Source organism: Eleutherodactylus coqui, chromosome 3 (genome assembly GCF_035609145.1).
Source record: "Eleutherodactylus coqui strain aEleCoq1 chromosome 3, aEleCoq1.hap1, whole genome shotgun sequence".
NCBI lineage: Eukaryota > Metazoa > Chordata > Amphibia > Anura > Eleutherodactylidae > Eleutherodactylus > Eleutherodactylus coqui.
In genome coordinates this window covers 240434208-240578386 of record NC_089839.1, presented here as the reverse complement: position 1 = coordinate 240578386, position 144179 = coordinate 240434208, and the positions used below count along the sequence as shown (strand labels likewise).

Genomic DNA, 144179 nt, shown 5'->3' with positions numbered 1-144179 from the left:
ATGCTGACCCGTAGGATGAAGATAACAAGTGCTTTTTGCAGCAGGGTAAATGTCATAAATACAAAAGATGGCAATTTTTTAAGAGGGTTTTTTATTATCTCTTTATTATTTTTAAGTAGTATAACTTAAAAAAAACTATATAAACTTGGTATCCATGTAATAACACTGACCCGCAGAATAAAGATACCATTTCATTTTTACTGCACCACGCAGGGGGTGGGGAGTTCACTTTGTCCCACTTAGCAATTTTTAAATGTTTTCCAATGCATTATATGGTACATTAAATGATACCATTGAAAAATACAACTTGTCCCACCAAAACAAGCCCTGGAGTAGCAATATACCGAAAAAATAAAAAAGTTATGAAAGTGGGAATATTTTTTATTGTTTTTTTAATTGGTAATGGAAAAATGAAAATGAAGAAAACAAAAAGGGCTGCGGCGGGAAGGACTTTGCACCTTTCTAGTCCGCTTCATCTTTGCTTTTGCTTTGTACAGTGAACTTCAGGCTGCTATGAATCTCCGTAAAAAATGAAACCTAAGCATTGTAGCCAGCAATATTATGTTTCACTTTGGGAGCATCTCAGTAATTAATCTAATGAAGTATTGGAGTCGGTTTATTAGGTGACGATACAGCCATATAATTTGTGACCTGGCAATCATTAATTGATAACATAAGTATACATCGCGGATGAAAGTTAAAGTGCGCATTGATATGGCAAGCAAATGGTTCATTTTCTTCCATTTCTATGCGAGAAATATTCCTGTGAGGTGCCGACACAGCAATTCATCAGTGTTATTACAAATACGATAATATGAATACAAAATACATTTACGGGCCATTTATAAATCAGAAATGAAGTTTCCTTTGCATTACGCAGCCAGGCAGATAAACATTTTAATGACCCGATTTTGTATGGATCATTGGCTATGATCTGCTCTTCTTTAATACAAGAGACCCATGTCTTGTAAGACACTATCAATCATGATGCCAGAGAAACTGTACACTGAACACTTCTCGTACGGACTGCTAAGGCCTACACACTGCCGTGAGACTAAGCTCCCACCACCTGGCTGCGTTCCTCATTTTCACCATTTTTTTTTTCTATGAAAGTCACATTTTCAGAACTCCAATATATGTATTGTATGTTGTAAGATTTATTTATGGGAATTGGAAACATTGCTTGAATCTTCCAGCCACATAAATCGAAATAGGATTAGATTATGCAGCTAAATCTGCCCCAAGCCTTTTCCAATATACATATGTAGTCCATGTGCCAACCTATGTGGTAGAAAATTCAAGGAAAACCAAGGTAATAATTTTGGTAATAATATGGGCCTTGTGTGGTGCAGAATGCAGTCCTAAGCTCTCACTCACAACCTGAAGGTTGCAGGTGCAATCCCTGCATTGGTTCAGGTGGCCAGCTCAAGGTTGACTCAGCCTTCCATCCTTCCCAGGTCTGTAAAATGAGTACCGACAAGCTGGGGGGGGGGTACAAAAAAAATTACCTGAAAGTGCTGAGGAATAAATCGGTGCTATACAAATAACAAGTCCTTCTTCCCCGACACAGCAAAACATAATTTTCCAATCACTTGAAGAGGAAGAATGCAGTAGCAGGCACAACTGTTCATATGACAAGCTGCTATGCCCATGTAAAGAATGAAGGGGATGTGTGCTTAAAAATTGGATATCTATGTTAGGCTATAACCTGAGTAATGAACGTTCTTTGTAAAAAAAAATCCAGCGCCTAGAAGAAATTGTTGTTTTGATGCAGTTACATCTTGGGCAGATATGCAAATGATTAGAGTTATGGCCTTATGAGGTGAATGGTCTTGTCACCTGAGGCCCTAAAAGTGGTTCCACCCTTGGCCTATAAAAAGGCTCTCTATGGCTACTCGTGGATCTCTTTTTCCACTTGTGTAGAGCTTGTTGACCACTAGACATGCTTCTAAGACGCAATCAAAGTGATTTCGCACAGTTAGCAAAATTTGCGATGGAGTGCATTATTGTAATGCGAGAAGCTAGATGGTCATCTAGTGTGATGATCTGGAGGCCCATCGCATGTGACAGTCAGTCCCACTAGTAGTTGTACAAGGGACAATGACAATTCAGCTTTATGTTCAGGACATCCTGCAGCCACATGTGTTGCTTCTCATGGCAGGGCTTCCAGGAGGCATTTTCAAGCAGGATAATTATTTATGCTGCATAAACGATGGACGATGAGCTGACCGCTCAGTGTAAATAGCAGCCGTTCAGTACTGAACGGCCGCTATGTTATGTCAATGAAGGGGGCAGGGGAGCGCGAGGAGAGAAATTCCCTCCAGCCGCCCCGCTGTGAGCCAGCGATACTAGTTCCCATGCAGGAGCACGGGAGCTAGTATGTGCGGGAACGAGTGCTGGGCATCTTTTGACCAACACTCATCCCGTCTATATGGGCATTAAATCAAATAAATATTGGTGTGATCACCCTTTGCCATCAAAACAGCATCAGTTCTTCTGGGTACACTTCAGGGATTGTGTAGAATTATAGTCAGTTGTATGATTGATTAACCAATTATACCAAAAAGGTGATAATAATCATCCTTTTCATATGTAGGTTGCAATACAGTCATTAACTGAAACAGAAACTGCTGTATAGGAGGCTTAAAACTGGGTGAGCAGCTGCCAAACTCAGCTTCATGTCACAGGTAGTTATACTGCATCAGCTAGGTATTTCCTAGACAAAGACTTCAAAGTAGACTGGGGTTTGACAATCGTCAGTCAAGAAAACCTATTGCTGCAGATGAAAGACATATCATGCTTACTTCATTTTGAAATAAGGAGATGTCAAATAGTGCCATCAGCTCAAAACGCATTACTTCAAGATCTATGCCAATGACACTCAATAATTAACATTGCCAGATAGCGGGACTACGGATATTGGAAGGCAATGCACAGCTGAACATGTTATGATCAATGTCCAAACTCAGTCTCCTAGAAGCATCTGTTATAAAATATTCATTTTACAATGCACAGTATCTTACACGGGTTTGGTTTACAGTTCTTGCAAAAAATGTTACATTGGAGTGATCCCCAGAAAAGTAGTTGGGCAAATTTATGTGAGCTTTTGCAGGGGCAGCAGCAGCAGTGCTGGCCTGCAGCCACTGTGTGAGATGTTCCGGGGTGGATACTTTCCAGCAAAGTATACAGGGTTTGGATATGAAAAGACAGAACCGGCAGGGGATTAGTGTCTGACATTAAACACATGTTAAGGGGTTTTTCAGTTAAATACTATTGATGACCTATCACCAGGATAGGTCATTAATAGTTGATCGGCCGGGGTCCCCACTCGGGACCCCGACTGATTAGCTGTGCGGGCGCATACTGTCAGCGGCGCAATAACAGAGAGGTCAGAGCGCAAGCCTCTGCACTGATCTCTGTGTAGTGGCCGGCGCTTGTAACTGCAGGCATGGCTCTCATTGAAATTTTTCCGCAACACTGCAGATTCTAAATCCGCAGTATCTCTACTTATGCTGCAGAGTTCGATCCTTGAAATGCAAGGGTTGAATTATACAGCTGTTCCACAATTAAAAATGCTGCCAAATCCACACCTTTGGGCTTCTTCACTGGAGCATTTGTGCGCACGCAAAAAACCTATGCAGACCCATGTGTTTAAATGGGTACAATACCCATACTCTGTGCAATCTAATCCTGCAGTCATACTCGCTAGCAGCTGCCCCCTACTTCTTGCCAATATACCAAAAGTATGCCAGTAAGGACTATAAAATCTGAAAGTTATTCTGTATTGAAATAAAACCCTGTGTTTTACTAAATCATGGTTTCTAAGAGACCCTGTGGCTTCTAAATGGTTAATCCCATCGCTGACACCCGACACACGACTGTGATTACATATCTGTGTGTTACTTGGAAGCACATTAAAAGATCTTTTTGTGCAGGGCCTGTTTATTTATGTTACAATTTCACAGCTCGTCACCCGACCGGCTAATGCACTGTGTCATATGAAAATAGAAAGCATGTAAGCCTAATGACGAGCCATGCACTACATATATACAAATCCAGCATTATCATGTATCCACCACTGTACTCCATGTGAGAGGGAGCCCGAGTTCATGAAAACTAATAAAGCGGATTTACAAGGAAAATATTATAATATTGGATGACTTAATGCTTTAATGTTAGTGTTTGCCTCTTGCAGGGGTCATTACATGGAAGTGATTATCCGGCTAATAGATTTTGCGTAAATACTATTCTTCAACTTTTTTTTTTATAAAGAGTCAGTGTAATCAGAATTGTGCCCACCTCTTCGTAAGGTGCACTTGTCATCTATATAAAGGCTCAAAAGAGTTAAATAGTAGTTCTGGGAACATCTGCTACGAATGTCACTTCAAAGAATAATCCCAAAATAAAAGCTGTAAAATGTACAATGTAAGGCCGAAAAAGGCATGTCCATCTACTTCAGGCTTCTGTCCCAAATGTTGATCCAGAGAAAAGCAAAACACCTTTTTTAGGGGGAAAAATTCCTTCCTGACTCCAAACTGGTAATTCGACTAATCCCTGGATTACCGACCCTTCTGAATTCATAAGTGATTATAACATGTAATATTGCATTGCTCAAGGAAGGCATCCAGGCCTCTTGTACTCTTTTACAGAGTTCTCCATTACCACGTCTTCAGGCAGAGAGATTCATCATCTCACTGCTCTTACAGTAAAGAACCCCCTTCTATGTTGGTGATGAAACCTTCTTTCCTCTAGACAGAGAGCGTGCCCCCCTCTTACAGTCACAGTTCTAGGTATAAATAGATAATGGGAGAGATCTCTGTATTGTCCTATGAAATATTTATACATACTTATTAGGCCGCCCCTTAGACCTCTTTTTTTAAACTAAATAATCCAATTTTGATAATCTCTCTGGGTATTGTAATTTATTACTTTAGTTGCCCATCTTTGAACCCGCTCAAGCTCTGATATGTCCTTCTTGAGTACCAGTGCCAAAACCTGTACACAATATTCCATGTGTGGTCTAACCAGTGACTGGTAAAGAGGAAGAACAATGTTCTCATCATGTGCCCCTATACTCTTTTGCTGCACCTCATAATCCTATTTGCCTTGGCAGCAGCTGCCTGACACTGGTTGCTCCAGTTAACTTTACAGTTAACTAAAAACCCCAAGTCCTTTTCCATGTCAGTGGTACCCAGTGTTTCCCATTTAGTGTGTAATGGTGACATGTATTTCTTCTGCCCGTGTGCATAACTTTACATTTTTCAGTATTAAACCTCATTTGCCACTTTTCTGCCCCCAACTTATCCAGATCCATTTGCAAACATATACTGTCATCTGTTACGTTAATTACTTTATATAGTTTTGTATCATTTAAGTATATTGATATTGATAAGGCGCAGTACTGCCCCCTGTGGTACCGGACTAGTAACGGGGACCCAATCCAAGAATGTACCATTTATAACCCCCTCTGCTTTCAATCACTGACAGTTACTTACCCACTTACACACATTCTCACCCGGACCAAGCATTCTCATTTTATCAACCTTTTATGCACCGCAGTATCAAATGCTTTGGGGGAAAAAAAGGTAAAGCTACATGGCAACTCATGAAAACAAATGCGGTTGCATAGAAACTCATCAGGTTTTGGTTTCTAGCAGCTGTTTTATCACAAACGACCACATTCATGTTTAGTATTTGCAATGTAGCAGTATAACACACCACACAACCAAAGTTGCTGTGTAGCCCTAGCCTAATGGTGCTTCTTCTTAACACACTATTACCAGTACAAGTGAGTGCATCGGGTGTAATCATTAAAGGGGGTTCAAGTATGTTACCCAGGCGGTGAGGTTGTTTGTTTTTTAATAAGAACAGAATATTTGACTTTTCCCTTTTTATGCTCTACCCTGTACCTTGTACAAACAGCTCTGTTTAGAATCACATATTTATCACATGAGTAATAGTTCAGAAAAATTACATAGTGGCATTGCACATTAGAAATATATGAAAAAGTTATGCCACAGAAGAAAGGATATTGTATAAGATTGTGCATAATTGAATGGGAACAATGGCCCACATATATTTAGATAGGCATTTCATATGAAAAAAAAAGCTCAATGGAGTGGTTTGTGTAAAATGTATTAAAATGTGCATGCCTTCTAATAAATTTGCCACATCTTGGACCTGAAAGCCATAAAATGAAATAATGCTGAGGACCTTTACCTGACTGAATAGTCCGCACCAAAATCTGCATGTAGACATGTGGGTATTCCACAGTCCCAGATTAGCTTCATGTTTTAGTGCGTTTTACGTAATAACTTTGCTTGTGTTGAAGCACCCTCAGGCAGCTGCTGCAAAGGTAAAGAAGATCATAATGTAGTTTATGATGCTCAAAAGTGATGACAGGTCACCTTTAATAGGAAGCCTGTTAAAATACAATATAATGCAATACCATAGTAGACATGTCACCGGAAAAATGAAGTTAAAGTGGGACTACCATAACTGCGGTATGTGAACTGGATACAATAGTATCAACGACTCTAAGTCATGGAAGGGTTAAAGATTCCCCAGCACTCACATAAGTGCTGTGGCCTCTTCAAACTACTGATCAGTGGGGACCACAAATGATCAGATATTGATAGCCTATCCTGATGATAGACCATCAGCTTCTAAAGGCTGGATAACCCCTTTAAAAGAGTTCAATAGGGGTCCCGATGCCTAGCTAGAGTGTAACAACAATATTACATGTTACAGTCATTAGATTAGTAAAGAAGAGTTATTGATCCAAGGAGTTATATTGATTGCCAGATTAGGAGTCTGGAAGGATTTTTTTTTTAAGACAAATTAGTTTGTACCTCAGGGGTTTTTTTTTTACTTCCTTCAGATCAACATTGCAGGATAATAGGCTGAACTAGATGGACATATGTCTTTCCTAGCTTTCATATTTTTATGTTATACCTGCTATGAGCAGTCTAGATGTTCGTTAAAATATGTACCATATTCTGTCTCACAACTTAATAAATTTGTCTTAAACATGGAGACCATGCCCAGTCCAGAGTGACTGTGCCCCTTTTTCCAAATGTGAAAATTGCCCAATTTTTGGCATATATGATGATTTTGGACAAAATTTGCTACAGCTTCTTCCAGAATCTGGCGCAGATACATTGATAAATGTGAGTTAATGTATTCTTCTTGGTCCCCATTGATCTACATTGAACTTTCCATGCTTGCCTTCCATCATCACCCGGCTGAGCCCCACAGTAGCTACGGTATGTCCATGAAGAGCCAAATCAATCTGGAATCAAGAAACCTTAAAACAAAAAAGGAAGCTCTATACCACAATCCTTGCGGGGGGGGGGTGTTCTATAAAGATGGATCCCAGCAGACAAGAATTAGGGAAAGCAAGTATTTTAGCCTGATTTCTTTGGACAAAAAATTCACAGAAGATAATACAAAGCTTTCCAGTGTGAATTCATCCATTCAGTTACTTTTCAAATGGTAGTTGAGTTGATCATACTGGAACTATATGTGACCATCAGACTACAGTTGTTCCTTGTAGGATCTTGTATAGTTTAAGAGGTTTATGCCTTCCTACCTTTCAGCCATGAACATCAACAGTAATCAATTCTAGGATCATTTTTCACAAAGTCTTCCTCAACCCCTTCGAGACCACAACCTGTGTATCTGGGTCAGCAGCTTGAAGGCTGATCATTTAATAATATTAGAGCACTGTGATTCTCTGGACCCGGCTGTCATTGTGATAACTTGATAAAATGGAATAAAGATCTGAAAGACACAAATCAGCCATAACAATAAAACCACTAACCAGACCTGTCAAGGCATGGACTCCACAAGACCTCTGATGGTGTTATCTGGTACCAAGGCGTTAGCAGCAGATTCTTTAAGTTCTAATTGAAACAAATTAGTCATTTTCTGCTGAGATATCCCTTTAATGAGAAAAAGATACATTACTGCATTAAAACTGTATGCGCAGATAAAGAAAAACTGTTTATGTTACATTTTCAATAATTAGGCTGGGTTCTCATGGAGGTAATTGCTGCAGAATGTCCTGCAGACTTTCTGCATGGTCATTCCACTCGCGTATGGCCAGCAAAGTGGACAGGGTTTGAAAAAAATCTCGTCCACACGCTGCGACCAATCCGTGCTGAAATTGACATGCAGCGTGGAATTCAACGCGATAGCATGTCAATTCTTTCCCCGTTACCGCGGTGGCCGCTCTTCTCTCTATGTGGAAAGTCGGCCACGGCGGCATGCAGGTGGCGAAGCCACTTCAAAATCCGCAGTAAAAGGCCATGGGTTTTGAAGCTGCCAATCTCGTAGTATTTCTGTACCGTCATTCCACGAGATTTCTGCGGGATTTCATTTCCCAGCCTTAGGGTTCATGCACAGAGACAGTACAACTCCCTGCGCAGCCATATAGGCTCTGTCGGCTGCTGTGTACACCAAAATATGCTGTAAATCTCAGTGCATAATCAGTGGGCTTCATATAACAAACCCGTCTAATAGTGAAACTGTCTTTGTTGCCCTTACCAAACAATCAGAGCCCATCATTCATTTTTTAAACAGCTCTGAAAGCCGTGCTCCAACTGGTTGCTATGAGCAATAAAGACAGTTTTACTATTAGACAGCTTTAATAAATAAGGCCCACTGAGTCTGATGAAATGCATATTCATCATTGCACTGTGAGCATGCTTAGGCCTTAGTCAGACGGGCGTTTTTAGCCGCGATTTGCGCATGCGCATGCGTCCGGCGATTTTATAAAACCATTGCTTTGCAATGGTATCGGACACATGAGCGCTTTTTATGCGCTCGTCCGATAAATTATAGAACAAAAAATCGCAGATCGCACCTATCTGCGATTCCTGTTCTCTTCTGTATATGCGCTCAATGGGGCCGGCGGCAGCAGCGCCGAACCCATTGAGAACATATAGAAGACAAATCATTCTTCTCTGCCACAGCTGTTACAGCTGTGGCAGAGAAGAACGATGTTTGCCCATTGAATTCAATGGAGCGGCAATACAGCCGCTCCATTGAAAGCAATGGGCTGCCGGCGTGTGCGGGGTGAATTGTCGGGAAGGGGTTAAATATATAAGCCCTTACCTGCAATTCATCCTAAAATGTGTTAAAATAAAAAAAAAATTGTATACTCACCTTTCCGCTGCAGCCGGAGTCCAGCCGCGGCCGCTGTCAGTTCTCCTGAACTGCTTCTCGGCACTATTCAGCCGGCGGGGCTTTAAAATCCCCGGCTGCTGAATGATCTGCCTCTGATTGGTCACAGCCCTGACCAATCAGAGGCCGGTTTCACTCACACACCCATTCATGAATGGGTGAGTGACTGCTGCCTCTCAGCGCTGAGCCAATCAGGGGCAGGTCTGACTCACATCCATTCATGAATTCATGAATGGGTGTGAGTGAGGCATGCCTCTGATTGGCTCAGCGCTGAGCCAATCAGGGGGCAGGTCTGACTCACACCCCCTTCACACCCACTGCAGGACGGCCGCGCAGAGCTCCGGCTGCCGGGAGAAGGTGAGTATACAATTTTTTTTTATTTTAACACATTTTAGGATGAATTGCAGGGAAGGGCTTATATATTTAAGCCCTTACCGACAATTCATCCCGTGCTCGCCCGCAGCGCATTGCTTTAAATGGAGGCGGCTCTATTGCCGTCTCCATTGAATGCAATGTGCTGGACAGCTCCGGCCCGTTTCTAATGAAACACGGCTAGGAGCAGATTTTCGGGCGACTTGCGCGCACCGGTCACGCGATTTGCGGATGCGCATCCGTCATGCTATCCGCAAATCGCGCAAAAAAACGCCCGTCTGACTAAGGCCTTAGAGTGTAGAACACATGCTCTGGCTGTTCATTATTACTGGAGCACACTCCACTGAGCATATTTGGAGTGTGCTAGCTATGCTCCACGCAAAAGCAGGTTTGAAAGCAGAGCATCAAAATGGTGGAGCCCGATGTAAACGCTCTTATCTCATTTGTCCTGAACAGGCAGTTGTGCAGCACAGAAATGGATGCAAAAACCACAAAGAGGAAGTATAAAGCCAGTTTGCATGGCTGGCCCCATTGAAAACAATGGGAGAACATTGAGATCCCCTGCCGCGGCTGTGACAGCTGCACTGGGGGATTCCTTCAGCCCCACAGGGAATCCTTTCAGGGGCAGCAGAGAAAACCCTTCAGCCACGCGGGAATGAAGGGAGTCCCCACAGTGGTGCAAAGCTGTTTTCACATGAAAATGCCTCTCATCCAGGGGTTGCACATGGATTGCGAGGACGATATCGGGCCGTGATTCCTGGCCCGACAACACTCCCGCCAGCGTGAAGCCGGCCTTTACCCCTTCAGGGTAAGATGATTATTTTTTGTGATTTTCATCCCTGAAAAGCAAACAACTTTTTACTTTTCTGTCAATATCACCATATGAGGTCTCGTTCATTTTTATTTATACAATTTTGGGGTACATATGACTTTTTGATCACCTTTATTTTATTTTTGTTGGGATGTGAAAAAAAAAAACATTATTACATTGATTTTTTTCACAGTTTGCCTTGAAGGATAAAAACTATGTTGGATTCCTTGTATGGGTTGTTATGAATGATTTTTATTGAATTTTCAAAAATACAAACACATAACATTGGTCAAAAATAAATGAATAGCCTATTAAGACTGTCACATCAATAATGCATGATTTGGTAAAAGTCCTACACAAGTAACAAGTCTATTTAAAACTAATTTAAAAACAAAAGGAAGAGACAAGCCATACTAGAGTATGAAGAGGAAGGGGACGGGAAAACAATAGAGAATTCAAAGGTTATGGCAGCTCCCCATATATGATATCCAAGGGGACCAAACCGTCTGAAACTTAGACAAAGTGTCATTCATCATGCAGGTGAGCCAATCATTGTCCATTATCCAATCCAGTTTATTCTTAACAAGTTATTATGGGATGGAGCATCTTTTCCAGCTCCTAGTCAGTCATTCTAGCTGCTAAAAAATGTAGAAAATCGATTTTTTGGTAGTTTTAAGAATATCAGGAATTGGGTTGTTCAACAAGGCACGTATTTCTTTTAAATTTTTTTGTTCAAAAATAATTAAATGTAATAGGGTAGACAGTGATCTGGGACTAAATAAGGGAAATAAGGTGGAGCGGTGGGAGGGGAGAGTACAGTTAGAACTGGCAGTGTAGTTAAAAAATAACCAAAACCTTCTAAACTATATGGTGACTAATACTAGAAGTCTGACCAGTAAGGTGGACAAACTGGAAGTAATAATGACTTTTGGAGACTAGAACATAGCAAGAATAACGGAGACCTGGTTGGATGAAAGCTGTGACTGGGCGGTGAACTTACAGGGTTACAGTCTGTTCAGAAGGGATCATAAAAACTGGAAAGGGGGAGGGGGTTGTGTTTTTCTGTAAAATCCTGCTTAAAACCCACACAACGGGAAAATATATGGGAGGGAGATGAGGAGGGGGGTTTTCTATAGGCCATCAAATATAACAGAAGCCACCAAAAATCTATTACTGTGGCAAATAGATGGAGCAGCAAATCACAATAAAGTAATTATTATGGCGAATTTAACTATCCGGATATAAACTGGAATGGCGAAACATACGGATCTCATAAAAGGTAATAGGTTTTTGTCAATTACTAAAGATAATCACCTTAACCAATTTGTTTAGGGCCCAACTAGAGGGACGTCCATTTTTGGCTTAATATTAACCAACAGACCTACAGTGGTGTAGGGCACCTGGGAAATTCCAACTTGTCTTTTAAAATAGAGTTTTATAGGGAAGCTACAAAAATATAAAACTTTAGGAAGGCCAGGTTCGATCAGCTCAGAGGTGCCCTTAAAGGGGTTGTCCCGCGAAACAAAGTTGGGGTATACACTTCTGTATGGCCATATTAATGCACTTTGTAATGTACATTGTGCATTAATTATGAGCCATACAGAAGTTATTCACTTACCTGTTCTGTTGCTGGCGTCCTCGTCTCCATGGTGCCGTCTAATTTTCAGCGTCTAATCGCCCAATTAGACGCGCTTGCGCAGTCCGGTCTTCTCCCTTCTGAATGGGGCCGCTCGTGCCAGAGAGATGCTCCTCGTAGCTCCGCCCCGTCACGTGTGCCGATTCCAGCCAATCAGGAAGCTGGAATCGGCAATGGACCGCACAGAAGACCTGCGGTCCACCGAGGGTGAAGATCCCGGCGGCCATCTTCGCAAGGTAAGTGAGAAGTCACCGGAGCGCGGGGATTCGGGTAAGTACTATCCGTTTTTTTTTTTTAAACCCCTGCATCGGGTTTGTCTCGCGCCGAACGGGGGGGCTATTGAAAAAAAAAAAAAAACGTTTCGGCGCGGGACAACCCCATTAATGTTATTGACTGGGATAGTGTCCTCAAAACAGAGTACAGACAATAAATGGGAAATGTTTAAAAATATTTCTTACTATGAGATATTCATACTTTACAGGAATAAAAGAGTTCGGAGTAAAGCTGGGTTTACATGGGATGAATGTCGGGCAGCTAGTAGTGCTGGCTCGCTCACAGAGCGGCCAGCAGGGGGCTGGGGCAGCTGCAGTAGATTTCTCTCCTGTCGCTCCCCCGCCCCTGGTCATTGACATAACACAGCGGCCTTTCAATACTGAATGGACGCTATTTACACTGAACGATGAGCGATCAGCTCATCGTCCATCGTTTATGCAGCATGGGTTTATGAGAGATCGCTCCTGTCAAACCAATCTGATTAGCTCCTATTAGGAAGTAAGTTCCAGACTGGACTGGGGAGAGTCATTGAATCTTGTGTATCTGGACTTGTCCAAAGCGTTTGATACTGTGCCGCATAAAAGGTTGGTATATAAACTGAGAATGCTTGGTCTGAGTGTGAATGTGTGTAACTGGGTAAGTAACTGGCTCAATGATAGAAAGCAGAGGGTGGTTATTAATGGCACATACTCTGATTGAGTCACCTTTACTAGTAGGGTACCACAGGGGTCAGTAATGGGCCTGATTCATTTTATATATTTATTAATGGCCTGGTAGAGGAATTGCACAGTAAAATATCAATATTTGCAGATGATACAAAACTATGTAAAGTAATTAACACAAGATAGGACAGTATGCAGTTGCAAATGCATCTGGATAAGTTGGGGATTTGGGCAGAAAAGTGGCAAATGATGCTTAACACTTATAAATTTAAGGTTATGCACATAGGCAAGGAAGAAATATCACTGTTGCACACTTAATGGGAAAGCGCTGGGAAACACTGCCATGGAAAAGGACTTGGGGATTTTAGTTAACTGTAAGCTTAACTGGAGTAACCAGTGTCAGGCAGCTGCTGCCAAGGCAAATAGGATCATGGGGCGCATCAAAAGTGGTATAGGGGCACATGATGAGAACATTGTTCTTCCTCTTTACAAGTCACTGGTCACATCACACATGGAATATTGTGGACAGGTTTGGGCATCAGTACTCAAGAAGAACATATCAGAACTTGAGTGGGTACAGGGGTGGGCAACTGAAGTATAACATGGAATGGGTGGACTACAATACCCAGAGAGGTTATCAAAATTGGGGTTATTTAGTTTAGAAAAAAAATGGCTGAGGAGTGACCTAATAACTATGTATAAAAATCAGGGGACAATACAGAGATCTCTCCCATCATCTATTTATATCCAGGACTGCGACTGTAACAAGGGGGCGCCCTCTACATCTAGAGGAAAGAAGGTTTCTACCCCGACATCAAAGGGGGTTCTTTACTGTAGAAGCAGTCAGACTATGGAACTCTTTGCCCGAGGATGTGGTGGTGGCGAACTCGAAAAAATAGTTTAAGAGTGGCCTGAATGCCTTTCTTGAGTGATACAATGTTATAATCATTAATAACTTCAGATGGGTTGTTGATCCAGGAATAATTCTGATTGCCAGATTGCATTCGGGAAGGAATTTTCACCCTAAAATGGTTAAATTGCTGCTCAGGCTGTTCATTATTGTATCTGAGCGCTGTGCACTTCAGCAGGTCACATGATCCATTCTATGATGTCACGGGTTACTCTGGGAGTAGTTTAAGAATGTAATGCTATACGCACCTAAAGCATGTCACAAATCCAACAGAAAAAGCCTCAAACAGAGCCATGCTACAGTAGTATAATACAGCCATCAGCCCTAAGATGAAGAAAGGCCAGGAAACACAGGAGGGGATGGGTAGGAAATGAATATTCTCCCAACTTTTTGTGGGTAAAGCCAAATTTACAACAAGCAAAATATGACTGTACACTGTTCAGTGTCAGACTGGCGTGTCCAGGGCCCAAGAGTAAAATTAATTCTGGGGGTTCCCTGTACAGGTACATGCAAATATTACCTGATCCCCATTCACAAATTTAGCATGTTAGACTCCCATTTACTTAATATGTGCAAATCCTGTGTGCAGCCCATGTGGGGACCCATCCTGGCTCAGGGCCCACCGGGGAGTTCACCTGCTCCCCTGAGGGCCAATTCGAGCCTGACATGGCTTATTCATTAAGTGCAACATATTTGTGTCAATTGAAACAATACTTACATGTCCATTATCTTTTTCAACCCAATCCAAACTTATTTACACTCATTTCCAAATGATATTTCAATTTCTAACCTCGTGCAAACACCTAAGCATCCTGTAGGATACAAGTAGTCTTATGGATGGCTTTCACAATGTGCTAGCAACTTTAGCAAGAGGATGACTCAAATTCTTCTAGAATAAACAGTGTAGTCTCTATAGGCACAAAATAGGGACATATAACTGATTGATGATATCATGATATCCCATATCCAAAGCAGAGGAAGACAAGGAATCCCGGGACTTCTAATTGCAAAAGCAAAACTAAAACTTTGTTTTCCAATGATAAAACTGCACAAAAAAATGTAAAAAAGATATTTGCATTTGAGTAAAATAAAGATCTGGTCACTTTCTCCACCATGAAAATTAACATCGAATTTACCATCAAAGTGACAATCTGAGGTCCTGACTTGTAAGAATACAAATTTGTCTTGTTCTTCAGCTGGCGTGGTGATGGCGGATGTTTGATTGGCAGAGGTGGTTACTTAATGACTGTAATTACAAAGAATAACAAACGTGTGGCCAGTCTGTTCTATGTAACCATCTGCTGCCTGCAAGAACCTGCCAACTGAGCTGCTGGCCCTGACTTAGCCGACGAGAAGCAGGTTAATTGGTATCAACACGTTCCTATAAACATTAGTTAAGGAGAATGAAAGATGTTGTATGTCGTGTAGTGAGAAAAGAACAGGGAGGTAGAGCCTGATTGGAAAGCATGCATGCAAAAAATAAGGAAGGGCAGAAAAAAAGTCTGCACTGTGTAAGCTTTAAACCATTCTGAACATTTCACCACTATCAAAAACTTGGTATGTATATACATGCATGTTTTGTTTGCAAATACATGAGAAACTATACATTATAAGCAAACACATAATTTATATATATATATACAGTATATACACATGTAGAATAATAGCAACATATGGAGATATATAATAATATAATAATCTCTATTTGTATAGCGCCAACTTATTCCGCAGCGCTTAATAATTATATAATTATTAAAGTGATATTCCAATAATAGAATCCGCCAAAATATCAAGCAGTTAGAACATCATATTGAGTAGGGACGAGTCAGAGATCTTCTTCTGATGTACTGAATCGGCAACGTGGCCACTACTATAACAATAAGTTTAGTGGGATCTCCTAAAACCCACAGGCATCCTTAGTGTCTGATTTACATCTCAGAAGCCTGTCTAGCGTCTTAGATTCTGTTGATCATGCAGTTCAGACAGAGGACATAGAGTTTGCTGAATACCCCGTCTGATTGAAATTCAGGGTCGCTCCTCACTGCTGGTATTATCCCTGTGAATGGGAAAGTGAAAGGATGTAAGGGGAGGTACACTTAACAAAAATGTTAAAGAGGTTTTCTAGACTATTTTTATTGATGACCTATCCGCAGGATAGATAATCAATAGTTGACCAGGTTGGGTCTGCCGCTCGGGACCCTGACCGATCAGCTGTTCAGATGCCCACTGTCACCAGCAAAACACACGGGGCACGGGGCAAAAGCAGTTCGATCCAAACCTGTGTAGTGGCCGACACAGCTCTTATTAAAATCAATGAGAGCTGCACTGGCAGCTACACAGGTGTCGGAGCTATCTACTTCCACTTCGTACACTGTGTGTTTTGCCGATGACAACGGGAGCCTAAACAGCTGACCAATTGGTGTCCTGAGTGCTGGAGTATGCTGTGTTTTTGAAAACCATTCTGAATGATCCCGGTATTTCTCCTTCTCCCACAACGAAGAGGCCTCTTTAAGCCTTAAGGACACCGCCTATTTTGGCCCAAAGGACGGTCCAATTTTTTGGATACTCATCTCCACTTTTCCCTCACCATGGCCGTTCAACGGCTTTTTTTTTGCTTGGCAAACTGTGGTTTTTATTGCTACCATTTTTGGGTACGTATAATGTATTGTAATTAAAACTTTTATTATTTTTTTTTAGGTCAGGGAGAGAAAACGCATCAATTCTGCCATTGTTTTTTTACAGCGTTAATCGTTCAGCATAAATGACACTATACATTTCTTTTGCCAGCTAGTATGATTACAACGATAGCAAAATTATTCTTTTTTCTTTTAGGCTTTTCCACTTTTGCACAATAAAAACAATATTATTCGAAATTATTTTTTCTTCTAGATCGTTGCATTCAAAGTCCCATAACTTTTTTTATTTTTCCATGGTCGGAGCTCATGTAAGGACTTGCTTTGTGTGTGACGACCTGTAGTTTTTATTAATACCATTTTTGGGTACATAGGGCTTTTTTGATCATTTCCATTACATTTTTTGGAGGTATAATGAACAAAATAAGCATTGTGCCTCTGAGTTTTAGTTATTTTTTTTTTAGAGTTTTTGCCTTGCAGGATAATGAACCCTGCAGCCAGGACGTAAACTTACATTCTGGAGCGTTAAGGAGATAATGTGCATTATTCCTTTGGAAAAAAATCACTCATGGACATTTTTCTAAATTAAAATCCAAAGAGATGTGTGGGATATTCCGTCTCAATACTCTAATACTAAATGGTTTTAACGAGATCCTGGAGAAGAGTTAGTGATAATCCTAATCCAATATGAGGTTTCTAAGTGGTTTTCAATAAACCTCCAAATTCCAAATTTTATTCTTCCCCCTTTCATTTTAACAGTTCACTTTGTTTTTATTTTACCTTCTACAATATATTTTATTTGTGATACATATATTCATTCTTAGATGAGTTTTATATAATATCTATATATATATATATATATATATATATATATACACACATTTTTATTACTATTTGGTTTCATACATTTTATCTTTCCTCATTCTTTGCCCATACTTTACATCCATGCTTGCTTTTCTCTCACATGAGTCCTTGTAATTATTCTATTCAATCTATTTTCTCTCACCCCCTGGCATTTTTACCTTTTATATATATATATATATATATATATATATATATATATATATATATATATATATATAATGTTTTATCTTGGCATTTTTCTTTTTAACCAAGATCTTTTATGTCTTAGTGTTGTTGTTTTATTTTGGCATTGTTTTACTTATTAATAAGTATGGTCACATCATGTATTTTAAGTTGTTTACGCTCATATTATATCAACAGCACGCTTTTTTTGTGATATCTATCGTCCATAACTCCCCATCAGGTTTTTGGAACGCACACATGGCGACCGCATCTTTCGGCGTTACACTGAAACGCATGTCACGGAGTGTGCATGGTGTAAGGAAAATTGCCGCTTCTGGTAGTTGGAACGCACGCTCCTGTTTAGTGCCCATTTGCTGCAGCACATGCTTGTCGTGGGTGCCATGAGATTCCTGATGCTGCATGAATTTGTACGTTTTGTTGAGTATGCAATTGTGACTACCCTCTATCTCAGAACCACCAATACAAGGTAACATATTGTATAAATTGTGCCTCGTGCTATGTCTTTCATTCAATTGATAAAGGAGAGTGGCATCTCCGAAACGCATTGATACTTCATGGAATTAATTTATTAATAAAATACTTTTAATTTCACATCAGTTGATCAAGGCTGCTGGTATTGGCGGACATCAACCTCTTTTTGGATATTAAGGGGGTTCATGGCAGTTCCTGGACCATCCACTAAAGTAAGTACTCTACTATACTAGTTAATTTTTATTTACACACTGCCACTTAACCAACACTTTGAGCGCTGGATTTCATTTTCCTTTGTGTCCTCTGATTACCTATTGATGATATATTGAGGATAGGTAATCAATAAAAAAAAACTAGAAAACCCCTTTAATGTCTATGATTTTAAGTTTTATGCCACATATTGAATGTAATTCAGTGCTTTTATGTACATCCGCTATGTTATTTGTTGCCACTAGATACTACAGTCACACAATAGACTATTAAATGAACTGTAAAACAGGCCATCAATTAGTTTGTGTGTAGCGACACCACATGACGAAAATGGTGAATTGGTTAAGAATGATGTTGGGAAGGCCGAACTTTTAAATTCCTATTTTGTATCTGTTTTCTCTCAGAAAGTAGATGTAACATCAACTGATTTTCCCTGTGCTATTGGGGGAATAAAAGAACGCAGGCTATCTGTAAGCAGAGAGATGGTGAGGGACCACTTAACTAACTTAATTGAATTCAAGTCTCAAGGTCCAGATGAATTACATCCTAGGATACTAAAGGAAGCAGCAGAGGTAAATGCTGAGCCATTCGTCATAATCTTTGAAAATTCCTGGAGAACAGGAGAAGTCCCAGAAAATTGCATAAGGGCAAATGTTGTTCTTATCTTTAAAAAGGGGAAGAAGGTGGATTCGGGAAAGTACAGGCCTGTGAGCCTGACTTCTATACCAGGAATGATTTTTGAACAAATTATTAAACAGCATGTATGCAAGTACTTGGATGAAAATGGAGTAATTAACCAGAGCCAGCATGGGTTTATAACAAACAAGTCATGCCAGACAAATCTGATTTCCTTCTATGATATTATTGACTGGGTTGATCAGGGAAATGCCGTGGATATAGTATATCTTGACTTTAGTAAACCATTTGACAAAGTATCTCATACTATACTTATTGAAAAAAATGACCAAATATGGGATTGACAAGGCAACTGTTAGGCGGATTCCCAGCTGGCCAAGTGATCATACTCAAAGAGTGGTCATAAATGGCTGCACATCCAAGTGGAAGAATGTATCAAGTGGGGTACCACAAGGCTCTATCCTAGGCCGAGTGTTGTTTAACATTGTTATAAATGATCTGAAGGAGAGAATTAATGGGAAACTGATCAAATTTGCTGACAACTCAAAGCTAGGAGGGATAGCTGACACTAGGGATGAGAGAAAGTATTAAAAAAGATCTAGAAAAGCTTGAACAGTGGGCGGCGACTAACAGAATGGTATTTAACAAGGAGAAATGCAAACTCCTACATCTGGGCAAGAAAAATAAAAAAAGCACATACTGAATGGGAGGAATTGGGCTAAGCAGCAACATGTGAAAAAGACTTGGGTATACTAATAGATCATAGACTGAACATGAGTCAACAGCAGCCAAAAAGGCAAACACAATTCTGGTATATATATTAAGAGGAGCATACAGTCTACATCACGTGAGGTTATTATCCCCCTCTACTCTTCCTTAGTCAGACCTCATCTGGAATACTGTGTCCAGTTCTGGGCAACCCACTTTAAAACAGCATAGACAAACTGGAACAAGTTCAGAGAAGAGTTACCAAGATGGTGAGCGGTCTGCAAATCATGTCCTATGAGGAACGGTTAAAGGATCTGGGAATGTTTAGCTTGCAAAAAGGAAGGCTGAGAGGAGACTTAAAAGCTGTCTACAAATATCTGAAGGGCTGTCACAGTGCAGAGGGATCAGCCCTATTCTCATTTGCGCAAGGAAAGACCAGAAGCAATGGGATGAAACTGAAAAGGAAGAGATACAAATTAGATATTAGAAAAAACTTTCTGACAGTGAGGGTGATCAATGAGTGGAACAGGTTACCACGGGAGGTGGTGAGTTCTCCTTTAATGGAAGTGTTCAAACTAAGGCTGGACAAATATCTGCTTGGGATGATTTAGTGAATTCTATGATTCACATGCAGTGCCTGGAGAGACTGTGAAGCACAGTCATAAGACTGTAGATGCTAGGAGCCAAAGCCCCACCTGGAAAGAGCTTGAAGACTAGTCAACTGCAAAGGGAGAGTGCCGGTAGACTGTGGCTAAACCCACAGTGACCAGCCTGTGAAGTGAGAGAAGCCCAAGCAGCTGGAGTGACAAGCAGAGAGACAAAGCTTGAGCCGGACAGGGTCCAAGGCCAAATACTTATCTAATGGATAATGTGATGGAACTTGGTGGCTTTATGAGAGAGAGACTGACAGTGAATGCACCTAGTAGCTACACACTATTAGGAGCATCGCAACAGCCCCAACAAGTATAGCAACCAGCCTGGTTAACCTTAAAGCCAAAAAAGAGCCAGGAGGAAATTCAGACTCAGAGAGAGAAAGTGCTGTGAGTGAAGACAGACAAGGGTTTGTAACTATGGGTACTCATCAGTGAGGCGAACTAATAAGGCGATACCGTATGCAAATACCCTACTCTACCTATATGTAAGGCCTCATGTCAGATTCCACATGCGAGAGCACTCAGCAGAATCCGACCCTGCCTGCGGCCGGGGACCCTGTGTAGCTGTCTGGGTCTTCTTTTTTCTGTACTATGGATGTGTGCGGAAATGCCGGCCGGCGTGCTGGCGCACATGCACAGTGCAGAGTTGCTTTTTTTAACTCCTGCTTGGCCGCAGAATTCACGGCCCATCCGCAATGCCAATTTCGGACAGGCCGCGGATTGGACAGATTCCATTGACTTCACTAGAATGGAGCATGCTGCGACTTGCTTTCCGCATGTGAAATCCGGAACACAAATCCACATGTGTAAATTCAAGTGCGGATGCCCATGGGTGCCTTGAGTGGATTCCGCCATTCAAATCCACCCCACATTTCCTTAATTGTTAAAAAAAATAACAATACAACACTGAGCCGGGTTGTACAATATGTTCTTAACTGGGGGTCTCTAGATAATTGTATCTTCTGTAACTATTCACTAAATTCTCCTTGCAACTGTAAGACCCCATGTTATTCAGTCTATGATGATGACCTCACGCTTTCCATACCGGGACTTGGATGATGCATCGCTCTGCCACAAGACATTTGCTTCTTTTCTATTTTTACTTTTTCTACCATTTTCTGAGTTTGTATTGGCACTGAATCTGGTATATTCAACGGTGATGTCATATATTGTACCTACTACCCCCGTGTATTCACAGATATGTCATTCCTGGAGCTCTGATTGTTTACTGCACACCACTTCTAATTATGAATTCAATAAAAGACTATTGAAAAGTTAAATTTAAAGTTCTGTAATACAAAAGCTGTGAGTCTACACATCGGGCACAGGCTCCGTTGTTTCCATAGCTTGGCAAAAAAACAAAAAGGGTTACCACCCAGTGCTAAACCAGTCGTTGATAGATGACTGCTCTCGTTAAATAGTCAACAATTATTTTCACCTCTATGAGTGAAGTGCGACCTCCATTTCCAAAGAGTAAAACACAATGCAGGGCAGGCGTCCAGGTTCTGAAGAATTCCACACTCGGATCAAACACTGGCAGAAGTACAAGGCAGCCCATAGTACATACATAACGATAAGGAAAGTGGATACTGTATGCCGCGTTCTATTAGATCTTCGGTTGCACTTAGGATAATATATGCCATCCATCGGATATTTACTACCACCTATACTAGGCATTGACAGCTGAAATGTGAAGCCTTGTCTTTCAGTTTACTAATCCTGGCATGAAATCCAGAGGGACGCTATCAGGCAATGAATGATATAAACACATCATTGTATACGAACCTACACCAGGCTGAAGTAATATATACACCCTGTCACAACATTTCTATGCCATCAATTTTTCCCCATGTAGCTCTATAAGCATGTAGTCTGTTAACTCATCAATTGCCTGGTTATTGTGACATTTAGGTTCTCTGTACATATAATTCTAGGTTATGATTTTAGTAGTAATCAAACAAAATATTCCTAATGTTTGCTTTACTTAAAAGTTCTAACATATATTAGGAGATTTTCCTCTATAATGATTTTGCAGTAAATGGTTTCCTGTATGATTTTTTTTTTAAATTTTTAATTAAAAATGTAAAGGTTTTTTATAAATACTATACAAACTATTTCATACACTGGACCCTAATTTTTTTAATATCAATCATACTTTTCCTCCGACCCCGACAATGGCTTCTGTGTAGATCACAGTGGCCAACTATAGGATTCGGCATTACCATCGGCAGTCCTGACATCATCGCTTATATGGACTGTTTTGGATGCAGTCCCTGATTGGCCACAGTTGTAACGTTCTTCCAGCTGTGTGTTTACCCAAAAGGGGCTCTCGATGTCATGTGAGCAGCTCAGCTGTGTTTTGGGAACTCCAGCATAGATTTGTGTGATCAATTTTCTTTATTTTCTCAATAACCAAGCAGCTACAAAACTTTTTAAAGTAAAACAAAAAATACATAAATTCTAAAAATTATTTTTCCTAGGGGTAGTGATGGTGATGGGGTATTGGAAATATGATAACATAGGGTGTGAAAGTTTAATATCTTTATATTATAATTATAAATTCATCTTTAAAAATGTTTTCCAGTGGATGAACTAAAAACTAAAGTGAGAAGTGCAAGAGACCAATTTCGACATGAACACACTAACCATCAGCACAGCAGTGGATAAGGGTCAAGAAAGACATACTCATATGTGTACTTCCAGCAATTAATGTTTCTAGCCAGAACTGTGAACCTATAGGTTTTTTGGTAGTGTGTTTTTGCTTTTATAAACTTACACATGCATATTTGAAAAACCTTTTTTTCCATTCACAGTATCAATGATAGTCTTGAACCAAGTCAATCAGAGGAAAGAATTAAACAACTGAAATGTCACCTGTCGAGTTACAGTGGTCGAACAGACAGGAAGAGCTTCCTGGGACATCACAGTCCATGGCATCACCCAGTCCCGGCATGGCATCTCCAGAAACATTAGCAAAAGCGGCCATCAGCAACTGCAGCTGCCACGCTAGGGGCAGAAGAAGCACAAGTCACTCTGCAGGTCCTGACCAGAGTCCTCGAGCTCTTGGAGGCACATCAAAACAATGACTGGGCTGATGCTTTTGCTAGGTCCATTGCAAGGAACATTAGAAATATCACCCCAGAATTTACCATGCCTGCACAAACCTATATGGGGCCCATACAAGAGGCATCTACCTCTCCCTCGTTTCCTTACACCATTTTTCCTTAATGGACTGCTGATGTCATATGTGCCAGCAGCAAACCACACACCAGGCAGCTTGAATTCATTTATTGTTGATTTTCCAACCACACCTGCTGGAAGTTTCTTCCAAACATCTACTACTCTTTCAGTAAAATATTTCCTGGTGTTGTCCTGATTTTTCCCCAACTAATCTCAGATTGTGTCCCCTTGTTCTAGCGCTTAGTTCCCTAATAAATACACCCTCCTCCTGAACTTTATTTATACCTTTAAAGGTTTCGCTCATGTTCCCCTCTCCCTTCTTTCTTTCAGGTGATACAAATTAAGTTCTTTAAGCCTTTCCTGACAAGTTTTCCTCTTTAGACCTTCCACCATTTCAGTAGCACATTTTTGGACTTGTTCTATCTTATCAATGTCTTTCTGTAGATGAGTCTCCAGAACTGAACACAGTTTCACCAGAGCTCTTTACAGCGGGATCACAATCTCCCTCTTTCTACTGGTTATACCTCTAGCTATGTAGTGGAGCATTCTACCTGCTTTCTTGGCTGCCCTACTGCACTGTCGACTCAATTTGAATCTGTCAGAAATCAGAAACCCCTAAATTCTTCTCTTCTGAAGTCCTGGATAACACAGAAGACCCAATGCAATACTCAGTCTGAGGATTTCCCCCCCCCAAAGTGCATTATTCTATGCTTGAAAATACTGAAGTGCCTTGTTTTGACCACTTATCCAATAAGGCTAAATTGTTCTCCATGTTCAAGACACCAATAGGACTATCAAACCTATTACATAGAGCACATTTGCGTCATCAGCAAACAGACAGATGTGTCACTTACGAACATACTAAAAAGAATAAGATCCAGAACAGACCCCTGTGGTCACCACTTGTAACTCATCCGTATTCAGAATACACTCACTTAACAACAACACTCTGATATCTATCTTTTAACCAACCACAAAACCACCGGACAACCAAAGGATTAAGTCAAACTTTTAATAACTTAACTATGAGCTCTTTATGTGGAATGTATATAAGGCTTTACTGAAATCCAGATAGGCAATACCACGGCATCACCTCCATCCACCACTTTTGTGACAAAGTCAAATAAATCAATGAGATTAGTTTATCATGATCTTCCCTTAGTAAAGCTGTGCTGTTTAGGGTCCAGTAGAATGTTCGTTTTTAGTGGTCCAATATCCTCTTTTTCAGGAGAGTTTCCATAAGTTTAACTCTTACAGATGTCAAACTACCTGGCCTTTAGTTTGTGGCTTCTTCTCTACTGCCCTTCTCATGGATGGGTACAATATTGGCCATTTTCCAGTTATCAGGAACATCACCTGTTAGGAGGGACTGGTTAAACAATTTAGTTAAAGATTCGGAATTGACAGGTTGGAGTAGTTTAAGAATTCTGCGGTGGACACTATCTGGACCCATCGCCTTATTCAACTTTAAATGTACAAATTCACCTACAACATCAACCTTCAAAAACACAGGATCTGAGCCCTTACATCCAGAAGTACAACCAGGCGCAAACATATCGTTCTGAGAACTAACTTCTGAAAAAAACAAACCAACGTAGCTATTCAAATAGTCAGCAATGGCCTTATCTCCATTAACCCTAAATATGTTTTTATTTTGTTTGTTTTTACTTTTTATTATAAATATAGCAAAATGGGGTTTTTTAAACCTTTCATACCATTTATTTTTTCTAATAATTAATAAAACATTCTCTTATTTTTTTCAGTGCCTATAAGCGTTTGATCGCTCCTGCAGTTAAATGTAATAGCATAATATTACACTATACTGCAATCTGACAGCGCTGCGGGGCTTCAGGAGGTTCCAGGCTGCCATGGCAACCAAACAACAACTCGTGATCTCATCATGGGGGGGGGGCGTTCAGGACCCTGTAAAACCGATCAAGGGATTTAAATGCCACAGTCAGAGCTGATAGTGGCATTTGTAGGGTTAATGTCCGCAGTCAGTTTTAGAGCTGATTGCGGCTGTTGCTGGCGGGTGTCAGCTGTGGGAAACAGTTGACACCCACATTGTATGAAGTGGAATCTGCTCCCGATCCACCTCCATACAAGACGTTAATCTATGTCCTGTGTAGTTAAGGGGCAAATATATTTATTAACCCTGTTTTTAATTTTTGTCACTAATATACAGGTATTAATAAAGGTCTGTAAAAGGTTTTATCTCTCTCCTTACAGATTTGATCATGTTTATTGATATCCCCATAATATTTACTGTGATTTTTTATTTTATTTTAGGGCAATACATCCTTTAAAAGAATAAAAATACTATGTGACCCTCCGCTTTATATGGAATAACTCCATTCCTAGAGTGTCGCGCTCCACTTTGTATAGACATAGGCTACAAGGAGGCTTGGGAGTTTCACACCTATTAAGATATTACCAGGCAGCCCAGCTAGCCTCCCTCCATTCCGCAACTAATGCTCCTCTGTGGCTTACCCTTGAGGCTAGTGAGACACACCCTCTTACAGTGGACTCGATCTTGTGGACCCCCCCAGCCCATAGACGCGATATTTCTACTCCCATTATAAAACACTCCCTTAAAATCTGGGACTCCATAAAATATTCTGAAAAGCTGATATCCCCTCATTTATCCCTCTTACCATTTTTGCATAACCCCTCATTTCCCCCAGGGTATGATTCCCCTCTTTCATTTCGGAATTGGACAAATAAAGGTATTTCCAAAACATACCATTTACTTTCACTAGAAGGTATGGCTGCATTCTCCCCCCTTCAGAAATTTATATCTACTCTTCTTAGGAACACTAGCTCCCCGTTATCTATTACTCCCTTCGAAACATTTTGCCTTAATCCCTTAATGACGTGGCCCTTGTTTTTTTCCATTTTCGTTTTTTTCCTCCCCCCCTTAAAAAAATCGTAACTCCTTTATTTATCCATCGACGTTGCTGCATGAGGGCTTGTTTTTTGCAGGACGAGTTGTAGTTTTTAATGGTGCCATTTAATATACTGTATAATGTACTGAAAAACTTTTAAAAAATTATAAGTGGAGTTAAATTTTAAAAAACGACATTTCGCCATCTTTAAGTGCGTCTTGTTTCTACGGCGCACAAACTGCAACAAAAACGACATAATAACTTTTTTCTATGGGTCAGTACGATTGCTACGATACCAAACTTGTATAGGTTTTTTTTTTACTTTACTACTCTTTTTTTTCCAAAGACATTTAAATTTTTTTCAATTATTTTCTGCGGTCATTTTGTGCGCGCAATAACTTTTTTATTTTTCCATCGAGGTAGTTGAGCAAAGGCTCATTTTTTGCAGGATGTCCTGTAGTTTCCGTTAGTACCAATTCCGAATACATACGACTTTTTGATTGCTTTCCATTGCATTTTTTCTGGGAGACAGGGTAACCAAAAAAGTGCATTTCTGGCGTTCTTTTTTTTTCAGACGACGCTCACCGCGTGGGAAAAATAATGCAGTACTTTGATAGATCTAGCTTTTAAGGACGTGATGATACTAAATATGTATTTTTATTTTAGGATTTAGATTTTTTAATAATAGATATGGCAAAAGGGGGGTGATTTTAACTTTTTTTTTTTTTTTTACAATTAATAAAACTTCATTGATTTTTTTCTTTACTATACTTTAAAGTCCCCCTGGGGGACTACAACCAGCGATGCTTTGATCGCTCCTACAGTATGACGTAATGCTGTAGCATTATGTCATACTGCCATTTGACAGGCAGTCTATCAAGCCACCCCACGGGTATTTGGTGGTATTTGGTCCCAACAAGAATAGCACAAGCAGTTCCAGGTTAGTCTAAAGATTGTTTACAAGGTTGCTCCTCCACCGGAGACATGTTCCACATATGGTGGTCGTGCCCTCGGGTCAAAAGGCTCTGGATCAGAACATATTCCCTAATATACTCAGTAACCTACCATAACTTACGTGAAAATCCATGGGAAGCCCTGTTAAATAAACAGATTGCAAATTTGCCTCCCTCTTCTAGAAGGCTAATTTCGTTCTTTTTCCTAGCTACAAGTCAAACTATAACTCATTCTTGGCGAAGGCCGTCATTAGACTTTTCAGAGGTTAAATGTAGAATGAACTAGTACCTGATCAAAAAAAGGCTAACCTCCATAACAGAAGACAAATATGACAAATTTTTGAGTATTTGGACTCCATGGATAGATTACTCCCTCCCTGTAGTAGGGGTTAACCCATCAACTTCCCGATAAAAAACAGTACCTAAAAACATAGCTTTGCAGCATCTCCTCCTTACTAGGTCGTGGTCCCGAGAGAGAAGAACCCCTCCCCTACCACTAAGACTTCCCCCTTCTTCCTTCTTTCCTTTCTAGAACTGTGATTTGGCCCTGGCCAGGCCATTGGTTTTCAATGATATACACCTACAAAAAAAGCACATCAAAAAGCGAGAAATTCTTACTTAAAACTTTGAATAATACCTGAATTAGAATTAGTTTGGTAACCTCGCATACCGTTTTGTATTCACTCAACTATGATATTCTTGTATAACCTCTCCAACTGACATATTCCTTGTATATTGAAAATTTTCAATAAAAATGAATGTTTAACAAAAATAAATAAATAATAAATACTGCATAAATGTTATACAATATTTTCTCAAATACATTTCTTGCCTAGGATTATTTTTTGGGGGGCTTCGCTTCACCTGATTGGTGGGTCGTGTATATTTGGTTATATTGTAGTCGCAGGAGATGCAAGAAGTTCAGTAATAGTTGGAACAAGGTGTGGAGACTCAGTCAGTTGCTGAGTATAAAACTGCCTGCCTCGGGTATGGGGAACGGTTACTTGTTTAAAAAGGCCACAGGAGGAATAGGTAGTCCCTATGCACTGAACAGCATTAGGGGCAGTGTCTGTACACAGCCAATATGAGTAGCAGTCCATTGTACACAGCCAATACTAAGACCAGGAGGTAGGTAGCAAAGTTAAAAAAATACAAGAGTTACACTCTTTATGTATCAAGTGTAGTTTTATAGGAATAGTGATTATTGATTAAGCAATTTAACTCGAATTCCATTACGCAGCTTGCATATGACCAGTAATATGGTGCTGTTTCGGTGACCTCTCTCTACTGTTGCAGACACTATGGCTGCACCACATCTGTCGCACCACACTTCCACTATTACTCAGAGCACTACTACCGGATGATTATGGCCAATAAACTTTGCCTAGAAGAAGGTACACAGGACTGAATGTAAGCGCAGGCAGTCCTGGTGCCAGCTGACCCTCCTATTTGGCTGCATCACAGGTACCACACTACTCTGCCTTGGCAGAAAGACTACAACACAGATATATGTGAACAGCATAGTACATCCAAGGCCTTGCAGTTGCATGCTGGGAGTCGATTAATCATCTTGTAGTTTCCCACCGATCATGGTATCTGGAGCCATTACTCCCGAGCCCCATATTGGGCAAGGCCCGGCCAAACTAATACATCCAAGAACCACTGCACTCTTCAATATAACATCTATCATTGACACTTTTAATGCATAGTAAAAGGAAAAATATAGACAATAAATTATCAATCTGGTCCTCTGAGCAACGAGAGGAAGGCATGTGACAGACATTACAGCCGTAACATCAACGACAACCGTCTCATTTTCAGGTGGAGCTCTACCACCCCTTACAATACAATCACAGTAGAGTTTTAAACCTACAGATTGGGTTGATATAGGATTACTGATCTGCAGTACACTAAATCTATTTGTCCAACCACAGCAAAAAAAACATTAGTAAACACGTCGTATACACACACGGGCATATTTGCATGCGCAACACACAGAGAATAGAACCCATTCATTTCAATGGCTTGCTCTTTTTTGTGTGCGCATTCCATGCACACTTGCAAACCTAAGGTCCTATCCGTGATCTTTGTTACACGTTTTTAGGAACTTTTTTTCAATAAGTCAAAAGAAGTATTAACCATTGGAACCAGTGATTGTGTGAATGTTTTAATCCAAGTGTTGCCTTACTGAGAATACCCAGCATTCGGGATCGGATCTGTGCTCACAGCACTCGTGAGCCCTTAGGGGAGGAGGTGAGCTGATCACTGTGAGCTTTGGTGGCCCATAGAGAAGCCATCCATTACCCTGACATTCCCTCTGAACTCCATCATCATGAGAGTTTTTGTTCAATAGCATGGGGCCTAGCGTAAGGATTTTTGGTCCTACAGATAAGTATCTGTTCACAACATGTTTGAGCCTTCATTTGGTGCAAATATCAGTAAAATCTTCTAGCTGATACACCAAACATCAAGCCTTGACAAATACAGTTCTTTGTGTTCATTCACAACATTGACTCATAATCAAACTACAAAAAAGGTATTCCGTCACATTTATAAAGTTAAAAAGGTCCTATGGATGCATTTGGTGCGTGCCTCCCTAAAGACACTATTTGAACATACTCTAGGGCAGAGATCCCAAGCTTTTGTACCTTGTGAGCCACATTCAACTTTGAGTGATGGTTGAAACCCACATTAAACTGAAAAAATAAATAAATATGTATATATATATATATATATATATATATATATATATATATATATATATATATTTTAAACTCAGAGAAACAAAAAAAGCATGAGATTGTTATTATACCATCCAAATCCGTATTGTTTAGTGGATAGGATGTATCTGCAATAAAGTAAATTTCCAGTGCAAATAGTTTTAACTCAGGTGAGCCACATAGCAGGGAGGCATGAGCTACCGGCTGGACTCCAATGGTCTAGCGGATAGTACAACCGGTTAAAAAGGGAAAAATTAAGTGTTAAACACAGTTTTATGAAAATAAATTTAACACCGAAACTCATACTGTTGGTGAGCTCTGGGTAAAGATGTCCCTCTTGTGGTAAAACTAAAATATTACATGTATGCAGTACATTACAAGTACTTACTTGGTTGTTTCCATATCTTATATTGACTTTGACCCCTTCCCGCTCCATGACGTACTGGCACGTCATGGAGCCGCGGGGTATGTATGAAGAGAGGTTGCGTGGCAACCTCTCTTCATACAGTGCAGGCGTCAGCTATTAATCATTTAAATGCCACTGTCAATTCTGACAGCGGCATTTAAATCCCCTGAACGCTGTTTGGGGGTCCCGCACGGCCCCCTTGCGGTGAGATCGGGGGAGCCATGCAGGTGTCATGGCAGCCGGGGGCCTAATGAAAGGCCCCAGGGCTGCCTTACCAGACTGCCTATCAAGCCATCCCCGTGGGGTGGCTAGATAGACTGCCTGTGAAATTGCAGTATGACGTAATGCTATAGCATTATGTCATACTGCAGGAGCGATCAAAGCATCGCATGTTAAAGTCCCCCAGGGGGACTTCAAAGTAAAATTTAAAAAAAATCATTAAAGTTTTTTTAACTGTAAAAAAAAAAAAAAAGTTCTAAATGTTTAAATCACCCCACTTTTGCCATATATATTATTAAAAAAACTAAATTATAAAATAAAAATATATATTTGGTATCGCCGCATCCGTCCGATCTATCAAAGTAGCGCATTATTTTTCCCGCACGGTGAAAGTCGTCCGAAAAAAATAAATAAAGAACGCCAGAAATTTACTTTTTTAGTTACCCTGTCTCCCAGAAAAAACACAATAAAAAGCGATCAAAAAGTCATATGTACTCCAAATTGGTACTATCGGAAACTACAGGACATCCCGCAAAAAATGAGCCGTTGCTGAACTACGTTGACGGAAAAATTAAAAAGTTATTGCGCGCACAAAATGACCGCAGAAAATAATTGAAAAAAATTAAATGACTTTGAAAAAAAAAAGAGTAGTATAGTAAGAAAAAACCTATACAAGTTTGGTATTGTAGTAATCGTACCGACCCATAGAATAAAGTTATCATTTTGCTTTTGTTGCCGTTTCTGCGCCGTAGAAACAAGACGCACTAAAAGATGGCGAAATGTCGTTTTTGTTTTTTTTATTTTACCCTACTTAGAATTTTTTAAAGTTTTTCAGTACATTATATGGTACTTTAAATAGCACCATTGAAAAATACAACTCGTCCCGCAAAAAGCAAGCCTTCATACAGCGACGTCGATGGATAAATAAAGGAGTTACGATTTTTTTGAAGGGGGGAGGAAAAAACTATTCTTCTGCTTAACATAAATTGCTAAAATAAACCAAGAGGTAATTTGGACAATCCAAATACTAACGGCCACCTGTCCATGAGAGATGTGTGACTGTGTGAGTTACATTTGATGATGTCACCATCATGTGATCATCATCACAGGTCCTAAAACATGCAGAGCCTGACAGCAGCCACATGCTTACAGGACCTGTAATGAAGTCACCGTCAGGTGATCAGGGGCAGAGCTCAGAGCCCCAGTAACTGATCACATGATGGTGACATCATCACAGGTACTGTAAGCACATGACTGCTGTCCGGCTCTGCTGGTTTAGGACCTGTGACCAACTCCAATGCCTTTCACTATATTTTATTAGTAAGTGGTGCATTGCACCACCAGAAACACTGGTACTAGTCAAAATACTAATGACCACTTGTCTGTCGGTGAGTTACATGCTCCGCCTCTGATCACATGATGGTGACGTCATCACAGGTCCTTCATCCCTGTGCAGATTATGGGTACACTATCTCCCCTACAAACCCCTGTGGCATTAGTTGCTATGAAATACTAATGACCACCTATCTGTAAGTAAGTTACTGTGTCAGTTACATGTGAAGATGTCACCATCATGGGATCAGTCACCGGGGCTCTGAACTTTATTAAAAACCTGCAGAGCCAGACAGCAGCCCTGTGTGGGGGGGGAGTCCGGGGTCACATGACCAGGGGGTGATCAGTGTGTGCAGGACTCTGCTGTGCTGGTTGTGATCCCTGTTGTATTGGATGAAAAATGTATGGAACAGAGGTATATGTGATGTACATGTAACAAAGCTGTGTGTGTGACGTGCATGTAGCAGAGCTGTGTGGTGCCGCCAGAAACACTGGTACTATAATTTCCTAATAGTTACTAGTCAAAATACTAATGCCCACCTGTCAGTGAATGATGAATGACTGTGTTAGTTACAAGTAATCAGTCACTGGAGCTCTGACCTGCTCCCCTGATTACATGACATAGAAATGAAAAAAACGTGGCAGCATCCATGGATGTGAAGAATTTACAAGAAGTGCTTTTTTCTCCCATAGCATGAACAGAAAAAGGCGACGTTTCGTCCCCAATTTGGCCTTTGTCAAGTGATTTCATCACAGGTCCTTCATCCCTGTGCACTGAATGAGGGATTACGGGCGGACTACATCCCCCACAAACCCCCGCAGCCTCAGTTGCTATGGATACAGCAGTACTCAGTCTGGCAAATTAGAGCTGGTTGTGAGACAGCTAGACACCTGTGTGGAGACTCCAATAAATGACACCTCACAAATGTACACATCCAAAGCTGACAGTGCATAATTGACCAACAACATTGAAGTGTAGTCCTTCACCACTACTGTGTTCCCCCGAAAATAAGCCCTAGCTACACTAAATTTAAAAGAAAAAGCAATACTTACCTAGCAGGTGCTTTTTTCTGTCCCTCACGCCACTCTGCAGAGTTCCAGCAGCTTGCTTGCCATCCTTAGCAGCTGATAGAACATCTCTTCCTGGTAACGGAGTTCGTAAACCCTGCCTCCAGAAAGCGATGGCTCTGATTGGTTCTCGAGCGCCGCGACTGAGCCAATCAATGCAGCACTCGATGAACCAATTACAGCCATTCAATGCAATAGCTGTGATTGGTTCATTGAGTGCTGCATTGATTGATAGAGCCACGGTGCTCAAGAACCAATCAAAGCCATCGCTTCCTAGAGGCAGAGTTTACGAACCCCGTAACCAGAAAGCGATCTTCTGTCAGCAAATGCAAGCAAGCTGACGGAACTCCACATACCAGCGGGAGGGATCCAGACCATGCTAGGTAAGTAGCACACAGACAATATTTTCAATTCCACGGTAATCGTGGTATAACGCTACCACTGATTTCAATGGGAGCCTCGCAGACTTACGCTCTAACATGATTTTCGAGCACTGTCAGTTCTATTTTTTTGAGTTTAGCACACCCCATCAATTATGGGGTGTGCTCAAGTCGCTGTTGGAGGGAGAAGCGCCAGGATTGAAATTGCGGTGCTCTGCCGCTGTTATAAGACATCCCCCCAAAATAAGACCTACTGCCTCTTTTGGGTCAAAAATTAATATAAGACAAGGTCTTATTTTTGGGGAAACACAGAGAAACGTAATACTCATATTTGTATTAATCGCAAAATTCTCCTGATTATAAAAATTTAAATCTAGTATCATTAATGAAAAATGTATAATAAGATGGGACCCAAAGGCAAAATGAAAGTATGAGGTGCAGTACTCCCTAATGGTAAGAACATGTTTACAATTAGATGGGAATGCCTACCAGGGGTGTAACTATAGGGGATGCTGTTGCATGCGGGCCCAGTAGCACTAGGGGGTCCATAAGGCCTCTTTTCTCCATATAGGGAGCTCAGTACTATGAATAAAGCATTATATTTAGGGGCCCTGTTACAGATTTTGCATTGGGGCCCAGACGTTTTAAGTTACACCTCTGTGCAGCACGGTTTAGGTATGGGTACGGATACAGATGGAGTGGGGGCCCTAGCTGAACTTTTGCATCAGGGCCCCTGAGCCTTTAGTTAGGCCCCCAACTCCTACAATATGCTTTTTGAGCTCTTTCAAGGTGGGAGGGAATGCAATTGTTTTACATGTCGATTTATAGCAATTCAGAAAGTAAAGAAGTTTTCCCATTACTTAAAAGTGCTTCACAACCACTCTGAACTTCCTGGTTGCTGCTGACCAAGACTTGTGACTGCTGCAGCCAATCACTGGCTATTGAAGGTCTCATTTGTGGCCAATGATTGGCTGCAGTAGTCACATGTCCTGGTCAGCAGTAACCAGGAAGGACAGAGTGCTGTGAAGCAATTTTAAGTTGTGCAAAAACTCCTTTAATGAATTTTGATGTCCCAGTACTCAATCTGAATTGTAGACTACACAAAATCAAAGTACGGGTTTCTACTGACACCCAGTGGCAGATTGTGAGAATGCAAACATAACTTCATTGATCTGTTTCCGCATATGACCTTACCGCTGCATTTCTCTGTAATTTGCCCTGCCATTTAACAAGATCTAGATTAGATTCTGCCTAGATGTGACAACAGTAGTGACCAGTGGGATGAATATAATAAAGCAGATGCAAATGTGACAATGTACATTATAATCTGAGCACCAGCTCACACCTATTGTTCTGGCCTCTTGTACATGAGCATCATTTTCATCCAAAGTGCAATTTCAAATTCTAGTTTATGTATGTAAGTGAGTATATATACAGTTTCCACATGTTTTCTCATAGAAGTAACAATTTAGAGAATCATTTTTATGTTCGAACAATCAGTTTTCTTCAGCAATCAATAGAATATTGATTAAATTGAACATTTACATTGACATTTGCAAACAACCAGAAAAAAAGTGCACATCGATGAATAATAATAATAATAATAAACTTTATTTGTATAGCGCCAACATATTCCGCAACGCTTACATAGACAGGGGGAATACAGTAAGACAAAAGTACAAAAATTACAGAACCACGATTACATAGTATAGAGGACCCTTGTACACAAACAGTATATGGGCTCTTATAATTAGATAACAGCTGGGTGCTAGCCATAGGTCACCTCATTTATGGCTCTTCAGAAAATATCTCTAAACAGGTTTGACATTCCTCATAGCAAGTGCAGCGTCCGAGGAGCAGGCCCTCAGCCGAGGAGTCAGCGGGATAGAGATGTTAACCTTGTCACGGGGGTTTACCATCTCCTCCCTGAAGGTAGATCGGAACCCGACCACGTTACTGCTGGGGGAGATCACAGGGACAGTAACCAAAGGTTACCTGTAGTCCAATTTGTCACTCGTGACGGCAACATTCCGTCCTCTGTGGTGGATCCTGCTGATGTCAGTTCGAGGAAAATAAAGCAGTCCACGCACGAAGCATATTTTTCGAAACAGGAACTGGGAACATTTGGTTCTGCTCACTTAAACATGTACCAATGATAACAGTCCAACAATTCGTACAGTGGTGATACAGGGAGGATTCACTGGGTATTTGTTTCTCTACAGTCCCAGTTATCTTTGGCATTAACTCTCCCGGTAACTCTTTCTCTCCTGTGAATCACTCACACTTCTCTTGCTTGCTAGCGGTTCCTTTCTTTTTCTCAAGACTCATGCAGTTTCCATGCATTTCTTCCAGTCCGGGTACATTCACTTCTTCTAGAAATGGAGGCTAAGTGAAGTTTCTTTGAAAGGATAGGCCCAGGCAGGAACAACGGACCACCTCTCAGACTCTTCCATTTTTCCTACTCCTCCGGTTCTCTCACTCAGACCTGCTGACTCCTACACTGACTCTCTCTCTGGCCCGGTCAACAGCAACAGCCGCAGCAGACAACAGACTCAGCAGACTGAACGAACCTACCACATATCACATGACCATGCTTTTATACCACACCAGACAAAACGATACATTTTCCAGACATGACCCAGACATTAACTCATTCATGCCTGAAACCATCCAATACACATAAACCAAATGCACTCCACAAACAAGACACTGACAAGCAGAGCTACGAGACAGACATAGAACATTCTGGAGGGAACCTTATTAACTCTGGGCTACTACACAGGGGTAAAAGAAGTTGCATTAGGGAAGCGTAAGTGACTATGACTGCGGCCTCTTACATGGAGATAGGCGGGTGGGAAGGGAGCACTACTATGCTTTAAAGGTAGCAGTGGGCCCCTTTTCTGCCAGGCCTCTGTGCAGCTGCAGAGTTTGCACAAAATCATCCGAGTCTTAAGAAACATCCTGCTGTTTCATACATAGAGTTCTTATACCTATGTGCACCAGATTAATGAAGGACTTGCACCATGATAAATTTCTAACAAAATGTGTTAATCTGATCCTGCAGATACTGTATTACTCCCCTTTCCTCTGGCTCCTCTTAGGCCCCCCAGATGCTAGTGTATTTGGGGTCATGTGCTGTCTGTGTTAATCCACAGACAGCACACTAGGGTGGCCCATAGAGATATGACAAAAAATAAAGTGGCAGCTATATAGCAAGACACCTTCCCAATGTGTTACATGTGCTAATAGTAATGTTAAGGTAAAGTTTCAGTTTTAAATTCCAACTGCAAGATGGTGCTCAAAACACCATGTTATGTTATGAAACATGGTGCTTAAGATTTCCAATTACACGAGCTCCAGCATTAATATTAACAATTTGCTTTCGCACAACAAGCACTATACTTTAAAACATTAGGTATTGACAATGATATTTGTCCTGACAATCTACACGTTTACTATTCCGACCAAAAATACCTCCAAATATATGATTTCCCTAGATCTCTCTACTTTGGCGTGTTCCTACCATACTGAGTGGAATAAGTCCTGAAATAAAATAAATAAATATAACCTACAGGTCATGACATAATAAGTAAATATGCATAATAAGAGATGTACCTGAAAAGAAGACAATGTTCTGTGAAATTCTGAAAATTTATGGTCTCTGAGCACAGCCTTGTTGTAGACATAAGACCCTGAAACTCTGCCGCAAATAAAGGCTTGTTAAAAAGAAAAAAAGTAGAGGGTGTCTTGCTTTGTAGTTGAAAGTTGAGTTTTTTGGGCCACCCTACAGCACATGGCCCAATTCTAGCCTATGAAGCTATACGCTGCCGTTTTTTCACATGCACGGATGAAACTCATTGCATGTCTTATTCCTGTCCATATTATAGAATAGAAACAGGACATGTAAATGCATGTTAACCCTTTCCAATCCATTTATTTTATCTCATCCATTCTCCCCAGCTCCAAATAAATTGGAGCTGCGGAGAATGGATAAGAAAAAATACATTTTCCCTGCATCCTCCTGAGCTGACAGAGTTCAGGAGGGTGCAGGTGCTCACTGCACCATGGAGGGACCTGCTTACCTGTCCGGCGTCTTCCGCATTCTCCCTTCTGCCTCCCGGCTCGGCGATCATGGGACCGCTGGGTGTCACCTGACCCCAGCGGTCACATGATCGCAGGGCCGGGAGGCAGTAGGGAGAATGCGGAAGACACCGGACTGGTAAGCAGGTCCGCCCCCACGGTGCAGGCTCTCGACTCGGTGTTCATGTGACCGCTGGGGGTCAGGTAACACCGGCGGTTACATGATCGCCGGCTGGAATCTCTGTGCATTACATAGCGCTAATTGAGCACTATGTAATGTGTAAAGGAGAAGGCAGAAAGGGTTACAAACCCTTTCTGCCTTCTCCTCAGGGGTCCTTGATGAGGATCAGTGCAGGAGTGCATCTGCAGCCCATGTTTCTGATGATCGGGGGCAGATGCACTCCTGCACTGCAGTGTCAGCCCTGTCCCGACATCGGAGCTATGGAGGGAAATGATGATGTCGGGGCAGGCCCGACATTGGATTGGAAAGGGTTAATGCACTGCCTAAGCATAAATTGGACAGCCCATGGACTGTTGTCCCTGTGCTGTCCGATGTGAGTTTCGTCCAAGACTCTGGGGTGCAACTTGTGCTTACAGCTAGTGTGCACCTAGCCTTACTCAGAGGAAATACTAGTAAAAACATTGGATCTAGCACAACTTTACTGGTCAGAATCAAGACTCCTTTCAATTTATTGAGTCTTGATCTTGACCAGTAAAGTTGCACCAGATCCCATGTTTTTACCTAGTATTTTCTCTGAGAATTTCCATCACTGTCCACACCACTTTGGATGACAGAGACCCTGGGACGACACTTTACCAACTTTACCAATTCGTCATTTTAATGCACACACGGCCATTCAGGTTCACAAGCAGATCTAACCAATGGAACTTGTACCCATCCCAGGAAGATCTCGGCTCCATCCTTTTCACAACATCTCCTCTTCTTATTACCTTCTCCTGAGCCAGCACATCTGTGCTCATTGCAGATCAGTACTATCCACACCGCAGTCTCTCTCCCCGAGGACGCCCGGAGTTATTATTGTGATGATGTATCAGATTTTGTACCTACAGTCGTTAGGCCGTCAGCCATTTTGTTCTATGTACCTTGCCTTATATTCAGCAATCCATTTGCTATCCACTAGATAATCCCTGAATAGGTGGAAAGGAGCGACAGGTTTAGCAGCTTTTTCCCCAGCCTGTCAATATGTGCATGTAGGAAAAGCCTTGTCTCACCTGACTGGACAAGAGCTGTAATGTAAATAACCCCCCATTCTTTCTCTCCCACCTGTATGTGTTGGGTGGTATTAGCATGAGGATGCTGACCATGCAGGTGTTAATTACGTTTAGGGAAACCATTCTTGGAATAATTTCCTCTTCCAGACTAGACGGGGCCGAAAGAATCCATATTGGGGAAACCTTTAATAAGAACATTTGGTTGTGTGAAGCTTCCAGCGGGATATGATTTAGATTTTCAAAATCGTGTGTCCCAGCCAGACAAAACGCATCCACTCACGGTGCATTAAGTGCTCAGGAACCCTTTCAAATTACGTAACTCCATCACTGGTTGGGATTGCCCCTGTCCGTTAGGTACTCTCACGTAGCTAAAATCATAAACAGAAATATGGTGGGCATATCCTCACGATCGGAGGCTCTCCCGCCAAGATATGACCAAACCTAAATAAATATGATTCCTCAGAGCTCCTACAAGTCCAACCCTCCATTCGCTGTATGACCTCAGAAGGGGCGGAGAGGTGGTGTGTACTATGGACCCTTTCAAATGTGGGCCCCCTCAGGTCCCATTTGTCGATCCACAGAGCTATACTGCGGTATATGGACTTCCCTATGTTCTGGCTCTCCGTCGCCCAGACCCCTTTGGGCCGTGTATCCCAAAATCTGGTAACTTTCTTTTAATTTCTCCTGTTTTATTTTAAATCTGCTGAGTGTGTATTCATACTGTATTCCTTATTCTCCCATGTAACAACCTTTTTCTTTGTATATCTTTGTACATTCTGTATGTATTGCACAGCTAGACCTTTTTCTAGAGTAAAACTACAATTTATCAGTTGAAGCCTTGTCCGTATTAACAACGAACCATAATACTCCGAAGATTGTGTTAATAATTTATAGATCGGGTCCAATGCCCGTGAACATTGGTGGTGGCAGCTGTGTATGGGTATTGTAGAGCTCTGGAGTGCGTTGGAACGGATCAGGCGGTGATTTGAGCTTTCGCTTCGCATAAGTGCAGAAGCCCCGAGAAAGCCAGGTACAAATCAGCCTGAATTCTAATGACTCCACGCTCGTCCCCCTCTCCTGTGTCCGGTACGTGACAATTATTCCCAAAACCAAAAATAGACTGCACAGTCAGGACAATATGAGATGGAGGACACAGGTTAAAGTAAAGTACTGAGGGAAGGAGGAGAGCATGCCTCACAGGGAATACCCACAGAGTCTGTGCTGCAGCTTTACAAGCAGGTAAGAGAATCCATAAAAGTAAAGGCGCAATAGCGAAATCAGCTACCAACACACAATACAAATGTAAACTCTGGGGACAAGCTAAACTTAAAATAGAGTTTATTTCAATAACAAATGTGTGCATGGCCTATAACCCTTTCCAATCCACTGTCTGACGACTTCCTACATTCTGATTGAAGCTTGTACAGCTCCAATGTCAGAAGATGTCCATGAGAGTATTCTAACTGTCTATTGCCAGCCACTCCGCTGTCAGAGCCTCTCTGGCACACACACTGGCTTTAGCCAGCAGATGGCACCGCTGTATAACAGCAAAAAGAGAAAGCCTTTTAGGAAACCTTAAATCCAAAATTGGATTGGAAAGGGTTAAAGATTTAATTGAGGGTGAAAATTTGAAATAACTGTGAGGGAAGATGATGAAAATGCTTATCCATACAGTGTTATAATATTACATAGAACTGAATCATTTCTAGTTACTATTTATTTACTTTTAATATAGTGTTAGTGCAAATAAATCTACTATACAATATGCTTCTGTGGTCCAAGTCAGTTAGAAGTATATAGGCCGAGCTCGGAAATAACATCCACTACAACAAGACTGGATGGGATCAAAATGATCCATCTTTTATTGACAGGCAGCAGTTTTTGTAGAGGCACATGCCTCAATTACAATAATTCAAATGTATTATAATTCATTTATTACCATTGGTTTATAAACTAAAACACAAATATGAATATGCAGGATAAGGAATTTAACATCTAAAATGCCAAACACACACACACACGGCACAGTGGAATCACATATGATTGGCTTCTCAGAACACGGGTACAGGAAGGAAAAACAACAAAATGTTTAGTACATTTGGAAACATGCATGAGCAGCAAGAAACATGTCATCTTGACACACCGGTCAGCCTGGATGCTTCATAGCTATCAGCTGCAGCTCTGGCCTCGGCTGTTCACTCAAGGCTTTTTGAGCAACTATTTAATATCTGTAATCAGTCTCATTTTAAGGGAAAAAATGAATGTAAAATGAAAGAGGCAAACAAGGTGGCTACCTGATACAAAACGGCTACGCATAGGATAGAACATGGAGTCATATTCATTTCACTAACAGTAGTTATGTAACATACCAGGGAACAATGGGATAATGTCAAACTGAGAAGGAATAGAGAAAAACTATCACATCTAGATTCTGTAAAACCAAATGTGGACTTCTACTTTTGTCACAGCATAGATCACATACAGTCACAGTATTCAGGCACTTTCCTTAAGAGCTTAAAACACATTAAAGAGATCGAATTGCTGAAAGCTATCAGTCAGGAGAAGGGGACCAAAACATTTCCAAGGCATTACATATACCATGGAACACACCAAAGACGGTCCTCAAAAAGTGGATTAAATTTGGCACATTCCTCAAACATTGATGAGAAGACCAGAAGAAAATTGTTCCAGGGGACTGCTAAAAGACCTACAGCAACATTAAAGGGGCTGCAGGAATTTCTGACAAGTACTGGTTGTGTAGTGCCTGTGACAACCATCTCATGTATTCGTCATATGTCTGGGCTGTGGGGTAGAGGGGCAAGACAGAAGCATTTTCCAACAAAACATCCAAGCCAGTCTATGTTTTGACAAAACCTACATGAAATCTGCTAAAAGTATGTGGGAGAACATGTTGTGGTCTGATGAGACTGAGGGGGGAACGTTTTGGCATCAATTTCAAAGGGTATGTTTGGTGCAAAGCCAACACTACACATCAACAGAAGAACACCATACCCGAAGTGAAGATGGTGGAGGCAGCATTATTTGCTTTGGGGATGTTTTTCTGCTGCTGGAATTGGGGCTTTAGTCACGGTGGAGAGAATTATGAACGGTTTCAAAAATCAGTGTATTTTGGCGCAAAACCTTTAGGCCTCTGCTAAAACGTTAAAGATGAAGAGTAATTTCACCTTTCAGCAGGACAACAACCCAAAGCATACCTCCAAAACAACAAAAGAATGGCTTTGCTAGAGGAAGATCAAAGTTTTGGAATGGCCATGCCAGAGCACAGACCTGAATCCCATTACTAATCTGTGGGTTAACCTGAAGAGGGCGTTACACACCTGAGATGGCCTCGCAATCTGACAGATTCTAAGCGCTTTTGCAAGGAAGAGTGAGCAAAGATTGCCAAGTCAAGATGTCCCATTCTGATAGACACGACCAAAAAAGACTGAATGCTGTCATAAAGTCAAAGGGTGCATCCACAAAGTATTAGTTTTAGGGTGTGCATATTTGTGCAACCACATTATTTAAGGCTTGTTTTTTGTTTTTTTCACCCAAAAAGATGTCAGTTTCTTTTTCAGCGGAACTGTACAGATAACGGGTCACATCAAAGGTGCAAATAAATCTAAAACGACTCATTTTTATCTGATTTTTTTTTAACATGACAAAAACCTGGCATTTTACCAGGGAGGTGTAGACTTTTTATATCCATTGTAGAGCCAGATTTTTACATTTGTGTACAAGTTTGCATGGTTTATTGTATCATTTCATCCATGTATAGGTCTGTATGGCCATCAGTATATGTATTAAAATTTTGCAATTCCTTTTTCTCCATTTTTGCTTTTATTCTCATCTCATGCTGCTTTTTCATGTCTCTTCATGTCAATTGTAGGATCAGAATAAAAGAGAGGTCAGGTTTATCCCTTTGCTCTAGGATTCTGTTCATGAAAGGCTTGCACTGATTTTTAGTGCTTTTTGCGTTAGTCCTCCAAATTGTTCTCATTCTGAACTCTTGACTTCCAGTCCGATGTTATTTCACCAATGAGGTCTCAGCTTACATATGCTTGAAAAACAGCTTCTCATCTTGATAGAAAGAGACTGCAATAAAGTTTGAAGAGATCAGACTATGCTTTTGAAACTTCACCTGGGTGGTGGAAATCATCCTAGATGATTATAGCACCTCCAGGTGCTCGATGGCTTGTGGCCAGTTTGAGTGATCCAAGACCCCTAAATGAGAAGGACAAATACTGTACAATGCAGATCAATTTCTGGAAAATATGAATGTATTCCTCTTCCCCATGTGTGAATGATCAACTTAAAGATAACATCTTAATCCATGGGATACAAATAGACATTACAAGGCTGCAGTCATTTATCTATTAGATGCAGAACCTGTATTAGAAGGACCTGATAATTTTATTTGGTGGATTCAGTGAGAAGCAGACAATGTACTTCCATGTTGCACAGATGAAGCTGGGGATTAAACTGACAGATGTGCAATTCCACAGACTAGTGCGCAAACCAAAATGATGTTTTTATAGCAATTAGTTTTATAAAGATTATAATAGCAGATGTTAAATAATTGCCAGAAAATGTAACGTGAGTCACTCCAGCAGGACATAATGATTACATAGATGAAAACTGAGAATTTAATATGAAAGAAAACTTACGCCATAATTTGCAATGTGGTCTGTTGAAGGGAGGTTCAAATAGTTTGGTCTAAGTTTTATATTCTCTTAGGATATAGACTGGGGAAGGAGTACGAAAAATCTGACTTATTGATTGAACTATTTATTGTGATTGGCTAAAAAAGTATTGGTTCATTTCGGACCAACCTTAAGTCACATGTACATTTTCACCCGGGCTCTGGTGTCATTTCCATTGTCCAGCTACATCCTTGGAGTCGAACAACAAAAGTACCAGAACCGCCGGATCGGGCATGTTGGATCCAAGTAGTGTCGGACAAACCCCATTGATTATAATAGGTTTTTCACTGAGGCGGAGATATCAGTTATTTATTAGACAAATTCAGACAGTAGATAGATAAATAAAAAATAACCTTTATTAATATTTTAAAAAAAGAGTTTCCTAGGCCAGTGCTAAAACAAAAAACAAACATTCAATTAAGGGTGCATTCAGACGACCATATATCGGCTGGGTATTCACGCCGGCCGATATATGGCGTTTCTCTCTGCAGGGGGAGGAGGCTGGAAGAGCCGGGAGCAGTGCTCGGAGCTTCCGCCCCCTCTCTGCCTCGTCTCCACCCCTCTGCACTATTTGTAATGAGAGGAGGCAGGACAGAGAGTCGCTAAGTTCTGGGAATTAACCCCGCCCCTGTCCCATCTCTCCTCATTGAAAATAGTGCAGGGTGGTGGAGAGGGGAGAGAGTGGGCGGGAGCTCAGAGCACTGCTCCTGGCTCTTCCAGCCTCCTTCCCCTGCAGAGAGAGACGCCGTATATCGGCCACCGTGAATACCCGGCTGATATACGGTCGTTTGAATGCACCCTAAGAGTGTATCCTTAAGAGTGCATCCCCTACATCACATTTGCCCAGGCTGCGGCAATATATCTGGTCTGGGTATCTGTATAGCTCCAACACCTGGGGTTAGAGATATCACAATTGTAGCAATTCCCATACATCTAGATGGAATGTGTGTATGGAGCCATTGTGCCGGTAGCAGCTTTCGGCGTATGGTACCAGTCTGCTGATATCAGAACCTTAGCCTTTTTAGTGTTATCATGAGATGGTACGGAAGCACCCAATAATTTCACTGTCCAATGCGAAAGACAGGTATAACATGACCAAGCAAGATAATACTATGCCCAGTAATGCTGTACTATGTGGTTAAAGAGGTATATTAATGCACTGTACAGTAGCTGTCAGTTCAATGGGACAAATTTATACAATACTACCCAATAATAAATACGGCAGCATCGTTAAAAAAAATCTCTAACTGGTGTGTTTCAATACTCTGGTTTCTTTAGATTCATAGACATTAGACGCTTGATTCTGTGTGTACTATCTGTTTATTACCATGTCTATTCAATCTGTTTAGTTCATTGAACACCACATTGTGTACCCAATTTCTACTCGATATGGCATATAACTGTCTGGTTTGGCTCAACGCGTTTCTGTTGTGTTAATTCATCAGGAACCTATAACATTGAGTAGCAAACCGCTTACTCTTATATCAGGTCTCTTCTACAAGCTCTAATAAGTTCCAGCCCTAGAGCTGTACGAAATGCAGTAAATACTACTAGTGAGAGACATTCCAAGACTAGACAGAGACCCCTTGATAATCGTTCAGGGTACAAGAAACCTCTAGCTGTCTGCTTTTTAAAGATAGGACAATTCTAAACCTAGACTCTCTTGTTTCTCTTAGAGAAACCTAAGCTAATGATCAGCCCCAAATGATAGGCTATAGAAAGATTAAAAAAAATAAAACAGAAGACGAAAGAGTCCGGCGGAGCCTCCAGCCTTAATGGTAGACTGGAGACCATTGACTATAATGGGGTCTGTTCAGCTTGGTCATGCTGGTCAAAATTTTAACTTGCTGAAATAGTGCTGTTTTGTCTACCAGATCTGTGCCATAGGTTCAAACGGAGTCTCTGATACAAATTTGAATGTAGCCGTACAAGATAGTGTAAAGGGGGCTCCATAGGATAGTATAAGTTGATTACAGAAAGCATGGTAAAACTTTGCAATATGTACCATCTCTAAGTGGGTCCTATGAAAGGGGATACATATTATGTGTTCCTCCTTAAAGCTCCAGGTTTTGTTTTAAGAGACTGCATTTGTTCCAGATTCTGCTTTATTGTTCTGTTAGTTCTTTGTCCTGTCATGGTAGCTGGCAAAAAGAAAGCTAGTTTCTCAGCTGTCAGCCAACAGAAGGAAGTGCCAGTGTCAATGGAGCCTCGGGAATGGCCTGATGGTGCTGACATCGGTGTTCTGGTAATACCACACTGCTGATAGGAGGGGCAGAGAGGCACTAAAAAATAAAAAAAAAGGGTGCAAGTTGGGCAAATAACTGAGTGGGTATGGTATGGTCCATATGAGGTTCCAGGAGAATCTGTAATTAGCCTATGTAATTTTTAGGCCTGGGCTTGTCCATCAGGAAAGTTTCAGGTGGGTTGAGGCAAGTGTGGCTTGACCAACATAGAAGTGGTGGTGGGCTGACGCAAGAGTGGCTTGTCCATCATGTAAGTGTCAGTAGGCTGGAGGCCAGGAAAAGTGTGGCAAGCAGCCTGTGGAAGCGCTGTTGGGTCATCTACTGTGCTGATGAGAGGTTTCATCATGGGGTCTCCTTCCTAGGCCTGAAAAAGGTCAATGAGGAACAGGTAGGGAATCCGCAAACACAATTTTAGAGGCTGTGAGGGTTCCTGTGGTGCTATATTGGCTCAACACTATTTTGAGAGACTTCTGCGTGCCATTATATTATTGCTAATTACTTCATGGTAGACATGGCTACAGTTCAAGGAAGGGTGTTTTGCAGTTATACCCCAGTCCTTTCTTGGGGGAAGCCCACACTTGGCACTCTTTCACTGCATTCATACAAGGTGAAAACTATATCAAGAACTGACAACATAATCTGTGCTTAAAGTTCATCTAAAGAAGCAGTTTTAAATACTGCATGTAATATGAGATATGCTAGATGCCCTCAGTCCCATCTCTTTCACATGGTCTTGGACTGCTACTTTATTCTTACCTATTCAAATCATACATGCAATTTATTAATTTTGATTTGTGGGCTCCCAAGTGTCTGGGCAAAAAAACACACACCAATGCTCTAAGCCAGGGTTTCCCAAACTCCAGTCCTCACAGACCCAAACGGGTCAGGCTTTCTGGATTTCCTCAGTATTGCTAAACTGATGTAATTATTGTCGATGCCTTAGACATTACCACAGATGTTCTTACTATAGGATTGAGCTGGATCATATTTTCCTCCAGCAGGTTTCGGGGTATTCTGTAGCTTCCAAATTGTATAGTGTGCACACATCATCGACCAGATCAGACACAAGTGCCAGTCTAAGCTGGGAGTCTCTCCACAATGTGTAGAGCCTCAGGCTTTATTGTAACACATGATACCTGCCCTTTTATGGGCGTGCAACAGATTACATCAGTAACATATAGGATTCTCATTTGTCGGATCATATAGAATCCCCCACCCCTCTCCAAAGTCCACTGTGTAAGCCAGTCCTTTGTTCTATCACATGCGGTCAAAACTGAAAGTATCTCTTTGTTTGAGAAGCTGGAGAGTGGGTGAGGGGGCTTCTTCAGTATTGGAATGTGACTTAACTGTTTAAGAGGCTGCTTGTGGAACTTTTGTGCAAAGTCAACATTATACCACACACACATCTTTCACCATGCCATTGTCCAGCAATTAATATAATGAAATTATGCAGTCATTAGCCTCTAAGAGTTAAAGTCACTACAGCTGCGTAATACATCTAGTTTAGTACAAATCAATAGACATTTTACACTGACTAATTATCATGTCTATCACAGGATATCCTGAAAACATGACCTGCTGAAGGTCTATGAGGACTGGAGTTGGGAAATACTGCTCTAAGCCATTGAAATGGCCAAGTAGTAAAACAAGTTGAAAACGTGCAAATACGCAGAATAGTAGAGCATGCTGTGTGGTTTTTTTGCCCGATCGAAATGCGAAGGTCAAATACGTGTTTTAAGTGAAATTAGTTCTATTTCCTATGTATTGCGCGTGCAAAATTTTTGTGCGCAAATGCACACGCAAATACGGTCATGTGAATCCGGCCTTAATTATCAGATCAATGTAGTTGCAAATGCAGCAATACCACATGTATAGGACAAAATGTATTGTACCCCGAAATGGTGGACCAAAATAGCCTTGCACATAACTTACCTTCAAGGGGGTGTAAGAAATTAGGGTGAGGTTTCTATCATGTCAAATGGATAAAGCAGTCTTTGGCTTCTTTTATACGAGCGCATATCGGCCGGCCACTTTCACAGCCGGACGATATACGCTACGTTGTTAGTGAAAAAACTGGTGAACGGGCGCACAAATCAAACGTTTGTGAGCCCGTTCATATTGCCTGGTGAGGCCGGCGCAAATGCACCGACCTCACCAGGCCATCTTCCATTTCCCCTACCTCCCCATCGCAGGCACACCTCTATTCCTCACCGCTCGTTCTGTGCAAAGGGAGGGTGCGGGGCGGGTGCAAGCCTAAGGGCCGGTCCGCCCCGCCTCCTCCCATTGATGGCTATGGACAAGGGGCAGGGAGAGGGTGGGTGCTTAGCTCCGCCCATGTCCTGCCCCTTGTCCATAGCCATCAATGGGAGGAGGCGGGGTGGATTGGCGCTTAGCTCCACCCCCACCCATTGCAAAGAATGGCCAGGAAGGAAGAGAGGTGAGCCTGCACGGAGAAGGAGAGGAGAACAGAGGGGATCTCTCCCTCTCACCTACGGCTGCTGCCATGGGCTCCCATAGGAGCCCATGCAGAGGCCGACGTATTCCGACGCAAAACATAGTTCCGGGACTATATTTTGGGTGCGACGTAAAAACGCCCGGCGCTACATTGGCATGGCCAGGTGTTTTTACGTCTCACAAATATTCCCATGTGATCTGATGCATTGGAATCTAATGCATCATAGTACAGCGCATATCGGCCAGCCGTGAAAACGGATGACCGATATGCACTCGTGTGAAAGAAGCCTTAGGGTGCATTCACACATCGCTGATTTGCTGTAGATTTTGTTTCAGATTTGCAGCAGATTTCACCCTCTTAATTAAATTAAATTGAAGGAGTGAAATCTGCTACAGATCTACAAAAAAAAACAAACTGCAAATCCGTGACTTGCGAACACACGCTAAAAGTGGTGTTCCTACTTTGGCCAACAATGGCCAAGATGGGAACACAGCTGATAACAAGTGGGTCAGAATGAAACAGTCAAGCTTAGCTGTGCTACACTTGTTTGCTTATCTCCCATTGACTTCTCTGGGAGTTATCGAAACACAGTGCGGGGTGCTTGGCTATTTTTGTTATCCTATCACCAGATCCGGTAACATGAATCATCCGAATAAGGCTAAACTGGACTTTTGGATCTTTTAGACAGACTTCCTGCAACATGTGAGTGCTCACCATTTTTAATCATTCTTTTCTGTCTTGTTGTACATTGGACTAGATCTTTACAGGAGCGCAGCCGTATCAATATTTTCGTCACCCTGACCACCTCCAGCCACTACATTCAGGCTGGCCAGGGGTGATGGGGACCCAAACTCAAGATAGGTGCTGGACCCAGAGGTTGGACCTGCACATACCAGATTTTAATATCCCTTTTCCTAATCTTACTGTTCACATAGTCTAAGAAGAGGGGATAAAACCGATGCCTGCAATTTAAAAAAGATGTATCGCGGAAAAACAAGATTGGTCAAAAAGATTTTTCTGCAATACTAGAACAAACTTTAAAAGAAAAAACAGATTTAATATAAGACAGCAGAACTGGAATAGATTATGGTAAATGACACACCAACAGCCACAGATTAATGTTTTAAGCGACTTAATTTTATTCTCCATATGTGATAGAATGTAGCATAAATAGCAGACATGGAAGACAATCAGGACGGGTAATTACACTATTTCACACACTACAGCATAGCCAGGGCTTTCATGCTTATGTGACATTACATTATGAACTAAAATCTGTTCTATTCAGATGTGCAAATACTTCTACTCACAAGTCTGGTTTCACATGAACATAAAATGGGTGCATATTTATCCCCACATTATGGCCAAAAGTCGAGGCCTGACCATGGGTCTGATGGACAGATTTAGCAGTATCATTAGATCCCTATGTAGTTTGGGACAAGCAGAGCTTTTACAGCCATAATACCCTTGCATGAAACCACCTTAAGACCATCAAATGGTTTACTTATAAACAGTTTTGCAATGCCAATTGTTGAATGGGGTTTAAAGTGACAACTACAGTACTTCCTAAAAACAGCTTATACAAAGTGCATTACAACAGATAAAGACAATGAGCACATGAGAAGCAGAGGATAATTAATTCTAAATGTGAGTGTATTCACTGGAGTGATATTCACATGCAAAAAATATATATATTACACACTCATATTATATGTACAGAAGGTATTTTTTCTTTTTTTTTTTACAAATGGCCAAAGATAAAAATAAATACAGAAATTCTCCATACAGTGCAAGTTTGTTTCGAAACCGTACTATTTTGTCATATTTAATCTTAGACTAGATCTGGATGGAAACTTGTGTCATGCAAAGTCTTTTGGACAACTACCTATAAATACTGCCCTGGCATTGTGACTTACAAAAAATGTCACTAGCTGCAATATTTGAAGTGGAGGAAGTGCAGACAAACTAAAGGCCCATTTACACGGAGCGATCGCTCAAAAATCGCTAAAAAGCGATCGTTTGAGCTATAATTGTTGCGTCTAAATGGGCGGCCATCGTGCACTGCTAGATGATAGTTAAATACAGTCCAACCTAAAAATCTTCGTTCAGCCTTATCAGGAGTTCTCCACGGGGAGTGCTGAAAGCACTGTTTCTGTTGGAGAACAAAGGATCTGAGCGCAGATAAGAGCCCTCGGGTATTAACTGCTTTCAGCTAAAGGCTTCATTTGCACACATTAATTGCTCTTACGTAGCTGAGTAGTTACTTAATACTTTATGCAAAATCGCTCAAAGACGTCACTCAAACTGTCGTTTGAGCGATCATCGCCCCGTGTAAATGGGCCTTAGTCAGACACAAAGCCTGATGTATCAAAACTTATTTAAAGAGAAAAAGCCTATTGAGAGCTCACGTTACAGATTATAATAGGATTCAGAAAGTGTAGGCCAGGCTCTGATTAGTCATAAAGGTCAGCAAGGCCCCTTTTTCTCTGCTAAAGCTTTGTTACATAAAGCCAACTGTATCACTCAATACATTTGTATGAGCCGAGGTGTCACACGGCAGCAGTCATCATCTACCTGCAGCCTTATAAGTAGAAAATGAGGACTACACCCATTGAATGGTAGTAGGTGAGAACACACCATGACTTGATGCCTCTAAAGACTGTACTTTGAGAGCTTTATGAGAAGGTCTGTCACGGTACTTCTTATGAATAGCACATGACAGAGCCTCCAACAAAGTCTGAAGCTCAGGAATACCAACGACTTGTACTGACAGGCTTTTATTCACTTGACTTGATGATGAATTAAGGTCGTTTAGACATGCAAGAAATTCTGAAGCATCTATGTTAGAACCTGCAAAAGACAAAATTCAAAGAATTGATAACACTGCCACAGATGACAATTTAAAAACACACAGGATAGAAACCTTGGCCAGGAAATTTTTAAAACTATGTGCAAATTTTTCAAGCAATTTGCTCCAATGTAACATATAATTAAAGACTCTGAATAATTTTATGAAAAGATATTTAGTTTAATATCGGTTATCTGGAAACAAAGGCATGTAGTTGTATACCTTCACAGAAAGATAAATAAAGTTAGTTCAGCCAAACCTGTCAATTTCAGCCATACTAGATGATCATCTAATGCATATAGTGGCCATCTAACGTTCCCCCAATGGCAAATTTCGGGGAAAATAAGGAACAGGCAGTCGGATTACAACCACCACCTTATCTTATGTTCTTGGGAATACACCCCACTCTGCATTCATAACACAGGCACTCTTGGCTAAGCATGCATGTGTTTGGGGAGGTCAGGCAAGATTGCGGTCAGCCCGATTGCATTGGTAGCCCTACAATGAAGAATTTCTGTAATGCTAGTTATATAATTTTGAACCATGGTTGCTAATTTGATGCATTAATAATTATTATATCATACAGTGAAACCTCCTTAAGATCACTTTTCAAGGCAATTTTTGGATGGTTATCTTTTAGGGGGAGTGTTCTTCTCAAAGATGGCGGCCAGTATGCATAATATGTAGTGGAACTGAAAATGTGTCACAAGAAGTGTGCTCTGGACAAGGGGTTGGTCTTCTCAAAGACGTCTTTTGGAGAGGTTTCACTGCATTAAAATAAAACATTTATCTCTGTAGCTTGCAAAATGTTAGGAAAAGCAATGACCAGCATCTGAACCAAAAGCACATAGATGGATGCCTATGGAAATGGATATATAGCGGTAGGGACAGGTAACAAGATCTGTACATGGATATTTACAAGCACAAACAAGATTACCACTAGAATAAAACACCCAAAGACAGAACAGCAACGGTGAAGATACAGTACACAAGATTTACCTCTTAATAGGGCAACTACATTATTTCGCAACAAGTCCATGCTGTTTTTGATATGGCGTAGCCCTGTACTCAGGGAGCGCCGAACACTAAACGATAGGTCTTTCATCAGCAGGTCCAGGTTTAACTACAGCAATTTAGAGGGGAAAAATGTTAGTGGAATACATTGAAGAATTCCCAAGGTGTTCTAAGATAAATAAAATAGAGTCCATCTATGCTTAGCATGGCACATTAGCAAAGTACTGAATGCCAAGCTAATATGTTACAAGCATCCAAATGTATACATGTGCTTATATTATAAAACAATAGATCGTACCTTTTTAAAAGAGGCTAAGCTGTTCTGAATGAAATAAGATAATCTGTTGGAATTCTTCTTTATGTCTTCAAGAACCTAGAAAAACAGAACAAAATATCTGGATGTTCAAAGTGGGTGGAATCACCATGTTCTGTATTCAGTGTAAACTAGAGAAATTCAGGATACTTAAAATATTACATAAGCACTTAGAGGCCTTATAGTCAATGACACACTACAAAGTCAGATAAATGTACATAATAAGAGAAAATTACGCAGTTACCAGTATGTATAGTACATGGGTGAAAGAAAACAAAAATCTGCTGGCCTAGTATGCTGGTTGACTTATGGGTAGACTAGCATGTAGTCACGTCAGGAAGAGGAGCTACAAAAAAAAAAAAAAACACACAAATTCTCTCTCTCGTCTATCGGGGACACAGCTGTAGACTGTGGGTCCAGCTACAGTTACAACTTAGTGTCCATGGGAGGCAGACCTGTTTTTTTATAGCTGGTCTTCAGAACCTCTTGGATTTGGGGGATAACAGGGAGGCAGTACTCTCCGTTACCCTACCATGGGAGGGTCAACAGAACTGAGTTAACCATTCTGTTGTCTGCCCTGACCTCCTAAGAAAAAGGAGGTACGTTCAAGCACTAACTTGAATGTGACCCAGCAGCCATAGGGTCCCCTCTTTTTTCTTTTTAAACCAGAGAATTCTCTTCCTTGATAAAGGCAGGCAAGCGCAATCAGGGCGCACAATCATTCCAGGGATCAGATTGGCCCCTGCTATTGCCCTTCAGCAAGACGTGCCTGTTCCCTGGCCCCACCTCTTTTCAAGCAAGCTTGCTGGAACCTGTGGTGCCTCCCATGGATTCTACACAGCATCATTCTTCATAGAAGAATCAAGGTCATCCTACAGTGATCCATTGCTCCACAGGCCAGTTCTACTTTGGGTAAGCTTTGCCCAAAGCGGCATGCTCCCCTGCTGTGTGGCTCCTCCTACAGTATCATTTGCACTAGTAATGCATGACAGTTCTATAGTAAATAACGGTCAGACATTTTTGTGTCATATCAGACCAGAAGACTCTACACAAGGTCACCCAGTGCCACATACTACACGTGCTCTTGCTGCAAACAAAGTTTACATGCAGGCGGTTCAAGCATGACAGGTGGCTGTAGCTCCTACTACTATAGGCCACCCTCCTGCCCAGCCCACACTAAAATCGGAGTGGGCATGCTCCCAGTCACAGTCGGTTTCAGAAGTAACTAGGGCATCTACTGCAATTTTAGACAGATTGGACCAGGTTTCTAGTCCACCTATTTACTGTGTAGATGATTGAGATGACCCCGTTTTGCAAGACTCCTTATCTCATGGTAGACAACAAAAGAGGACTAGACTATCATAACGGGCATCCAGATCTCCTTCATTGTCCTCCCGGTCAGCAATTTCTCAGGATGCACTCATAATCTTCCTCTAGCCAATACTTTCTCAGAAGTTGAACTACCCAAGTCCCCCTCTGATGTTTATCTGGACAAAGAACAAGCTTCTAATCTCTTCACTATGGTGAATAGTCTTACGGTCGCAGTGGAGGATACCCTTCAGATATCAGATCAGACTCCTACTAGGTCAGCAGTGACCTTTTCCTTCAAACGTCCAAAGTGTTCTCCAAAGACCTTCCCGACAAATGCTTTATACGGCACCTAAGAGTCTCGACCCTATATGTCCTTTACCAAAGGAGTTTGTGAAGTAACGATAGTCTTCACCAGCAGAGGATCCTTTTGTGTCCCATTTGGCGAAACACACCAGCTTTTCTATGGCAGACAGACGGAATCAGTAGCCAAAACCTCCTTTGCGGCAGTAGATTCGGTACTCAGGCCAGGGTTCGCCTCTACCTGGCTAAGGCCACTACTAAATGGGCCACACAATTGCGCAGAGGTATTCTTTCTGGTTCTCCTCCGGAAGAATTAGCAGACATTGCACATCAGATAAGCCAGGCAAGAAAGCCATCTGTGAAAGCTTCCCAGGACACAGCCAGGCTCTTAACTCGCACCTCAGCGGCTTCGGTAGCCGCACACTGTAGATAAACTCCTGGGACAGGGATGCCTCCTCAAAAAAAAGTCTTGTTCAAGCCTTTATTTGTTGATTCAAGACTTTTTAGATGCAAGGTTGGATAAGATCATCTCTGATGCACGGGTGAGAAAAGTTCTTACCTGCCATAAAACTTTCTGAGCAACCTCAAGACCGCAACTCTAGCTTGAGAACAACAAGGTCTCCTTTAAAGGCCAGCACTTCTGCTCAGGCGAGACACAACCTAACTTCTCGAAGTGTCATCATTCCAGTTCCTCCTTCTCAACACTTTATGGTTTCTATTGCAACCCTTTGTGGTACTCCAGAAGGATGGCACTGTCAGGCTTATTCTGGACCTAAAGATGTTGAATCAGTCTGTAAGTCTGGCATTTCCACAAGGAGTCACTGGGATCTCTCACTGTATCCATAGAACTGGAGGAGTTTTCCATATGCCTTTTAACCCTTCCCACGACTTCTCAAGAGGATCAGGATGGAAGGTCTCTCGGTGATCCTCATCAACCTAGATTGGCTCAGCTGGGTGTAGTACACAGATAACCTTCCTCATCTTGGATTTATCATTGAGCCTAGAAAAATTACCTATCGTGTGATCTACGCAACTTCTACCCTGTGTGTTTTTTCCCTTCGCCCTCCTACTGTCCTTCCGGTAGGAGGGCTCTGGAGACGGGCTTGGGCCTTAGTTCCCTATACAGCCAATTATGCATACTTTTACAGCGCCTACTAGCCTTTCAGTTGTTCGTACCTACTTTGCTACAAGGGATCGCTCACGCCACTCCTCCATACCATTCGCTTATCCCAAGGAGACCTTAATCTAGTACTGGCTGCACTACAGTCTCATCCCTCTGGGCAGTTATCGGCCAGACCTCAGTACCACCTTGTCCTAATGAAAGACTGTGAACGATGACCTGTTCCCTCCTTTCTACGTAAAATGATGTGGGCTTTTCACGTTCGTGAGATCATCCTGCTTTCTTTTTGTTGCGTCGCAGTTCTCAGAAAGAACGTGCCCCTCGCAAGCTGGATCTATTGTAAGCTTTGCGAACCTATCTTACTCGAACAGCATATTTCAGACACCCTGACTTCTGTTTGTAATCTCTGATGGCCCAAGACATGGCCTGGTGGCTTCCCAATCTCATCATTTCTCACTTGGTCTCTTCAGCCTACCGTGCCAAGGACAAAGCACCCCATCCTCTTTGCAGTGCATTCTACTTAGGCAGTATACAACTGGACTTCCGTTATGGAGGTGTGTAAGGTTGCTACATGGACCTCTTTGCACACCTTTACAAAGTTTTACCGGGTGCATACATTTGCATCCACAGACTCCTTCCTCAGTTGGAGATTTGCAGACTGCTATAAACTGACCGCATGTGTCCCTATATACTTTTCCTTGCCTGAGCGACTGCTTTGGAACATCGCATGGTCTTCAGCTGTGTATCCCAATGATACGGAAAAGAAAACAAAATTTATTTACTAACCGTAAAAGCTCACTTGTCTTGTTCACAGAACGACACAGTACCCATCCAGTCTATTAGTACTTTACACACACTCATTGTTGGAGTGCTCTTCTTACCATGTACATGGTGCTACTCGGGCTTACAATATTCAGGTTATATTAACTGTTTTTTGGCTGCTCCCACTGCTTAAAGGGGTTGTCCCGTGCCGAAACGGGTTTTTTTTTTTCCAATAGCCCCCCCGTTCGGCGCGAGACAAACCCGATGCAGGGGTTTAAAAAAAAAAAACAAAACGCATAGTACTTACCCGAATCCCCGCGCTCCGGTGACTTCTTACTTACCTTGCGAAAATGGGCGCCGGGATCTTCACCCACGGTGGACCGCAGGTCTTCTCCCATGGTGCACCGTGGACTCTGTGCGTTCCATTGCCGATTCCAGCCTCCTGATTGGCTGGAATCGGCACACGTGACAGGGCGGAGCTACGAGGAGCAGCTCTCCAGCACGAGCGGCCCCATTCAGAAGGGAGAAGACCGGACTGCGCAAGCGCGTCTAATCGGGAGATTAGACGCTGAAATTAGACGGCACCATGGCGACGGGGACGCTAGCAACGGAACAGGTAAGTGAATAACTTCTGTATGGCTCATATTTAATGCACAATGTATAATACAAAGTGCATTAATATGGCCATACAGAAGTGTATACCCCCACTTGCTTTCGCGGGACAACCCCTTTAAATACAAACTGGTTAAGCTTGTTGCCAATGGGGGAATATATCTAGTAGGAGGAGCTAACGTTTTCTGCTTAGTGCCCCTCTTCTAGTGGCAATAGATATATCCATGGTCCTCAGCTTTGTTCCCCAATGGTACAGACGAGAAAGCTAGGACTCTAGCGTGACCTGTTGTTGGTTATGCTTGGAAGACAAAGGTAATAAAACAGATGATGCTTTAATTTACAACCAGCGAATGTAACGCATTTCAATGTTCACATACCTGTTCATCAGACAGCTAGGTGAACATGAAACATTTTGCTCAGCATCTTAGTTGAAAGGACATTTTCTATTTTTAAAGATAATGGTTTCATAGCGAATGATATTGTTAACCATATCTCTCCATCGGGCCATAGTTGGAAGTAATCTATCCATCCGTTTCATCGCCACCGCCCCGCATGATAAAATCTGTACATGGTGTTGCCATTGTTCGTTATCCAGAATTCTTGGTAAACAAATCTCTGGGACTCTCGGTACTGGAATCCCCGCAACCTTCAGGTCACCAAAATATTTAAATCTCAGTGCATCATTACATAAAATGTATACAATCAGTATCTGGTGCAAAACATCTGACATTTGTAAATGGTCCGACTACCCATCAGGTACAGTCTTGTGGGAGTCATGTAGCATTAAAGCAAAAGGTATAATTGAATGAGTGTTATTAACCACCTGAGATACTGATAAATGAGATTTCATAGCTTAAAACTAATCCTCGTTAGTAAGTGATGGAACAAGGAACCTCCATTTATCCTCTACTTTTAGATATATAGCTGAACATTTGGACTGAATCGGGTGAGTGTATATATAGAGAAAATTAACCCTTTAGGCCCTTGTGCACATAGCATCCCAATCAAAGGATAGATTGATATGGTTGTACAAGGCTCAGTATACTGGGCACATACTGCGTGATGTAGCTGGACACACGTATAGAAGCTTGATCGGGGTATAGCTGTTGTAGTTGGTCAAAAGATACAAAAATCTCACGTAGATGTGATGCCGATGTTATGCCATGCTCTATCCAATATCTAGAATCAAGTAGTGTATAAAGATGTGCAAGTCCTTTATTATCCCACAAAGGAGTCTCAGAAGGGAGGTCCCTATACCCGGTCATGTGCTTGGCTAGTTCCTATATTCGGATGGCTAATTTATGAATTGGTAATGAATATTTAGAATGTATCCTGTGATTTTCCAAAACGGTCCACAACAAAATAGAAGAGAAATAGTACGTGAGATGATGTTCAACATTTGGTAAGGGTCCAAGTGTTGTAAATATTGCATTTGACCTGCAATAGAATATAATATAAAACAAGGCAGTGCCATTCCGGACATCTTTTTAGGGAGCTGTAATGTTTCTATTCCTAATTTTATTCTTGAATTTCCCCAAACGAAAAATAACAATATTGAATTTACTTTGATAAAGAATTGCTGGGGGATTATATATCATCAATATGCTGTAAGTTATAGAGAAGCTACAAGAGGGCTATCATATTAATAAGAAGGTTTATTCTCTCAGCTATGGATCAAGGTAGGGAGCGCCATATTTTAACTTTATCTTTAAGAAAGGGTATTAAAAGAGCAATATTAAGTCTATAGGAATAATGGTAATCTCTATATGAACTCCCAGAGGTCTAAATGTGACACTACATTAGCCCTTTCCAACGCAATTTGTATCCTGGTTTTCCTAGGGGGCTTACTCTTTTTCTGCCATTACACAACAGCTCTATATGCTGGCTAAAGCCAGTACCACGAGGGGACACGTTTAATAGGCTCCGACAGCAGAGAGGCTGGCCATATACAGTAAGAGAACCCCGACGGACGTCTTCCAACATCGGAGCTGTACAGCCTTAAATCATAATGTCTTCAGACGTCAGACAGTGGATTGGAAAGGGTTAAGTCAACATATTTCCTTCCCTTTAACACATGTCCGCTGATTCAGTGGCATAAACACGGACCAATGCATGTGTTTTTTTCCCCCTATAACCAGCACCACACTCTTCCACATGCTGTTTCAATAATTGACAAATTTGTATTCTTCTCTGGTTTACTTTCTAAATTGTAGAAATCCATGTTCTAATCCTTATTTTCTGAGTGCAGAATTTTTTATTCATTTGTCTGTACATGACGCTGGGAGCTGCCATCTTTCCTGAGCTACATTTAAAAACATTAAGAGCATTTAGAAGAGATGCTTTACAGCAGCTTCCTAGGCCATTCACACAGTGGACAGGAGCTGGCCCATTGACTTGTACTGGAGACTGTTCTAGACATGCTCTGTGCAGTAGTCATTTTGCAGGGAGGGGTAGTAGACAGTCACAGATTATACCTCTCGTGAATAGTGGATCCTGTTTTATCTACATATAGGTGTTAACCTTTCAGTGTAATCCTGCCTGTGATGTTAGAGAGATGAATGCTGCAAAGCCTTCTATGCAGTTCAGGTAGTAATAGACTATTATTAGGCTCTGTGGGCAGTGTGAAAAATGCTGGATTTTTTTCTTTATTGTTAAATACAGATTGTGGCCGAAAGGAAAAGCCCAACAAGTTGACAGGAACCTGGCATTTCTCCTTACCTTGTCATAAACCGAGAATCTATCCAGATCTGTTTGCATCATGCGTGAAGCTTGCACTCCACTGTCGATTAGACTCTCTAATCCACAACGCAACCCAATGTGAAGCAGCTCACTGATAGACTTCTGGAAGAGTAAGAATACAACTAAGAAATCAAATCTGAAAATAACATATAGGTTTCCTAGCTCTTGTATCATATAAATGACCATTACCTAACCCAGTATATGAATACTATAAGCCATGATGTATGTAGTACCTTAGTATGTTGGCTCTATCAAAGGAAAAGTGCAAAAACTCCTCGTTACAGTGACATCTCATAGTCTATATTTTCTTAAAGAGGACTTGTCATGTAGGTATGCAGCTGCAGCCCTGCCATATTGATGGTCAAAGCCCAAAGTGTATTAGACAACTTCACTCCTGAAGGACGATGTCCGGCCCTGCGCGGACAATGGGCTGGAGGATTCCCGCCAATCTGCTATTATTGACATATTGAGGATAGGTCCTCAATAGTAAAACGTGAGAAAACTCCTTTAAGGTGGTTTTACACTGTTGAATATGAGCCAATTAACAAGCACTTATTGCGATCAGTGCTCATTTAAATGGCATTCACACAGCCCGACTTAGTATACAAGGGGGCGAAAAGTCAATACGATCACTCCTCTCCTTTACACTTTCATCACTGTCAGCAGCACATCCCCCATTCACACGGGGAGATGTGCTGCTTGCAAGAACGATTTTCTTTAAAAGTGGCATTTAGACAAAGGAAGCAATTCACCAGTGACCCCATTGTTCACTTTGTGTCACAGGCCAGCACCAATATAAATTAAGTAGCATTGTAGGGTTGGGGTGCAAACAAGGAGCACCACAAAACGGACACCTTTGAACGGGTAGGATGGTATTAGCATTATCGGACCACACAAAAAAAAAAACTGTATTCAGAGAAATTATGCCATGCTGATTAGTGACCTATATATACCAAATACCATGTTAGACAATTAAGAAAAAGTCAAGTTTCTTGGCTTGCGTAGATTTTATACCTGGAGACCATGTTCTGTTGTAGATTCCTCTTCCAAAAGATGTAACTTAGTGCCATTCAGTGCAGCCAAGCTCCCAATGTTCTGTAGTATCTGCTCCGTTGTACGGTTGGCTTTATATTTTGCTTCTGTAACCATCGCTGATAAATCAGAGCAACAACCCTAACAAAATGTAACCAGTGAGTGGCAATAGTTACAGAAACCAATCAATGCAACATAGAAAACATTGCTGTAACCTAAAGACAACCAGTCAGATGGTGGCTTCAACAGTCCAAACTTCACAATGTTATTGCATACGATCACAGAATATTTTCTTGTCCAGTATATTAAAAACATCATAAAATACTTCCTATTTTCTTGCACAGTGATGCACAGTGAAGATCATATATTACTGGTGGCTGAGGAAACTGACAGATGTGGAAAGATCAACTATAAATACAATGATGGTGCAACGCCAAGATCACCTGTAAGAGCAGCTGCAGGTATCCCCCCAGCTTCCTGATAGACAACACCAGGCTGTCCGCCTGTTGGGAACTCCCCTGGTCTTCAGCTAAATGGTCCAACCAATGCTTGCTGAACACAACAAGCTGTTGAAATGCAGATGTCATTTGTACGCTCTGTAATTGGGCCGCACGATTAACCAAGAACACTGAAAAGACAGCAAGAAATTAGGCGGAGTTACCTGGTTTGTAGATCTATTTTTCTGGGTAAGGTGAGATTTCCCTCCCTACGTGGAGGTACGTCTCTCTTCAGTGAGATTACTCCCCATCTTTTGGGAATGCCTTTTTTGTTTTACAGTTTGTCATTTTACTGATCTGTTTTTACTGTTAGTTTTTTTAGATAGTTGTAAAAGTGCTTTAAAATATATATATATTTTTTTTTAAAAGACATAAAGAACAACAGATTCTAGAAATTCATGGTTTCACATACACAAGAACGTAAAATGGATAGCCCAAAATCTCTACTTTTGTTGCACAATTTTAATAGCAACCCCTTAAGGATATAGCTCCCCCCTCCTCCTCCACCACCCCTATTTTCATTTTTTCCTCCCCTCCTTTAAAAAAAAAAAAATCATAACTTTTAACCCTTTCCAATCCAATTCGTATCCTGGTTTTCCTAGGGGGCTTACTCTTTTTCTGCCGTTAAAGAACAGCGCTATCTACTAGCTAAAGTCGGTACTGCATGAGGTGACACGTTGGATAGGCTCCAACAGCAGAGAGGCTGGCAATATACAGTAAGGCCTTCCTCACACAGGGAGTTTGCAGAAACGCTGCGTTACTCAACGCTGCGTTACTCAACGCTGCGTTACTCAACGCTGCGTTACTCAACGCTGCGTTACTCAACGCTGCGTTACTCAACGCTGCGTTACTGCAGATTCCGCCCCGTTTCAGCAGCGCTGGCATACTTTATGCCAGCGTTTTGGCTGTGTTTTCAGCTCGGCTGAAAACGCAGCCAAGGATGCTGAAAAGAAAAAGAAAAAAGCAATACTCACCTAGCCGCTGATCCGGGCTTCCTCTGCACTCACAAGTCTATTGCCGTAGGCCAGGTTTGAGAACCCCGCCTCCAGCAATAGAGTGCTGTGATTGGTTGTCGGCGCTTGCTCGATGCTCAATCACAGCCCTTCATTGACTGTCTCAGCCAATCAGAGCTTGCCGGCGCTGATTGGCTGAGTCAGTCAATGAAGGGCTGTGATTGGACATCGAGCGCGCCGATAACCAATCACAGCACTCTATTGCTGGAGGCGAGGTTCTCAAACCTGGCCTACGGCAATAGACTTGGGAGTGTTGGAGAAGCCCGGATGAGCGGCAGAGACCAGCGGTCGCGACCCAGACTGCAGCGGCTAGGTGAGTATCACTTTCTTTTTTTTCTCTAGTTAGCTGGGACTGATTTTCGGGGTAGGGCTTCTATTGCAAGCCCTCACCCCGAAAATCGGTGAGCGGTTAACGCTGCCAAAAACGTGGCACCAAGTGTTGCCGCGTTTTCAGCAGTGCTAAAACCGCTGCCCATTCATTTTAATGGGTGACGCAGGGCTGAAAACGCCCAAAAATAGAACTTGCATCGCTGTCAAAGCACAGCGTTGGAAGGCGCTGCGTTTTCAGCCCTGTGTGAGCAGTTTCATTGAAATGAATGAGAGCGTTGTACAGCGTTTAGCGCTGGGCTGAAAAGGCAGCGTTAAATGCTGTACAAAACGCCCTGTGTGAGGGAGGCCTTAGAGAACCCCGACAGACGTCTTTCAAGAGCGGAGCAGTACAGCCTTAAATTATGTCTTCAGACGTCAGACAGTGGATTGGAAAGGGTTATTTATCCATCAACGTAGCTGTCTGAGGGCTTGTTTTTTGCGGGACAAGTTGAATTTCTCAATGGTACTACATAATGTATTATATAACGTACTGTAAAAAAACTTTTAAAAAATTGGAGTGGAGTGCAATGGAAAAAAAAACCAAATTCCGCCATCTTTGGGTGTGTCTTGTTTCTACAGCGTACACACTGTAACAAACCACCTGATAATTCTATGGGTCAGTACAATTACTACGATACCAAATTCATATGTTGTATTTTTTTTTTTGCTGCACTACTTTTTTATATTTTTTCAAAGATATTTAATTTTTTTTAAGTTACTCTCTGCCACCAACTTCTCACAGCCATAACCTGTGTATTTTTACATCTACATAGTTGTGCAAGGGCTCATGCTTTGCGGTATGTCCTTTAATTTCTATTGGTACCATTTTGGTGTACACATGACTTTTTGATCGCTGTTTACTACATTTTTTTTCTTGGCGACAGTCACCAAAAAGAGCGCAATTCTGGCATTCTATATTGTTTTTTCTGACAATGTTCACTGTGTGGGGTAAATAATACATTATTTTGATAGATCGGCCTTTTACGGATGCAGCGATACCAAATATGTTCTTTTGTTTTATCATTTAGATTCTTTTACTATAAAGATAGCAAAACATTAAAATAAAATTTTATTAAATTTTGATATTTAAAAAAAATTCATTTTACTGTTTATTTAAAGTCCCTAAAGGGGGGAAAACGTGCGATGCTTTGATTGCTCCTGGATTGTGATGTAATGCCATAGCATTACATCCTACTGGGATCTGATTGGCAATCTATCAAGCTATACCACAGGTACGGTTTGATAGGCAATCTGCAATGACAGCCCTGGGGCCCCCAAACATCAGTCGGGGAATTTAAATACTGCTGTCAAAATTGACAATGGCATTTAAAGGGTTAACAGCTCCAATGACCTGTGCTGCGAATCTTTGCTGTTGCATATGGGTATCTGCTGTAAGAAACAGCCGGCACCCGCGATGTATGGAGCAGGACCAGCCCCCCGATCCCCCTTCCATACACACCCCAAACCTGCAGGATGTAACTGTAGCGTTAAAGCAACTATATAAAGAACTCCATATTGTTTGGTTAATTTAAATTCCTTCCTTCAGCTGCTGGAGTCACATAATAGAAGGACAGGGCATTTCAGATTCCATATATTGCCCTAAGGATTCTAAAGGTACTTCAGGATATATGTATAGCATCATTTAGATCCCAACCTATAGGCAGGATAAGTCATCAATAGTACAAGGGGCAAGTGTCTCGGAATACCCCTCATCCCCGAAGAGGTTTCTGTGAAGGGGTTCTTGCAGGAATACAACTAGCAGCCTATGCAGATGGGCCATCAATGTGTGACCATAAGGAAATAAAAAATAGAAATAAATCTTATTCCGCAGCACTTTCAGATAATTTTATTTATTACCCCCCACCAAGCTGGGTACTCAGCCTTCCATCCTTCCAAGGTCCGTAAAATGAGTGAACCCTGAGCCGGCTACCTGAACCATGTGGGGATTAAACTCACAACCTTTTAGGTCGTGAGCAAGAGCTTAGGACTGCAATTCTGCTGCTTTAACACTCTGTGCCACACGAGGCACTAATCGAAAGATCTGGGACTGGCCGTTGGAGGGTTGCAATCCCTTCTGCTGTAGGTTTTCTTCAAACACAATGAATGATGTTAAACTGCAGTATCAGCACAGGAGTATATATGTTGCATCCCTTCATTCTGCTGATCACGGGGGCCCAAGTGTAGGCTGCCCAACAATCATACATTGATGGCTTCAGTGTGTGAATGTACAACACGCACTAAAATGGATACAAATTCATTGTGAAATAACACGTTTTTGCACTTACGGGCATCTGTGCCATCATCATCCTGCTGCTCGTATGCCTGAGACAGCGTGCGGACTGCAGAACACACAGTAAGTAGACAGCAGATCACACTGTCAGCCATGTTGCTCTCATTTGCATGACTTTGACCCAGGTAATCCAGGGCAGATCCTATTAGATCCTTACAGACCCCAGGAAGATGGGAATCTATGGGGTTTGAGCAAAAACTGCTGGAATTACTCAAAAAGCTGCTGGAATTGTTCATTAAACCTGTAGATAGACACAAAGTATTAAACGTCACAGTACAGTATTTCTACTACGAAGGCTTGTAAAAGTCATAGCACAGTGTTTGATTTAGCAGAGCGTGAAAGTACGTTTTTGGAAAGGTCTTTTTTCCTGAAATGGGGATAATAAGTGTACAGGGCTAAATGCCCACTTCTATATCTATAAATATTACTGCTCTACTTTATTTTTACTGCAAGGACCTTCAGAGAGGTCACAAGACTGTTTTTGTACTCTAACTTTGCCGTTGTGGATTAATAGGACCTGAACCGCCTGCTGATAAATGAGATATACAGTTAATCCCCGACTTGCGAACAGATTTCGTTCCAGGAGCCTGTTCGCAAGTCCATTTTGTTCGCAAGTCGAACAAATGGTAGTATGGAGCGGGCACGCGGGTGGATCCCGCTCCATACAACGTCGGGTGCAGGCTGTTCTTACAGCGGGCACCCGATGGCAGCAGTTCCGACGAGCCGCGTCGCTCGTCGGAACTGCTGCTGCCGGATGCCCGCTGTAAGAAACAGCCTGCACCCGACGTTCAGGGGGCCCGTACAGCGTCCCACGATGAGATCGCGGGACGTTGTGTGGTTGCTAGGCAGCCGGGGACCTCCTGAAAGGCCCCAGGGCTGCCTATGCAGAGTGCCCATCAAGCGCACGGCTTGATAGGCGCTCTGCATAGACAGCCCTAGGGCCTTTCAGGAGGTCCCCGGCTGCCTAGCAGCCGCGATCTGACCGGACAGGCTTCTATCAGGCTTGATAGAAGCCTGCCCGGTCCCTGCACAGTATGATGTAATGCCATAGCATTACATCATACTGTGCAGGACAGATAGTTCGTATCTAGCGAAATTCGTAACTCGAATGTTCGCAAGTCGGGGACTATCTGTAAAGGGCAGGCTCTCGTGTGACTCAGCAGTTTGTGCAGACAGCCTTGTGAGGAGTGAGCTGTCCCAGTGCTGCTGAAGAGCTGGGTTTTACTGAACCAGAAAGAGCATGCGCAGATTGGATTCCTGGAGTGTCGCTACCCAGTTGTTGCAATGCCAGTGCTAGAGGGAGGTCTACTGATTGTCCAAGGAAGCAATTATTGACTGCAAGTGCTAAATATGCTTCTAAGGCTACAGAGGCATATAAAATCACTTAGAAATCAATAAAGGAATAATATCAAAGAGGGTTAAAAGGGAAACAATGTCCTGAGTTCATTTCAACATAAACGACATTAAAATCCACCTGATGTGTTTCCAGACTGGTAACTTTGAATAGGGTGAACTTGTATGTCATGCAGACACCCAGAAATTCTCCTGTTCTTCATGATGCTTTTGCTCCTTTAAAAAGAAAGCACATGTTATTCTCTGAAAAAAATATCAGCTCCAAATCGGTGGGATTTCCTCTATGCCTGCAATTTTTAGGACCGCTACCCCTGTTTTCAAGGAGATCAAATGGGGTGAAAAGCCTGCATCAATTACTTTTATGTAGAATGATAGGAGTCCGAATCATACTGCTTGATCTACAAGAATCATAAAATACTTAAATGGTCACTGAGCTTTCAATATACATTACATAAAGTCTATAGTACGAGAAAATAGAAACTTTGTAAGAAACCTCAGAGAAAATGCCTCTTTCTTTGCTTATTAGACTCCTCCTGTTCCCCTTCCCATCTAAACTGTTCACGCACTCCGAAAAATTGCTAAAAACATACATCTTGGTGGACAAAATGTACTAATAGCTCACTGACCGGTGAGATTACATACTGCTTACACAAGTATTGTATATGGAGACTACATGCACGTCATACACACACAGCTCTGCTACATACATTGTTCATCCCACACAACAAGGATCACAACCAGCACAGCAAAGTCCTGCACACACTAATCACCCTCAGGTCATGTGACCCCTGGTCTCCTCCAACACAGGTGACTGATCACATAAGGGTGACATCACAGATTCTGTAAGCAAACGGCTACCGTCCAGCTAGGTGGTCATTAGTATTCCATAGCAATGGAGGCCACGGGGGTTTATAGGAGATGTAGTCAGGGCAGAACATGTAACTGTCTTACACACTCAACGCGCAGCTCTGCTACACGCCCGCCACACGCGCGCAGCTCTGCTACACGCCCGCCACACGCGCGCAGCTCTGCTACACGCGCGCAGCTCTGCTACACGCCCGCCACACGCGCGCAGCTCTGCTACACGCCCGCCACACGCGCGCAGCTCTGCTACACGCCCGCCACACGCGCGCAGCTCTGCTACACGCCCGCCACACGCGCGCAGCTCTGCTACACGCCCGCCACACGCGCGCAGCTCTGCTACACGCCCGCCACACGCGCGCAGCTCTGCTACACGCCCGCCACACGCGCGCAGCTCTGCTACACGCCCGCCACACGCGCGCAGCTCTGCTACACGCCCGCCACACACACACACATACGCAGCTCTGCTACACGCCCGCCACACACACACACATACGCAGCTCTGCTACACGCCCGCCACACACACACACACACGCAGCTCTGCTACATGCCACATCCAGTTTTGCTACATACATTCTTCATCCCATACAACAGGGATCACAACCAGCACAGCAGAATCCTGCAGACACTGATCACCCCCTGGCTATGTGACCCCCGGACTCCTCCTACACAGGTGACTGATCCCATGATAGTGACATCACCACAGGTCCTGTAAGCATATGCCTGCTGTCTGGCTCTGTGAGTTTTTAATTAAGTGAAGGACCTGTGATGACATCAGTGAAGTGATCGGGGGCAGAGGTCAGAGCCCAGGTGACATCCCAGTTCCTGTAAATGTTTCACTGTCAGTGACTGAAATCACATCTACACTGTTCAGTACTGCTGTACAATGTCCTTTTTGCTGCTCCTACATATATAGATGGGGGATTAGAACCCCCTTTACTTTCTTTGTACAGTATATAGGAGACATCATAGCTGCTAGTCTCCACCCACCAGTTCATGGAAACCTAAGAATTAAAAATGGAGCCTTCAGATTGGAAAATTGCTAAAATATTCAGGATACAAAGCATATAATAGGGAGAAATACAGCTACTTCGCAGAAGTTATCTTAAAATCTAGTTATGCTTTAGGGCATAGGCCTAAGGGCGCCCACCCACTGGCGTTTGCGATTTTCGTGCGTGAAAAACGCCGCATTTTCGCGGCTTTTCCATTAATTTCCATTGACTTTCATGGGTGCATTAGGAGAAAAATAAGGACACATATGCAACTGACAGTTCCTATGTTAAAAAACGCAACGCAACGCAAAAAAAAACGCCAGTGGACAGGAGTACATTCAATTCTAATTGCTCTTGAGAAAAAACGCAAAACGCAAAGAAAAAAAAAAATCGCCAGTGGGTGGGCGCCCTTAGGCTAGTTTTACACAGATCATCTGGATTTTGCCATGAGAAGAAAAACTAAAATACTATTGCAAAATCGCGTCTTTGTTCATCAGTGGTGATTTTTTTTTTTTAAGAATAATCTCGCATCACGTTGCTGCCTTGCACAATAAAATTGCACGATTTTTTATCACAAAAGTCAATAGGACTTTCTAGCGTTAAAAGTCGCATAGCATGTTTTGCGCGTTGCGATGCAATAAAAAAAAGGCTCCATAGGGAAACAAAGGAGATAAAAAAATTTAAAAAAAACAACAAAAAGAAAGACACATCACAGAAAGAAAGAGCAGGCCGCGATTTTTTGTTCTCTTAACATCGCATCAGTGAAAACATCGCTAATGGGAAGGAAAACATTAAAAAAATCTTTACTTTCATAATCTGCTTTTTTCCAGAGTCTCGCATCAAGCAAAACTCGCACGATTTTCTTGCCGATGTGAAACCACCCCTTCTTCACAGATTGCAGAATTGGTCAGTATTTTGCAGTCAAACTCAGGTGTGAATGCAAGGAAGAGCGGTGGTATAAAGATTTCTCCTGGGTTTTGGTTCCGGTACGGCTTTTGTCTTCAAACTAGTGCTATGCAAACTACTGACCAAGTGTGCAATGTGTAAGTACGGCCTTATGATGTAGTAGTGCTGCCCCACACAATGGGTCAAGATGGAGTTTTTGTCCAGAAAGGTTTCTTGAAGTCATTTCGCATTCCAATGGTTTACAATTTTCAATCTGCCATAGACCGCACTTTACCTCCGCCTTGAGAAATTAGACACTGATGATTTTGATAGGTCTGGCTCCCATTCATCATCCGGATCATAAAATATGCCATTATCCTTTACAGTGCCATTACTCTGTGGGTGTAGAAAGAAAAGTACTTTTTAAATGACTATTTGCATTTAGTGGCATACAACATGCAGGCCTATTACTTAGGATGATTGTACGTATTCATTGATTCTGTTAATAAGGACAGTATTATTTTAAAGACTGTTCAAAAAGTTCTGTACGGCATCTAGATAAGAGCGCACATTCTGTAAGTCAACAGTTCTGATTCTCCACAAATAGAATGAAATTTATGACAGAGCTTCAAAATTAGAAAGATTATGTGGCAAGATGTGTAAGGCCTCCTTCACACGGGCGACACGGAAGCGCCGCGGGAAAATCGCAGTGATATAGCATCGCTGGTCCGTGCGAGATCACTGCAATACCACGACTTTGTAGTGCTACAAAGTCACATGACTTTGTAGCACCACATGCAAGGAATTTGGGGGAGCGGGCTTGAAATATAAGCCCTAACTGCAGAAAAATAAAAAAACTTTACCTAGAAGTGCTGTTCGGGGCTCTGCTGCAGCTACTTTCTGGTCCCTGACACTCTTCTTTATCTCTTCTGGCCGGAGAAAAATCCCTGCCTCCTGGAAGCGCTGGCTGTGATTGGTTGACGCTTAGCCAATCACAGCCAGTGTTTCATGAACCAATCACAGCTAGCACTTCCAGAAGGCGGGGATTTTTCAATTCCCGGTCAGAACAGATGAAGAATAGTGCCAGGGGCCAAGAGGGAGCTGCAGCAGCTTCTAAAGGTGATGTATACGGTTTTTTAATTCTTTCCTGCAGCTAGGGCTTAGTTTAGGGCTTTGACAGTAGGATTTCCTATCGCATTTTCGTGCGATGCAACAAGGAGGAAGGCTTTATAGGGAAACATGGGCTACAAAACCTCGCAAGTAGCGTGCATATTACTGGACCTGTGAGGTTTTTGTGTCACGTTGTTGGATGCTACAAAACATTGCATGTGTGAATTAAGCTATAGGAAAGCATGGGCTTAACATACATGTGATTTGTAGCATTATAACATGACAAAAATCGCACGACTTTGTCGCCCGTGTAAAGGAGGCCTAACAGTTAAAGTTTCTCAGTAAGACCTACACTGTTTCTCAGTACTTATGTCATTCGATTATCACTCAAAATTCGGTCAAACAACCGCAAATGAGCGATTATCATTGCATGTAAACACTGCCATCGTTCACTTTTTGGCTGAACGATGATTTTAAGGGGAGCTTAAAATCCATTGTTCAGCCTGAGAGAGATAACAGGGACCGCATGCTGTGTTCTGCATGGGAGCAGCTGATTACATTGTATTCTGATGACAACCCATGCTAGAACAATGGAGCTATGTGTAGACCTCAGACCACCTGCTATGCGAACAGCTCCTGCAGGCCCTTTTACATGCAAATGAAGATGATAAAGTGTTAATGAATACTAGCGTCCATTAACACTTTATGCAAAATCATCGCTAAAACTGTCAATCTTTCAATCATTTAAAAGATTGTCTTTGCGTGTAAATGGGCTTTCAGTATCACAAATTAAATACCCTTCATATGCAGGTTATCAGTCACCTCATACAATTCCTTCATTGCAGCCAACTTGTATTCAAATTTCTCAAGACTCCAAAAAGTCACAATGTGCAAATTGAGATTTCTAACCAGAATCTGTACAGAATCTCCAGGCTGGTTTTCTTTATCTTTTTCCAACATATCATGCCTGTGAAAGTGGATATAAAGACAGTTTATTATGAGAAATGATTTAGTAAAGACATATAAGCTAAGGTCTTCAAAATTACCAATTATACAGACACATCCTATATATAGATTATCTGGATTTAAAGGGCAAAGTGACAAAACAGCACTTAAACTGCAAATACTATGGGGAAAATTAAGGGGGTTTTCCAGCTTCTAGCTGTTGAGGATGCATCCTCCACATAGGTCAGCAATAGCTGATCAGCAGGAGTCCTATTCACTTGAATGGGAACTGTGCCTGCAGTACTATTCTGGGCCACTGCGCAGCGTGCGGAGCTGTGCAACTACAGCACACATCAGCTTTGGAAACTACAGCAACGCTCAGCTGATTGATGGGAAGCCGCTACTGATCAACTATTGATGGCCTTATCCTGAGCATAGGTCAGCAATACTTAAGCTGTAAGACCACTTTAGACTGGCATTTCATACACTAGTGTTAATTAAAATACCATTGGAGTAAAATGCAACAAACTTCTAAGGAAGCGTATGAGAATCTGGAGTAGGTTTGGCTGTCATTCTGACAGAAATAGAGGTCTACTCCTGATATTAGTGGACATAGATTTGCACTATAGTTTGCAACAGTTTCTAGTTGAAGTTATAGTAAATCAGTTGTGCAGCAGAGAACCTGCACTTTCCAGTGAAAACCCACACACTTTCCATGAAACCCCAACTTTAAAAAAAACAAATCCTCAGAAAGTAATGCAAATAAGGCATGGCCAAAAAGTGCGACTGTCATGCCATAAAAGTGGTATAGAGCCTTTGCTAAAGTCTCCCACTGTGTACATACCCTCTCAGCCGTTTGCATACACATGATTATTCTCAGTACTTCTTTCCTTCCTCATTGATTTGTTTGAAGCAAAAAGTGTCTCGAAGACCTCTGATATCACATCTGTCCTCTCAGCACTTCTGACTGAAGCAGGGGCGTAGCTACAGGCTCATGGGCTCGGGTGCAAAAGTTTATCTTGGCGCCCCCCAACTTCTCTTAACCCAATAACCCAGAGGTGTAACTTGAAGCTTCTGGGCCCCAATGCAAAACCTGTAACAGGGCCCCCAACTATAATGCTTTATTCATAGTACTAGGGTCCCTATGTGGAGAAGAGAGGCCTTATGGGGCCGGTGCGGCTCCTGGGCCCGGGTGCAACCACATCCCCTATAGTTACGCCAGTGGACTGAAGGACTGTCACTTGTGTGCAACAAGTAAGGGTCATGTAATAGATGGCATCCATGCAATAAGCCCCTACCTGCTAAATGTAGTGTGCTTCCGGAGTTTTGCACTGATGGTGTTTGCTTCTTGAATCATCACAGAAAGTTTTAAAGCATTCCAAGTGGGCTGAACTAGAAGAGTAAATTAAATATTTATAACATTAGGACAACAAATGCGGTTTTACAATGCAGGATATTTCAGAGAATGGCGTTTCTATGCAGCCTATCTGACAACTTTTGCATGCGTTGTACCACCCAAGATGCTTATAGTATGACACTACATGCAAATCTTAAAAAAAAAACCTGTTGAAAACTCAGATATGCTTTTAAGTTCTAACAGGCTCTCCTTAACCACTCATTTGCTACTGTTTTCACCCTGTTAAAAAGGTGTGATTTTCAGGTGGTCTTCGCCATTTTCTGCTACCCTGCTATTTGCAATCTGCTTTTAGGCAGGGAACATGTAGCAAGCCCAGAATTCTGACAGTACTTCACTATCCTGTACTTCCTTCTCTTTGCTTCCCATGTTGCATGGCTTTGTCTTTGGTCCAATCAGCAGGGAGGCAGTATCCGAATGGTTTCCAAGGACAATTCAGGCCAAATAGTTAGTAAACCCAATAGAACGTATATACACACAAATATGTACAAGTTGTATGAAAAGTTATTGCCATTTTAACTTTTACTGTGAGTGGATATTGGGGATCTGAAGTCAAGAAGGAGATGGAGAAATGGCAAGACCCCAAGGTTAGACTAAATGTGCACACACAGATGAAAGTTGGTTAAAATTGCTAAGTTTGGTGGAACCAACCTCCTTTCTATTGTGTATGGGGGTCTGGTGTCCTGACTCTCCCGAGAGCAGATGGTGGGAGAAAGAAGGATCAAGCATGTTAGAATTCAACATGCCCGCTTCTGTTCCCATAGGAGATAAGCCATTTATTTATTCTCCTCTCCCCAATAAAAACAAATGCATGCTCACCCAAGAATACATGTGTATGGGGGAGTCAGGAGGAATATTAGTTCAGTCGACAGCTATCTGAAGCGCATGACAACCTTAACTTACATAGAAGTTAATGAAAAGCAGTTTGTTTCTGAGAGATGAGGACCTAAAGACAGCTATCCCTATCTCCTTCCATAGGAAACCATATACTAACTGCTCTTCAATGCTTTCGCTGCCGGGGGATTCTGGGTACTTTTCACACTTTGACATTTTCAAATAAAACCTGAATTGTAAAAAAAAAATTATACTTAATCATGTCTCCATACATTTACTGAAAACAGACTGACGGAATATTGTGAAATTCTAACCATACACTCATCGCTGCCTTCATGCAGTTTTACAGTAGATGCATAAAAATTCAGGTTTGTGGCTAAAAATCTGACAAACACAATATCTAAAAATAAAAGTTAGAAGTTGTGAAGAGTTCCCTGCTTAAAGGAGATGTCCCATGAAAGCAAGTGGGTCTATACACTTCTGTATGGCCATAATAATGCACTTTGTAATGTACATTGTGCATTAATTATGAGCCATACAGAAGTTATAAAAAGTTTTATACTTACCTGCTCCGTTGCTAGCGTCCTCGTCTCCATGGAGCCGACTAATTTTTGGCCTCCGATGGCCAAATTAGCCGCGCTTGCGCAGTCCGGGTCTTCTGCAGTCTTCTATGGGGCTCCGTGTAGCTCCGTGTAGCTCCGCCCCGTCACGTGCCGATTCCAGCCAATCAGGAGGCTGGAATCGGCAGTGGACCGCACAGAAGAGCTGCGGTCCACGGAGGAAGAGGCCATCTTCAGCGGTGAGTAGAGAAGTCACCGGAGCGCGGGGATTAAGGTAAGCGCTCCGGTGAGCTTTCTTTACCTCCCTGCATCGGGGTTGTCTCGCGCCGAACGGGGGGGGGGTTGAAAAAAAAAAAAACCCGTTTCGGCGCGGGACAACCCCTTTAAGCCCGAGTCTCCAAGCACATATAGTTACTGAACAGACCAAAAATTCCCACCATCCATGTGCCAGAAAATATTCCAGCAAGTGCTATCCCTTATATTGTAGCAGCAGAACTAGTTAAAAACTCATACGTTTCAACCACAGAATGGGGTCTTCCCCAAGTACTCCATCCTGGAACTGAAATGTGTAGTTTTAATGGGGTTTTTTTTAGCATATAAGAAAAAGATCAGCGCTAAGGTTAAGACCATGTGGATATCTGTTTTTAACCGCATAATCCATTAGGCCTCTGTTGAAAGTAATTGGTTTTTAAACCAATCTCCACCTCTTGCTGGGAGGAACACCCTTTCAATGACAAGGACTTTAAATGAGGATATATTCTCTTGGCGGATGCTGCAGACAGGGAACATCTCAATATACCTGAGAAAGGATTAGAGCCAGATATATGCTAAGCAAGACATACCGTATATACACTCGAGTATTAGCCGACCCAAGTATAAGCCGAGACAATAAGTTTCACCACAAAAAACTGGGAAAACTTATTGACTCGACTATAAGCCGAGCTATACTCGAGTATATACTAAAAAAAAAAAAAACTCCATACTCACCTCCCAGCCGGCGTCTGTGTCTGTGCGACAAGCTGCTTGAATTCTCCCCGCTGTCATCCCCTGCCGTCCTCTCTGCTTGGCTCTGTCAGTGCTGTGTAAGTAAGCGCTGTGATTGGATTGAGCACCAGGCAATCACAGCTGGCGCTCGATCCAATCACAGTGCTTACTTACACAGCACTGATGGTAGGGGATTTGAAAGCCGAGCGGGGAGAATTCTAAAGCAGCTTGATTGGCTGACGCTCGATCCAATCACAGCTCTTACTTACACAGACACTTGAAAATGGTGTGGTGTGCTGTGCTGTCAGCTTGCTCACTTCATATGTCTCACGATCCACTGCTTGCTCAAGCGGGTTCACCTGCCCCCGGTCCTGGGCTTTAAACAGAGAATTCCATGCACGAAAAAGTGTAATCCACGCTTGCTTGCAGAGTAAAATATGTAATCTTCCTTTATTTAGTCATATTTAAAATTGCCAGGTATACAAATCTCTAACCAGACGTGTATCGGCTGCACAGAGCCTTCGTCAGTGGTATGCCACACATCTGTAACCAGACGCGTATTGGCTGCACAGAGCCTTCGTCAGTGGTATGCCACTGACAAAGGCTCTGTGCAGCCGATACGCGCACTTCACCCCAATGCTATCCTACGTTTCATCTCTGGCATAGATTCTCCAGCCTGGTCAATTTTTGAGCCAAGGAAGATGAAGTCTCACACGGATTCTATGGCCTCGTTGTCAATTTTGATTTGAATTTGGCCATTTGTTGCAGTTGTCATAATTTTAGTCTTCTATAAATTCAGGTAGCGGCCCATTTTTTCATTTTGTTTTAATCTTACATATCAGCGGCTTCAGACCTGTGTTTGTAGCAGTAGTGTCAGGCAATCACATTAATTCAATTAATTGCCATTTTGTTTAGGCACAGGCATGAAATTGATATTAACCCCATCCCCAGCGGGGATCCAAGCAGTGGGTCCCGGTTAGTGATCGATAGAAAAAGTGAGCCAAGTCCCAGAATCCCCCTGTAATATTCTCTTATGCAATTATATCCATAGCTCCATAACAAAGAACATTTCCTAGTTTAGACCTACCTCTCTCCCTATTGTGTTTCTCTTGCTGGAGCATTTCCACTTCTTTAGCAATTTTCTGCTTCTCCATCTCCAGTGCTTGTAGAATTTTTGCATGCCGAATAGTATGGTCTTCTAAAGCCTACACAAAAACAAAGGAATCACTTGTGTTACACAAGCTGGTGTTTATTCTTCTCACCCGCCCTCCACAAGCTTAATGTTTTACATAAGTTGCAATGTTTTACATAAGTTGCAATGTTTCCAAAGGAATACAAGATTTGAACTAATATCAGTAGTTCAACCCAGTTGCAATCAAGAATGAGCATCACAAGGTACCCACTGAGTAATGTGGTTGGTTGTCCATGGATTACAAAAGGTATACACAGGGCCAATGACCGACATAATATGGGTCTTGGTTTTAGCCAAGTCTGGCATACACATAGGAGAAATGTCATCTGAACCCACTAACTTCATCAGGATCAGCCCATGGTCTTACGTGTACGGTTTTACCAAGGCAGATATCAAAAGAAAAAGGACTTGGTAATGATGAATTAAAAACACACCCAATCCTCAATTCCCCTTTTCCCCTATGAAATGAACATGCAAGCTTCACACACGTTTGTGGAATAGCTGTGAGAAATAGCTGTTGGCCAAATGAATGTACAAATTTCTTCCATATGGCCAGCTTAATGTTGACTAGTCAGATGGGTTGAACAGGCCTTAACAGGTCCTAGATAAAGTACCTTATTGCTTCCTTGCTCGGTTCTGATCCTGGAAGCAAACGGTTTACCTGTCTGGTCACAATAGTTTCCATCTCAAGTCTCCTTTTGTTAAGTTGGACTTCCTGCTGTAGTTGCATCTTTGCCTCTTCCAGCTCCTGAATTTTGCTAGTAGCTCTTTTACTGCTTATTTCCTGCTTTTGTTTCTTTAGCGTCTCCTCTTTCTAATTACATACAAATTAAAATAGCAGAACAAATCATGGAGTTAGACGACGTGGACACAGCTCTATGACATATGACACCAGGCAGAAGAACAAACTGACCAGTACGGCTTCTAAAGCTCGGATTCTATCTTCATAGGCGGACCTCTGGGAGCTAAGCTCTTGTTGGGCCATGTCTTTTGCAATCTGGATTCCATGCATCATTTCCTCTTTTGCTTTCAGTCGAGCTTCCTCGATTTCTTCTTCTAGCCTAGAATACAAATAGTGTATTTTTATGATGATATGAACAGACGATTAAAAGTTATTAGTGGATTTTCAATAGCATCACCTATACCCATAATGAATTAGAATGGGCTTACTTACCTAGATCTCTGTGCATGTAGGAGTTCATTCTTTGCAAATTCAAAGTCTTTGGGACATTCGGATGACAAGGCTGAAATTCTTGAAGGTCCTTTCAATTGCTGGACCTCAACAGGGTGATTAAATCTGAAGTAATGATCACCTCCCAGAATAACACGATCACCCTAAAAGTTACAATGTCAATATTTAAAAAGGTAAAAAGTTTATAAATATATATATTTTGTGTGTGTGTGTGTGTGTGTGTGTAAAATTCAGCACCACAGTACAGATAAATATAACATTGAAAATAGTTGAAAATGGTTTCAAACAGCATAACTGGGGAAAAGCTCCTACGTGTTTCAAGCTTTATTTCCCTTACTCATGGGTATGGAGCGGCAAGGCTTGAAACAGAGGAACTTGGATTTGAACCAATTCCTGGTGTCTACTGGGAATCAGTGCACCCAATCTGGAATACACACAACTGAAGTGGATACAGAAGTACCGTAGACAGGTGAGCTGATGGTTTACTCACATACTGTATATGTACATTTATTGTAATCATTGCTATATAGTTAAATGCTGTGAGCACTATGGAAACTATCTTTTACTGTTGTAATGCATTTACATAAAAAAAAAAATGTTAAGTATATTACAAAGTGCATTAATATGGCCATACAGAAGTGCTTAACCCCACTTGCTTTCGCGGGACAACCCCTTTAATCAAAAACATTCTTATATGCAGACCTGTGTGTCTCCATAGTTATCGAAACTCGATCCTATTAGTAATATTTATTCACAGATTGGACTAATTAAAATATAACTTGCAATAATTACCATTAAAACCATAGGTGAAAAAACTAAACTAACAAACAACATCTAGTGAAAATAATTTTGAAATGTAGCAAGGACTTATGAAAGACGAGAAATTATTTTACTCCAACTTACTCACTAAATTTGTGAAGTGAGGGGTTATTGTGTTGTGTGTCACAAACTGCTGATAAACAATGATCGATCGAGACCGACGTTTATCCCTGATCTATTTGGGAGAGGTCGGCTCAGTTGAAATACTGTTAACACCCCTTCAAGAGTACTGAAAAGGTGAACAGCGAATTAGGTTTAGCTAAACCCCAAGCACATAGAGAAGACAACACAGGAGTGTCTTAGTGACAACTCTGAGAATGTACTTGAGTGGCTCAGGCAGAGGTGAAACATTTCTGGAGAGACCTGAAAATGGCTGTCCACAGATGGTCCGCATCAAACCTGACAGAGCTTGAGAGGATCTGCAGAGAAGAATAGCAGAAAATCCCCAAGCCCAAGTGTGCAAACCTTGTGGCATCATACCCAAGACGACTGGAGGCTGTAATCACTGTCAAAGTACAGCAAGTCTTGAGTACAGGGTCTGAATATGTATGTCAATGCAATTTCTTAGGTTTTTAAATTTCTTTTTTAATTGCAAAGATTTTGAACATTGTTTTCACTTTGTCATTATGGGGCATTTACTAAAGAATGTTGGGGAATAACTATTTTTTGTAAAAAAAAAATGTGCACAAGACCACAACATAACAAAAATGTAAAAAAGTGAAAGAGTCTGAAAACTTTCCAAATACATCACAAATATATTATGTTATGTTGCACTGCATATATATTTTGTTTTCCAATTTTTCAAGTCTGCTAGGTGAGACCACAATGTGTCATATCCTAGTATGATACTATGACTGTACATAGGAATTAGAATCTTCCTTGACAATTGCAGGTAAGGCAACAAACCAAAATGCAAATGTACTTGCAATAGTGTTTAGTAAAGTTCACTGTTGAATTTTAATTTGGTCTGCAATTGTCTTTTTTTAAAGTCGAAACTCTGAAAGGAAGTCATCAAACCCACATTCCATGTAGTTTAGCAAGACAGCTCATAGAATGGTAAAGTTGAAGTGGCCTCCAGGGTCATCGGGTCCAACCCCCTGCTCAGTGCAGGATTCACTAAATCATCCCAGACAGATATCTGTCCAGCTTTTGTTTGAACACTTCCAATGAAGGAGAACTCACCACCTTCCGTGGTAATCTGTTCCACTCATTGATCACCCTCACTGTCAGAAAGTTTATCTAATTTGTGTTTCCTCCCTTTCAGTTTCATCCTATTGCTTCTAGTCTTTCCTTGTGCACATGAGAATAGGGCTGATCCCTCTGCACAGTGACAGCCCTTCAGATATTTGTAGACAGCTTTCAAGTCTCCTCTAAGCCTTCTTTTTTGCAAGCTAAACATTCCTAGATCCTTTAACCGTCCCTCGTAGGACATGATTTGTAGACCGCTCACTATCTTGGTAACTCTTCTCTGAACTTGTTTCAGTTTGTCTATGCCGTTTTAAAGTGGGGTGCCCAGAACTGGACACAGTATTCCAGATGAGGTCTGACTAAGGAAGAGTAGGGGGGATAATGACCTCACATAATCTCGACTCTCTGCTTCTCTTAATACATCCCAGAATTGTATTTGCCTTTTTGACTGCTGCATCACATTGTTGACTCATGTTCGGTCTATGATCTATTAGTAGACCCAAGGCTTTTTCATATGTGCTGCTGCTTAGCCCAATTCCTCCCATTTCTTTATGTGCTTTCTTCATTTTTCTTGCCCAGATGTAGGACTTTGCATTTCTCCTTGTTAAATACCATTCTGTTAGTTGCCGCCCGGTGTTCAAGCTTTTCTAGATCTTTTTGAATACTCTCTCTCTTCCCTAGTTTTAGCTATCCCTCCTAGCTTTAGGTCGTGGGCAAATTTGATAATCTTCCCATCAATTCCCTGCTCCAGGATCAATTATAAAAATGTTGAACAACACTGGGCCTAGGACAGAGCCTTGTGGTACCCCACTTGATACATTCTTCCACTTGGATGTGCAGCCATTTATGACCACTCTTTGAATAGGATCACTCAGCCAGTTGTGAATACCCCTAACAGTTGCCTTGTCAATCCCATATTTGGTCATTTTTTGAATAAGTATGGTATGAGATGCTTTGTCAAATGCTTTACTAAGGTCAAGATATACTATATCCACTGCATTTCCCTAATCAACCCAGTCGGTGATCCAGTCATAGAATGAAATTAGATTCATCTGGCATGACTTGTTTGTCACAAACCCATGCTGGCTCTTGTTAATTACTCCATTTTTATCCAAGTACTTGCATACATGTGGTTTAATAATTTGTTCAAAGATCTTTCCCGATATAGAAGTCAGGCTCACAGGCCTGTAGTTTCCTTTTTTTGAAAATAGGGACAACATTTGCCCCTTTCCAATCTTCTGGGACTTCTACTGTTCTCCAGAAATTTTCAAAGATTACGTCGAGTGGTTCAGCAATTACCTCCACTGCTTCCTTTAGTATCCTAGAACATAATTCATCTGGACCTTGAGACTTGAATTCATTTAGGTTAGCTAAGTGTTCCCTCACCATCTCTCTCCTTATAGATAGCCTGCATTCTTTTATTCCCTCAATAGCACAGGGAAGATCAGTTGATGTTCCATTTACTTTCTGAGAGAAACAGATACAAAATAGGAATTTAGAAGTCCGGCCTTCTCAACATCATTCTTCAGCAATTCACCATTTTCATCTTGTAAGCATCCAATAGCATTTTTGACTTTTCTTTTGCTTTTGAAATACCCCCCAAATCCTTTTTATTGCTTTTGGCGTCTGTTGCAAGCCTCAATTCATTATTAGCTTTAGTTTTTCTGACACTTGCCTTGCAGTTTCTGCAGCTTGCATTATATTCTATAGATATTCCTCTCTCTTTGCATTTGATAAACATATTTCTCTTCGTTTTTAACATGTGTGCAAGTTCTGCGTTCATCCATCCTGGTCTCTTTAAATTCTTCCCATTCTTCCGTCTTTTAGGGATTAATGATTGTGCTTTGAGGATCTCATTTCGCATTATTTCCCAACCTTCTGGGACATTTCTGTCCTTAAGAACATCCAGCCATTGGCTTCTTCCTACCCTCGTTCTGACTTCATTAAAATCTGCCTTTCTGAAATCCAACCTTGAGGTCTGAGTTTTCTCAGGTCTTCTCCTTTTTGTCCAAAATTCAAGGATAGCATGATCACTGCCTCCTGAGGTCCCAGCCACCCTTATGACTTCAGTATCACGATTTGTTACATCCTGTAACCATGGAGACACATAGGTCTGCATAAGAGAGGCTTAAAATGTTTTAACATTAGGCTTCCTTATTTTAACAGAGAAGAATAGTTTATATTATATTGTGCAATTCCTCTGTGCTCAAGTGCTGGAACATTGCCCTGGCTACAGTTTTCAACACTTTTCCATTGATTACTATGGAGGATGCATAACTTGACAATTTAGCCAATAACCTTTTTCCCAGCAGTATCGGTCTTCTAAAAATACTGCAACAAAATAAAACACTTGAACCTACATGGTGTAAGACAGTTGAAGCCGAAATCTGATTTCCATTAACATATATCTTTGCGTCTCCTGTAGGGGTAATAGTCACTATGTTGAGAATATTTGTGATGATACTAAAAAGGAAAAGGAGAAATACAAATATTAAGATTAGCAAAATAAATTGTATTAAACACACACACATGAGGCCATACAGGTGGATATAATGTCTACACTCTCCTGTTAAAAGGCCAGGTTTTGTCATATTAAAAAATACGACAAAGATGAATCATTTCAGATTTATTTCCACCTCCAGTGTGACCCGTTATCTGTATAATTCCATTGATAAAAACTGAAATCTTTTAGGGTGGAAAAATAAAACTAAAATAATGTGGTTGCATAAATATACACACCCTAAACTAATACTTTGTTGATATACTCTTTGATTTTATGTCAGCATTCAGTCTTTTTGGGTCGGTGTCTATCAGAATGGCACATCTTGACTTGGCAATCGTTGCCCACACTTCCTTGCAAATCTGTCAGACTGCGAGGGCATCTCGAGCGAAGCGCCCTCTTCAGGTCACCCCACAGCTTATCAATCGGATTCAGGTATGGGTTCTGGCTGGGCAATTCTAAAACTTTGATCTTCTGGAGAAGCAATTCTTTTGTGGATTTGGAGGTATACTTTGGTTCTGGTTCATGCTAAAAGGGGACATTTCTCTTGATCTTCAGAATTTTAGCAGAGGCCTGAAGATTTTGTGCAAAATTGACTGATATTTGAAACAGTTCATAATTCCCCCCCACCTTGACTAAAGCCCCGGATCCAGCAGCAGAAAAACAGCCCCAAAGCAAATAATCCTGCCTCCACCATCTTCACTGCGGGTATGGTGTTCTTCTAGCAATGTGCAGTGTTGGCTTTGTGCCACAAATACCTCTTGGAATTATGGCCAAAAGTTCAACCTTGGTCTCATCAGACCATAACACGTTCTCCCACATACTTTTGGTAGACTTGATGTAGACTTTGGCAAAACATAGCCGGGCTTGGATGATTTTCTTTCTTAGAAAATGCTTCTGTCTTGCCCACCTACCCCACAGCCCAGACATATGGAGAATACGGAGATGGTTGTCACATGCACTACACAACCAGTACTTGCCAGAAAGTCCTGCAGCTCCTTCAATATTGCTGTAGGCCTCTTGGCAGCCTCCCAGAACAATTTTCTTCTAGTCATCAATCTTTGAGGGATGTCCAGTTCTTGGTAATGTCACTGCTGTAACAAATTTAATCCACTTCTTGTAGACCGTCACTGTGTTCCATGGTATATGTAATGCCATGGAAATGTTTTGGTCCCCTTCTCCTGATTCATATCTTTTATCAGATCCCTTTGATGTGCTGAAAGCTCTTTACGGACCCTGGCTATTGCTGAAAACCGCAACTAAGAAAATGTCAGGAAAATCCTCCTAAAAGAGCTGAACTTTATATTGGGGAAATCAGAATCCCTGTAAATAGTTGCAGCAAAGTAGTGACTACTATGTACCATGAGCTTAAATTGGCTAATTCTGAACTGAACCACATCCCCAAATATAAGAGGGTGTTCACACTTATACAACCACTTTGTTTTAGTTTTATTATTTTTATTTTTCCAGTCCAAAATATTTCAGCTTGTTTTTTAGTGGAATTATTTAGATAACGGGTCACATTGAAGCCGGAAGCAAATCTGAGAAGATTAGTCTTAACATGGCATTTTAACAGGGGTGTGTAGATCTTTTATGTCCACTGTATGGTTGAAGATTACAACATGGCTAGTCTATCAATATGCAGTTGTCTATGTCACTCCAGCAAAAACACATTTTTCAATCCCTACCCCCTCAAATAATTGCCTGTCACAATCTGGAGATCTCCTCTGTATATTCCTGTCACTTCCTTTCCCTGCAGCCCCTGTCTGATGCTTATCAGGCACCACCTTGATAGTAAGATCTTTTACTTTCAAATCAATCCTATGATGCATCAGCACACACTAGCTCAGGTTATACCATTTATGCCTGCAGGGAAGGGGCAGCTTAATTCTCATTACCTTCTATATTCATCTGAAAAAGCTACACACCATAGGTATATAGTCAGGAGGATGAGCTGTGATCGCCTCTATTATAACTGTGTGACAGGAGCTTTGTGATAATAATTAGGGATGAGCGAGTATACTCGCTAAGGCACTACTCGCTCGAGTAATGTGCCTTAGCCGAGTATCTCCCTGCTCGTCCCTAAAGATTCGGGGGCCGGCGCAGGGCGGGGAGCTGCGGGGGAGAGCGAGTAGGAACGGAGGGGAGATCTCTCTCTCCCGCCGGCTCTCCCCTGCTCCCTGCCGCAACTCACCTGTCAGCTGCGGCGGCCCCCGAATCTTTAGGGACGAGCAGGGAGATACTCGGCTAAGGCACATTACTCGAGCGAGTAGTGCCTTAGAAAGTATACTCGCTCATCCCTTATAATAATCCGTAACTGTTACAGGAGTGTCTGACATCCTCTAAGCAATTTCTGTGGTAGATTCATGCAACAGCATCACAGAAACTGTGAAAATAACTAGCAAATGAATCCATAACCACAAGCAGATCACATGACCATCTGAGGAAAGGAACTGGGGGATTCAGACAGATAGAAATAACCAAAGTAACACTAGCTCACATATATTCTGGGGGAATAGCTACATAATTAATGACTTTATATTTAATTAAAAAAGAAAAATCACTGGAGTGTCCCTTTAACAACAACTATTTAGCTTACCAGTGGTCTTCTGCTATAAGAGCCCCAGACAGCTGGATGTCATGGGATGAAGCTGCTTGATATTTCCCTACTGTGGTCTTTCCTTCTTTGATCATGTAAAGCAACATCTCAGACAACTGAGGATCCTCATTTAGGTTCACAAGGTTTGGTAAACGATTATCCATCTTAAAAGTTATACCCGCTTTCTGGAAGACACAACAAATGGGCAGTGTTGGTCACACAGTTTATGCAAAAAATAAAAACCTGACCAGGATAAGATTAGGAAAGGCTGCGGACTAGGCTTCTTGCTGAAATATGGAATGGTCAGTAGGAACAAAAACTAAAGTGCTTCCATATCAGAAAACATTACAAAGAAGATTCCATTGAATCAAAATGCTAACGACCACCTGTCCGTCCATGAGTTACATGCTCCGGCTCTGATCACATGACGGTGACGTCACAGGTCCTTCATCCCTGTGCAGATACTAACGACCACCTGTCTGTGGAGCGAGTTACATGCTCCACCCCTGATCACCTGAAGGTGACGTCACAGGTCCTTCATCCCTGTGCAGATACTAATGACCACTTGTATGTAGCAAAGCTGTATGTGATGTACATGTAACAGTGCTGTATGTATGACATGCATGTACCAGAGCTGTGTACATGTGTGACGTGCATGTACCAGAGCTGTGTGGTGCATTGTCCCACCAGAAACACTGGTAATATAATTTCCTAAAAATTACTAGTTTAATATTTAAAGAGGACCCATCATCTCCCCCCAATATATCTATTCCATAAAAAACAATTTGGGAGCATCTTTCCTTATAATGGGATTTGGTGCAACTGCGAGATTGTAGTCACAGCAATCGTCGACTCACACTGCGATACTGTTGAGTTCAAAAGGTATTGCCATGTTGCAGCACAACAAAGCTTTTTGGGGCACATGACACCCACTGTTGCAAAAATCACCTTGTAATCCTACCCTAAATAGTAAATCCTAACACTGCATCAGTTTTAAATAAAACTCCCCAGAAACTGTGCACTGCAGGATTAATGCATAAAATAGCACTTACTGTATGTAAATTACCCATGTAGGGTCATCTTTGTGTGAGGGGGATAATGAGCAGGCTAAAGGCTGATTTAGACACAACGATAATCACTCAAAAGATGTCGCTCAAGCGACTTTTGAGCGATCATTGTTGTGTCATTTACAGCTCAAGATGAGCGATCACCTTGCGCTGCCAGCGAAGGATGCAGAAGACAAGTGGGGTGTCCCCGCTTGTCTTTTGAATACAGCTGTTCCCCTGCTTCAGCGCCTGGCTGTTATAGAGCCGAGCGCTGGGAGCGGAGGATGCAGAAGACAAGCGGGGTGTCCAGTAGTATCAGCTGTATTCCGCTGTGAATCCCTGATAAGGCTCATTGTTGTCTTTCAGCACACTGAAAGACAACGATGAGCGACGACTTAATGAAATCTGCACGATGGGCACACATTTACACGCAACATTATCGCTCAAAAGACGGCTTCTGAGCGATAATCGTTGTGTCTAAATGGCCCTTAATAGTATAAAACTTGAAGATGCAGGATATTTTGAAATAATGATTAGCAGAGAGACTACTAGATTTGAATTACTAAATAGTAAATATAAATAATTCTCAAATAACAAATAAAGGTTGTGCGGTAAAATACAGGTTCTTATTAACAAAATAAGGTAATTCTAGCAATATATTAGAGTTCATTAGGCAAATTATCTAGCTATAATATTCACATAAGACTAAGAGCTAATGCCCACGGACGGATTTATGCCGCGTTCCCTGTGGCGTAATTCCGCAGCGGAATAACACAGCTATTAGGTTCCATTGAACCTAATAGCTCAGACCTCACATGCGTGATTCTGGCGCGGATTTACACCGCAGGAAAAAAATTGTGCCCTGTCCTATTTTACCACGTTTTGCCACGGCGGGAGGTCTCCATTAATATAGATGGGGCTGACCGGCGGAGCTCCGCCGCGGGATACCGCAACGCCCGTGGACAGGGGGCCTTTACTAAAAAATGTGTACACATATTTCTAAGTGGAATAAAATAGAAAAAAAAACAATGCAATTTTGCCATCTTTGGGAGAAGTAATGTTTTTATGGTGTAGAGGCTGTCAAAAATGACATAACTTTATTCTGTGGGTCAGTATGACCTTATAGGATACCAAAATTTAGGGGTTTCTTTTGCTGTTCAATTTAAAAAAATTGAATATACATTTTCTGTCATCATCTTTTTGACAGTCATAACTTTTTTTTTTTTAGCATTTGTGTCATAAGTTATTTTAATCTTTTCTTGGATGGGGTTGTGTGAGGACTAGATTTTTGCTGGATGGTCTACAACTTTTTGATCGCTTTTTATTGTGTTTTTTCTTATAGTTGAGGTGACCAACATCACAATGAAATACCACTACTTTGCAAGGTCTATCAGATGCTAAATATTCAGACTTCCCTTAGCAAAACCCACCTGCAATTCTTTTGTTTCCTCCTTCTTCCTTTGGTCGGCTTGCTCAAGCTTCTCTTTCCAAGCCCTTGATATGAACCAAGAAGACATAGCAGTTAATAAAAGGTTTACATTGAAGGGTATGGACCGTTTCAACCATCTTTTAAAGTTCCTTTCACAATTTGACAGTAAATGGAACATCCATTCATAGAAAAAAAAAGTCCGTTTGTGTGACATCAGTCACTGGCAGAATGGATCTGGGTCTGCTAAGACCCAGTGATGCTACTATGCAGAAAAGAGTGCCACCGAGGATCACACCATCATCAGATCCAATAGAGGCAGTGACTTGCCACTGCCTCTTCACTGCATAGCACTTCTGTCTTCTCCTCAGGGTTAGAGACATCTTGGCAGCCAATCTGTCTGCTAGATTGCTAGGAGCTTTAATCCTGTACATTTTCAATAATGCATGTTTAAAGTCTAAAATTATAGTATATGCTATATATTTAAGGCGATGATCCTAAGGTGATTAAAGGAATGACTGGTTCATCAGAATGATACAAAGTTGACTGTAGCATACTTGCTAACATTTGAATTGCTAAAACTGGAATATTTAATTGCACCCAATGCCCCAAAACAGCTGTGTCTGCATAAACCCCATCCATTTTACCATCCGGTTCACAAAGCTGTCTGGACAAAATCAGGACTGTTGGTGAATATGCAAAAGATTATTACTCTATGAATTCATTATGGAACATTATAGCATTGCAAATCATTTCTGCTTACGATGTAGAGTGGGCCAGGTGAGGCTTGGATAATATTAAAATGCATTAATACCCATCTTAAATTAGTCAGGCCTATGACACACCATCTAGGACTGCCAATTTTATGGCTTCACTGGCATGGGAGGAGTTTAGTTACATGCACCTGCCCACTGACATCTATGTAGAGAGAGGAAACGGACATGGCTGACTAATTTATAGGCCTGACTCAACTCATGGAGATTGCAATCACTTGTTACAGCAATGTAGAAAACAACAAGTCATTAGTGTACATCAGGTCCTGCTGAGTTCTGTTGTAAGAAGATACAAACAGTACCTAAAAGGGGACTACTAGTGATGAGCGAGCATACTCGCTAAGGGCAATTGCTTGAGCGAGCACTGCCCTTAGCGAGTACCTGCCCGCTCGAGAGAAAAGGTTCGTCTGCCGCCGACGGGCAGGGAGCGGCGGCGGAGAGCGGGGAGGAATGGAGGGGAGATCTCTCTCTCCCCTCTGCTCACAGCCGCAACTCACCTGTCCCCCGCGCCGGCACCCGAACCTTCTCTGCAGAGCGGGGAGATACTCGCTAAGGGCAATGCTCGATCGAGCAATTGTCCTTAGCGAGTATGCTCGCTCATCTCTAGTGACTACATTAGATATATGCCAGCTGAGCATGCATGTGTATGGCAGGGTCGGGAAGAAGTTAAACAAGCGTTTGGCCAACAGCTATCTAAAAAGGTATGTGACCATGTTACCAGTCTTAAAGTGGTTTTCCAGGACTTAAATACATGCCCACCTGCTGCAGCGGCTCCCCACTCAGCGTTGGAACTCCCGTGACCGCCACTCAAGAACAAAAGATGTCGGTTGACTACCACATGCCGTTGTTTGTGCACATGACCACTCAGACACCTAGGCAAAGCGGTTTCAGCGGTAATTCTTCTATTCTTAAAACCACTTTAAGAAATGTTGGCCACTTCTTTTGTTCACAGATAAAAGCGCATATAATATACACACACATATACATATTTTTATATATCTCAGTTTACCTGTGCAGTTCGGACATCTCCTTCTCTTGCTGGCTAAGCTTCAGCTTTAGAGATGTAATTTCATGCTGACAGCGCAGATACTTCTCGGAATCTTTACTCCTGGCAGACAGCTGAGATGCCTTTAATTTCTCTATTTCGGTTTTTAGTTCTACATGACAAAGTGTGTATTACTACAGTATATGTATCAACAACATAAAAGAAAAAGATAAACACACAAGTATTCCTGGGTGAAGTAATTACAGAAAATGAGTGCCAATACAGATTCTGTAGGTTCTTCAAGTTCTCAACCTCCTTAAAAAAGGGGACCCTTCCAAGTCTCCTGACATACAAAAACTGCAAGTTGGAGGCGGGCGGCACAATCCCAGCCTGCTCCTCCTCCATTCACTTTAAGGCCTCATGTCCACGGGGAAAATCAGGCCCGCTACGGATTCTCCATGGAGAATCTGCAGCGGGTCCCTCCTGCCCCGCGGACATGAGCGCTAAAAATAAGAATAAATCAGAATTAACTCACCTCTCGCACGCTCCGGATACTTCCTTCGCTGCCGCGTCATCTTCTCTGCGTCGCGGCCGGATCTTCTTTCTTCGGCCCGGCGGATGCGCAGGATGACGTCGGTGACGTGCCCCGCGCATGCGCCGGCCCGAAGCAAAATGATCCGGCCGCGACTGAGAGAAGATGGCGCCGCGGCGAAGAGAAGAAACGGAGCGGGTGAGTAAAATCTGATTTTTGTCTCCCGCGGATCCGGACGGCTTCCATAGGCTTCAATAGAAGCCCGCGGGAGACCCGCACGAAAATGGAGCATGGTCTGGATTTTTTCATGCTCCATTTTTTTTTTAAATCACTTTTATTGACCATCCGCGGGTATTTATCTACCCGCGGGTGGTCAATGCATCCCTATGGGGTGCGGATCCGCGGGCAGGAGAAGAGTTAAAATCTGCTGCGAATTTTAATTCTTCTTTTGCCCGTGGACATGAGGCCTAACAACTGTTACTCCTCTGCAAGCACAAGGGCATTAGTCGTGCATCTGTGGGATGGCTATGGTGTAAAGGGACCTTTAGAGTCTTTGTGACCACCACCCAGAAACCCTTGTTGTCGGAGGTTTGTACAAATGTAGAATAGTGACCTGCGTTATTTAGAGGTTATCTTGGTCTGTTGGGGTACCATGACATCTTGGTGGATGCCACCAGAACACAAGGTGAGTCCATATTTATAATATTTGTTGTGCTTACTATTTGCCATTCTGGGAGCGAGTGCGGTGTATATTTATATACCTTGTCTGTTCTAGTAATTACTTCTATGCTTCATGAACAATGCTGGAGAATCGTTTCTTGGAAGTCTATGTGATGATGTTCCCATGTTATTCCTACTACTAGAATATTCTAACTAAATGACAACTGAAGGTTTGACACTGATTGGATAGTGTGAGAATGTACAGGGACAAACCTGAGTGCCAATTGGTTAATAAACTTCTAATAAGTAAAACAGATAATCCTTACAATGCAGAACTACAAGAAAAGATGCTCCAGAATGTTATTCCATAGAGAACACAAGTAATTTCTAAAACTGCCAGGAGAAGCAACAGATTCTTTTTAAATGACAAATGTAGATGTGCCTAATTATGCAGCAATTCTGCAGAGCTGTGTATCCCTACAAAACTACACAGATAGAATAGATAATATGCAATTGGGTTGTACCAACTACATTTGTAGCTATGGCCAATGCATTTTGCCAACATACACAGCACTTGAAACAGTAATGATCTTGATAGAGGGACTGCACAGTAAAAAAGATTGATATTTGCAGATAATACAAAATTATACAAGACAATTAATACAACGGAGGACAATGTACGGCTGCAAATGAACCGAGATAAGCTGGGGGCTCGGGTAGAAAAATGGTAAATGAAGTTCAATGTTGATAAATGTAAGGTTCTGCACATGGGCAGGAGAAACGGATGTCACCAATATACACTAAATGAGGTACTGCTAGAGAAAAGTGATATGGAAAAAGACCTGGGGGTACTAGTGGACTGTAGACTCAATTGGAGCAATCAATGCCAGTCAGCTGCTGCAAAAGCAAATAAGGTCTTGTCAGGCATCACATGAAATACTGCGTACAGTTCTGGTCACCGGTGCTCAGGAAAGATGTTGCAGTACTTGAGGAGGTTCAAAGAAGGGCAACTAAATTAATAAACGGAATGAGAGGACTGGAATACCCAGAGAGGCTATCGAAATTAGGATTATATACCCTGGAAAAAAGACGGCTAAGGGGCGACCAAATACTTATGTATAAATACATGAGGGGACACTACAAGGATCTCTCCCATGATTTGTTTATACCCAGGACTGCGACGGTAACAAGAGGGCATCCTCTACGTCTAGAAGAAAGCAGGTTTCATCACCAACATAGAAAGGGATTCTTTACGGTAAGAGCAGTGAGACTGTGGAACTCTCTGCCTGAGGACGAGGTGATGGCAAAATCCATAGAGGAGTTTAAGAGGGGACTAGATGTCTTTCTGGAACGCTATTACATTACAGGATATAGACATTAAATAATCAGCTGTTGATCCGGGTCTTGGAGTCAGGTAGGAATTATCAAGTGTTGATCCAGGGATTATTCTGACTGCCATTATGGAGTCGGGAAGGAAACATTTCCCCGAAAGGGGCTAATTGGCCTTGCCTCATTGTTTTTTTTTTGCCTTCCTCTGGATCATCAAGGGGGTTGGAAACAGGCTGAACTAGATGCACAATGTCCCCCTTCAGTCTAACATACTATGTTACTAGGTCAGCTACGAAAACCCGTAAAACACTTAATGTCTTGCATAAATGTGTACAGGGGTGCGATTACAGATCTGCACCAAAACCCAATCACTGGTGCAGATCTACTGCAAATTTTGCAAGTTAGAAGCTCAAATTATGCTATGGATTTGCACCAAAATCTATCACATGTGAACGCCTAGCGGGACCCCAGAACTCAGCGATCATCCATTTTCCTTTGCACAACAAGTGCATTTTATTATTAACCGATTACATAGTTGGTTTGCATACAATACATGACTGGAAGTATATGGTTATCTACAGCGTCTTCATAATTGGCAGTTAAAAAGAAAAAAAGAATCATAGGGCGCAGCACAGAACTTAAAAAATAAATTTAAAAAAAAATTAAAAAAGGGGCAGCCTGTAGCCAAGACCAGGGCATCCGAGTATGCCCTGGCACTTTTCAGGAGTCACGAAGGGTCAGAGACAATGGATGTACATTGGAAGCGTATGTAGTTATGTGTACCATGCTGCTGGTGTAACTAGTCTCCTAATACGTCTTGTAGAATCTTCCACTCACCTCGGATGAGTTTGGCATTCATGTCTTCATTCACCTTGGCCACATTTATGATGAGGCGGGCCTGTTTTGCGTATCTCAGTGTGCTGAGAGTCTCCTCCACATTACTAATGGCAGGGCTGACTGTAGCGATCATTGCGGTTTTTGAATTTCCTCCTAGACTGTCTTTCAGCAACCTTTGTGGAATGAGAAAGAATAATCAGTCCTAATTAGAATTCTGCCATTTTCTAGCTACTTCTATGGTAGCATAAATCAGTTTCCTATCTGAGGGCAGTAATGGACTAGTGACTAGGACCCCGTTTACAGCACAGGGTCACTTATCTTATTAGTTGCGTGATATTCATAAGCTACAGATGCCCCCACCGCTGGTTGAAAGTCTACTGGGAGAAAGCTAAGAAAACGGTCAACAATCATTCGGGTGGGGTCCTGCCACAGATGACAAATATTGCAATTAGAACAAGGACTCTATGAAAAGCAATGTGCTTAAAATAAGTGACCCAGCGCTACAAACAGGATTTTTGTGACTAAGGTTTGCTGTCCTCAAAAAAAAAAAAAAACAACTCCACAACAAAATAGTATAGCTGCATTTTTTTGTTTCAGGAACTAATTATGTAAGACACCCTCTAGGGTGGTGAAGTGCAGCAACTAGAATGGCATTGATTGCACAAGTGGAAGGTATGTCATCTGGATAGCCACCCACAGCTCCTTGATATTTGTGGGTGCAGGATCTCAGATGCAAACGGACCTCTCCATAACATTCCCATAAATATTCTGAGCTTTGACGAACGTGCAAGCCACACCATTGGTAAGAACTTTCCAGAATGTTCCTCAAACCTGAACAATTGGGGCAGATGGGAGGGTGCATTATCCTGCTGGAATATCCCATCACTATGGGCGTACATGAAATCCATGAAGGGCTGCAAATGGTCACCATGCAATGAAATGTAGCAAGCAACAGTCAATGACGTGTTTAGGCGGGCCAGTGAACCCAACCCATGATATGAAAACACACCAGTATGGAACCACCACCCGCCTGCACAGTGCCTTGATGACAGCTCAGGTTCATGGCTTCATAGGGTCTGCACTACACACAAACCCCATCAGCCCAAGACAATTAGTACCGTGACTTATTGGACCACGCCACATGTTGTCCTCTAGGATCCAGTTAGCAACCTAATGAGCCCAGGTGAGGTGTTGTGTCCGGTGTCATGTTAACAGAGGCAGTCTAGTGGAGGATATGCGAGTGGAGCCTCCTGCATTCATTGAATGGGTTCCGTTTCCATCCTCTGGCACCCACCATCATGCTTCATTTGAACTCCATGTCGCCTTACCATGAGCCAGTGTTCAACTTCCCTCACAAGAGAACGCCTCACAACTTAAACAGATATAATCCTAAACCATCACCTGAGTTAATACCACTTCATAATCAATTTACATGCTGCTATGCCATGACTTTTGGCATGTAATGAAGAGTTACATTACTGGAGCTTCCCAGGCAATGCTAGTGATGCAAGTGACCAAATATGGTGCTTCCCCAAGCAGATTCTTAGGGCAAGGAATCCAGTTTGTCTTACTCCAAGCCTGAAGCTCTGCTGGAGACTCACAGGGAGAAAGGAAGCACGTCTACTGCGATGAGCGCAGTAGTGAAAGCTGCCCTATCCCCTCAGAAAGCCATGCTCTCACTGGCCTCCTCCAACAGCAACTGGCCAGCACACAGAGCTCTCCATATCGCCATCCTGCCAAAAGCCACCACCATGCCCGCCTATAACTTCTACCACAATTTATCCTACTCACCATCTTCTTCTAAATGTCTGGTTCCCACTGACCATAATCTTCCCTAGAGCCCAGGGCAGTTATCAGTTAGTGTCTGCAGAGATGCCTGGATAGGCAACGGTGACAAATGTCCATATATGAAGAGTGATGTCACTGGAACTCCCCGGGTATCCACTTAACAGAGGCCTGCGATGAATGCTATACAGCGGCATCCGTTCCCCATAGGCTACTATGATCTCCATTAAATGGATCCATGTTTCTACTGGACTCCGATGACTCAACATGGTCCAAAAATACAGTTTGAACCCACCCTTACTCATTTTTCTGAATATTATCTGAACATTCTGTTGATTAATAATCCTTTTCAAAAAATGTACTTACCAGGTGAGGACAGACTCTCTGTATGGAATGAAGACCTCCTTCTTCGACTGAGAGTTTTCCGATAACGCGGAGATCACTTTTCCTAGGGTCAACAAGGACTTGTTGATACTGACCCCTTCCTGTGGGCATTAGAGAGATATTAATCTAAGGATATATGTTGCTGAATATATATATATACACACGTGTATACTACGGTGTGCTTCCGTAGGGTGGGGTGGGGGAATCACACCTTCAGGCGCTCTCCGGTAGTCTTTGCTGAAGCACATCTCTCACTGCCTGCCAGATCCACAAGGTTGATCCTGCTGGTGACCCGGTGATCATGCTCTTCGCCATCCACAATCTCCGTCTGCATGCAAACACATCGTGAAATAAACACTGCACTCCAACCATCACTCGGCATTATACGTTTAATTTTAAAGAGGTTTTCCAAGTGGTTTCTTTTCTATAGTTTTGGGATCCCCATTGCATTTGACAGGTCACACAGATATATGCCCACATGACTGCTACAGGTAATCACTGGCCTGAGTGGTATATGACACAGAACCACTGAGGTCACACTGCAATGGTCTTGTGAGTATACAGACATATAAACAGAGACTGGCAGAGAGCACCAAGGGAGTAAATGGGTAAGTGAAGATTCTTTTAAATGTTTTATTACATTACCATCACCCATGGCAATTTTTTGCCAAACTCCAAAAACTCCTTTGGTTTGTAAAAAGAGTTGAAATGTGGGTATAACTAGAAGTCACAGTGGCCTATGAGTCCTTATAAATTTTTAACAATTCTTCACCGACAAGAACTTTACTAATACTAAAATTTTAAACCTTTATTGATATCCATTAAAAAAGGAGAGCCATATGCATATCTGCACAAACAAGTCTTTAAAAACGCTTATCTGTCCCTACAATGTTAGGACAAAGCAAAAGTGGCTATTGTAATCATTTGTGTGTATAGCCAAGTTTTTTTATTTTTCAATACCCACATAAACTGAGGGTGTTACAGATACATCAGGTCTGGCACACCACGTTATGTTCACAAATTTACTCCTTTGTCACACTGAACCAGTGAGGCAAAATTATTGAGTGAGGTGTAGGCACTTATTGTTATACTTAGTATGTGTATACAATATCACATTTATTCGGAAGCCTGTGTAATTGTTGTTTTTTTTCAATCAATTTTTTGGCTTTGAACGAATATAAGATTTTATTAATTCAATCCACAAATCTCTTTACATCCATTCGAGGGTAAATTCTCCCACCAGCTCAGGGGTACGGCTATGGGGAGCCCATGTGCCCCCAGCTATGCCAACCTGTACCTGGGCTGGTGGGAGGAGACAAGGGTGTTCTGTGAAGGGAACGAAAAATGGACAGCATCTATTGAATTATGGCTACGATTCATAGATGATGTGTTTATTTTATGGACTGGTGACACGGTGGAATTCCACAATTTCATATCAAGTCTGAATAACAATGATCTGAATCTGTTTCTTACATCGGAAATTAATCCGACAAGAATTACATTCCTGGATCTTTCTATCTCGAAAACTGAGGATGATCATTTGGAAACCACAATTTTCCGAAAAAAGACAGCATCTAACACCCTTCTCCATTGGAGTAGCTATCATCCATATTCACTAAAAAGGGGAATCCCAAAAAGTCAGTTCATCAGAGTAAAACGGAACTGTTCTAGTGAAGATGAATTTAACGCAAAATCTCAAGAAATGCGTAAAAGGTTTCTTGATAGAGGCTACCCGGAGACTGTGGTGACAGAGGCTCAGAACCAAGCAAAACAATCAAAAAGGGAGGACCTCTTAGAAGTAAAATCAAAAGGAAAAAATGACAAACTGATCAGGATGATAGGTTCGTTTGATGAGAAATCTCAAGATGTACGTAACATTCTCAGCAAATATTGGGATATTCTCATAAAAGATGTAGACATTAAGGAATTCCTATCAGAACGGCCTATGATAACATACAGGCGTGGGAGAAATCTCAAAGATCGTCTAGTTCATAGCCACCTGCCACAAGTACCATCTAGAAATACCTGGCTGCAAAAAGAACCAGTCAAGGGCTCATACCCTTGCTCAGGATGTAAGGCATGCAAATTCATGCGTCGATGCAAGACTTTCAAAAGTTCATCTACAGGTAAAGAATATGTCATACAAGACTTTATTAACTGCAGAACAAATATGCATATGGCTCTCCTTTTTTAATGGATATCAATAAAGGTTTAAAATTTTAGTATTAGTCAAGTTCTTGTCGGTGAAGAAATGTGGGTATAACAGCCCAAAATAGTTTGCCTGGGGTAATTTTAAGATTGACGTAATGTATATTCTACCCGATAGGAACACATCTGAGTACCTGATGTTCTTGCAAAACCGGTTTATGTCATGAAAAACCATCCAAAATTAATGCGTGTGGGATCACGGTGTGCAGTTTGGAGGGCAAGATAGATATTTTTTAAGCTTATTTTACTAGATTATTACTTTTTTCTTCTTTCCTACAGTATCCCTTTACACAGATTAGATCATGGATAACCGTAATCTAATGGAAACTGCCCGTTCGTTCACAGTTACCAGTGATCTGTACACATATACAGAGAGAACACAGATTATGTCTTTTCTGCAGGCCTCCAAGATGTTTACACAGCAATTAAGTTTTATTTACTTAACTAAAAAAAAAAAAATCTTTAAAAAAGGCAATCTAAACAAAGTAATTATAAAAAAGCTTCATGCAATTCCACCATTACTATTCTCTCACTTGATCCCATCGTCTCTCATGTTGCAATCAAAACATACGTCCCATTTACATGGACCGACAGTTACCTAAACGACTTCACAAGTGCTGATGACACCGCTAAAGCAGTTAGCGCTCGTGCAGGGGGAATGACACCGCTAAAGCAGTTGGCGCTCGTGCAGGGGGTTTAGACAGGCAGAGATCACCGCTGGATCGCGGGCTTCTCAGTGCTTCACCTTCTATGTGAAGCGTTTACACTCAGCAAGAAGCCTGCGATCCAGCAATTTTTTTTAATCCAGAGATTAACGAGAAGTGAATGAATAGTACACAAGTTTTTTTGCATTTACACGCGACAATTATCACTCAATTTAGTTTGTTTGAATGAATGAATGAATGAATGTTGTTCTGTGTAAATGGCCCTTAAGAGTGAAAGAAATATATATGTGCCCCCATAGAGTAGTTATTTCCCAGTTTGCTCCTTCTCCCAATCATATGTGAGATAACTGATTGAATGAGGAGCCTTCCCCAATGTTCTGTCTGTAATGCAGTCAAAGAATGCTAAACTCCGCTGTCCAAGCCCCACCCCCAAAATCTACCAGACAGAAATTGAAGAGACCAGATGAATTTAACCTGTGTTCTGTGTAAGATTTCTTTAAAACCTTTGCTCTAGGAAGACGCAAAAAAATCCCGATGACTGACAGACACTGTACCTTCAGCACCCGTTTACCTTTATCACTTAGTTCTAGCATTCCTTTAAGCCTTAATAGTCATAAAAAGAATTAAATTTAAACTAATTTGCTTTCCAAATTAGATCCGTTTTTACCTTGGTCTGGGTCACAATGAGAGTAAACACAGAGTGAGACCTGGAACTTTTATCATTCATCCCTGTCGCAGCAGTTGCTCTTTGCTTATTTCCCAGCTCCAGCCAGCTCTGGAGAAACAGAACAAAAAAATAAGCACAAATGAACACCAAGGGTGCGCCCCCACGGGCAGACCCAGAAGGGTGCGCCCCCACGGGCAGACCCAGAAGGGTGCGCCCCCACGGGCAGACCCAGAAGGGTGCGCCCCCACGGGCAGACCCAGAAGGGTGCGCCCCCACGGGCAGACCCAGAAGGGTGCGCCCCCACGGGCAGACCCAGAAGGGTGCGCCTCCACGGGCAGACCCAGAAGGGTGCGCCCCCACGGGCAGACCCAGAAGGGTGCGCCCCCACGGGCAGACCCAGGGTCAGACTTTTTGCTACACAGATTCAGCCTTAAAAACCATGGTAGAAACCTGCAGCAAAACTGGTATCAAGAAGTGACATATAACTCCCCTTCCTTCCCATGTGTAGATCAGTGCCATCCAGACTAATATTAAAACTAATGGGATGCAAGCATGACAGACCCCAAGTAAAATCTGCGTCAAAATTTCCGTTGTGTAAATATAGCCTAGTTCTATTTACAAAATGGGTGGAAAAGCAACTTTTATATCTACTATTTTGTGGCAACCATGGTATTGACCCTTTCAGATCCTGGATCTTGTACCTAGTTGAGCCAGGCTTTTAGTCAAGATGCTTCAGCGTTGGTCACTATCATATTGCATGAGCTTTCCAGCCCTAGTGATAGGTGAAGACCATGAATTTTAGGTGCAGTAGCTCTTTAAATCTCTTCTTGATGAGAGGAGCAAATAAAAAAAATGACAAATCCTGAAGGCAGACATAAGGGATCTTTAAATTCAAATGCAAGATGCTTAAGAGACTGAGTGCGCTCAAGAACGAAGGCAGGTTGCATGAATTTATTGACTATCTTTTGACCAGAACTTTAATAAAGGCATCAGCGAAATATTACTTTCCTATACTCCTATTTAGGTAACTTATTTTGAGTCCTCATATATTCTAAGATACTTAAGTCAATGACAGAATGAAAACACGATGAGAGATGGTGCCAATAGTGAATGCAATGCAAATACCATACTATATGCAGCATGTAACAGCCAAATTACCCAAAGGTACATTCCACTAATACACCACTGAATAGTGGAGAACCTGTATATATCTCACCTGGACATCTTGGAAAGAAGATACAACATTTCTAAAAAATAAAAGGAAAATTTAGCATGTATGGTGAGTAAAATAATGACTGCTGTACATAAGAAATTAGGTTTGTGTGCCTTTATATTATGCTTTAATAAAACGAACTCTTGCTGCTACTGCTACTTACGTGGACAAGTCTTCCACATATGGACCCAACAGTGGGTGTTCCCGGACTCTGAGCTGTTAAACAGGAGATACTGGTTAAAGTAAAGCTTGTTTTTACTTGTGCGTCAATAAGTAAAAAAGTTAAACTGCAGACATAGTGATTAGAGATGAGCGAGCACGCTCGTTTAAGGCTGATGCTCAAGCGAGCATAGGTCTTTTCGAGTAACCGATTACTCGTCTGAGCACTATGCAGGGGGGCGGCATGGGGGAGAGAGAGAGAGAGAGATCTCCCCCTCTCTCCCACCCCCCCGCATGGTGCTCAGACGAGTAATCAGTTACTTGAAAAGACCGATGCTCGCTCGAGCACCAGCCTTAAACGAGCGTGCTCGCTCATCTCTAATAGTGATATCATCAGGCCAGTATGGCATGTTCTCTTTATGATCGCATGCTCCAAAACACATTTGGAACTTTGCTGATATTTTATATTGATTTACAAACAGTTTAAAGCGAATCTGTAAGCTGCTTTGAGCCCTATGAACTAAGCTTATGGACACAAAGTAGCTGACCTGCTGGGTCCAGGATGTAAGTTTTTTACTTGCCTTCCTCATGGTTTCCCCAGCGTCAGCGGTGAAACCGGCTACTGCAGTGCAACAAGCGGCGCGCTAAGTAGTCCTCCCATTCTAAAGTTTATAACAAGAGGACTACTAAGTGTAACGCTGAAAGCGCTCATACTGGGAAAGTGATAGAGAAGGAATGTATAAAGAAAACAAAAAAAACAACTTCCTTTCCCAGACTCAGTAGGTCACCTACTGTGAGCCCATAAGCTTAGCTCATAGGGCTCAAAGTAGCCGACAGGTCGGTGTTAGTAAATTCTTGTATTCCCTATAATATAACAATTCTGAGCACAGTCTCCTAGATCTCTGCATTGTGGGATTCCTATTATGCCTCTTACCACTTTATGAATAAAATGACAACTGGACCTTACTAGTCACTTGTCAAAAGCGTGTGTTTCTATACAATCTGAGGGCTCTTTCACACGGTGGGAACTATTCCACCAGGATGGAGGAGAATTCGCTGCTGCAGAAATAAGCACTGAAGTTAAATGTGGATCTTGATGTGGAATTGCAGGCATAGTCCAGTCATTTTCAACTCAGCAACAAAATTCGTACATTCGCGGCGCAGATTTTGGTGGAGAATTTTCTGCAGGAGTGCACATTCCACTACATGCTAAGGGAATGTGAAAGAGCCCTGATATGGTCGGCTCTGATTATTAAACTGTATAGCGGCACATGCCCAATTTATTCCGAAATTATTTTTAGGAGAAATAACAGAGAAATGTAGGAGTTCTTAAAAAGGGGGGGGGAAAACAATCTAGCAGTTGTTTCAGAACACTATCCCTCGGGGTTAATAAAATTCACTTGACTTCTGGACATTATTCCCCGAGGACAATGTAGTTCACTGAAGACTCATGAAAATTGTGAAAATCAAAACCTGCTGACTAGAAACAGTTTGTTAGGGGCACGTGAGATCATCTTATAGATTCCAACATAATAGAAGACCTAGTTTGTGATTCACAACAAAATGCTGCTCAACTTACGTTAGTTGGACTTTTATTATCACTGCTTTGCATTTCTCTATATTAACCCTTTCCAATCCAATTTGTATCTTGGTTTTCCTAGGGGGCTTACTCTTTTTCTGTCGTTATACAATGGCGCCATATGCTGGCTAAAGCCAGTACTGCATGGGGTGACACGTTGGACAGGCTCCGAAAGCAGAGAGGCTGGCAATATACAGTAAGAGAACCCCAACGGACGTCCTCCAACATTGGAGCTGTACAGCCTTAAATCATAATGTCTTCAGACGTCAGACAGTGGATTGGAAAGGGTTAAAAAGCTTCAGGAGGAGATTGGAAACATCACTTGGCTGTTTCACGCGTGTTCTTCTCCGATGCATCGAATAATAATTAGGTATACCCGATTGATAAAACTACAATATCCATTGAGCATCACCTATATTGGACGTATACTCCAACAATGCTTTAGGGTTGTCATTTCCTGGGGAACACAATTATTTACTAGAACAGACAAGTCAGGAGAGTCTCTCTTAACCTTTTCTAATACACTGTCTGATGTCTTCAGACATTCTGACTGAAGGCTGTACAGCTCCAATGTCAGAAGACGTCCGGCTGCTCTGTGGTCGGGGGCCTCTCCAGCATGTTCCATACCGCAGTACTAGCTCTAGCCAGCAGATGGCACCATTGTATAATGGCAGAAAGAGAAAAACCCCTAGGAAACCCGGAATCTAAAATTGGATTGCAAAGGGTTAATGGACTCAACAGAATACATTTCAATTGAATGTTGCACACTCACATGCTTGTCAACATGTTTTTTTTTATAAACATCAGAAGTCTGATGTCAGAACCTAAAGATCATTTCTACAATCATTAGTCACAGAGTAATGTGCCAGCTATAAAGTCATAAGACTATAGTAGTTTCTTGGCTAGTGCAAGTACACATGGTATATGGTATAAGTCATGGAAATCCTTTCAAATATTTTTAGATGTCACTCTCTTTTGAAGAAATCCTCGTGCATCAGAAATTGTAGTAAAAGGGTTCTCCAGGATACTAATATTGATAGCCCATCGGTGTTTGATCACAGTGGGTCTGCCACTTGGCACCCACGCCCATCAGCCTCTTCACTGCATACCAGGCAGTGCAGCACATTGGTAGCAGTGGTGCAGCAGCTTAATCCCATTCACATGTGGCAATTGAATGTGACATAACCGACTTGAAAAAAAGGCCACAGTGCTCACTTGAGTGCCATGGTATAGTCATACAGCTGATCTGCTGGGGGTGGCCAAGAGACAGATGATACTTATAACCTGTCCTATTAATAGGTCATCAATATTGGAGTCCAGAAAACACCTTTAAAGTGCACCCATGCTTTAGGATGACTTTTCAGAATAGGATGCCATATGTGGACATGAGAAATGCCAGAATCTGTGGATATTATAGGAGATGTATTCTGCATTTTTCACCATTTTTTCCTTCTGAATCCATGATTCTCAATTCTTTCTGAACTGGTGGAAAGAGCCTGCTGCCATGTACTATAGATTGCAAAAAGAACTGGATATTCTAGTCACTAACCCACGCAGAAACATTGATTATAATGTAGGAGAGCATACAGCAGTACTGAGCAGTGGGCATGTGAATGAACAGTAGATAGCTCAGCATTAGCTCCTGCACGGCGTCTGTGTCTGTCTCTCCCTCCCGCTCTCAGACTTCCATGAGCACAATTATTCATGCCCTGCACCACTTGTTCTGCATTCCGGCCATGTCCAGTAACAGAGATAATGTTACTTGACAGAAGGGAATGGACAGCTGTCAAGCCCCTTTTACATGACACAAAACTCGACAGCCGTCCCAATGATGATCGTCCCTGTGCTTTTACACAGGGGGATCATCACTCAGTAAATTGAGATGGAGTGGGCCAGGAGTCATTCCGCCCACCCGCCTCCATTCACAGTAAACAGGCAGTCGTTCATACCGTAGATGAATGACTGCCTGTTTAAACTGAACGATGCAGCTCAGACCAACAATGGATTTTAGATTTTGCATGAAAGATCCGCTCAGCGATTTATTGCTGATTGGTCTTCTACTGCATGTGTTCACACCGCACAACTATTGTGCATACTGCTCAATATAACAAGCAATTTGCACAATAATTGTGCCGTGGGGCTTTAGAAGTAAAGGAGACCTCCAGTCAGGGGCGTAACTATAGAGGATGCAGGGAATGCGGTTGCACCCGGGCCCAGGAGCCTTAGGGGGGCCATAAGGCCTCTCTTCTCCATATAGGGAGCCCAGTACTATGAATAAAGCATTATAGTTGGGGGCCCTGTTACAGGTTTTGCATTGTGGCCCAGAAGCTTCAAGTTGAGCCTCTGTGCAGCCTTGTTTAGGTATGGGTACGGGTACAGATACAGATAGAGGGGGGGGGGGCCCAGCGCACCTTCTGCATCTGGGCCTCTGAGCCTTTAGTTACGCGCCTGGCTCCAGTAAATACTTTAGAGATATTTTAAAGCACAAAATCATCATTTTAGATTAAATTAAAAAAAAATAAAAACTGGAGGTTTGCTAGTTATCACACAGGCTTATCACATAAGCGCACATTGCTTAAAAAGTTACTGACCATTTAAATTCAAATTTTCTGCAGATACCTCCCTACAAGTTAGGTAGAGCTACAAGGTTTCATCACAGTGAACCAGAAAAAATACCTACTGGTTGTTTCTTTTGTCCATCATCTGCCTTGAAAACCAGGAGGTCATGTATCTTCTCATTGTAGACTTCAAAGTAGCTCATCTCCAAGTGGAAGGAAACCTGTTTAGGATTGACAGATTAGAATTACATTCTATATGATATTCAAAACTCCAGTTCAAGGAGATTGGTAATCAGTATTGCAAAACCCAAGCCGGAGCATCCAATAAAGTGTTTGCAGAGTTGACTAAATAGTACAACAAAGTTTTTAAAAAAAAGACAGGCCTCAAAGAATACTAAGCTTGCCTGCTCAGTAACAGTGTCACAAAGTTATGTGTTAGTTTGTAACATGAATTGATGTACCTCCTGCTTCGCAGTCTGAATCTGGGAGAATAGCTGTTCACAAAACCTCGGGATAATTCCAAGTTCTTCCCCAAAACCCATCATACTGGAATAAAGAAGAGTCGTCAGCCAAAGCCTTGCCGGCATGGATCTAATTCATGATTGTGCTATTAAGGTGAAACAAATGTAGAGTTTCTAACAATCTGCAGAAAACGCTAAAACATTTAAACTTTACCGCCTGTTCCAATTACGTTTCAAGATAAGAGCAACCGATGAGCATTGTGTCGGTCTACAGTATACATACCCTCACATATTTAGGGCTCATTCAGACGAGTGCTGTTTTTGCACAGTCAGCAGCGCACAAAACGCACTTCTAGTAGGAACCAATAGGAGTGTTCACATGAGAGAACGTTAAATGTGCTAAATCTGCGCACCGAAGAAAGATAGGACATGCGAGTGCAAACTCGCATGTCAGATCCAAGGTGCGTGCAAAGATAGGACATGTCCTAACTTGGTTGCATGCTTTCCATAGGCTGCTATGTGAGCCTTGAAAGCATGCACCTCGGATCGTGTGAACGGGCTACTTTTAGTAGCTTGAAGTAGTCCGTTCACGCGATCTTAATAGCACTATAGCCCTGATCTTTTGTAGCAGCTATAGTGCGTAAAAACAACACTCGCCTGAATGAGCCCTTAAAGAAACCCGGTCACCATTTTTTTTGCACCCCTCTCCGTTCATTGGTCTTATCTTAAAGGGGTTGTCCCGCGCCGAAACGGGGTTTTTTTTTTTTTTCAATAGCCCCCCCGTTCGGCGCGAGACAAACCCGATGCAGGGGTAAAAAAAAAAAACCCATCCAGTACTTACCCGAATCCCCGCGCTCCCGCGACTTCTTACTTACCTTAGTAAGATGGCCGCCGGGATCTTCACCCACGATGCACCGCGGGTCTTCTCCCATGGTGCACCGTGGGCTCTGTGCGCTCCATTGCCGATTCCAGCCTCCTGATTGGCTGGAATCGGCACACGTGACGGGGCGGAGCTACAAGGAGCAGCTCTCCGGCACGAGCGGCCCTATTCGGAAGGGAGAAGACCGGACAGCGCAAGCTCGTCTAATTGGGCGATTAGACGCTGAAATTAGACGGCACCATGGAGACGAGGACGCTAGCAACGGAACAGGTAAGTGTATAACTTCTGTATGGCTCATAATTAATGCACGATGTATATTACAAAGTGCATTAATATGGCCATGCAGAAGTGTATAACCCCACTTGCTTTCGCGGGACAACCCCTTTAAGGCCTGGCTCACATGACTATATTGTAATACGCTGCATATTTAAAGGGGTTCTGTCACTAAAAAAGAAAAATGCTCTACTTATCTATTCCTTCCCCATCAGTCTACTTACCAGTTCTTCACCTCCCTTATCTTCTCCTGTCTCCTGCAGTCCGGGGGAGGACCACTTCAGCTCCAGCTGCCTGATTTTTCTCCTTCCTGTGAGGTTACCAGTCTGCCAATGTACATTATGTCACAGCTCACAGGCCAGCAGGAGGACTGCCCATCTTCTTCGGAGATTGCTCATGCGAGCTGTCTCTGAAATAGATTGCAATTCCTTCCTAGGCAGTGAAGCTACAGCACAGGAATGTGACCTTCACTGACCCAGCAGGAAGGAGTTTGTGATAAAGCAGCCTTCATAACAAGCTGGTCCCAGCCTGCAGTGAGCTGACCTGGAGCACTTGAGAAGCTCAACCAGGAGAAAATGTGATAAGGAGACAGACAGGGAAGGGATAGGCAAGTTTATATAATTTTTCTTTTAATGACAAAACCCCTTTAAGGAGGAAAAAAAAAAGGGAAAAAAAGGGTAGTGTTTTACCTGCATATGGAATTGCATATCCCTTCGTATTGTCATGTTGGTGTGCGTTTCTGCGTGCGTACACACAGCGCATTTTACGCACGCAGGGAATGATTCACTGCTCTCTGTACATTTGGGATGCCAGCTCATCCCATCCTGCCTTTTGGCATTCCCCTCCTGGTAATATGAGCGATTGGTGTCCCAAATTACAGAAAAGTCCTGCATAGAGCAATGAGCCTGCTCATATCGAAAGTAGCCTTGGCTTGTAGAACGGCCTCCAATATCCACAGACAACAGGTTGGATGGGTATGGTGGTCCCTAGACGCTGCCCTGCACTGGTTTATTTATTTATTACACTTCCTCTTCGTGTCTCCCAGTAATGTTGTCAGATGCACAATGTGATTGCGTATGCACCGTGTTCCGAATGCACCCATAGAGAACAATAAGGCTCTTGCGTGTGTATTTCTTTTTACGTGCGGAACATACGCAGTAAATATATGCAAGTGTGAGAGGAACAGTTAAAATCAATGTACTTTTGTTTACACCATTTACCGCTTATTATATCTGCGTAATACGTTTGTGCGGTCCCGGCAGCAGGGTCATCATGGCTGCTAGTCCTAGAGATGGTCATTTCCGGGAAAGCTGTGGTATGACCAAGATGCTCTAACTAGAGAGAACAGCTCTGGTTGGGACATTGGTTCCTGTCAGGGCCGATTTCCCTTGTAGCTGGGTTACTATGGCTTCCCATATTTCCCAGGGTATACAGGGGGTGAACAAAAATATGGAAACACCAAATCTGCAGCCTGCTTCTTTTTCATCACAACCTTACACAATGATAATAGACTGTCACTCCACACACATTTCCGTCCACGCTGGCGTTTGTCGGATGCGGTTTTTCAAGTCTTACTGTCTGCAGCCATAATCTTGGATATTGTGCCTCGTTTTACAGCAAAAACGTCCGCTACCTTTGTTACAGAGGCGCCCACCATACGGGCCTCAATAATGTGACCCCGTTGGAATTCCATCAGCACTGCCATGATTCCCTCCTAACTGTGCAGAACGCGGTCTTGAAGACAAATGATGCTTACTGCCACGCGTTGGCACCGGTATATAAATCTTTGCATCGTGCCACTACAGAACCGCCTACTACCTCCGCTGTAGTACACATGTACAGATCCAGGGAGCCGCATGAGATTTTAAACATAAGCACTGAGCTGGCTGTTAGTAATGTGAAATATGATTTATAGTCGCATGTAATTTAAGGCATGCATTTTGTATGGCGTTTCCATATTTTTATCCACCCCCGTATGAAGTGTAAACGGGAAGGGGGGAACTTAAAAAAAACTCTAAACCCATTTGTCATCAGACTAGGTTGTTCTATGTAAGGACTGCATTGTATAGGAACCCCCTCTCACCCCCATCTCATACCTGTGACTGATGGCTGGCGGCTATGTATCTTACCTCGGGCAGCACAGTCTTATGACAGATCTGGTTTAATGAGCACCCCCCATCATATTCAAAGCCCTCTCCCCAACATAAATTCCCCAATTAGGCCATGTTATATACAAAAAAAAAAAAAGACAAGGTTCAATTTAACGTTTTTCTGTGGCATAAACAAGACTCACATTTCAAACAAAAACAATTGCTGGCTGTGGAGATATATATATATACATACACATACATATATATACACACATATATATATATATATATATATATATATATATATATACACACACACACACACACACACACACATACATACACACACACAGTCCCATGTGATGCAACCTGAGCTTGCTGAGACAACGTATTGCACACTTTTAATTTAGCAGTAATTGGTACATGTGCTTTATAACGCCCCAGAACATTTTCTACATACGTGTAGGACTTTCCGGATCCAGTCTGCCCATAGGCAAACAGGCAGGTGTTGTATCCCAGCAGCGCCCGGTCTAACAGAGGGGCCGCCAGCTTCTCGTAGACTTTTTCTTGACTTGCATAATTGGGTTCAGTTTTTTTAAAAGATGAAAAAGAGAAGTCATAGAAAAACTTGCGATTTTGCTTGGAGTCTGGATGATGTACGATGGTCTCCTGTCCGTTCATGAAGACGACCTGCGTGGCGTTCTCATTCGTTTCCCTACAACAGGGATCCACATTGTAGAATATTAAAGCAGAAACACAAAAGTATGGCGAAGTAAGGGCTCATTCACACAGGTGTCTAGCTTCTTTCAGGGTTTCCAGCCCTCTGGTCCGGTTTTGGAGCAGAGAGACGGAGTTAAAGGGCTGTGTTCTTACCACCATTGATTGCAATGGGAAAGCTTTATATTTGCTTCTGTAACGTTAGGTTTCAGTTTTTTAAGAGGAACAAATAGCGCAGTTTGCTTCACAATTTGCTCAGTTTAACCGCACACAAGTAATCAGAAAGCTTTCCGTCTGCTTTGATTTTTAACTCCTCTTTGAGGTGTGCCGTACATGTAAGGCGCGTGTCAGGTGACTGCGTATGGAGCAGAGACCGTTACATACACAACCGGCACAATCTATGTTATTGGAAAAATAAAGCTAGGATTTTGTGAAAATGGAGTAGAAAAAAAATAAAACACACAAAAAAAAAAAAGTTTGCAGCCAGAAGGCATTAAAACTCCTATTTAAATCAATGGTGGTACAAAATGAAGCAGTTAATTGTTTTAATTCTATCTCTCTGCTCCAAAAACGGAGCATAGCTACGTAAACCCTGAATGGAGGTTAAGCCCTAGTGTTTTATGTAACATTTTGATTGTCTTCACGCATTTTGGGCAGTTTGTGCCATAATATAGGAGTTTCAGATTTAATCTCACTAAGCCCCACCCTCTTTTTCACCACTTTGGAAAAGTGATGAAATACGCACAAAAATTCTGAAATCATTTCACAACAGTGACATGCAATATGTTGCAACTTTTTTTATGCCAAAAATGTGATTTACAGCCCTAAAAGGGAATGCTCCAAAACTACCAGTTATCCCCTGTTTAATAGATATTGAGAATGGGTCTCCAGAATGTCATGACACGAGTTGGGTGCCCCTACTAACCTGGTACTAAATGGTCTGACTCTCACTGCAACGGTCACGGCACAGTTTTCTGCCTCGTGACAATCATCCACTGTGGTGGGAGGACTCGTCGTCTCATTCTGTTCTTGCAATACTTCAGACAGAAAGCCTAATTCTCGAGTCTTCTCAGTCAGACCAATCACAGAAGAGAGCTTTCTGTGGACAGCAGGTAATGCCCCTACTGGACGTTTTGGCGTTACTGCTGGGCTCCTTACTTCCCGAGTTGATGCTGATCTCACCAAACCAGGGGTCCCACTTTTTGGTGTTCTTTGGTTCCCTAGACTTCTTTTTTTTGCCCCCACTGTCTTAGCGGCATCTTGGCCTGAACTGCGTAACTTTTTGTCTGAATCATTTCCCTTCGTATTCTTCAAGCTTTGAAACTTTAGATAATCTGATGCTCCATTCATTGGTGGATTTCCAGCTTTATGACCAATCAGCAGAGCTTTAGGTTTTGCAGTTCCATTAATCAGTTTAGTTCTCATTGGGGTCTGACTGGAGGAATCAGTGGTGGCTGTGATTGTTTGTGTTGGTTTGGCTTTATCGGTTGACTTTTCAGTCTTCTCCGCATCATCCTTTTCAATGGACCCAGTTCTAGGACGTCTCTGTAGGGTCAGACGCTTCTCCGGTTCATCCCGCTGACTGATGTCCTTGTCCTGAGCCGGCTGCTTCACTCGAGGAGAACTCTTCACCATAGTCTCCCTCCTCTGAAGCTTCAGGTTTAGAGGCGATCGCATGTTTTCACATGCAGAAATGACATATGTTCGGTTTATTTCCTTGAGGTTAGTAGGATGGAGAACTTTATGGGACATTTTTTAGGACCAGTTAATGGGAAAAGTAAATGCAGCTTTTAACATGAAAATCTAATCACGGCTTCAAGTAGGTGGAAGGGTCCGTCACACAGCACAATGACATTTTCCATCGAATGCACTAGAGACGCCATCGTTCTGAAAAGGAAAAGTGACAGTTAGGGTTTAAACACAACAGTGATTTTGTCCCGTTTTACGGGGGTAAAAATCACGTCCGCAAACGGGACAGAATGAAACCGTTAATTTCAACGGTTTTGTTTTGACTAGTGCGATTCTTGTGCGTTAATAACTCTTTTTCCCCCCTTCAAACTTGCGTCCAATAGCAAGGAGTTTAAATAGTAAAGAAAACAAAAACAAACAAGAGTTAATGCGCTAACACGCTCTAGAGCGACGAGCGTATGCGCCAGTCTGTCTTAAACAAGACCAAGATGGGTTAGGCCATGTTCAGATCTTCCTGGTTCCTGCTTCATTATGGGAGCAAAAAACGTGAATCCCCTGGTCAAACGGATCCGTCTTATGATGGAACTGAACGGCACCAAACAAACCACATTGATTTTAATGGCGCCCGTTTGGTCTCCGGTCAGCTGTCCGTCATTTCACCGGAAGAAAAAGAGCCCTCATGCAGGACTTTTTCCTTTTGATATTTTGTGCCAGACGGACATTCCTAATGAAGATGTGAACATAGGCTTATTTCAATTGAAATTATTATAATTTGTGTGATCCCCCGACAAGTTGCCCTCCTCCAGGCTCAATTAAATCTCAAGAGGTTTACTACAATTTCGCCTGGCAGCTGCTAGGGCGGTCATACCGTGTCATTGGTGGACCACTCATGTTCCTTCCATGTATGAATAGCAACAGGAGATGTCACACCTGTGTCATATGGAGGAATTGTGTGCGGAAAATGTGAGGGAAGCAGATCAGGTACTGTCAGTATGGCAGCCATGGATAGAATTTGAGTCCTCCACAGAGTTAGAAGACTTCTTCTCGTAGGCATCATGAATGCAGGACCGATATGTGGGTCATCAGAATGGCAGGGTCAACAATACTAAACCTGCCCGCTTTCCCCTCTCCCCTACCCTCGTTCTTTAGTTTTACTTCTTCAATCCCCCCCCCCCCATATTTTGTGTTAATACACGATATGTGAATTTTCTTTTCACAAGACCTGCGCGACCTTCTTGAAATGTTTATTTTATCTGAAAAATTTCTCAATAAAATTGATTGAACAATAATTAGTGTGATCCGACATAGAACTATCATACTAAATCTAGAGACAACCCCTTTACCCTATTGACGCCACAGGGCGTAACTGTACATCCTGGCAGGGAGGTACTTAGCGCAACAGGACGTACAGTTATGCCCTGAGGATAGCGCAAGATCAGAAGAGAACCCGCACTATCCAGCAGCGGGAGACGATCCCTCTGTGACATCATCGGACTCTCACGATGTAATTGCGGGGAGCCCGACGGGTTGCCATGGCAACAGGACGCCAGATACAGGTGTCCTGTATTGCCTGTGCCTATGATCGCTATAACAAGCAATAAGGCATTGCAGGACAGAAGTACTGCAATGCTTTATCATAGGTGCTATGGTGCAAGTCCCCTACAGGGGCGCAAATAGGGGGGACAAAAAATCAAAACAGTGTCAAAACTTGTGCTTTTCCCCCTATTCGTATAAAAAAAAATTTGAAAATTAAAATCCCACATATTTGGTATCTGTAACGAATCGCACAACAAGTTGAATATACTTTTTAACTTGCACTGCAAAAAGCATTTAAAAAAAAAAGGAGGCAAAAATGCTTATTTTTTTTATTTTGCCTCCCAAAAAGGCAATAAAAGTGGTAAAGTCGTGTGTACCCCAAAATGGTACCCATAAAAACTACAGCTTGTTACGCAAAAAACAAGCCCTCACAGAGCTCTGTCCATGGTAAAACAAAGAAAAAGAAAAAGCGATTTAGAAAAACAAATTATTAATTTCCAAAATAAGGGTTTTCATTGCGGAAAAGTGGAAAAACCTAAAAAAAATTAAAATAAGAATTTTGGTATCATTGTAAATCGACCGGCCCGCAGAAAAAAAATTATTGTGTCATTTATGCTGCATGATTAACACTGTAAAAAAAAAAATGGCAGAATTGATGTGCTTTCTTTACCTGCGATTATTAAAAAAAAATAAAAAAATTTTACAATATTGTCTATGCACCCAAAAATGGTGCGAATAAAAACTACAGTTTGCCACGCAAAAGACAAACCCTTATACGGCCGCGTTAAAGGAAACATTAAAAAAAAAAAAAGTAATGGGCTTTTGAGGAGTGGAGATGAAAATCCCAAAAAAATCGTTGCGCCCTCAACGCCAAAATAGGCCATGTCCTTAGGGGGTTAAAGAGGCTGTCTGCTCCCCTGTCCACTCCACTGATGGATAGGCCATCAGTAGTTGATGGATGCAGGTCCGCCACTTGGAACCCCAGTCCATCCGCTGACAGTTCAGCCCGCAGTGTAGTGCAGCAGACCGGATGTTGTTATAAGCGGACAGAGAAGTGCAGGCACTGGCTCCACTTCTATTGAAATCAATGGGAGACCCACGCTGCTATGGCACTTCTTGCTCCTTTCTTAGTCCGGACTGGATGTGACGCCATGATCAGCAAAACGGCTCTCCCATTGACTTCAATAGGAGCAAAGCCGGCGCTCGCATTTCATGACAGCATCCGGCCCGCTGCACTGGACAGTGGGACAAGTGATCAGCAGATGAACAGGGATCCGAAGCGGAGGACTCCCGTCCAACTACTGATAGCCTACCCAGAGGCTAGGTCAACAGTGAAAAAGAGTAAAGACAACCCCTTTAACCAGAACTTCTGCGATTACAAAGATATCAGTAGTTACTTCGTAACATGTGATTAAGATTGGTGGCGGTGGTGGGCTATGAAATCAGATCTGCATTGATGGCTGGTATGAAGTTGTTCTACTCCTTGTTTCCAGAATTGACAGCCCCAATGTGTTACTTATTTAGAAAAGTCTTTACTTTAAAGACTTCAATTTGTTACTTTGAAAACCTCCAAAGCACCCTTAATATACAGTATAACCCCATCATGCCACGCTTCAGGTGGGGACCCGCTTGTCAGATTCCAGATTCGATTCTGTACAATATGCAAATGACCATTGCACCAACCAATAGGTGTTCCACTGCCCAGACTCATCCAGACCCTTTCTCCCTCCATAAGGTCAACCACGACCTCACACGGTTGAGGTCTCTTGACGCAACTAAATGGCCGTCACACTTCCTGCTTTGGTTCATGCATGTGACATCATTAGGCATATATTGATTTTCAGGTTGTTGGATTACTCCCAGAGCAATCCATGACATCAGAGTGAATGAGGTTTACAGACCTACCAGAGGAAAAGCCAAACTTCACCTGCCGGAAAAGCAAGCTTATGTCTCTATTTGCTCCATTTTTGTCCAGTTTCTGCACGGACGGCTTCCATTGAAGTCAATGGAAGCCGTCCGATCCACGGTACGTCTGTAGCTGACACTGTGGATGGGCCACGGATCCCGTGGGAAAGCAGATTTAAAAAACAAATACTGTAATGTGCATGTCCGACAGCGAGTCGTGAGGACAACGCACAGTACAGCAAACACAGAAGTGAAGACGTCCACGCGGATCTTGCCGCCGGAATAAATACAGGTATGGAGGGCTCACTGGCTGCGAGCAGGGCTGGATCCTGTGCGGGATTCCCCGCACAGAATCAGACCTGCCTATGGACATTGGGCCTTAGATGGATCCACAACTAGCTGAGTGATCGTACTCAAAGGAGTGGTCATTCATGGTGCAACATCCAAATGGAAGAATGTATCAAGTGGGGCACCACAAGGCTCTGTCCTAGGCCCAGTGTTGTTCAACATTTTAATAAATAACCTGGAGGAGGGAATTGATGGGAAACTGATTAAGTTTGCCAATAGCACAAAGCTAGGAGGGTTAGCTAACACTAGGAAAGAGAGAGAGTATTCAAAAAGATCTAGAAAAGCTTGCACAGTGGGCAGTGACTAGCAGAATGGTATTTAACAAGGAGAAATGCAAAGTCCTAGATCTGGGCAAGAAAAATGAAAAAAAAAACACATACAGAATGGGAGAAATTGGGCTAAGCAGCAGCACATATGAAAAAGACTTGGGTATACTAATAGATCATAGACTGAACATGAGTCAACAATGTGATGCAGCAGCCAAAAAGGCAAACACAATTCTGGGATGTATTAAGAGAAGCATAGAGTCTAGATCACGTGAGGTTATTATCCCCCTCTACTCTTCCTTAGTCAGACCTCATCTGGAATACTGTGTCCAGTTCTGGGGACCCCACTTTAAAAAAGACATAGACAAACTGGAGCAAGTTCAGAGAAGAGTTAATATCTGAAGGGCTGTCACAGTGCAGAGGGATCAGCCCTATTCTCATTTGAACAAGGAAAGGCTGACTAGAAGCAATGGGATGAAACTACGGGAGGAGACACAGATTAGATATTAGAAGGTGCTCCTGAGATGCTCCTGGCAATGATGAACAGCCAGAGCGTGTGTTCTGCACTCTGAACATGCTCAGAATGCACAAATAAATACGCCTATTGATTCTACAGATAGATGAACGGGCGGTCCTGCGTGCTCCGAAGCAGAGGGTGCCGCACCGCCGCGGTCACGCAGTTACGCACAGCGTTTTCCGCTCTCGTGAGCTGTAGACATCAAGGAGCAGCGTGGCAGGGGGCATGACTGGCCCTATTATGGGGGGCAGACAGCCTGGACAGATCATGCCCAGAACACAACTCAAGGCTCTTTTTCATGCCGTGCAAAATAAGCTTTTGGGCAACTGAAGATACATTGGAGGCTAAGGAGGTGGAGTCACATCCACGGGCTGCGGCACATCACAGACTGCAGACGTCCTACAGACCGCAGGTACCCCCTAACCACACACTGCAGCGCAGGCCGTTATCATCTACCGGCTAGGACACTCCTACATTACTCACGGCTGGTCCCGTGGTCACACGGACAGTACCATCGGAGCGGGGTTACCTGTGCTCTCTACAGCGGCGCCCTCCTACATTCTTCCGTTTACCAGCCAGCGGCTCATTTCGAATTCCCCTCCGTTCATTCCGATTGGTGAAATGCCTGTCACGTCGTGATGGTGACGTCACACGTTCCATACCAGGAAGCAAGCGCGTGTCAGCCATTTTTGTAAAGGGCATCGTGTAGACTGTACGTACGTGACGTAGACACGCACTGCGGGAGGACCGTGTGTATCCCATTGCGAATCAGAACCAATCAGGTTGCTGGAATTGTTGAATAGGACAGAAGTGCTGATGAAGAAGTTTAACATGCCACGCCGGGCGCATATTTCTGTTTTCAGCCGCACTTAAGCAGCGCTGCTGATTAGAGCCACCTGATTGGCTCTTCAGCACCACGTGACTACACCGCGTGCACGCGGATTGCCTTCAGCAGCCGTGTGCACTACACACTACAGTTAAGCAGCACGGGGTAGGTAGGTTTACCTAACCCTAGACACTAACCCTAAACCCTAACCCCGTGCTGCTTAAGTGTAGTGTGTAGTGCACGTCTGCTTAACTGTAGTGTGTAGTGCACACGGCTGCTGAAGGCAATCCGCGTGCACGCTGTGTAGTCACGTGGTGCCGAAGAGCCAATCAGGTGGCTCTAATCAGCAGCGCTGCCTAAGTGCGGCTGAAAACAGAAATATGCACCCCGGGCCGTAGACTATCGGTTACGTTGTATCAGTGCACGGAGTCTGATCCCCAGCAGTAATCCAAACATCACCAACGTAGGCCTCCTGCATATGACCGTGGTGTAAATGCTGCATGAAAAACGCAGCGTTTTCCCTGCGCGTTTGTGATGATGTACGCCTGCGCACAGTGTGTCTGACGGACGCCGTCAGCAGGGCTCTGCTGCACATAATACACAATATAACAGCACATGCCGTGTTCTTTTTTTACACCCGTATTATATGCAACGAATGGATCAGTGTGCGTTCATGGACTCCGTTCACCGCATATTATGCATGTGTAATACGTAATTAAATGACGCTTGTGTGACCCCAGCTGCAGGAGGCCGCTGCACTTGGTGGGGACCCATTTATTATTATTCCTCTATTACACGCGGTTTGCGGTGGGTTTTGGGCCTTTTAAAAACGCTACAAAGTTCCTGCATCTTTTTGTAAGGGCTCTGCACACGGTTGGATTGGATTTGCAGAATCCGGGGACGGCGGCTGACCCCGGATTCTGCAGCAAATATCAATAATGGCTTTCTATGGAGACCCGCTGCTTCAAGCGGAAATTTCCGCTCGTGGCAGGAAAAACGCAGCATGCTCCATTTTGTGCGGTTTTACGCACAGACGGCCTCCATTGAAGTCGATGGAAGCCGTCCGTCCCGCGGCCCTTCGGCAGCGAGCACGGCAGAAGGGGCACGGCTTTCTCTGTACTGCGCATGCGCAACAGCCGACGCTCCCGCAGTACAGATAAAGAAGACCCTGGACGGAAAAGCAGGGTCACCGGCCGGGCACAGGGTCGGATCTGGCTGCTGGATGCTGCATCTGACCTTGCCGTGTGCAGGAGGCCTAAGTTTTGGGAAGTTTTTCTATAAACACACTTTCCTCAGCCTTTTTTGATCTACGGTGTGGGTGTCAGATTCATTTTTACTGAGGGCCACATCAGCACGAGGCCTTCTTCACACAGCCGACAAAGTCGCACAATTTTCATGCGGTGCGACAATGCTGCAAATCACATGTATGTGATGCCCATGCTTTCCTATGGGTTACTTCACATTTGCAATGTTTTGTAGCATGTGACATTGCGAGTCAAAAACAGCAGGGTTTCGCAATATGCACGTGACTTGGAAGGTTTCGTATGGAGCCTTCCTCTCTGTTGCATCGCATCGCACAAAAACAAGATTTTTGTTCTGTGCGATGCAACTTTGACAGTAGAAAATCCTACAGTCAAAGCCCTAAAATAAGCCCTAGCTGCAGGGAAAAAATAGATAAATAATACATCACCTAAGAGGCGCTGTCATCTCCGGCACGGGTCTACCCTGAAGCTCCCCGTCATTTGCTTGAAGTCTTCTGCCAGCCCTTCCTGGATTGGAGGAACAAAATCCCCGCCTCCAGGAAGGGCTGGCTGTGATTGATTGACGAGCTTCATGGCGCAGCTAATCAGAGCCAGTCCTTGTTGAACAAATCACAGCCATTCAATAAATTAATGAATGGCTGTGATTGGTTCATTGAGCGCCGGCAATGATTGGTTGAGCCAGGGCGCTCGTGAACCAATCACAGCCAGCCCTTTCTGGCTGCGGGGATTTTTATATTCCAATCCAGGAACGGTTGGCAGAAGACTGAAGACAAGTGCAGAGGTGAAGAGGAGACCCACACCGGAGCTGACAGCCCCTTAGGTGATGTTTTTTTTTTTCTGCAGCTAGTAGTCCACATTACTGCCCCCAAATGGAGCGGAAAAACGGAATCCTTAGTGCAAGTGTGAAAGGTGTGTTTGTGCCCCGTATTAGGCGCATAGTGCGGCTGACTTAAACACCATTTATTTGCATTGGGGTAGTCAGACGCGTTTAAACGCATGTGAAAAAAATCGCATGTCCTATTACAAAACAAAATTGCCCGCTGAAGTCAATGGGATTGCGTAAGTATGCAGCGAGGACGCATGATATGTATTCACTGCGTATTTCCGCATGAAGATGACCGCAATCAAAGGGACCTTGTGGGGGTTTTTTGTACATATGAAAACCGCAAAGTCTATGTGCGCAAAAAAAAGCAAGAAGGCTCAAATACACAGTGAATACGCACGACTGCGGTCTGAGCATATTTCACAGCCCAAAGCTGCATCCGCCCGTGTGAATGAGCCCCAAATGTAATGATTCCTTAACACAGCTATGGAGCTCTAGAATGGGGTCTCTCTCCTTCCACCTCTTTAGCACCTACCTTGCAGGATGGCTAGGGTGCCTGGGTAGAGCTGGGAGTTGCTTAACAGAGCGGTGTGGAGATGCATTGGAGCTCAGAATCCAAGATGGCACCCGCTGCCCGTGCTGGCACTGCCCCCTTTACCAAGTGCTAGCTGCGTCCCCTGGGGAAAGTACAAAGTCAGAACTTCTGGGTCTGGACTTCGTCGCAGGCCACAAGGTGACGTGGCGGACCACATTCAGCCCACGGGCCTTGAGTTTGACACGTGTGATCTATAGTAAAGTCTATAGAAAACCACATAAAAAAAAGCCATACCCAGAGCGTGCTGCTTTGAGAAAAAAGTAGTTTGATCCAAAAACACATGGAAAGTGAGGAAAAATGCCAGAAAATGCATGCTTGTGTTTTTCGTAGTTCGGTTTTTAACTATGAAACCATTTATGAATTTGTCTCAAATCTCATCTACTTATGTGAAGGGGTGAAATCCTTGTGAAAACCCACAATATAGGAAAATTAATGCTGCAGATTGTTTTCCGCAATGCCTAGATGATTTTTCCTGCGATTTCATCCATGTTGTTTTATGTGGCGTATTAGCCATGGCGGCGTGCGCACAACGTTCAGCAGACTTTTAAAAGGAATCTTCCAAGCAGAGATAATGGGGAAAGGTTTATAAATAGAGTTCTACTAGTTTTCTGCTGTAAAGACATTAATAAATATGGTATACAGGTCCAACAATCGATAGACATACCTGCCATCTTTCCCAGGATGTATCAATGCAGCACTCAATGAACCAATCATAGCCAATGCATTGAATGGCTATAATTGGTTCATCAAGAGCTGCACTGATTAGTTCTCGAGCGCCGCAGCTCAGCCAATCAGAGCCAGTGCTTCCTGGAGGCGGGATTTATGAACCTCCTAACAAGGAAGTGGCAGTGTGCGGGACCTTCGTAAGGAGAAGAGTGAGGGAGCTGGCAGCACCTGTTAGGTAATGTATTGTTCTTGGGGGGGGGGGGGGGGGGTTTATATGCTAGGGCTTATTTAAGGGGAAACTGTAGGACTTCCTACTGTTAAAGGGGTTGTCCCGCGCCGAAACGTTTTTTTTTTTTTTCAAACCCCCCCCCCCCCCGTTCGGCGCGAGACAACCCCGATGCAGGGACGTAAAAAAAAAACCCGCTCAGCGCTTACCTTAATCCCCGCGCTCCGGTGACTTCTATACTTACCGGCTAAAGATAGCCGCCGGGATCCTCTTCCTCCGTGGACCGCAGCTCTTCTGTGCGGTCCATTGCCGATTCCAGCCTCCTGATTGGCTGGAATCGGCACGTGATGGGGCAGAGCTACACGGAGCCCCATTGAAGAAAGCAGAAGACCCGGACTGCGCAAGTGCGTCTAATTTGGCCATTCGACCATTTTAGACGGCGAAAATTAGGCGGGCTCCATGGAGACGAGGACGCCAGCAGCGGAGCAGGTAAGTGAAAAACTTTTTATAACTTCTGTATGGCTCATAATTAATGCACAATGTACATTACAAAGTGCATTATTATGGCCATACAGAAGTGTATAGACACACTTGCCGCCGCGGGACAACCCCTTTAAAGTTCCATTGCACCGCACAGAAACCATGATTTTGTGTGATGCAACACAAAGGAAGTCTCCATAGGGAAACATGGGCTACAACATATCGCAAATTGCAACAATAGTTTGAAACCTGCGGTTTTTTTTTTTTCTCTTGCAATGTAGCAGCCTACAAAACATCACTAATGTGAAGGAACCTACTGGAAAGCATGGGCTTCACATACAAGCGATTTGTAGCATTGCCGCATTACGAGAAAAACACAAGATTTTGTCGCTCATGTGAAAGCAGCCTAAAGGTCATACATTATTAGTGTCTTATACCAAGAGGACAGAGCTTCTATTTCTTTTCTTGTAAACTGGTGGAGATGAAGGACCTATTGGTAAAGGCCAATTTAATACCCAATGATTCTCGCTCAAAGCCATCTTCTGAGTAATAACCGTTGGGTCTATATGCACGGACATCGTGCAGTTTTTGTGCGTGAGTTGTTCATCGTTCAAATCTAGTTTTCTTGAATTGAGCGATGAACTCTTATCAGCGGTGCAGGCTGTTATCACAGTCGGCAGCACTGATACGATTCTTCCAGCTTGTGTCCCACTGGTAGTTCACAGCGGGACACGAGCTGTAAGCGCAGAGAACAATACAGCTGTTAGCTTATGCAAAACAGCTATATTGTTCGCTGAGCCATAGCGGCGGTGTCCCGCTCTACCTGAATAGCTCTTTAGTAACTATTTAGCTACTATAGACTATGCAAAGATGATCACTCAAAATTGTCACTCAAACTATTGTTTGAGCGGCTTTGAGCCATCATCTGTCAGTGTAAGTGGGGTCTAATACAAAGGCCTTTGTTTAGTTCTCTACCTATACAGCAATCTGCAGTCCCCCTCCTCTCCAATAACTACCTGTAGAGTGACACCATATGGAACATCCACACACCAAGGGCTAAGCGCTTCAAAGGGGTGTGAGGTCCGAAACAGTCAGAAATGGGGGAAAAAAGCAGCAATTAGGCTACATTCACACAGGTTTCTCAGCCTGATATCGCACTTGCCAATATATGTTTTTCCCACAGATGTGAAGCATTTTTGCAGGTAAAACCGCCTTGCATCGCTGCTGTGAAGTTGCGATCACCTGCGCAGTTCACGCATCAAAGAAGATTGTAAGCAGGAACTGAGCACCTAGCAGTGAACAAGTCTGGTTAAAGTTGGTCACTTTGTAAACATACTTGGCATATAAAAGTTCTGAAGTAAGACCTATGAGGAAGTTTTGCACTGTCAGACACTGAAGCATGTACAAATTGCACAGCAATATAAGGTGGCGATTATATAATGTACCACATGCCTGCTTCTTAACGTCCCATGTCTTTAAGATCTAGCTTGTACATACCTTTGCATGCATAATATCATCATGTGGAATATACTACAGCAAGACTAAGCAGTGGAGAGGTGAGTAAACAGCAGTAAAAAAATAAATAAACAAATAAAAACCTCAGCATTAGCTCCAGCAGGATAAGTGTTTGAGTATCTCTCCCTCCTCCTCTCATAAGCATGCTCCTCCCACTTTGTTATGCAGTCTCCAGTTGCCAGCAGGGAGTGGACCAAGTCAGGAGGAAGAGAAACTCTTTGTGGCCCCTTAGGATTATTTTTCAGCACAAAAACATAACTTTAGATAAGAGTACATTGCAGATCTGCTACTTATCCCACTGGCTATCATATAAGTAAGTTGTTTGAAACATCTGACCATTCACTTCAGATGAGCAACGTCAATACAAAACCAGCTTCATCCCATATCTCATAAAAATACACACAGCAGCGGCATACGTATTTATAGGAGACATGAAGTAAAGCTGATTTTGCATTGAAAGGTCTTGTCTGAAGTCTGGGGCACTAGTGCATTTGGGATACTTGCTTGACTCTGGGAGTGGTGGTGGAGCTCTTGGCCACTTGTGCGCTGTCGTTTCCACTGATGGTGCTGGAGGAAGTTTTGTACTACTTGGCACCTTAAATCTTATCATTTTAACATATGCCAAGTATACAAAGTGAAAACTCTTACTTTTTATACACAACAGTAATAAAAAAAATCATACGATTTTAATAAATCAGTGAGAAAATCTGTATAATGAGAGAAATATTCTCCTGATTAAGAAGTCCCTTAAATCCAAGTCCCGGAGTGTTCCGGAGCAGCGGTCACTTGTGGGATTTGTGTTTGTCATGTTTGCGGATGAGATCCAGGATCTGGTCTCCGGTGACCAACTTGTTTTGCTGCTTTCTCTTCTCCACCCGCTTCTGCTCCACCACATACGGCGAGTTCAGCAGCTGTGGGGGGAGCAGTAATCCGGTGGGCTGGACTCTCTTCACCAGGTCCCAGAAGAGGTTCTTGTTTTTATTATTAATAAATGTAATAGCCGTTCCTCGATTACCCAGTCTTCCTGATCTTCCAATCTTGAAAGAGTGAAAAAAATGACACACATATGACAATATTATAATAATCGCTCTTCACACTCTGTGATGTTACTGTGGCTCTGCTAAATAGATACATATTTACATATTACAAATGTTGCAGGATGCGCCAAAAGGAAAAATACTGTGCCCTATATGAACCCATGTCATAGGACAGTGAGGTCATGTCAAAGCAGTATCTTAAAAGAGCCAATGATACAGTCACATGACATCACTACATACAACACATTCAGATTTTTTTTAAATTATGTAACTGTTGGCCTAATTAGCAGAAAAATATTAAAATTCTAAGAAATCCCTCTAATATGTTAAGAATACTTCAATGATAGTATTAAAAAACACACACACACACAGACCCACCCCTAAAATGTTGCATTGCTGTTTAACAGGGCTGTCAGACCTAAATAAATAGGTGAAAAACTAAAATAAAAAAGTCTAACACTATTAAAATTCTGCTCCAATGTCACTCCGCCTCCCGTCATACCAGCGCACGTAGCTATAGCAACATGTGCTTACAACAGCCAATCATTACGTACAGGGGATAAAAACCACCAGACTGAAGCTAAAAAGAGACAGACCTGTATGATCGCTGGTCATTTCATCTTACTCATGGACAAAAGGGGTTCTACCAGAATTAACTTTCATCACCTACCTGTACGAGATGTGCTAAAAATATGATTGGTGGGGGTCTCACTGATCCTGTGAATGGGGGACACATGATTGTGTCATCATTGCGGAGATTCTTCTCCAACCTGCAGTGACATCACATTGAATGGAGCAATGGCCATGCATGCGTGGCAGCCACTCCATTCTATTCAATGGGGCCAACAGAAATAGCCGAGTTTTTCTACTTGGCCATCACCAACAATCCCATTGAAAGTAAATGGAGGAGCACCGCACATGCTCGGCAGTGCTGCATTCAATCGTCCCCTCAATGGGGGGGGGGGGGAGCTGCAGCAAGCCAGTAGTGAGGAGCATATGGGAAGGGGGACCTTCATTCTCAGGATCGGTGGGGCCTGGGTGGTTAGACTCTCACTGATCAGACTTTTAATCACCTATCTTATGGATAGGTGATAATAGTTAATTCTAGTACAACCCCTTAGATTAAAATATGGCTGCCCATATCTATAGCAAATCTCACCTGGTGAACGTATTCATCCATGCTTGACGGCATGTCAAAATTCACAACCAATTTCACATGGACCAAATCCAAACCTCTGCCCAGGACACCAGTGCTAACCACCACATCATACCGACCGTGTAGTAATCCCTGTAGAAAGAAGGACATGCGTTACGTCAAGGAACTGTTTATTTCACAATGCAAGGCTTAACCCCTTCACGTCCCAAGCTGTAAACTTACATGCTGGGTCTGTCTCGAGCAGGATCGGGAGGTAGTCCCGCTCCATACACACAAGATCGGTAGGTGCTGTTTAGTTGCTAACGCTGTTGTGATTGATTGCCTGCCAGAACGCGGTATAATGGTATTGCATTATAGTGTATAAGCGAACAAACGATCGTAAGTTCAAGTCCCCTAAAAGGACTTAAAAAAAAATAAAAAAATTAAAAAAAATTTAAAAAAAAAAAAGCAGTAAAATAACATTCTTCCCATATTTATAATATTTGGTATCGCTATGTCTCTAAAGCCCTATATAGCAAAGTAGCACATTATTTATCCTGTACAATGAACGTCGTCAGAAAACAAAATAAGGATATGCAATGCCAGAATTGCACTTTTTGGTCACCTAGTCTCTGAAAAAAATGCAATGAAAAGCTATAAAAAAAAAAAATTTATATAAGCTCCAAAATGGTCCCAAAAGAAATTTAAAATTACGTTCCTCAAAAAACGAGCCTTAACAAAACTATATCTATGGAAAAATGTAAACAGTTGTCAGAAGTTGGCGGCAGAAAAAATTATTTACTTTTACCAATGATATTAAAAAAAACAATAACTCTCTCAGAAGAGCAGGTTTCTCGATAAACCCAAAAGAAATGTGCCTTAGGTATGGAGAAAGTTAAATACCTCGGCTTCATAGTCGGAAGGGGTTTGGTAAAACCTCAATGCAATAAAGTAGAGGCCATACAGAACTGGCCCCAACCCCTGACAAAAAAATAAGTGAGAGCCTTCCTGGGGATAGTGGGCTATTACCGATGTTTCATCCCTGATTTTGTCTCTGTGGCAGCCCCGTTAACAGAACTCACGAAAGGGAGAAAGTCGGTAATGGCACAATGGTCGCCAGAAGCAGAAAAAGGCATTTGTAGAATTGAAATGTGCATTGTGTCAGCAGCCCGTGTTGGTGGCGCCTGACTTCAAGAAAGCATTTATAGTCCATACAGATGCGTCTGATGTGGGTCTGGGAGCCGTTATGTCACAGGAGGTTAATGGGGAAGAACATCCTGTCATGTTTCTAAGCCGGAAGCTTACCCCCTGCGAGAAATATTACGCAATAGTGGAGAAAGAGGCCCTGGCAATAAAATGGGCACTAGACGCGCTGAGATATTACCTACTGGGTAGGAAATTTAAGTTGGTGTCAGATCATGCCCCCCTAAAGTGGATAAGCAAGAGGAAAGGGAACAACGCCAGAGTAAAAAGGTGGTTCCTGGTCTTACAGGAGTTTGACTTTGAAGTTGAACACAGGCCAGGAAAAGCCAATGGTAATGCGGATGCCCTCTCAAGGGCTCATTGTTTGGTGCCCAGCCCCCTGGCTTGGGGCGGAGGGGAGGGGGGGGGGTATGTAGTTAAGTGAGACGTAAAGTGTGGGACGGACGGTACATATCGCAGAGACTACTAGCATCTGTGATGTAAACCCGGTCCGTCTCTCACTCCAGTACTCAGGTGAGGTGCATAAATGGGTGCAGGTTGCAGTGTGAAGGGGGGGGGGGTCCTGTGTGAGCAGCAGAGGCTCACAGGGAGTGCTGAGCTGGAGACACTGCACCACGCTGCTGGGAAGGTTTGTTTTACTTTTCCCTATTAGAGTTTACAAAGACTTTTGTGTTACTATTGCTGGACTGCCTATTTAAAAGGACTTTCCTTGAACTTTCTGTTATCTGGAGAATGCCAGTATTTTTTGTTTTGTTCATCAAGTCTGAATAAAGACAAGACGCTCAGCATTTGGTCGTGGCCTGGTGTGTTTCCCCCTGCACTACTACTATTTATTACAGCAACTATAAAATTTAATATAATCGTTAAAGGGGTTTTCCAGTGAAATACTATTGATGACCTATCAGCAGGACAGGTCATCAATAGTTGATCAGCCAGGGTCGGTCACTTGGGACCCCGACCGATTAGCTGAGCGGGCACATGCTGTCAGTGCCGCAATAACACAGGTCGGCGTGGAGACCTCCGCGCTGACCTTCGTGTAATGGCCGGCGCTTGTAACTGTAGGCACAGCTCTCATTTCAATCAATGACAGCTGCATCAACAAATAAAAAGAAAAAATAGGAAGGGTAAAATAAAGAGTTGCGTCATTAAGACGTTAAAGGGATTTTCCAGAACTAAACAATATTGATGGCCTACTTAGGAATTTGGAAACTGTATGTGCAATACCGTCTTAGGCCACTGCGGTGTGTCCGGAGCTGTATGTTCCAGACAACGCATCGACTCCATATAGTTCAGTGACTAGCTGATTGGAGGGAGCCCTGAGCGGTGGACATCCACCAATCAACTGGTGGTAACCAATCTGGAGGATAGGCGTTCAATCCTGGAAAACCTTTTTAAGTATTCACCTCAAATCCTTTTACCTGTAGTATATTGGTCCTTTCCAACTGGGACTTTTCGGAATGAAATGCTACACATTCTAATTCAGTAATCTTACGAACTGCTTCACTGAGCAGATCTGCACCCAGACGGCAATCCACAAACACCAGTATAGGGGGCTGGAAAAGCTTTGAGTCCTGTTGAGAGAAAGGTGTGATGTAAAACAAGAAGATTATATGTCATTTATGGACTTGTGGTTCAACAGCATGAAAATGATCATGTCAATCGTTGTGCTTAGAAAGTAACTACACTTTCAGCTAACTTTTGACATGCAGACACAAGTGACAAGAATCAGTGGGCCCCACTGCTGATCGCTAGAGTGAGGGGACTGCAGCGCTCACCCGAGCCCTATACTCTCTCGGCTAGCTTAACTCGTTTTCAGCTGCTTCTGAATAGAAAGTGCTATAGGCCCCTTTGAGACAGTCTCCAGCAGCCGAAAATCAGCAAAAATAGTCGAGGGGGCGCAGTGCTCGGGTGAGCGCTGCAGTTCCCCAATTCTAGCGATCAGCAGGGGTCCCAGCAGCGGGACTCCACTATCAATACTTTTGACATGTCTCTTGAACACGTCAAAAAGTTAGCTGAAAGTGTAGTTACTCCAAGTCTGCTTGTTAGCAGCAAGAGGACATAGTACAACAGCGCTAATTCCAAATCACATAAGGATCTTTATCATATATTCACAAGAACTTGCCAAGTATAAGCATAGAAATAAAAACATGCAGCATGCCATTCAGTACTCAGGTGAGGTGGTCTTTGTCAAGCTTGACAAAGACCCACATTGAGGTTGAAACGTTGCTGCTGAGGCTCTTTTTAGAGCATGGACTAAATAAAGGTTGTATTATACTTTTTTCTATCGCTGCAAGTTGTGCTGCCTTGTATTGCATATTCCTTGACTGGTTTTGGGACTCTCTGAATCCAGTCCCGTATTTGAAGGCATGCACTAGGAAGCTTTTCTTTGAAGCTTTGTGAGAGTATGAGTGCTGCTGACAATCAATATTTTTGCAAGCAAGTCTATTCATGGTCAGTAGACCCGTCACATAGGAAGGGGTTACCCAAACCAAACAACCTTTACACTTCTAGAGACAAATCGGGTTTGTTGCATGTGAATTAGGAAAGCAGCATGTCCAAGAAACAAGCAGATCTCAAAGGAAAACTGAACAAGATTATGAATAAAAGAGGCCATCCCCATAGGGATGCTGGGTAATAACCAATATGGCTACCATAACAGTGGTGATAGGATTTGGTCACCAGCTTTCCTAAATGCAGAAAAGAGAAAAAAATTGCTGAAGAACATAAGTGTGGAAAATGAGCTAGCACAACGAAGACATAGCATGAAGTGTTTACATTTAGTATTTGAAACAGCTTCTTCTTCTTGGAAGGCTCCTCCACCCAGAGTACAATCTGACGAACGTTAGAGCATGGCTGGTTCTTCTCGCCAACAGTTATCCGCACCGGATCCTTCAGAAGCAGCTGGGCAAACTTCTCGATGCTGTCAGGAATTGTGGCCGAAACCAGCACAGTCTGGCGATCCTGAGGGGTGTTCTCCAAAATCTCCAGCACTTGCTCCTGAAACCCCATCTTTAGCATTGTGTCTGCCTGCAAAATGGAAATATATTCCAGTGATCTCCTGTTTCTGTGGTTTAGCACAGGCAGCAATACATTAACCCCTTCACACACCCTGACATTATAGTACATCAAAGGCCTGAGGTAGCTGAAGGACCTTACAATGCTATTAGGTAAAAGCCATTGCACAGGGACTGCCACTGAGCCCACGCAATCAGCGGTGGGATGTACTGCCCCTTGTAGCCATTATTGCTGGTGTTGGAGTGACTTTGAGGACAGTCTGGGATGAAGGTTCGTGTCGCCGCATCCCAAGAGCCAGAGCATTTTTATTTTTCCGTCGACGGAGCTCTAAGAGCTCTTCTCTCACTCTTCCTCCGGCTCCGCTCCCCCCCGCAGCCCACCCGAGCCTGCTCGGATCACTAAGCAGTTACTCGAGAAGAGCGATGGTCGCTCGAGTAACTGCCTTACCGAGTAGGTTCGCTCATCTCTAACTACTATCCTTTAGTAGAGTAGTGCATTAGAAAGCCTATGAAGCTTAGTCAGAGGCTGAGCCTCAGAGGCCACCGTAGCTGGCAGACTATATTGAAGCCTCTGGGTATCCTAGCACCCATCGGGACCCCGCGATCATGTTGTGGGGGTCTGATGGGTAACAGACACAGGCCCCTCCCTTTGTTAGCTTTTCACATTCTGTGGTCACACTGAACGCGCATACAAAAAGGTCAAACACCAGGAATCCAAGGTTCCTTAAGTCCTCAGTGTTACAGCAAGTGTATAGCCGTCGCCCAACTGCCAAGCACCCACTCCCCTGGCATGGGAGACCTGCGACAGGCTTCTAATGCAACGCCATCAAAAGAGAGCTGCAAAATAAAGCCTCTTAATGGCCGCCATCGAAACACATATGGGCAGTCATTAAGAGGTTAAAATAGCAGGAAAAAAATAAAAGATGAATACAAAATGTAAGTGTAGTTAAAAAAATAAATACATTGTGTACATAAGACATTTATTATGTAAACAAACAAAAAAAAACTTGTACTCGTAGTTCGCCAATAAACAAAATTTTCAAAAAAATAAAAAAGGAAGATGAAGGAACATATGATGAAATTCTGATATATTTTTATCTTGCCTCCAACCTTATATTAATGGGAAAAAAATTAAATTCTAATATTCATGTACCCCACACCGGTACATAGAGAAGCTTAGGAATAGACCCATACTGCTACACTGAGCTATTGTTTTCGGGATGGCGAGCCGAGGGGTCTTAGCTACGAGAGGCCCACCGGAACAAGGAATATTGCAGCAGTGGATCTTTTAACACTCACCTCATCCAGTATCAGCATCTTCAGTTCTCCAAGGTTTACACAATCGTGACTAATGATTTCTAAGAGTCTTCCAGGAGTTGCAATAATAATCTGAAAAGATTGTGAGAATACGTTTTACATCAAAGCAAACGGAATGAAGATCCAACTGAAGCTAAACAAGTTACGTAAAAGAAGTTTCATCTGTTCTTAACCGACTTTAAAGTGGATCGCTCAGTTTTCGCATTCTACACCATCTTCCATGCAGCATATGGTAGCGGGACAGAGGCTGAGCTCTGGGATATACAGCTCAGTACAGTATGTATGAAGGATATTACACGGCTGTACTGAGCAGTCTACAACTGATTTCAGCAGCTGTGAACAGTAAAACACAATTAGTAGCAGCCCCTCCTGTGTGAGCCTTTACCTTCTTTCTCCAAAGACTTCTATGGGCAAAACGAATCATCACCCCCCCCCCCTCCACTTCCTGTTATCTGTCTTGCAATCTCTGTTACTAGAGAAGGGCATCACTTGACAACAGGCAGTGGACAGCAAGTTTTACATGGGCCAACAGTCTTTCAACCGACTACACGAGCGCTAACGTCACCTCTAAGGTCGTCAGCGCTCGTGAAGAGCATTTAAACTGAATGGGAAGCGCTGAGTGGGGAGCATTTACACCAGACAAAAAGCCAGCGAGCCAACGAGGTTTTGTAAACTCACTTAACCCTTTCCAATCCACTGTCTGACATCTGAAGACATTCTGATTGAAGGCTGTACAGCTCCGATGTCGGAAGACATCCGGCAGGGTATTCTTACTGTAGATTACTCTGTTGTCAGTGGCCTCTACAGCATGTCCCATACCGCAGTACTGGCTCTAGCCAGCAGACGGTGCCATTGTATAATAGCAGAAAGAGAAAGCCCCCCTAGGAAACCCTGAATCCAAAATTGGATTGCAAAAAGTTAAGTCAATTTAAACAACTGCGAACATCAAGTGAGCAATTTTTTTGAATTCACACTGAACGATTATTGCTTAAATTTGTTGATATGAACGAATTTTGAGCGAGAACGTTAAGTGTAAATGGGCCTTTAGGAAGAAGGAAAACCCCCTAATGGACAAAACTCTAGAGGGAATTTTCTGCACAAAAACATAGTTTTAAGGAAACAAAGTGTTTTGCTAGTTATCACACTGCCAATCATACAAGCAGTTTATTGACCACATAAATGATAGTAAGCTGCATATATCCAAGATCAGGGTGTCCCGCTCCATCCTATCCTGCCCTAAGGAGTCCTGAGAGATAAACTAGAAGGCATTTTTTAAGAAGGAATTGGAACTGTTGATTAAACAATACACATATTACGGTATAACGTATATAGCATTTACACGAGTTGTAAAAAAAGAAAAAAGTGCCCCAAAGTTTGTGAAATCCAGACACATTCAGTTACCTGCACATTTTGCCTCAGCCGGTGTTTTTGGGGTGGTAACGGCATCCCACCTACAAGTACAGCAGTCTTCATCTGTGGGAGTTTAAACATCAGCTCCTGCGCCTGTTTCTCTATCTGCAGCGCCAGCTCTCTTGTGGGCGTAAGGATTAGCACAGCCGGGGCGTCCTTCTAAACACAAGACATACAAGAGGTTGGTGACACTTCATCCCAGTAGTTACATACATTCTCCTTTACCTCACATTGGTGGCTCTGCGGTTGTCACCTCCCGGTCTGCTGCCGTCATGGCATGCCGGGAGTTCGGCAACAACTGGAGAGTCACAGCTTGAAGACCGATTAGTGCTGCCCGTGCCAGACTGTATAGTAACCGCTTCAATAGACAAGAGGAGTGGTAGCGCCCAGTTGTCAATTTAGTCATATATTTCCAGGAGCAATGACAAAATGCAGAGTCCTAAGGAAAGGTGCGCCAGCATGGTTCCTTAATGGGGAATATAAGACAAGCTTATCCTTTACCATCTTCCCGATAGCACAATGGGGGTCTGTGTAGCTTTGACACCCGCCCACTACAGTTACGATTGAAGACAATACCGATTGCATCTGTTAACTCTTTAAATGCCCCAGTCAGTGTATGCCAGTGTCAAACGTCCCCACCCCCACCCGCCATGAGATCAAAGGGTGCCACCCGAGTGTCATGGCAGCCTGGGGGGGGGGGGAACCTTCTGAAGTCTCCCAGGGCTGTCATGAAAGAGGGACTAGTAATAAGTGGTTCATGTTTTTAGAACACCGTCAGAGTTCATCTCGATCAGATGATTGCGAGCTCATGTCCCCTGTGGTAAATAAAAAAAGACGACAAAAGGTAAGAATGAGTAAAATTAAGTTATTTTACTTCCAAGAAAAAAAATAAAGGATTGTAAAAATTAAAGAGAAAAAAATATATATATATATATACTTTTTCCAAATCATCCCATCAAAAAGAGAAAATCGATTTGTACTCTTATCACAGCGTCTGTAAAACTCCACTTTACTAAATATCACTTAATTAATCCTGCACAGCAAATGTCATCAGAAAAAAAAAAGAATGCTATGCCAAAATTGCACTTTTTTGGGGCACCCTGACTCCAAAAAAATAAAAAAAAAATTGAATAAAAAGCAATCAAAAAGTTATATGTCCCCCAAAATGGTATAAAAGAAAAAACTGCAGGCCATCCCACAAAAAACAACCCCTATATTAGTACAGTATAACATAAGTGAATTAGGTTTAACAAATACCATTCACTCACTGTGAGAAAAAAAAAGGAAAAAAAATAATCTGATTTTCTCACCCATGCCCTAGCCATAGCATAGCAATGAATAACGTCCGTGGCATCTTTGTAACAACCTGCACCAAACGCTACAACAAAGTCATGTGCTGATCTCATGGCAGATTAAGGCCTCATGCCCACGGGCACGCACAGATTCCACATGGGGAATGCCACATGGAATCCACCTGCGGCCGGGCTCTAACTATTGTGATAAAGGCCCGATGATAAAGAGACATACATTTACGATGCCATGTATGTGTGATAAGTGAGTGTGATGGTTGGGACCCCATAAGAATGGAAGAGCTCCTTCCAGAAAGCTTCTTCAGCATCTCCCATCCACTATAATGGAGAGTGACCTGCCCCGCTGCTTAGGACTGACAGGGGTCCCAGCAGTCGGACCTTTACCATCCAGACATTTATAACACACCCAATACACATTTGTTGGAAATCTCATTTAAAATTTCATGTGAAAAGAAAAACCAAATCATGCTGAAGGCACCAAAACACAAAGCCAATACTGTAAGACGAGGGTGCGTTCACATACCGGTGATTTTGTCGCAGATCTGCAACAGATTTCACCCCTTCAAATTTGAACTCAATTGAAAGGATGAAATTTGCTGCAGATGTTGTTGCAGATCAGCTATGTGTGAACGCAGCCTTAGGCTCACACGCAATTTCATTGTGTATTAAGCGCGCATAGTACATGGTGGATGGGGTCAATAAAAGTACGTTGATTTTCATTGATTCATTCACACTTGTGTATATATATATATCGTGTAAGATACAGGAGGAAAAAAAAAAAGAACGCATGTTCTATTTGACGGCGCATTACGCACAATAGAGCCCTGTTATTCTCTGTGCATACGCAATTATATTACGTATGTGCGGCGCTCATACTCAACAAAAGAAATAAAATAATGAGACAAAGAAGACTGCGCATGACAGTGTGTGAGATATGCTGTCTTGCCCAGTGAAGAATTGTGGCGATACACTGGCTCACACTATGGTTTCACCGCACGGTCAGTGAGCCCGGCCTTAGTCTAGATAATGTAACAGTCACATGTGAGTCTTCACTTTATCTGCATGGGATACCTGCTCCATACACCTGACCACAGCTGGGAGAAGGAAAGCGGCGGTCTTCCCCGATCCGGTGTCAGCACTTGCCAGTATATCCCTTCTCATTAGTCCAACGGGGATCATCTGCATCTGGATCGGAGTAGGCACTTCATATCCTGCCCGTTTCAGGTTGGTGTAAAGTGTGGGCACAAAGTTACAGTGCTCGAACTCGATGACCGGTCTGCACACTGCTCTGCCTTGTACAGATAGGCCAAGCTGCTGTCTTAAATGGTCAATCTGATCTTGCCCCAGGCCGGCGATGAACGCATGCTCTTTGTAGGTTGCATCATGGGATGGTGAAGACTCGGCTTCCGTGAGCGGATGTACAGGGGGTAACGCAGTCATGAGGCCATCCGGATTTGGTAAAGGTGAGTGTTCTGCGGTAATATGAAGTGAAGATGAAGACTGATGAGCGGACGCTGTCTCTTCAGACAAGACCGTCCCTGTAGACTGCAGCAGGTCTTTGGCTTTACACTCCAGACTACACACATCGTGTTCGGTCTGGTCACAGATGTACTCTCCGTATCGCCCACATACAACACATACTGGTTCTCCCTGGAGGGGCCAGCGCTGCAGTTTGCTGTAGGATTTGATGGGTTCATCCTCTGCATCAGAAGTAGTAAGAGAGATGGGTAATGGAAGAGAAGGGTGAGGCACGGGAGGTAGGGGGGCAGAGGAGGGTGACGGGGGAGCAGGGTGAGGAACGGGAGGTAGAGGGGCAGAGGAGGCTGACGGGGGAGCAGGGTGAGGAACGGGAGGTAGAGGGGCAGAGGAGGCTGACGGGGGAGCAGGGTGAGGCACGGGAGGTAGAGGGGCAGAGGAGGCTGACGGGGGAGCAGGGTGAGGCACGGGAGGTAGAGGGGCAGAGGAGGGTGACGGGGGAGCAGGGTGAGGCACGGGAGGTAGAGGGGCAGAGGAGGGTGACGGGGGAGCAGGGTGAGGCACGGGAGGTAGAGGGGCAGAGGAGGGTGACGGGGGAGCAGGGTGAGGCACGGGAGGTAGAGGGGCAGAGGAGGGTGACGGGGGAGCAGGGTGAGGCACGGGAGGTAGAGGGGCAGAGGAGGGTGACGGGGGAGCAGGGTGAGGCACGGGAGGTAGAGGGGCAGAGGAGGGTGACGGGGGAGCAGGGTGAGGCACGGGAGGTAGAGGGGCAGAGGAGGGTGACGGGGGAGCAGGGTGAGGCACGGGAGGTAGAGGGGCAGAGGAGGGTGACGGGGGAGCAGGGTGAGGCACGGGAGGTAGAGGGGCAGAGGAGGGTGACGGGGGAGCAGGGTGAGGCACGGGAGGTAGAGGGGCAGAGGAGGGTGACGGGGGAGCAGGGTGAGGCACGGGAGGTAGAGGGGCAGAGGAGGGTGACGGGGGAGCAGGGTGAGGCACGGGAGGTAGAGGGGCAGGAGACAGGTGGGACGCAGCAGCTGGGGCAGGAGACAACAATTGAGGGGGGAGAGGGACCTTACAAAAGGTGGTCATTGAGGAGGGCTCGGGGCGCAGGGGGATACTGGGGTCGGTGACAGCAGGTTGCCCCATAGTAGATGATAGCTCTGGGGCAGATGCTGCAGCATTAGCTGATGAAGACTGACAGTTCAGTTCCCCCGTCCCTCTCCTCTTCCCCCCGGGTCCGCCGGCCTCCTGTCGCCTCTTCACCGCTCTCGGTACAAACATTGTGAGATAAAGCCTCTGCCCGGTAAGAAGCCGTCATCCCGCACAAGTAACTCCAGTTCGAGTCAGCAGAGGGCGCTGTGCGGCGCGGTGACCGCACAGCCGGGTCCTTCGTCTCACATGGATGACGTCAGCCTCATGAATGCTCTTCCTGTACGCTGTGGGGCGGGCTCTATATGATGAGCTATGGCCGAGCTCTAGGCATTCTCTGAAGTGTGTGATAACATGATACAAGAGCTGGGGAGCAACACGTACCCACATGCCACAGCAGGGACTAATGTGCCCACGTGCCACAGCAGGGACTAATGTGCCCACCTGCATGGCGGCAGAAGGAAGATACAGAGTTACCAGCTGAGAGCACGGAAACTATCATAGCATCACCAATATACAGAAGGCAGCTCACCTCTGCAGCCTGTGAGGAATGGTGAAATAGTGCCTACCAGGACTATAATGGGAGCCTGGGGGAAATGGTGCCTACCAGGACCATAGTGGGAGGCTGGGGGAAATGGTGCCTACCTGGACCATAGTGGGAGCCTGGGGGAAATGGTGCCTACCAAGACCATAGTGGGAGCCTGGGGGAAATGGTGCCTACCTGGACAATAGTGGGAGCCTGGGGGAAATGGTACCTACTAGGACCATAGTGGGAGGCTGGGGGAAATGGTGCCTACCTGGACCATAGTGGGAGGCTGGGGGAAATGATGCCTACCTGGACCATAGTGGGAGGCTGGGGGAAATGATGCCTACCTGGACCATAGTGGGAGACTGGGGGAAATGGTGCCTACCAAGACCATAGTGGGAGCCAGGGGGAAATGGTGCCTATCTGGACAATATTGGGAGCCTGGGGGAAATGGTACCTACCAGGACCATAGTGGGAGGCTGGGGGAAATGGTGCCTACCTGGACCATAGTGGGAGGCTGGGGGAAATGATGCCTACCAGGACCATAGTGGGAGGTTGGGGGAAATGGTGCCTACCAGGACCATAGTGGGAGCCTGGGGGAAATGGTGCCTACCAGGACCATAGTGGGAGGCTGGGGGAAATGGTGCCTACCAGGACCATAGTGGGAGCCTGGGGGAAATGGTGCTTACCAGGACCATAGTGGGAGGCTGGGGGAAATGGTGCCTACCTGGACCATAGTGGGAGCCTGGGGGAAATGGTGCCTACCTGGACCATAGTGGGAGCCTGGGGGAAATGGTGCCTACCAGGACCATAGTGGGAGCCTGGGGGAAATGGTGCCTACCTGGACCATAGTGGGAGCCTGGGGGAAATGATGCCTATCTGGACCACAGTGGGAGCCTGGGGGAAATGGTGCCTACCTGGATCATAGTGGGAGCCTGGGGGAAATGGTACCTATATGGACAATAGTGGGAGCCTGGGGGAAATGGTGCCTACCTGGAAGATAGTGGGAGCCTGGGGGAAATGGTGTCTACCAGGACCCTAGTGGGAGGCTGGGGGAAATGGTGCCTACCTGTACCCTAGTGGGAGGCTGGGGAAATGATGCCTACCTGGACCATAGTGGGAGGCTGGGGGAAATGATGCCTACCTGGACCATAGTGGGAGGCTGGGGGAAATGATGCCTACCTAGACCATAGTGGGAGGCTGGGGGAAATGATGCCTACCTGGACCATAGTGGGAGCCTGGGGGAAATGGTGCCTAGCAAGACCATAGTGGGAGGCTAGGGGAAAGGGTGCCTATCTGGACAATAGTGGGAGCCTGGGGGAAATGGTGCCTACCAGGACTATAGTGGGAGGCTGGGGGAAATGATGTCTACCAGGTCTATAGTGGGAGCCTGGGGGAAATGATGCCTATCTGGACCATAGTGGGAGCCTGGGGGAAATGGTGCCTACCAAGACCATAGTGGGAGCCTGGGGGAAATGGTGCCTATCTGGACAATAGTGGGAGCCTGGGGGAAATGGTGCCTACCAGGACCATAGTGGGAGCCTGGGGGAAATGGTGCCTACCAGGACCATAGTGGGAGGCTGGGGGAAATGGTGCCTACCAGGACCATAGTGGGAGCCTGGGGGAAATGGTGCCTACCAGGACCATAGTGGGAGGCTGGGGGAAATGGTGCCTACCTGGACCATAGTGGGAGCCTGGGGGAAATGGTGCCTACCTGGACCATAGTGGGAGCCTGGGGGAAATGGTGCCTAGCAGGACCATAGTGGGAGCCTGGGGGAAATAGTGCCTACCAGGACCATAGTGGGAGCCTGGGGGAAATGGTGCCTACCTGGACCATAGTGGGAGGCTGGGGGAAATGGTGCCTACCAGGACCATAGTGGGAGGCTGGGGGAAATGATGCCTACCTGGACCATAGTGGGAGGCTGGGGGAAATGATGCCTACCTGGACCATAGTGGGAGCCTGGGGAAAATGGTGCCTACCAAGACCATAGTGGGAGGCTGGGGGAAAGGGTGCCTATCTGGACCACAGTGGGAAGCTGGGGGAAATGGTGCCTACCAGGACTATAGTGGAAGGCTGGGGTAAATGATGCCTACCAGGACTATAGTGGGAGCCTGGGGGAAATGATGCCTATCTGGACCACAGTGGGAGCCTGGGGGAAATGGTGCCTACCTGGATCATAGTGGGAGCCTGGGGGAAATGGTACCTATATGGACAATAGTGGGAGCCTGGGGGAAATGGTGCCTACCAGGACCATAGTGGGAAGCTGGGGGAAATGGTGCCTACCAGGACCATAGTGGGAGCCTGGGGGAAATGATGCCTATCTGGACCATAGTGGGAGCCTGGGGGAAATGGTGCCTACCAGGACCATAGTGGGAGCCTGGGGGAAATGGTGCCTACCTGGACCATAGTGGGAGCCTGGGGGAAATGATGCCTATCTGGACCACAGTGGGAGCCTGGGGGAAATGGTGCCTACCTGGATCATAGTGGGAGCCTGGGGGAAATGGTACCTATATGGACAATAGTGGGAGCCTGGGGGAAATGGTGCCTACCTGGAAGATAGTGGGAGCCTGGGGGAAATGGTGTCTACCAGGACCCTAGTGGGAGGCTGGGGGAAATGGTGCCTACCTGTACCCTAGTGGGAGGCTGGGGAAATGATGCCTACCTGGACCATAGTGGGAGGCTGGGGGAAATGATGCCTACCTGGACCATAGTGGGAGGCTGGGGGAAATGATGCCTACCTGGACCATAGTGGGAGGCTGGGGGAAATGGTGCCTACCAGGACCATAGTGGGAGCCTGGGGGAAATGATGCCTATCTGGACCATAGTGGGAGCCTGGGGGAAATGGTGCCTACCAAAACCATAGTGGGAGCCTGGGGGAAATGGTGCCTACCTGGACCATAGTGGGAGCCTGGGGGAAATGATGCCTATCTGGACCACAGTGGGAGCCTGGGGGAAATGGTGCCTACCTGGATCATAGTGGGAGCCTGGGGGAAATGGTACCTATATGGACAATAGTGGGAGCCTGGGGGAAATGGTGCCTACCTGGAAGATAGTGGGAGCCTGGGGGAAATGGTGTCTACCAGGACCCTAGTGGGAGGCTGGGGGAAATGGTGCCTACCTGTACCCTAGTGGGAGGCTGGGGAAATGATGCCTACCTGGACCATAGTGGGAGGCTGGGGGAAATGATGCCTACCTGGACCATAGTGGGAGGCTGGGGGAAATGATGCCTACCTGGACCATAGTGGGAGGCTGGGGGAAATGATGCCTACCTGGACCATAGTGGGAGCCTGGGGGAAATGGTGCCTAGCAAGACCATAGTGGGAGGCTGGGGGAAAGGGTGCCTATCTGGACAATAGTGGGAGCCTGGGGGAAATGGTGCCTACCAGGACTATAGTGGGAGGCTGGGGGAAATGATGTCTACCAGGTCTATAGTGGGAGCCTGGGGGAAATGATGCCTATCTGGACCATAGTGGGAGCCTGGGGGAAATGGTGCCTACCAAGACCATAGTGGGAGCCTGGGGGAAATGGTGCCTATCTGGACAATAGTGGGAGCCTGGGGGAAATGGTGCCTATCTGGACAATAGTGGGAGCCTGGGGGAAATGGTGCCTACCAGGACCATAGTGGGAGCCTGGGGGAAATGGTGCCTACCAGGACCATAGTGGGAGGCTGGGGGAAATGGTGCCTACCAGGACCATAGTGGGAGCCTGGGGGAAATGGTGCCTACCAGGACCATAGTGGGAGGCTGGGGGAAATGGTGCCTACCTGGACCATAGTGGGAGCCTGGGGGAAATGGTGCCTACCTGGACCATAGTGGGAGCCTGGGGGAAATGGTGCCTACCAGGACCATAGTGGGAGCCTGGGGGAAATGGTGCCTACCAGGACCATAGTGGTAGCCTGGGGGAAATGGTGCCTACCTGGACCATAGTGGGAGGCTGGGGGAAATGGTGCCTACCTGGACCATAGTGGGAGGCTGGAGGAAATGATGCCTACCAGGACCATAGTGGGAGGCTGGGGGAAATGGTGCCTACCTGGACCATAGTGGGAGGCTGGGGGAAATGATGCCTACCTGGACCATAGTGGGAGCCTGGGGAAAATGGTGCCTACCAAGACCATAGTGGGAGGCTGGGGGAAAGGGTGCCTATCTGGACCACAGTGGGAAGCTGGGGGAAATGGTGCCTACCAGGACTATAGTGGAAGGCTGGGTTAAATGATGCCTACCAGGACTATAGTGGGAGCCTGGGGGAAATGATGCCTATCTGGACCACAGTGGGAGCCTGGGGGAAATGGTGCCTACCTGGATCATAGTGGGAGCCTGGGGGAAATGGTACCTATATGGACAATAGTGGGAGCCTGGGGGAAATGGTGCCTACCAGGACCATAGTGGGAAGCTGGGGGAAATGGTGCCTACCAGGACCATAGTGGGAGCCTGGGGGAAATGATGCCTATCTGGACCATAGTGGGAGCCTGGGGGAAATGGTGCCTACCAGGACCATAGTGGGAGCCTGGGGGAAATGGTGCCTACCTGGACCATAGTGGGAGCCTGGGGGAAATGATGCCTACCTGGACCATAGTGGGAGGCTGGGGGAAATGATGCCTACCTGGACCATAGTGGGAGGCTGGGGGAAATGATGCCTACCTGGACCATAGTGGGAGGCTGGGGGAAATGGTGCCTACCAGGACCATAGTGGGAGCCTGGGGGAAATGATGCCTATCTGGACCATAGTGGGAGCCTGGGGGAAATGGTGCCTACCAGGACCATAGTGGGAGCCTGGGGGAAATGGTGCCTACCTGGACCATAGTGGGAGCCTGGGGGAAATGATGCCTATCTGGACCACAGTGGGAGCCTGGGGGAAATGGTGCCTACCTGGATCATAGTGGGAGCCTGGGGGAAATGGTACCTATATGGACAATAGTGGGAGCCTGGGGGAAATGGTGCCTACCTGGAAGATAGTGGGAGCCTGGGGGAAATGGTGTCTACCAGGACCCTAGTGGGAGGCTGGGGGAAATGGTGCCTACCTGTACCCTAGTGGGAGGCTGGGGAAATGATGCCTACCTGGACCATAGTGGGAGGCTGGGGGAAATGATGCCTACCTGGACCATAGTGGGAGGCTGGGGGAAATGATGCCTACCTGGACCATAGTGGGAGGCTGGGGGAAATGATGCCTACCTGGACCATAGTGGGAGCCTGGGGGAAATGGTGCCTAGCAAGACCATAGTGGGAGGCTGGGGGAAAGGGTGCCTATCTGGACAATAGTGGGAGCCTGGGGGAAATGGTGCCTACCAGGACTATAGTGGGAGGCTGGGGGAAATGATGTCTACCAGGTCTATAGTGGGAGCCTGGGGGAAATGGTGCCTACCTGGACCATAGTGGGAGCCTGGGGGAAATGATGCCTATCTGGACCACAGTGGGAGCCTGGGGGAAATGGTGCCTACCTGGATCATAGTGGGAGCCTGGGGGAAATGGTATCTATATGGACAATAGTGGGAGCCTGGGGGAAATGGTGCCTACCTGGAAGATAGTGGGAGCCTGGGGGAAATGGTGTCTACCAGGACCCTAGTGGGAGGCTGGGGGAAATGGTGCCTACCTGTACCCTAGTGGGAGGCTGGGGAAATGATGCCTACCTGGACCATAGTGGGAGGCTGGGGGAAATGATGCCTACCTGGACCATAGTGGGAGGCTGGGGGAAATGATGCCTACCTGGACCATAGTGGGAGGCTGGGGGAAATGGTGCCTACCAGGACCATAGTGGGAGCCTGGGGGAAATGATGCCTATCTGGACCATAGTGGGAGCCTGGGGGAAATGGTGCCTACCAGGACCATAGTGGGAGCCTGGGGGAAATGGTGCCTACCTGGACCATAGTGGGAGCCTGGGGGAAATGATGCCTATCTGGACCACAGTGGGAGGCTGGGGGAAATGGTGCCTACCTGGATCATAGTGGGAGCCTGGGGGAAATGGTACCTATATGGACAATAGTGGGAGCCTGGGGGAAATGGTGCCTACCTGGAAGATAGTGGGAGCCTGGGGGAAATGGTGTCTACCAGGACCCTAGTGGGAGGCTGGGGGAAATGGTGCCTACCTGGACCATAGTGGGAGGCTGGGGGAAATGATGCCTACCTGGACCATAGTGGGAGGCTGGGGGAAATGATGCCTACCTGGACCATAGTGGGAGCCTGGGGGAAATGGTGCCTAGCAAGACCATAGTGGGAGGCTGGGGGAAAGGGTGCCTATCTGGACAATAGTGGGAGCCTGGGGGAAATGGTGCCTACCAGGACTATAGTGGGAGGCTGGGGGAAATGATGTCTACCAGGTCTATAGTGGGAGCCTGGGGGAAATGATGCCTATCTGGACCATAGTGGGAGCCTGGGGGAAATGGTGCCTACCAAGACCATAGTGGGAGCCTGGGGGAAATGGTGCCTATCTGGACAATAGTGGGAGCCTGGGGGAAATGGTGCCTACCAGGACCATAGTGGGAGCCTGGGGGAAATGGTGCCTACCAGGACCATAGTGGGAGGCTGGGGGAAATGGTGCCTACCAGGACCATAGTGGGAGCCTGGGGGAAATGGTGCCTACCAGGACCATAGTGGGAGGCTGGGGGAAATGGTGCCTACCTGGACCATAGTGGAAGCCTGGGGGAAATGGTGCCTACCTGGACCATAGTGGGAGCCTGGGGGAAATGGTGCCTACCAGGACCATAGTGGGAGCCTGGGGGAAATGGTGCCTACCAGGACCATAGTGGGAGCCTGGGGGAAATGGTGCCTACCTGGACCATAGTGGGAGGCTGGGGGAAATGGTGCCTACCTGGACCATAGTGGGAGGCTGGGGGAAATGATGCCTACCAGAACCATAGTGGGAGGCTGGGGGAAATGGTGCCTACCTGGACCATAGTGGGAGGCTGGGGGAAATGATGCCTACCTGGACCATAGTGGGAGCCTGGGGAAAATGGTGCCTACCAAGACCATAGTGGGAGGCTGGGGGAAAGGGTGCCTATCTGGACCACAGTGGGAAGCTGGGGGAAATGGTGCCTGCCAGGACTATAGTGGAAGGCTGGGGTAAATGATGCCTACCAGGACTATAGTGGGAGCCTGGGGGAAATGATGCCTATCTGGACCACAGTGGGAGCCTGGGGGAAATGGTGCCTACCTGGATCATAGTGGGAGCCTGGGGGAAATGGTACCTATATGGACAATAGTGGGAGCCTGGGGGAAATGGTGCCTACCAGGACCATAGTGGGAAGCTGGGGGAAATGGTGCCTACCAGGACCATAGTGGGAGCCTGGGGGAAATGATGCCTATCTGGACCATAGTGGGAGCCTGGGGGAAATGGTGCCTACCAGGACCATAGTGGCAGCCTGGGGGAAATGGTGCCTACCTGGACCATAGTGGGAGCCTGGGGGAAATGATGCCTATCTGGACCACAGTGGGAGCCTGGGGGAAATGGTGCCTACCTGGATCATAGTGGGAGCCTGGGGGAAATGGTACCTATATGGACAATAGTGGGAGCCTGGGGGAAATGGTGCCTACCTGGAAGATAGTGGGAGCCTGGGGGAAATGGTGTCTACCAGGACCCTAGTGGGAGGCTGGGGGAAATGGTGCCTACCTGTACCCTAGTGGGAGGCTGGGGAAATGATGCCTACCTGGACCATAGTGGGAGGCTGGGGGAAATGATGCCTACCTGGAACATAGTGGGAGGCTGGGGGAAATGATGCCTACCTGGACCATAGTGGGAGGCTGGGGGAAATGGTGCCTACCAGGACCATAGTGGGAGCCTGGGGGAAATGATGCCTATCTGGACCATAGTGGGAGCCTGGGGGAAATGGTGCCTACCAGGACCATAGTGGGAGCCTGGGGGAAATGGTGCCTACCTGGACCATAGTGGGAGCCTGGGAGAAATGATGCCTATCTGGACCACAGTGGGAGCCTGGGGGAAATGGTGCCTACCTGGATCATAGTGGGAGCCTGGGGGAAATGGTACCTATATGGACAATAGTGGGAGCCTGGGGGAAATGGTGCCTACCTGGAAGATAGTGGGAGCCTGGGGGAAATGGTGTCTACCAGGACCCTAGTGGGAGGCTGGGGGAAATGGTGCCTACCTGTACCCTAGTGGGAGGCTGGGGAAATGATGCCTACCTGGACCATAGTGGGAGGCTGGGGGAAATGATGCCTACCTGGACCATAGTGGGAGGCTGGGGGAAATGATGCCTACCTGGACCATAGTGGGAGGCTGGGGGAAATGATGCCTACCTGGACCATAGTGGGAGCCTGGGGGAAATGGTGCCTAGCAAGACCATAGTGGGAGGCTGGGGGAAAGGGTGCCTATCTGGACAATAGTGGGAGCCTGGGGGAAATGGTGCCTACCAGGACTATAGTGGGAGGCTGGGGGAAATGATGTCTACCAGGTCTATAGTGGGAGCCTGGGGGAAATGATGCCTATCTGGACCATAGTGGGAGCCTGGGGGAAATGGTGCCTACCAAGACCATAGTGGGAGCCTGGGGGAAATGGTGCCTATCTGGACAATAGTGGGAGCCTGGGGGAAATGGTGCCTACCAGGACCATAGTGGGAGCCTGGGGGAAATGGTGCCTACCAGGACCATAGTGGGAGCCTGGGGGAAATGGTGCCTACCTGGACCATAGTGGGAGGCTGGGGGAAATGGTGCCTACCTGGACCATAGTGGGAGGCTGGAGGAAATGATGCCTACCAGGACCATAGTGGGAGGCTGGGGGAAATGGTGCCTACCTGGACCATAGTGGGAGGCTGGGGGAAATGATGCCTACCTGGACCATAGTGGGAGCCTGGGGAAAATGGTGCCTACCAAGACCATAGTGGGAGGCTGGGGGAAAGGGTGCCTATCTGGACCACAGTGGGAAGCTGGGGGAAATGGTGCCTACCAGGACTATAGTGGAAGGCTGGGTTAAATGATGCCTACCAGGACTATAGTGGGAGCCTGGGGGAAATGATGCCTATCTGGACCACAGTGGGAGCCTGGGGGAAATGGTGCCTACCTGGATCATAGTGGGAGCCTGGGGGAAATGGTACCTATATGGACAATAGTGGGAGCCTGGGGGAAATGGTGCCTACCAGGACCATAGTGGGAAGCTGGGGGAAATGGTGCCTACCAGGACCATAGTGGGAGCCTGGGGGAAATGATGCCTATCTGGACCATAGTGGGAGCCTGGGGGAAATGGTGCCTACCAGGACCATAGTGGGAGCCTGGGGGAAATGGTGCCTACCTGGACCATAGTGGGAGCCTGGGGGAAATGATGCCTACCTGGACCATAGTGGGAGGCTGGGGGAAATGATGCCTACCTGGACCATAGTGGGAGGCTGGGGGAAATGATGCCTACCTGGACCATAGTGGGAGGCTGGGGGAAATGGTGCCTACCAGGACCATAGTGGGAGCCTGGGGGAAATGATGCCTATCTGGACCATAGTGGGAGCCTGGGGGAAATGGTGCCTACCAGGACCATAGTGGGAGCCTGGGGGAAATGGTGCCTACCTGGACCATAGTGGGAGCCTGGGGGAAATGATGCCTATCTGGACCACAGTGGGAGCCTGGGGGAAATGGTGCCTACCTGGATCATAGTGGGAGCCTGGGGGAAATGGTACCTATATGGACAATAGTGGGAGCCTGGGGGAAATGGTGCCTACCTGGAAGATAGTGGGAGCCTGGGGGAAATGGTGTCTACCAGGACCCTAGTGGGAGGCTGGGGGAAATGGTGCCTACCTGTACCCTAGTGGGAGGCTGGGGAAATGATGCCTACCTGGACCATAGTGGGAGGCTGGGGGAAATGATGCCTACCTGGACCATAGTGGGAGGCTGGGGGAAATGATGCCTACCTGGACCATAGTGGGAGGCTGGGGGAAATGATGCCTACCTGGACCATAGTGGGAGCCTGGGGGAAATGGTGCCTAGCAAGACCATAGTGGGAGGCTGGGGGAAAGGGTGCCTATCTGGACAATAGTGGGAGCCTGGGGGAAATGGTGCCTACCAGGACTATAGTGGGAGGCTGGGGGAAATGATGTCTACCAGGTCTATAGTGGGAGCCTGGGGGAAATGGTGCCTACCTGGACCATAGTGGGAGCCTGGGGGAAATGATGCCTATCTGGACCACAGTGGGAGCCTGGGGGAAATGGTGCCTACCTGGATCATAGTGGGAGCCTGGGGGAAATGGTATCTATATGGGCAATAGTGGGAGCCTGGGGGAAATGGTGCCTACCTGGAAGATAGTGGGAGCCTGGGGGAAATGGTGTCTACCAGGACCCTAGTGGGAGGCTGGGGGAAATGGTGCCTACCTGTACCCTAGTGGGAGGCTGGGGAAATGATGCCTACCTGGACCATAGTGGGAGGCTGGGGGAAATGATGCCTACCTGGACCATAGTGGGAGGCTGGGGGAAATGATGCCTACCTGGACCATAGTGGGAGGCTGGGGGAAATGGTGCCTACCAGGACCATAGTGGGAGCCTGGGGGAAATGATGCCTATCTGGACCATAGTGGGAGCCTGGGGGAAATGGTGCCTACCAGGACCATAGTGGGAGCCTGGGGGAAATGGTGCCTACCTGGACCATAGTGGGAGCCTGGGGGAAATGATGCCTATCTGGACCACAGTGGGAGCCTGGGGGAAATGGTGCCTACCTGGATCATAGTGGGAGCCTGGGGGAAATGGTACCTATATGGACAATAGTGGGAGCCTGGGGGAAATGGTGCCTACCTGGAAGATAGTGGGAGCCTGGGGGAAATGGTGTCTACCAGGACCCTAGTGGGAGGCTGGGGGAAATGGTGCCTACCTGTACCCTAGTGGGAGGCTGGGGAAATGATGCCTACCTGGACCATAGTGGGAGGCTGGGGGAAATGATGCCTACCTGGACCATAGTGGGAGGCTGGGGGAAATGATGCCTACCTGGACCATAGTGGGAGGCTGGGGGAAATGATGCCTACCTGGACCATAGTGGGAGCCTGGGGGAAATGGTGCCTAGCAAGACCATAGTGGGAGGCTGGGGGAAAGGG

General features: G+C 43.9%; 2 protein-coding genes across 3 annotated transcripts; both read right to left on the bottom strand.

Moving 5' to 3' along the window:
• Window positions 1-49197: 49197 nt before the first annotated feature.
• On the bottom strand, window positions 49198-113820 carry KIF14 (kinesin family member 14). Of its 2 annotated transcripts, none has more exons than XM_066597170.1 (30): window positions 113731-113820; window positions 107866-108827; window positions 106684-106938; window positions 102981-103065; window positions 102642-102740; window positions 98387-98439; window positions 98227-98257; window positions 97011-97118; window positions 93682-93798; window positions 93453-93571; window positions 91302-91474; window positions 87968-88115; window positions 86190-86253; window positions 83714-83898; window positions 80975-81077; window positions 76590-76750; window positions 76329-76476; window positions 76077-76229; window positions 75311-75428; window positions 71730-71823; window positions 70309-70453; window positions 68672-68772; window positions 65760-65854; window positions 64281-64526; window positions 60560-60744; window positions 60099-60257; window positions 59064-59186; window positions 52226-52300; window positions 51913-52036; window positions 49198-50915 (listed from the first exon to the last, which is right to left on the bottom strand). In XM_066597170.1, the coding sequence occupies exons 2-30, from the start codon at window positions 108690-108692 to the stop codon at window positions 50668-50670; spliced, it is 4542 nt and encodes a 1513-aa protein (XP_066453267.1). In that variant the 5' UTR covers window positions 108693-108827; window positions 113731-113820; the 3' UTR covers window positions 49198-50667. The 2 variants fall into 2 exon arrangements, with proteins under 2 accessions (XP_066453267.1, XP_066453268.1); XM_066597171.1 differs by having other exon boundaries at window positions 113685-113780.
• Window positions 113821-120261: 6441 nt separating this feature from the next.
• DDX59 (DEAD-box helicase 59) lies at window positions 120262-132877 on the bottom strand. The gene is made up of 7 exons (XM_066597169.1): window positions 131092-132877; window positions 128702-128869; window positions 127283-127372; window positions 125745-125996; window positions 124388-124540; window positions 121791-121919; window positions 120262-120631 (listed from the first exon to the last, which is right to left on the bottom strand). Exons 1-7 carry the CDS (start codon window positions 132775-132777, stop codon window positions 120377-120379), a joined length of 2733 nt encoding a protein of 910 aa, XP_066453266.1. The 5' UTR covers window positions 132778-132877; the 3' UTR covers window positions 120262-120376.
• Between the last annotated feature and the right edge of the window lie 11302 nt (window positions 132878-144179).

Bases quoted from the DNA above. Each gene is read 5' to 3' on its own strand.
- KIF14 (XM_066597170.1), bottom strand. From the start codon at position 108,692: ATGTCCCATAAAGTTCTCCATCCTACTAACCTCAAGGAAATAAACCGA. The intron at 93,799-97,010 runs GTAAAAACGGAT...GTTTGCATGCAG, and splicing joins TCATTGTGACCCAGACCAAG to ACGGAGATTGTGGATGGCGA. The intron at 52,037-52,225 runs GTACGATCTATT...AAATTGCTGTAG, and splicing joins GCTTAGCCTCTTTTAAAAAG to TTAAACCTGGACCTGCTGAT.
- DDX59 (XM_066597169.1), bottom strand. From the start codon at position 132,777: ATGTTTGTACCGAGAGCGGTGAAGAGGCGACAGGAGGCCGGCGGACCC. The intron at 128,870-131,091 runs GTATCCCATGCA...TCTTGTGTTTAG, and splicing joins TGGTCAGGTGTATGGAGCAG to AAGGACGCCCCGGCTGTGCT. The intron at 120,632-121,790 runs GTGAGATTTGCT...CACTCTTTCAAG, and splicing joins TGGATGAATACGTTCACCAG to ATTGGAAGATCAGGAAGACT.